Source organism: Capra hircus, chromosome 7, assembly GCF_001704415.2.
Source record: "Capra hircus breed San Clemente chromosome 7, ASM170441v1, whole genome shotgun sequence".
Classification (NCBI taxonomy): Eukaryota; Metazoa; Chordata; class Mammalia; order Artiodactyla; family Bovidae; genus Capra; species Capra hircus.
In genome coordinates this window covers 96,673,323-96,813,473 of record NC_030814.1, presented here as the reverse complement: position 1 = coordinate 96,813,473, position 140,151 = coordinate 96,673,323, and the positions used below count along the sequence as shown (strand labels likewise).

General features: G+C 52.0%; 5 protein-coding genes across 13 annotated transcripts; 2 read left to right on the top strand and 3 right to left on the bottom strand.

The window, feature by feature from the left end:
* Window positions 48,758–66,601, top strand: ADGRE5 (adhesion G protein-coupled receptor E5). Of its 3 annotated transcripts, XM_018051183.1 has the most exons (20): window positions 48,758–48,879; window positions 53,255–53,305; window positions 53,524–53,643; window positions 54,191–54,346; window positions 57,613–57,744; window positions 58,285–58,431; window positions 59,274–59,420; window positions 59,507–59,553; window positions 59,685–59,762; window positions 61,769–61,946; window positions 62,032–62,139; window positions 62,542–62,756; window positions 63,269–63,451; window positions 64,441–64,632; window positions 64,846–65,072; window positions 65,176–65,242; window positions 65,379–65,470; window positions 65,557–65,725; window positions 65,813–65,917; window positions 66,007–66,601. In XM_018051183.1, exons 1-20 carry the CDS (start codon window positions 48,840–48,842, stop codon window positions 66,034–66,036), a joined length of 2,484 nt encoding a protein of 827 aa, XP_017906672.1. In that variant the 5' UTR covers window positions 48,758–48,839; the 3' UTR covers window positions 66,037–66,601. The 3 variants fall into 3 exon arrangements, with proteins under 3 accessions (XP_017906672.1, XP_017906673.1, XP_017906674.1); XM_018051184.1 differs by lacking the exon at window positions 57,613–57,744; XM_018051185.1 differs by lacking the exons at window positions 57,613–57,744; window positions 58,285–58,431.
* Window positions 66,705–75,501, bottom strand: DDX39A (DEAD-box helicase 39A). 2 transcript variants are annotated; one of them, XM_005682257.3, is made up of 11 exons: window positions 75,156–75,501; window positions 70,986–71,194; window positions 70,728–70,855; window positions 69,476–69,568; window positions 68,931–69,114; window positions 68,142–68,260; window positions 67,681–67,812; window positions 67,476–67,585; window positions 67,231–67,375; window positions 66,969–67,116; window positions 66,705–66,858 (listed from the first exon to the last, which is right to left on the bottom strand). In XM_005682257.3, exons 2-11 carry the CDS (start codon window positions 71,191–71,193, stop codon window positions 66,842–66,844), a joined length of 1,284 nt encoding a protein of 427 aa, XP_005682314.1. In that variant the 5' UTR covers window position 71,194; window positions 75,156–75,501; the 3' UTR covers window positions 66,705–66,841. The 2 variants fall into 2 exon arrangements, with proteins under 2 accessions (XP_005682314.1, XP_005682313.1); XM_005682256.3 differs by having other exon boundaries at window positions 70,986–71,197; window positions 75,156–75,276.
* Window positions 87,221–116,276, top strand: PKN1 (protein kinase N1). 2 transcript variants are annotated; one of them, XM_018051180.1, is made up of 22 exons: window positions 87,221–87,385; window positions 92,080–92,383; window positions 94,996–95,147; window positions 97,270–97,405; window positions 101,535–101,680; window positions 101,869–102,082; window positions 103,074–103,268; window positions 105,570–105,679; window positions 105,768–105,911; window positions 110,091–110,166; window positions 110,256–110,397; window positions 110,490–110,583; window positions 112,163–112,242; window positions 112,318–112,393; window positions 112,493–112,584; window positions 113,924–114,100; window positions 114,237–114,299; window positions 114,456–114,532; window positions 114,725–114,867; window positions 115,343–115,450; window positions 115,539–115,619; window positions 115,999–116,276. In XM_018051180.1, exons 1-22 carry the CDS (start codon window positions 87,365–87,367, stop codon window positions 116,200–116,202), a joined length of 2,835 nt encoding a protein of 944 aa, XP_017906669.1. In that variant the 5' UTR covers window positions 87,221–87,364; the 3' UTR covers window positions 116,203–116,276. The 2 variants fall into 2 exon arrangements, with proteins under 2 accessions (XP_017906669.1, XP_017906670.1); XM_018051181.1 differs by lacking the exon at window positions 87,221–87,385 and adding an exon at window positions 90,749–90,825.
* PTGER1 (prostaglandin E receptor 1) lies at window positions 116,257–120,166 on the bottom strand. The gene is made up of 3 exons (XM_018051182.1): window positions 120,048–120,166; window positions 118,086–119,062; window positions 116,257–117,186 (listed from the first exon to the last, which is right to left on the bottom strand). The coding sequence occupies exons 2-3, from the start codon at window positions 119,040–119,042 to the stop codon at window positions 116,920–116,922; spliced, it is 1,224 nt and encodes a 407-aa protein (XP_017906671.1). The 5' UTR covers window positions 119,043–119,062; window positions 120,048–120,166; the 3' UTR covers window positions 116,257–116,919.
* On the bottom strand, window positions 122,879–135,096 carry GIPC1 (GIPC PDZ domain containing family member 1). Of its 5 annotated transcripts, XM_018051176.1 has the most exons (11): window positions 134,968–135,096; window positions 134,348–134,402; window positions 132,454–132,508; window positions 130,683–130,767; window positions 130,385–130,422; window positions 126,533–126,853; window positions 125,495–125,680; window positions 125,211–125,391; window positions 124,302–124,414; window positions 123,872–123,953; window positions 122,879–123,728 (listed from the first exon to the last, which is right to left on the bottom strand). In XM_018051176.1, exons 6-11 carry the CDS (start codon window positions 126,818–126,820, stop codon window positions 123,577–123,579), a joined length of 1,002 nt encoding a protein of 333 aa, XP_017906665.1. In that variant the 5' UTR covers window positions 126,821–126,853; window positions 130,385–130,422; window positions 130,683–130,767; window positions 132,454–132,508; window positions 134,348–134,402; window positions 134,968–135,096; the 3' UTR covers window positions 122,879–123,576. The 5 variants fall into 5 exon arrangements, with proteins under 5 accessions (XP_017906665.1, XP_017906664.1, XP_017906667.1 ...); XM_018051175.1 differs by lacking the exon at window positions 130,385–130,422; XM_018051178.1 differs by lacking the exons at window positions 130,385–130,422; window positions 130,683–130,767.

The following is a 140,151-nucleotide window of genomic DNA, read 5'->3' as shown; positions in this document are numbered from 1 at the left end:
TGGGGTCACAAAGAGTCGGATATGACTGAGGGGTTAACACTTTTACTATGAATAATGCTGCTAGGAACATGGGTACACAAATATCTCTTTGGGACCCTGCTTCCTATTCCTTTGGGTATACACCCAGAAGTGGGTTTGCTGGATCAAGTATACAAGTATGTCTTTAGATCCAGCAAGACCTACTATGTGCCCAGCAGTATTCTAGGACTGGAGAGGCAGCAATGAACAAACAAATAGAGGCCCCTGTCCTCCCAGAGCCCAAGGTCCAGCAGAGAGGGAGGCGATGAATTAGCTAAATAAAATAGAAGATGATGGGACTTACCTGGTGGTCCAGGGGCTAAGACTCCACGCTTTCAATTCAGGCAGCCCAGGTTCATTTCCTGGTCAGGGAACTGGATCCCACATGCTGCAACTAAGAATTCATGTGTGGAAACTAAAGATCTCACATGTTGCGACTAAGATCAAAGGTCCTGCGTGCCACAACTAAGATTCAGTACAGTCAAATAAATAAATAAACATAAAATATATACAGAAGGTGATAAGTTCTGGAAGGAAAGTAAAGCAGAGAAGAGGAATGAGGAGTGCCAGGAATGGGTTACGGTTTTAATCAGGTGGCCAGGGACGATCTCATGGAAAAGTTGACTTTTGAGCAAAGAGTTGAAGGAGGTGAGAGAGCCATTTAAGTTATATAGTGCTACATAACAAATAGTGGAGGTGATGGAATTCCAGTTGAGCTATTTCAAATCCTAAAAGATGATGCTGTGAAAGTGCTGCACTCAATATGTCAGCAAATTTGGAAACCTCAGCAGTGGCCACAGGACTGGAAAAGGTCAGTTTTCATTCCAATCCCAAAGAAAGGCAATGCCAAAGAATGCTCAAACTACCACACAATTGCACTCATCTCACATGCTAGTAAAGTAATGCTCAAAATTCTCCAAGCCAGGTTTCAGCAATATGTGAACCATGAGCTTCCAGATGTTTAAGCTAGTTTTAGAAAAGGCAGAGGAACCAGAGAGATCAAATTGCCAACATCCTCTGGATCATGGAAAAAGCAAGAGAGTTTCAGAAAAACATCTATTTCTGCTTTCTTGACGATGCCAAAGCCTTTGACTGTGTGGATCACAATCAACTGTGGAAAATTCTGAAAGAGATGGGAATACCAGACCACCTGACCTGCCTCTTGAGAAACCTATATGCAGGTCAAGAAGCAACAGTTAGAACTGGACATGGAACAACAGACTGGTTCCAAATAGGAAAAGGAGTACGTCAAGGCTGTATATTGTCACCCTGCTTATTTAACTTATATGCAGAGTACATCATGAGAAACGCTGGGCTGGAGGAAAAACAAGCTGGAATCAAGATTGCCGGGAGAAACATCAATAACCTCAGATATGCAGATGACACCACCCTTATGGCAGAAAGTGAAGAAGAACTAAAGAGCCTCTTGATGAAAGTGAAAGAGGAGAGCGAAAAAGTTAGGTTAAAGCTCAACATTCAGAAAACTAAGATCATGGCATCCAGTCCCATCATTTCATGGCAAAGAGATGGGGAAACAGTGGCTGACTTTATTTTTCTGGGCTCCAAAATCACTGCAGATGGTGACTGCAGCCATGAAATTAAAAGATGCTTACTCCTTAGAAGGAAATTTATGACCAACCTAGACAGTATATTAAAAGTAGACCTTGCCAACAAAGGTCCGTCTAGTCAAGGCTATGGTTTTTCCGGTAGTCATGTATGGATGTGAGAGTTGGACTATAAAGACAGCTGAGCACCAAAGAACTGATGCTTTTGAACTGTGGTGTTGGAAAAGACTCTTGAGAGTCCCTTGGACTGCAAGGAGATCCAACCAGTCCATCCTAAAGGAAATCAGTCCTGGGTGTTCATTGGAGGGACTGATGTTGAAGCTGAAACTCCAATACTTTGGCCACCTCATGCGGAGAACTGACTCATTTGAAAAGACCCTGATGCTGGAAAAGACTGAGGGCAGGAGAAGAAGGGGATGACAGAGTATGAGATGGTCGGATGGCATCACCGACACAATGGACATGGCTTTGGGTGGACTCCGGGAGTTGGTGATGGACAGGGAGACCTGGCGTGCTGTGGTTCATGGAGTCACAAAGAGTTGGACACGACTGAGCGACTGAACTGAACTGAACTGAACAAATCACTCCAAAATCTAATGGCTCTAGACAACACAGGACTTCCCTGGTGGTCCAGGGGTTGTGAACCCGCCTGCCAATGCAGGGGATGTGGTTCCAATCCCCGGGTCAGGAAGATTCCACATGCCACCAGACAACTGAGCTGAGTGCCACAACTACTGAGCCCAGGAGCCCTAGAGCCTGTGCTCTGCAACAGGAGAAACCACCACAATGGGAAGTCTTTGCACCACAACTTAGACAGTAGCCCGACCACTGCAGCCAGAGAAAGCCTGTATGTAGCAACAAAGACTCAGTGCAACCAAAAAAAAAAAAAGAATACTGCATTCAACCATTAAAAAAAAACAAAACAAAACAAACATGGACGACCGTGATTTGGGAGTCGGGAATCTGGGTACCACTTAGATGGTCCTCTGGCTCATGAGGCTGCAGTCAAGGCAGCCACTGATGTTATATGGTCATCTCAAGGTTCAAATGGGGAGAAGCATGCCCAAGACTGTTGGCAGAGTTCAGTTCCCCAGCGGTGATTGGGTGAAGGCTACTCTCCATTCTTTGTCAGCAGATCTCTCCATAGGATGGCGCACATCCTGGTTATGGGTTTCATCAGAGAGAGACGAGAGTGCTAGCAAGAGGGGGAGTCAGCAGGACAGAAGTCACAGCCTTAAAACCTAATCATGGGTGTGACACTCCGTCACTTCGGCCATCTTCTACTGATTAGAAGTGAGCAGTTCAGTCGACACTAAAGATGAAAAAAACTAAAGAAGGGCAGGGGCCATGGAAGGCCATCTCACTGACACTGCTGACTAGAGGAGTCAGGTGGATATCTGGGAATAATATACAAGGCAGATGGAACAGCATGTGCAAAGGTCCTAAGGCAGGAACAAGCTTGGACTGTGGTTGGGGGAAAAAGGACAGTGCACCTGGAGCAGGGACTAAGTAAGGGGAAAGGATACAGCGTGAAGGCAGACAGGCCAGCAGCCATCCTGAGGGCCATGGAAAGAAATCTGAATTTTTTTTCCGAAAGCAATGAGAAACCACCAGCCAATTCCAAGGCAAGGCATGGGCCATCTAATTCATAGTTTGAGGCAATTCCTATGATACTTGTGGAAGTAATATGGCACCTGGGGTTTGCTTTAAAGTACTCCCTTAATTAGCAGATGCAAATTGGTATACAGAAACTGGATAAACAACAAGGTCTTACTGTGTAGCACAGGGAACTGTATTCAATATCCAGTGGTAAACCATACTGGAAAAAAAAAGGAAAAAGAATGTATACATACATGTATAAACGGAATCACTTAGCTATACAGTGGTAGTTAACATGACATTGTAAATCAGCTACACTTCAGTTTTAAAAAAGATTTTAAAAGACTCCCTCGAAAACACGTTGGAGGGGCGATCAGAGATGAAACAAGACGGGCAAAATGTGGATTATCATAAAAGTCAGATGAGAGGACCATATGGGCTCTTCATACTTTTCTCTCTGCTTTAACACATGTGTGAAATTTTTGTATAATAAAAAGGGAAATATTAGCAACAAACCATGTATCAGGTTTCTGAAGGGTGAACAACCTGTGGGGGAGTGAGGGCAGAAGCAGAGGTTTGAGACAGAGGTGACTACAATGGTCCAGGCTACAAGCCATCAACACGTTGGCCAATATTAGAGGCTGATGATACCAAGTGTTGATAAGACGGGGAGGAACTGGAATACTCATCCTCAGCCAGTGTGTCAAAGCAGGTGCCAGGTTTGTTTGTTTGTTTATAAAGCTACACAGTTACCATACAGCCCAGAAATTCAATTCGTAGGTATTTACCCAACTGAAGTGAAAACATACATTGGTGCAAAGATCTGTTGGCAAATGTTCACAGCAGATTTTTTTGTTATTGCCAAAAAACTGGAAACAACCTAAATGTCTAGGACAAGAGAATGGATAAACAAATTGAGGTCTGGGGACTTTCCTGGTGGTCTGGGGGCCAAGACTCCGAGATCCCAGTAGAGGGCGTGTGGGTTCCCCGATTAGGGAACTAGATCCCACATGCCACAGCTGAGAGTTTGCATGCCAAACTAAAAAGGTACTGCATGTTGCAACTAAGAGCTGGTGCAGCCAAGTAAATAAATACAAACTAAAATTTAAGAAAAATAAAAACAAGTTAAGGTCCATTCATAGCATGGAATGTCATTATTGTTTGGTTGCTAAGTTGTGTCTGATTCTTTTGGGACCCCATGGACTATAGCCCACCAGATTCCTCTGTCCATGGGATTTCCCAGGAAAGAATACTGGAGTGGGTTGCCATTTCCACCTCCAGGGGATCTTCCCCACCCAAGAATGGAACCCATGTCTCCTGCATTGCAAGTGGATTCTTTACCATCGAGCCACCTGGGAAGCCTAGCATGGAATACTCTGCTGCAGTCAAAAGGAACAAGCTACTTATAACTCCTAAGGGGAAGTGGATAAAGATCTCAGGATGTTAGATACTGAGGAGAAGCAACCAGAAAAAAGAGCCCTCCCCGTGTGGTTCCGTTTGTATGAAATTCTCCAAAAGGCTAGGTTAACTCATGTTGCCAAAAACCAGAATAGTGATTAGGATTGGGGATGAGAGGGATGCGAACCTTCTGGGACCATCTGGATGAGAATGTTCCATACTTCGATGCGGTGGGGGCCCTGCACGCAGTCATCCGACCTTACAGGATGTACAGAATCTCTCAATAAAGGGCAGGGCATGGGTGGGGAATGGTTGCAACCCTGGCGTGATAACAATGGGGTGAGAAGCAAATGGGATTTCCTACTCAGTTCCAAGGCAAGGCCTGCAAGCCTTGCCGGTGGGCAGGATCTGGGGGTGAAAGGAGGCCCCTTGGCCTCCGCCCTTGAGGAGATGGGGAAGCCCAGGCCTCCCTTCCCCCACCCCCCACCCCTCCCCGGGTGGGATGCGCTGGCGGGTCTGAAAGCTTCTCTGCGGAGGCCCAGGCGGTCGATAGCAGACACCCCGGCTCCTTCCCGCCTGCCTGGCAGCCCAACCCCTTCCCGCCAGCCCAGCTCCGGGGAAGGGACCTGGGCTGGGGTGAAGCCTGCTCCGCCCAGCCCCACGTCTGACTCAGGTCCCCCTCCTCACACGCCCCTCCTTCTGTAGCCGCAGAAGTCCCAGCCACTGTGACTTGATCTCGTCCAGTTACTGGAGAGGGGCACCCAGGCAGCCACCCCTGCGGGCTGCACTGTGATGAGCCTGCCTGCGCCCCTACGCCCAACCCCCGCTCCACTCACTAGGGGCACAGAGAGCCCGCGTGGCCCCGTGAAAGGTGAAAGGTAAGGTCTTCCTTATGGGAGCCGCCGATCAATCTTGACGTAGACCCACCTCCTTTACGTCATTCAGGCTCCTGCTCTTTCCTTCCTGCACGCATCCATTCATTCAATAAGTATTTACTGAGCGTCTAAGAACTCTAAAGATCAAAACCAGCACCGCCTCCTCTCCTGGAGCCCACCACGGGAATCAGTTCAGCTCAGTGGCTCAGTCGTGTCCAGCTCTTTGCGACCCCATGCACTGCAGCCTGCCAGGCTTCCCTGTCCATCACCAACTGCCGGAGCTTGCTGGGATAGCATATGATGAAGCCACACATGAGGAGGGCACACATGTAATTTAAAATTTTCCAAAAATAAAATAAAATAAAATTTTCCAGTAGCCACATTCTTTAAAAAGTCAACAAGAAACAGATGAAAGGAATTGTCGTCATATATTTTATTTAACCCAATACAGCCAAAATATTATTTCAACACATAATCGATATTAAAATCATGAGATATTTTACATCCTTTCCCCAGTACTAAGTACTTTGAAATCCTGCACGTTTTCAGTTATAGCATACCTCAGTTTGGAATGGGTTTGTTTGTTCATTTGCTTTTAAGCCTCCTCACAGGCATTCAGGTTCTTGGTTCCCCGACCAAAACGTGAACCCGAGCCCCGGCAGTGAAAGTGCCCAATCCTAACCATGGACCTCAGGGAATTCCCAGGGACTTTTTTTTTTTTTTAAGTACAATTGATGTACACTATTATATAATTTAAAGGTGTACAGTATAGTGAAGGGCCTCCCTGGTGGCTCAGCTGGTAAAGAATCCACCTGCAATGCAGGAGATCCTGGTTTAATTCCTGGATGGGGAAGATCCCCTGGAGAAGGCTACCCACTCCAGGATTCTTACCTGGAGAATCTCATGGACTATAGTCACAAAGAGTTGGACACGACTGAGCGATTAACCACAGTACGGCATAGTATGGTGATTCTCAATTTTTAAAGGTTACACTCCTTTATAGTTATTATAAAATGTTGGCTATATGCCATTTGTTGTACAATATATCCTTGTGAATTATTTCATGCGTCTTAATCCTTGACCCCTGTATTGACCCTCCCCTTCCCTCTTCCCACTGATAACTTCTAGTTTGTTCTCTATATCTGTGAATCTTTTTTTTAGTTATATTCACTAGTTTGTTAGATTCCCCATAGAAGTGATATCATACAGTACTTGTCTTTCTCTGACATATTTCACTTAAGCCTAATACCCTTCAAGTCCACCCATGTTGCAAATACAAGATTTCATTCTTTTTATGGCCGAGGAGTATTCCACGGTGTATATGGCTCAGTGAAACAATCCTCCTGCCAATGAAGGAGACGCGGGCTGGATCCCTGGGTCAGGAAGATCCCCTGGAGGAGGAAATGGCGACCCACTCCAGTATTGCTGCCTGGGAAGTCTCACAAACAGAGAGGAGCCTGGCAGACTACAGTCCATGGGGTCCCAAAGAGTAAGACGCGACTTGGCAACCGAACAACAACATATGTGTATACCACGTCTTCTTTATCCATTCATCCGTTGATGCACACTTAGGTTGCATCAGTCATTTTCAAGGGCTGAGGAAGCATACGTGGCTAATGGTGACCCTGTGGGCTGAGGTAGCGCGAGAGGATGGTGGGGAACAGGTGAAAGGGATACAGGGACCCTGGGAGCACAGGGAGTCGGGCAGGTTTCACTCAAGTGAGACGAGGACCCCAGGAAGATTTTGAACAGGACAGGTACTTGATTTGTTACAAGATCGCTTTGGGTGCTGTGCTAAAGTAAATGGGGAGGAAGCAGGGTCTTACCTTGAAATGCATTAAAAAGTGAGGTAGATAGCCTTCAGTAGATGAATGGGTAAATAAATTATGGTGCATCCACAACATGGAATCTTATTCAGTGCTAGAAAGAAATGAGCTAGCAAGCCATGAAGAGACATCGAGAAGACGTAAATGCATATTACTAAGTAAAATAAGGCAGTATGTGATGACTACAAACAGTAAAATTCCAACTATACGACTTTCTGGAAGAAGCAAAACTATGGAGACAGTAAAAAGATGAGGGGGGAGGGAGGAATGAGTAGGTGGAGCACGGAGAATTTTTAGGGCAAGGAAACGGTTCTGTATGAGACTATAGTGGTGGATTCACGTTATTATACATTTGTCCAAACCCATAGAATGTGCAGCACCGGGAGTGAAGCCTGTCGGAAACTGAGTCATGATGGCGGCTCATCAGCTGCAACAATTGCACCATGCTGGTGGGGACGCTGAAAGCAGAGCAGGCTCTGCATGCTGGGGAGCGGGGCAGGAAGCATATGAGAAACCTCTCTACCTTCCCCACAATGTTGCTGTGAACCTAAAATCCCTCTAAAAAATAAATTATTAATTAGAAAAAAATTTTACAGAGGTGGTTGAAGTCAGAAAGACAAATAGGGTCTGGTATCACTTATATATGGCATCTAAATCATGACACAAATGAAATTATCTCTCACAGACATAGAAAACAAATTTGTGGTTACCAAGGTAGAAAGGGGGTGGGGGTAGCTAAATCAGGAGCTTGAAATTAACAGATACAAACTACTGTGTATAAAACAGATAAGCAACAATACGTATACCTACTGCATAGCGCAGGGAACTGTATTCAATGTTCTGTAATAAACTGAAATGGAAAAGAAAAAAGAGAGGTGGGTGGATAGACGGATAGAAAGACAGATAACGACAAATGGAGCCAGACGTCCCTTGTAGACTCTAGGTGGGTGGTGTGTATTCACTGGACAAGTCTTTCAAGTTGTCTTTACTTTTGACAACATTAAAGCTAAAATATAGAAAAATAGACCTTATTTGTTTCCTATGGCTGCTGTGACAAATGACCACAAACGGGTGACTTAAACAATAGGAGTTTGTTCTCTCATAGAACTAAGAGTTTGTATCCCGAAACTAAAGATCCCGCATGACACAACTACGAGCTGGGGCAGTGAAATAAATAAATTTTAAAAAGAACCCACCGCACAGAGAAAGGACAAACATTACGTCATAAACTTTCCCTGTCAATTCTGAACCTGGGTAGATGACATTGCAAAGTGACAAATTAATTCGTTGACCCCTGATCGAAATGCTTGAAATATATGACATTTGGGGCTTCCCAGGTGGCGCTAGTGTAAAGAACCCGTCTGCCAACGCAGGAGACCTAGTTCAGTTCAGTCACTCAGCCATGCCCGACTCTTTGCGACCCCATGAATCACAGCACACCAGGCCTCTCTGTCCATCACCAACTCCCGGAGTTCACTCAAACTCATGTCCATAGAGTCAGTGATGCCATCCAGCCATCTCATCCTCTGTCAACCCCTTCTCCTCCTGCCCCCAATCCCTCCCAGCATCAGAGTCTTTTCCAATGAGTCAACTCTTCGCATCAGGTGGCCAAAGTATTGGAGTTTCAGCTTCAGCATCAGTCCTTCCAAAGAAATCCCAGGGTTGATTTCCTTTAGGATGGACTGGTTGGATATCCTTGCAGTCCAAGGGACTCTCAAGAGTCTTCTCCAACACTACAGTTCAAAAGCATCAATTCATCAGCGCTCAGCTTTCTTCACAGTCCAACTCTCACATCCATACGTGACCACTGGAAAAACCATAGCCTTGACTAGATGGACTTTTGTTGGCAAAGTAATATCTCTGCTTTTCAATATACTATCTAGGTTGGTCATAACTTTCCTTCCAAGGAGTAAGCATCTTTTAATTTCATGGCTGCAATCACCATCTGCAGTGATTTTGGAGCCCAAAATATAAAGTCTGACACTGTTTCCACTGTTCCCCCATCTATTTCCCATGAAGTGATGGGACCAGATGCCATGATCTTCGTTTTCTGAATGTTGAGCTTTAAGCCAACTTTTTCACTCTCCACTTTCACTTTCCTCAAGAGGCTTTTTAGTTCCACTTCACTTTCTGCCATAAGGGTGGTGTCATCTGCGTATCTGAAGTGATTGATATTTCTCCCAGAAATCTTGATTCCAGCTTGTTTTTCCTCCAGCCCAGCGTTTCTCATGATGTACTCTGCATAGAAGTTAAATAAGCAGGGTGACAAGATACAGCCTTGACGTACTCCCTTTCCTATTTGGAACCAGTCTGTTGTTCCATGTCCAGTTCTAACTGTTGCTTCCTGACCTGCATATAGGTTTCTCAAGAGGCAGGTCAGGTGGTCTGGTATTCCCATCTCTTTCAGAATTTTCCACAGTTGATTGTGATCCACACAGTCAAAGGCTTTGGCATAGGCAATAAAGCAGAAATAGATGTTTTTCTGGAACTCTCTTGCTTTTTCGATGATCCAGCAGATGTTGGCAATTTGATCTCTGGTTCCTCTGCCTTTTCTAAAACCAGCTTGAACATCTGGAAGTTCACGGTTCACGTATTGCTGAAGCCTGGCTTGGAGAATTTTGAGCATTACTTTACTAGCATGTGAGATGAGTGCAATTGTGTGGTAGTTTGAGCATTCTTTGGTGTTGCCTTTCTTTGGGATTGTAATGAAAACTGACCTTTTCCAGTTCTGTGGCCACTGTTGAGTTTTCCAAATTTGCTGACATATTGAGTGCAGCACTTTCACAGCATCATCTTTCAAGATTTGAAATAGCTCCACTGGAATTCCATCACCTCCACTAGCTTTGTTCGTAGTGATGCTTTCTAAGGCCCACTTGACTTCACATTCCAGGATGTCTGGCTCTAGGTGAGTGATCACACCATCGTGATTATCTGGGTCATGAAGCTCTTTTTTGTACAGTTCTTCTGTGTATTCTTGCCACCTCTTCTTCATATCTTCTGCTTCTGTTAGGTCCATACCATTTCTGTCCTTTATTGAGCCCATCTTTGCATGAAATGTCCCCTTGGTATCTCTCATTTTCTTGACGAGATCTCATCTTTCCCATCCCCATAACATCATAGAAAAACTCAAATTTTTTGGCCAACCCAATATGTGGGCAACTTTCTAGGCACAGACTCTTCTGCTGTTTAATAGCTTTCCTTAAAGGTTTTGCAATGATGATAATAATTGCAAGCACCTATCATGTGCTTAGTAGGAGAATTTTGCACACATTACCTCATGGAATCTTCATGGTATGCTCCATGACATCAAGTCATTTGCCTGAGGTCACGTAGCTTGCAGGTGTAGGAACCAGGATTGGAACAATGGCCGTCTGACTCTAGGGCACTTAACCACTCTGCATTCCTCTTTATAGATCTTGGCATATCCCTAGACATGGACTTCCTGGGTCAGAGAGTTTTACAGTCTTAAATGTTTAATACAAATATCTGCACTGGCCTCCAGTGTATCATGTTACACTCCCATGAGAGTGCACCCGTGTGTCTTCTCAAAATTTCACACATGCTGGTAAGCTTGACAAGTGAAAGAGTCCTTTAACTGATAAATGACCAGGTGGCATGTCTTTACAGAGCTTGTTTAAATTTTATCATTCCTTTGTGAGCCCTATGCCAATATCATATCTGGGACATTTGTCTTTTTCTTATTGAACCATAAGGACTCTTTATATATTAAAGCTCTTAATGCTTTGTCTGCCATACATGTGGTCAAAAACCCAATTTCCTTTGACCTGGGATGACTTTGAAAAGCCACACAAGTCTGTTTGTGTTGCACTTCTGGCCTCAATAAATGTTTCTGTTTTTATTTTATTTATTCTGGGCTGTACTGGGTCTTCGTTGCTACTCGGACTTTTCTCTACTTGTGGTGAGTGAGGGCTACTCTCTAGCTGCAGTGAGCGGGACCTCCTCTCTAGTTGGCATGCAGGGGCTTCTCATTGTGGTGGCCTATCCTGTTGCAGAGCATAGGCTTCAGGGCTCCCAGACTCCAGAGCACAGGCTCAACAGCTGTGGCGCATGAGAGGCCTAGCTGCTACGTGGCATGTATGATCCTCTTGGATCAAGGATCGAACCCGTGTCTCCTGCACTGGCAGGGGGATTCTTCACCACTGAGCCGCCAGTGAAGCTCCAAGGTTTCTTTTCCAACAAGACCTCATAACACGCAGGACTTTATTGGTGATGTCTTCAGAAGCAAAAGTGGGGACCAGTGAGATCTTACAAACCTCAGTCTTTATTCAGACCAACATTTGAAAAACCTCTTGGCTTTTTCCATGGCAAGAAAGTTCAGGCCTAGGAGTCAGGACCCCCAGCTTTTTGTCCAGGTTCTACAGTACAATTTTCAGCTTCTGCTTCTTCCGAGTTTGGAAAGTGTGAAAATCAAAGTGTTAGTCCCTGGGTCACGTCTGACTCTTTGTGACCCCATGGACTGTAGCCCACCAGGCTCCACTGTTGATGGAATTCTCCAGGCAAATATACTGGAGTGGGTTGCCATTTCCTTCTCCAGGGGATCTTCCCGACCCAGGGATCAAATTCATGTCTCCTGCATTGCAGGCAGATGCTTTACCGCCTGGGCCCCGAGTGATTGGTAAATCCAGCCACACCCACCTCTCCACCAAGCCACGCCCATTGAACTCGAAGTCTCCCTCTTCAGCCACGCCCATCTCCTCTAGTAGAGAGGAAGCAGCAGATAAACAGAAATGGGTGCTAGGTCTGCGACCCCATGGACTGTAGCCCACCAGGCTCCTCTGCCCATGGGATTCTCCAGGCAAGAATACTGGAATGGGTTAACATGCCCTCCTCCAGAGGATTTTCCCCACCCAGGGATCGAACCCACGTCTCTTAAGTCTCCTGTATTGGGAGTCAGGTTCTTTACCACTAGCACCACCTGGGAAGCCCCAAAATAGAAATGGCTGTCCCTCAAACATAGTTACGGGAAAACTGTACAGGGAGGGAGGCAGGCAGGAAGGGTCCCTTGACCTTGATGGCAGTCAATCTCTTGGTGCCCCCAGCAAACATCTGGTTAAGGAAGAAAGAATGGCCTTGGCTGCTTGAACTGACCACTCTTCAATATAGTCTTATCAGGGCCTATTGTTTCTCCTTGCCTCTTTTGTTTTGTTTTTTAATATTTATTTGGCTGCACCAGGTCTTAGCTGCATCATGCGGGTCTGTCATTGTGGCATACCCTGCGGCATGTGGGATCCTAGTTACCTGACGGGGATCGAACCCACCTCCCCTCCCTTGCAAGACATGTTCTTAAACACTGGACCACTGGGGAAGTCCCTTTCTGTGCCTCAGTATTGCCATCTGTAAAATGGAGAGAATTTTAAGGATGCTATGAGTTGGCATCTGTAAAGGGATTGGAATGGTGCCTGGCATGTAGTAGGTCTTCAATAAACAACATCACTGTTTCTCAGTTCCACTGTGTTACCACTGAGGATAGTGTTAAAGTGTTAGTCGCTCAGTCGTGTCTGACTCTTTGTGACTCCATGGACTGGAGCCCTCCAGAGTCCTCTGTCCATGGAATTTTCCAGGCAAGGATACTGGAGTGCGTTGCCATTTCCTTCTCCAGGGGATATTCCCGACCCAGGGATCAAACCCCGGTCTCTGGCACTGCAGAGAGATTCTATACTGTCTAGCCACCAGGGAAGCCCACCACTGAGGATAAGGGGCTTGATGGAAAAGCAGGGCCCCAGGGCACCTGGAACCAGCCCCGGGGCAGGTAGGGCTCTGCTTGGTGTCTTTACATGGTGTCACCTGGGAGGACCTTCTGGGAGTGGGGATGGGGTCCCAACTACACCCCTCCACAGCCCCGAGTCCCCCTCATCCACATCTCTGTCTTCAGAGGCCCAGAAAGGGCCCCCTGGGAAGGTGGCACCGTGGGGACTACAGTGCTGCCCAGCACAATTACCGTTTTCATCCTCATTAAACCACATTTTCATTCTAATTAGAGTTTCACCGCCTCCCAGAGAGAAGGGCCGATTACTTTTCACATCATTACCAGCCTCTCCCTCCCTCCCTCCCCACCCTGCCCAGGTGCCTATTCCACACCGGCTTCTCTCCCTCACCCTTTCCCCTCTCTCTCCATCTCCATGGACTAGACAGAATCACAGAACATTTATTAGTCACCTATGGGATGCCGGGAGTTGGTGATGGACAAGGAAGCCTGACATGCTGCAGTCTGTGGGGTCGCAAGAGTCAGACACGACTGAGCAACTGCACCGAACTGATGGGAGGCCGAGCTCGGAGTCAGTAACTTACACCCCCAGCATCCTCGACTTAGCTTTGCTCTACCCCACTGCACCCTCCCCCCTTTCACATTTTATTCATTTATCTGTGGCTGTGCTGGGTCTTCACTGCTGTGCCCCGGCTTTCTCCGGCTGTGTTGGGTGGGGGCTCCTCTCTACTTGCAGTGCAGGCTTCTCATCGCAGTGGCTTGTCTGGTTGCAGAGCATGGGCCCTGGGGCGCAGGCTCGGTAGTTGTGGCTCATGGGCTTGGTTGCCCCGTGGCATGTGGAATCTTCCCAGACCAGTGATCAAACCTGTGTCCCCTGCATCGGCAGGCGAGTTCTTAACCACTGGACCATCAGGAAGGTCCTCATTGCCCCTCTTCTCTCCAACTCATACCCCTCCAAACATGCCCTGTGGTTTACTTGTTCTGTTTATTGTCTGTCTCTGCTCCCTTGGAACATCAGCGCCCACTTGTATCCCCAACGGACTCCCCTTCTGGGCACACTGACCCCACAGCTTCCGACAACCCACCCCTGGCTGCTGCACTATTGCCAGGCTGGGCAGAAGGTGATGGAGAGCAAACGCACTGCTGGACCAGTCCTTGCCCAGTGACGGGGGAAGAGTGGGGGGCAAATACCCCAGCTCCCACGGCCCCCGTGGGGAAACTCAGGTGTGTTCTCCCTGGTGTCTCAGCATTTCCCTGGCAGGACTGAGCCGAAGTTGCCTGCAGTGGAGATTTGGTCACAAAGACACTTTCATTCAATGCCTTCCCTCCCTTATTCGGCCTCTCCCCTAACCTTGCTTCCTAGGGTCACCTTCCAGATCAACGACAATCTGGATCTCCCAACCTCCTTAGGATCCAGGGAAACCAGATCCCGGAGAGAATCACTTCAGTCCTCAGCATCCAGGGGATGGGTGAAGAAAGCTTCAGCAGCTCTCCCTAACACAGAAGCTCTGTTTCCACAAGAATGTGGCATCACTAGGCGGTTTTAGTTTAGTTTAGTTTCCGGTGTGGGCTTCCCTGGTGGCACAGTGGTAGAGAATCCACCTGCCGATGCAGGAGATGCAGGTTAAATCCTTGGGTCGGGAAGATTCCCTGGAGGAGGAAATGACAACCCACTCCAGAAGTCTTCCCTAGAAAAATCCCCATCGACAGAGGAGCCTGGTGGGCTACAGTCCATGGGGTCGCAAAAGAGTCAAACATGATTCAGTGGCTCAACAACAACTTGGAGCATCTTGGGACAGGTAGCCCTTTCCCAGCTCAGGCTGAGAGCACCCATACCAGGGACCCAAGTCAACCTCTAGGTGTCTCAGAGCTTGGGAATCCACAGGCACCACCCTCACCCCACAAGGGGCAATTAATTAATGCTAATTAATATCTGTGTTCACAGAGCCAGCCAGGCCCCTGGGCCTGGAGCATCCAAGGAAGAGAAGTATGAGAAAGCTGGCACCTTTTCAAGCAATGGGGATTTTCAGACTGCCGAGGGCTGGCAGGCAGGGAAGGGTTCATGGTGGCCCGCAGGGAAACAGAGGCGCAGGTGAAGAGCAAGCAGCCCTGGGCAGCTTTAGAAGGGGTTTGCCATTTGCTTTGTTTTCTCTTTTACTTTTTGTCTGCACCCCATGGTACGTAGGATCTTAGTTCCCCCACCAGGAATCAAACCCACACACCCCTGCACTCGAAGGCAGAGTCTTAACCCTTGGATCACCGGGGAAGTCCCTTCATTTGAAAGAATACGACCAGCCTTGGCAAGAGGCCAGGAGCCTCTGGCTTCACGTGAGCTCTGGGTCCCATCCCTTGAGCTTCAGTTTTCTCATCTGCACGTGCGTGCTAAGTCACTTCAATCATGTCCAATTGTTTGTGACCCCATGGACTATAGCCCAGGCTTCTCTGTCCATGGGATTCTCCCAGCAAGAACACTGGAGTGGGTTGCCATTTCCTTCTCCATTTCTCATCTGTAAATGGGGCCAATAGTCCTTTTTTCTTCTACATGCAAGGAGAATCATCAAGAGTGTATGCATGTTGGACTTCCCTGGTGGTGCAGTGAATGAGAACCTTCCTGCCAATGCAGAGGGACACAGGTTCGACCCCTAGTCCAGGAGTATTCCACATGCTCCGGAACAACGAAGCTCCTGCGAGCCCCAACTACTGAAGCTCAACCGCCTAGAGCCTGTGCTTTAGATTAAAAGAAGCGACAGTAATGAGAAGCTAACCAAGGGCAAGGAAGAGTAGCCTCCACCTGCTGCAACCAGAGAAAGCCTGTGCCACAGCGAGGAAGACTCAATGCAGCCAAAAAAAAAAAAAAAAAAAAACTATAAAAGATTTTATGCCTGTAAAATGGTTTGCTTACAAACTTCCTTTCCTTGGCTGCCTAGGGAGAGGATTTCTGCAGCCACGTGCCTCAGTTTCCCCTCTTATGCACACAAAGAGCAGGGAAGATTCCCCTCTGCTGCTCCTCCCTTTAGAAGCCTCCCAGGGTAGGGCCCCACTTCACCGAAGACTCAGAAAGATCGCTTCGGATCGGCCTTAAATTAATATCGCCATCACAAACGTGGCAACGAGACGGTTCCCTGGCCCCTGATTAAAAACAGAAGTCTCCCCCACGTTCGCGGAGATGGAGCAGAAGGGAAAACAAAGACGTCGCACACTCGCCGCCAGATAAATACAGACGCAAACACATGCACGGCAGATAAACACACACTGGCACACCAAATATACACACAGCCGGCTGCCGAACTCGGGGCGGGCTGGCACAGCCTGGCTCCAGTCATCCCACAGCCCACACCCTCCTCCAGGAACGGCCGCACGGGAAGGTAAAGAAACCCCACCCCACCCCCACACAGATGCTGCCAAGCCTGGACCACTTCCAGGCCCCTGACCAGTGCAGTGCTTGTGGCCAGGAGCCAGACGTGCGCCGATGCACGCCCCCAGCAACCAGGCCTTGGTCCAGGCGGAAAGGGGCTTGGCGGATAAATACCTCTGCTCCCTCTCCTCGCAGCTGCCTGGTCCATGGGCCTCCCGGCACCCCTGGAGCATCTGCAAGCCCTGTCTCTCCACCCCTCCCCGCTCTATCCACCCCCTCAAGTTTCCCCCCTCATCTCCTGTCTTCATCTGTTCTGGCTGCTCTAACAAAAATACCTAGACTGGGTGGCTTGTAACAGCAGAAATTTCCTTCTCACAGTTTTGGAAACTGGATGACCGAGATTATGGTGGAGTTCTGGTGAGAGCTCCCTTGGAGGTTCATACAAGGCCAACTTCATGCTCTGTCCTCAGGTGGCAGAAAGAGGAAGAGGGACCTCTCTGGGTGCCTTTTTAAAAACTTTTTATTTTGTATTGGTGTCTAGCCGATGAACAACATTTTGATAGTTTCAGGTGGACAGAAAAGGGACTCAGCCATGCATGTACATGTCTCCATTCTCCCCCAAACTCCCCTCCCACCCAGGCTGCCCCATAACACTGAGCAGAGACCCATGTGCTATATGACAGGCCTTTGTTGGTTATCCATTTTATTTATTTTTTTAACACCAAAAATATTTTGTATTGGGTTATAGCTGATTAACCCCACTCCAGTACTCTTGCCTGGAAAATCCCATGGACAGAGGAGCCTGGTGGGCTGCAGTCCATGGGGTCGCTAAGAGTCAGACACGACTGAGCGACTTCACTTTGACTTTTCACTTTCATGCACTGGAGAAGGAAATGGCAGCCCACTCTGGTATTCTTGCCTGGAGAATCCCAGGGACGGAGAAGCCTGGTGGGCTGCCATCTGCGGGGTCGCACAGAGTCGGACACGACTGAAGCGACTTAGCAGCAGCATAGCTGATTAACAGTGTTGTGATAGTTTCAGGTGAACAGCAAAAGGACTCAGCCATACATGTACATGTCTCCATTCTCCCCCAAACTCCCCACCCATCCAGGATGCCACGTAACACTGAGCAGAGTTCCCTGGGCTCTACGGGAGGCCCTTGTTGGTTATCCATTTTAAATACAGCAGTGTGCTCATGTCCATTCTGAGTCCCTTTTATATGATGGCTCCACCCTCATGACTTAATCCCTCCCAAAGGCCACACCTCCTAATACCATCACATTGAGTATTAGGATTTCAACATAGAAATTTGGCAGAAATACAAGCGTCCATTTTATCTCCCAGACAAGCCCTGTGCCTTCCCCCCTTGTGTCACAGTCTGCTTCTGAGGGAAGCCAGCCCAAGGCACTCACAGAGAAGCAGAAATGTACATCTGTACACTGACTGGGTGGGTGCCTACCAGAAGGATATACAGCTGTAGGTCTCAGTGGGGGTGGTTGTGCCCCTCAGGGGATGTTCAGCAGAGTCTGCAGACATTTTCGGTTGTCGCAACTGAGGAGGTGCTACTGGCATCTAGTGGGTCAAGGCAAATGAAGCTGCTTAACACCCTGCAGTGCACGGGACAGCCCCTCCCCCACAGCAAAGCAGGATCCAGCCCCCTGTGTCAAGAGTGCTGAGACTGAGAAATTCTAGTCTGTGGGAACCCAACTGCCTCGCATACCTTGGCATCCACGTAGAACTGACCTCCATGTAGAAACAGCTGAATGCACGCATATCCAGTGCAGACAGCACGGGGTTCGCAGGCAGCCTCAGACCAGAGATGGACTAGGCACCAGGCCCTCATAGCAGGCAAATAGCAGGAACGTTCAAGAATGGTGTGTTAACCAACAGGATGCACAGGTTCCCTGTGCCTCACCAAAGCGGACCTGCACAGTCTGGACACAGCCCACATGCCAAGCACTGCTCTGAGAGCTTTTCATGGGAATAATCCACTGGACATTCACAGCCATCTGGGGAGATAGGTCAGTGACCATTTAAGCTGGGACTTCCCTGATGTTCAGTGTTTAAGAATCCATCTTCCAGTGCAGGGGACTCAGGTTCAGTTCCTGGTCAGGGAACTAAGGTCTCACATACCATGGGGCAACCAAGCTGATGCACTGCGATGAAGACACAGCTCAGCAAAAAAATAGTAAAACAACCCTCCGACAAAAAAATCCCTGACAATTAAGCCCATTTTACAGGTGAGGAAACTGAGGCCCTGAGAGAGGAGTTTGTGCCCGGGGTCCCAGCTAGAAATCTAGCCCCCCCCCCGCCCCGGTACGTGTAGGCACCTGTGAAGACAGAAAGCAAGGTGCAAGGGAAACTTCCCCATCACCATCTGGGGCCTGAGATGAGGTTCAGGGAAGATTTTGACTTTCTAAACAGATTCCTGTATCCCTGTGGGTAACTAACAAATCCATTCTTTCTTTCTTTATTTTTACCGTCTGATGCTGGAGTTTGGACACACCTAGGGCTCTAACCCCAGCCTCACCATTTTCCGACTCTGTGAACCGGGGCTTCCTGGAGCCTCAGTTTTCCCTTCTGTAAAATGGAGCTTCCTCCATTCAGTATTCCACAAGTAGGCTCTGAGGGCCCACCAAGGCCAAGCACGGGACCCAGATCCAGTTCATAAACGGTTAAGACAGGACAAGCTCAGAGCAAGCACTTCCCCTACCCTCAAGGTACCCTTCCTCAGGCAGGAGGCTGTTTAACTAGTTATGCGTGAGCAACAGCAAACGAGGGGCGGAGCCCTCAGCTCCTCTCAGCCCCACCTTCCCCGTGCCTCCGACACCCCCAGAAGTTGAGACCCCTGGTGGCGTCCAAACTGCGGCCAGGGGCTGACCCCAGGAAGACAGGGGCGGGGATTAAATCAGCAGGTGCCTCTTCAACCACCAAAAGCTCAGGTTTTCCCACCTGTGCTTCCCGCCGCTAAAAGTGCGCGGAGCGAGCGCCACCTGTGGGCCGCCGGAGGGAGGTGCGTGCGACTACCCGGAAAGTGGGTCGCCCCTCCCATCTCTCCCCACCCAGGACCTGTGGGGTGGGAGGCCACTCAACAGTTTTGGATGCAGCCCCTGCCGTCCGTCTACAAAATTCTCCTCCACGTTCCGCTTTTCCCAGCCGCTGTTTCCACATTGTAATCTTGTCGCCCATTTACTTCCCATTACCAACAGTGATCAGCACTTACCTGTACCGGACTCTGTTCTGGGTTCAGAGGACACAGAAGGAACATAATAGATAAAACTCCCTGCTATTCTGAAACATTCAGTCTGGGGAGACGGGGAAGGGGAGAGCCACCCAGGAGCCCGTTCCTGGTTGAGATGAGTGTTCTGAAGGTGAAAGTGAACAGAGGATATAAGAGGACCGGAAGCTTGCTCTGAATAAGCGCAGGAGCCGGGGCTCTCCGGGCGGCAACGTTTGCACTGAGGCCTGAGAGGGATATGGGCTTCTCAGGGGGCTGGCGCTAGTGGTAAAGAACCCGCCTGCCAACGCGGGAGACATAAGACACCTGGGTTCAATCCCCGGGTCGGGAAGATCCCCTGGAGGAGGGCATGACAACCCAGTTGAGGATTCTCATGGACAGGGGAGCCTGGCAGGCTACAGCTCATAGGGTCGCAAAGAGTCAGACACGACCAAAGCAACTAAGCACTCACTGAGAGGGATAAAGCCCCAGCCACCCCAAGACTGGGGCAAGGCATCCCGTGGAGGACATAGCCAGTGCAAAGGTCCTGGGGCAGACAGAAAGGAGCTTGGGGTGTTGGACAAGAAAGGATCAGGGTGGCCAGAGCTGAGCTGTGGAGGGAGAGGTCAGATACTCTTTTGGATACAAATCCAACCCTACACTCCCCATCCCACAGGTCTCCCTGCTTCCATGCCCCTCCTTGAGGTGTCATCTCCTAAGAGCTGGAGAGGAAAAGAATAAACCTCAGACTGAGCCGAAAGCCCTCTATCACCACTCAGCTCCACGTAGATACCATCCTTCCAACCCACCATGAACACCTGCGGGCAAGTGTTCTCCCCACCCCCCTGCACACACCAGAGAAAAAAACCCCAGACCATGTGACCTGCCTTCCTCTCCCAGGCATTTGCCTCTGAGGATATTGACTCCAGTTATACCACCAAAGGGCATGTGTAGTGGAGAGGAATGGGACTCTACGTGGGGACCTAGAGTTGGCCTCTAAAGCTTGCTGAGGGGGACTTCCCTGGTGGTCAAGTGGCTAAGACTCTGTGCTTCCAATGCAGGGGGCCTGGGTTCAATCCCTGGTCAGGGAACCAAGATCCCGCAAGCTGCAATGAAGATCAAATTTCCTGCATGCCACAGCTAAGACCCAGGACAGCTTAAATTCATAATTTTTTTAAAAAGAAGTCTCCTTGGGGGATGTTGGAGGCTAGATAGATGGGCCAGGGGCAAAGCAGGGGGTCTCTGTGGACCTGTGTGTCCCAGGGATCATTGTCCACCAGTTGCCCCACACCAGGAACTCTGCACTGAGGCATGGGATCATCTCTGCTCCTCATCTCCTGTCACCTCCCTGGGAGACCCGGAGAGCACACAACCAGCCTGACTCCTGGGGCCAATGCCTCTTGGACTTGGTGAGCGGGCATCTCCTGTCCTCACTGAGACCCCTAAGACTGACCCCATCCTCCCTGTGGCCAGCCCATGTCCCTGGGGTCCTCACCCCTTTTGAGGTTGGGATCTCTGCTTCGCTCCCCTTGGCCAGAGAGAAAAACCCTTAAGGGTTGTTGCCAGCCCCACACCCCAGGCCCCTTGCCCAGCCCCATCTCCCACAAAAGCAAAATCTCCTTGTGTAGCCTGACAACCCCAAAAGGAAAATGCCTGGGTTCCATGGGCACTGGTCCCTGCATCCCTGCTTTGGGATGGGATGGGATGGGTGGGTGCAGAGGAGGCTGGGAGGCTGTGAGTACCCCTCAACACTGCCAGGGAAAGAGAACCCTGCCCCCAGTCCCAGCTGGCTTCAGCGTTGGGGACTGTCTGCCTCTTGGGGAGGGGGGCGGAGCCTCTTGGAGCTCCTAATTACCGTTTCAGAAGCACAGACTTAATTACTGCCTTGCGAAGGGTTAATTACCCCTAATCGGTTGGGAATCAGGCAATTCTCATGCCTTCAGAGAATCCAAATATTTCCCCTCCCAGAAGCCCCCCCTCTACTTCGAATCTTCTCAATTTCCTTGCATGGAGGTGTGGGGCGGGCTGGGTGGATCGGAGTGGTGGGACAGGGAGGGTCTGAAGCCGCCAGTCTGCTGGCAGAGAATCCACTTTCTGGGCAAAAAAGGGACCCAGCGGGCCCAGAGGGAGCTCCATCAGTGAGGGCTCACTCAGCACCTGGGGCCTCTCTGTTCCTCCCAGAGCCCTCTGCTGGGCTCAGGAGATCAAGAACTGCCCACCTCCCTGCTTTTCTCCTGATGCCCTCCCAGGGCCCTAGACACACCCACTGCTTCCCACTTCAGGCCCTGGCAGGTCCCTCTACCTGGCTTCCTTTCCCCCCACCGCCCCAACCATGATGCTGTGTCTGGGAAGTTCTGACCCCAAAATGTCATCTCTTCCAGGAAACCCTCCCTGACCACTGTCTCCCCAGGCACCACTCCTTTCCCCGGAGTGCTCCAGGCTAGCATGCTTTACTCCTCTGAGAAACTGCCTTGTTTATACGCAGGCTGGGTGACCCGGGGCTCCGTTTCCTCATCTGTAAAGTAGGGGTGATGTCAGCAGTCCCATCAGAGTCTTGGAGCATGACTGTGGTGACCCCCAGGGCTCAGGGTGATTTGCGACATCCTTCTGCAGGGTCCCAGGAGATGAAGATTCTGAGCAATGCTCAAGGGTAGTGAGTTGAGGGCAGGCAAAGTGAAGTTGGGGTGAACAGTTAGAAGTTAGAAAGGAGGCAGACCTGAGGACAATGATCAGGCTGCTTTGCACCTGTTTTACAGGTGGGGAAACTGGGGATTAAGGAGGTGAAGTTACCCAGGGCACAAAGCCCTCTAGTGGGAGAGCTGGATTTCAGACCCACATTTGGCAGAGTCCCATAGGGGCTTCCCTGGTGGTTCAGATGGTAAAGAATCTGCCTGTGATGAGAGAGACCCAGGTTCGATCCCTGGATCAGGAAGATCCTCTGGAGAAGGGAATGGCTACCCACTCCAGTATTCTTGCCTGGAGAATTCCATGAATCGAGGAGCCTGGTGGAGTAGACAGTCCATGGGGTTGCAAAGAACTGGACATGGCTGAGCAACTAACATACAGGCCCTGAATTAGGGAGGGGTGAGGCTGAGGAGGCAGTGATGGGAGGAGGGTTGTTAGGAGGGAAGGTAAAGGAGGGGGGTTGTTAGGAGGGAAGGTAAAGGAGGAGGGTTGTTAGGAGGAAAGGTAAAAAGTGCAGTTTGACTCGGTTGTGTTGGCTGTGTTGCGGGAGGGGTGGCAAGAATGATGGTTTAGACCAGGATGGGGTAAGGATTAAATTAGGGATAGGAGCGAAAAAGGGGAGGGAGAAAGACAGAAAGAGATGGAGGGAGGGAGAGAAAGGTGAAGAAGGGAAGGCAGGAAAAAAGAGGAAAAAAGAAGTGGAGAGGAAAGGAGTGGAAAGAGGGAGCAGGGAGAAGGAGCTGGTCAGAACTATTTCAGTGACAAGTAAACATTCAAACCCAAATTGACTTAAGGACAAAAAATATTAATAATTTAATGGTTCATATAGCTGAAAAGTCTAAGGTGTGTTGGCTTCAGGCACAGCTGGATCCGGGGGCTTAAACAAAGTGATGTTCCCCTCTCAAATGCGTGTGTGTGTATCAGTTGCTCAGTCACGTCCAACTCTTTGTGACCCCACAGACCCTGTCCATGCAATTCTCCAGGCAAGAATGCTGGAGTGGGTTGCCGTTGCCGTCTCCAGAGGATCTTCCCAAACCAGGCATTGAACACCGGTCTCCCACATTGCAGGCAGATTCTTAACTGTCTGAGCCACCAGGGAAGCCCCTCTCTCAAATGAGCTGTCCTCTAGTGAGCTTCACACTCAGACAGCCATTTTCCATGGGGTTTAAATGGCCTCACAATCCCTGGTTTATATCTTATCGGCCCTGGGACTCTAGGGAAGACAGCTACTTTGACAATAGCTCTGGCAAAAGTCCTGGGGCTGCCTGTCCTTGGACAGACTGGGATCCGTGTCATTTAGGAATCAATCACGGTAGTCAGAAAAATTGGAGTGTGTCCACTGACCAGGTCTGATCTTGTGATCGCTCCTGGTGATGGGGGTGGGCCTGGTCCCACCAGGCCTAAGTGGACAAAGGGTGAATGAGAAAGAGACAACTCACTCAACGAATTTATTGAGCACCTACTGTATGCCTGGTTCTGCTTTAGGTGCTGGAAATATACCAGAAACACCCCTTGCACTCATGGAGTTGATACTCCAGGTAAAGACGTGAATTATAATGATAGTAGAAGGTGTGGTATAGAGGGACTTCCCTGGTGATCCAGTGGTCAAGAATCCACTTCCAGTGCAGAGGACGTGGGTTTGATCTCTGGTCGGGCAACTAAAATCCCACATGCCACTAGAGAGCCCGTGCACCACAACAAAGACCCAACACAGCCAAAATAATAATAATATGAATAATAAAGTGTACAGTTTAATAAAGAAAAATAAGGTGTGATAGAGAGAAAATTAAAGCAGGGGGAAAGGATAGAGACATTTGAGGAAAGGGAACTGAGTTGTTTTTTATTTTTTAATATTTATCTGTTCATTTGCCTGCATCAGGTTTTAGTTGAGGCATATGAATCCTTAGTTGGGGCACTTGGGACCTAGTTCCCTGACCAGGGATCAAACCCCAGCCCCTGGCATTGGGAACGAGGAGTCTTAGCCACTGGACAACCAGAGAAGTCCCAAGGAGCTGAGATCTTTTTAAACAGGAGGTGGTATGTGAACAAAGACTTGAAGCAAAAGGAGCAAAGGCAGAGGGAAGGGCCGTGCAAAGGCCCCGAGGCTGGGCTGTGTTGGGCGTGTTTGAGGACCGGTGAGGAGGCCTGTGTGGCTGGAGGAAACGCGTGAGGAGGAGGGTGGGAGGCAATGGGGCCAACTGTTCAGGGCCTTGAGGGCCACGAGGACTTTGGATTTTGGCCTGAGTGAGATGGGGTCCACAGAGGGTTCTGAGCAGAGGAGAGACGGGACCTGACCAGGCTCGGGAATTCACGGAAAGAATAGACGGTCAGACTCACAAAGCAGCTGTCGTAGACACACACACACACACAGGCTGGGTCTTTACCCACCATGATCCCGCTGATCTGCCCGCTACCATCCTCTTCCTGTGTTTCCCTGAGGTTCTGAAACAGGAGGGAAGAAGGCAGGGCAGAACGTTGCAAAGAATGACGTAGCCCAAGACCTCAACATAAACCGATTGGAACCCAGTGGGTCCAAGATGGCAGACAAGTGGACTTCCACTAGACCTTAAACTTCAGGGTATGCTGACTGTAACAGCAAGCTAAGTGACACGCCCACGGGTGCCGCGACACTTCCAAGGCTGATCTTCAAAGACCCAAAACTGGGAGGTGGCCCACTTCGTGGAAGTCGCCACCCCTTTCTCAAAATAGATGAATAATCCTCCCACCAGGTGCCAATGGTAAAGAATCTGCCTGCCAAGAGACTCGGGTTCAATCCCTGGGTCAGGAAGATCCCCTGGAGGAGGAAATGGCAACCCACTCCAGTACTCTTGCCTGGGAAATCTCATGGACAGAGGAGCCTGGCGGGCTACAGTTCATGGGGTCGCAAAGAGTCAGACACGACTGAGCAGCTGAGCACACAGTCTTCCCACTCATTAGCCTGTGAAAGTACCCAGCCCCTGAAAGCTAACCACACCACATTTCGAGGCTGCACTTGCCCTCTGCGACATTCCACATTTTCTCTGTGGAGTGTGTTTCATTCTAAATAAATCAACTTTTTGCCCATCACTTTGTCTCTCACTGAATTCTTTCTACAATGAGACATCAAGGACCTGAGTTCCATTAGGTCCCCAAACGAGCTGTGTGATCTCAATTGGAAGACTGTGCATTTTGGCCAGGTTTGAGCCCCGGCCATGTGGGTTCAGGTCCCAGTCTGAGGTGAATGCTTTCAGTTGGGTTTGTGACCTTCTCCCATGACCCACAGGAAGAGGCACGGGTGGGGTGAAGGGCTGGGAGGACAGTATAATACCTCGGGCTTCTCATTCCCGGAAGCCCCCAGCACCACCCTGATCCAGGGCACTTGGGCAAGACTTCTGGGAAAGTGTTTGCTTTCTGCCTTCTGCAGGTTGGTGGGAACAGGAGTGGCTCGGGTAACAAAGACACATGACCTAGCCTGACTGGAGCAGGGCAAGAAGGAAGGAAGCTGATCACTGAGAAGCCAACAGAACCCAGGAAGTCCTACGGACACAGGGTCTGCCCCCTCGGAGAAGGCATAGGGGTCCGGAGGTTATTTCAGGCTTTGCTGGCACCGGGCTCTGTTTGGATCTCAAGCCAGGGGCTGTAGGAAGGTGGCAAGCTCTGTGGTCTGGCTCGAGTAGAGCTGTTGATAGAAGGGCCGATAAGGACCCTTGAGCTGGATTTCAGCCCTGAGAGGTTAGGCAACATCCTGTTTGGGCATCCTGTCTATGGTTTTCTCTTCTGCAGTCCTGCCCTGACCCTGGTGGGAGAATTTCAGACTGGCAAGCAGGAGCCAAGTACCCACTCAACCAGAAACCAAAATAACCCCTGTTTGAATTTTCCAAAGAATAGGATATACACATGCAAAAGGAAGAGGAAGGAGAAGAAGAGTGGATGAGGGGAAGCTTTTATACTCTATTTCCTGTTCTACACAAAAAGTCATTCTAAATGGACCGGAGCAGGCACGTGCACTCCGTCTTGCCCAACTCTTGGCGACCCCATGGACTGTAGTCCGCCAGGCTCCTCCATACAGGGGGTTTTTCAGGCAAGAATACTGGAGTGGGTTGCCACTTCCTCCTTAGGGCGTCTTCCCACCCAGGGATCAAACCCAAGTCTCCTGCGTCTCCTGCATTGGCAGGCAGGTTCTTTACCACTGAGCCACCTGGGAAATAAACCACAGACCTAAACATAAAACCTAAAACCATAGGGAATTCCTTGGAGATCTAGTAGGCTAGGATGTTCGGTGATTTCACTGTTGGGCCTGATTGGGGACCTAAGATCCCACAAGCTGCACAGTGCAACCCGAACAAACAAACAAAAATTTAAAAAAAATCCAAAAGAAAACAAAAACAAAAATTCCCTTAAACCATAAAAGTTCTGGGAGAAAATAAACGGGGCAATCTTTGTGACCTTGGCTTAGGCAAAAACATTTTAGCACTGTGTCTCCAAAAGCACGTTTTGTAAGAGGAACTATGAATAACTTGGACTTCATTTAAGCAAAGTGTTTGGAAAATGAAAAGACAAGTCACAGGCCAGGAGGAAGTATGTGCAAATCATATATGTGATACAGGACTTGTATCCATAATATGTAAAAAGCTCTCAAAACTCAATAACAAGTCTCAACGGCCACTCACGTTTAAGGCTCTAAACAAGGTAAAAATAGACGAGATTTTCTAAACTCTGATATAAGGTACCTACCGAAACCTCACAGCAAATATCAAACTTAATTGTGAAATAGTGAGAGATTTCCCTCTGAGATTAGAACAAGGAAAAATGGCCGCTATCACCACTTGCCTTCAACATGGCAATAGGGGACCTAGCCAAGGTAATAAAGAAAGAATGTAGACGATTGAAAGATTGAAAAGTGAAAGTGTTAGTTGTGTGTGAGTCTTTGCAAACCCAGGGACTGTAGCCTGCCAGGCTCCTCTGTCCATGGGATTCTCCAGATAAGAACACCGGAGTGGGTAGCCATTCTGTTCTCCAGGGGATCTTCTTGACCCAGGGATCGAACTTGGGTCTCCTGCATTAGCAGGCAGATTCCTTATCATCTGAGCCACCAGGAAGTCCATAAAGATGGAAATGCAGTAACTAAAACCTTCACTGTTACGAATGACGCTATTATGCACATTGCATATATAATAAAATCCACTGCTAGGGGCTTCCCTGGTGGTCCCGCTGCCAAGACTCTGCACGCCCAGTGCAGGGTCCAGGTTCACTCCCGGGTCAGGGAACTAGATCCCACATGTTACCCTGGCACCATGACTAGAGAGGCCTGCGCGCTGCAACAAAGACCCAGCACAGCCCCCAAAAAAGTAAAATAAAAATGCTTAAAAAAAAAAAATCTACTGCTAAACTAATAGAACTGAGCGACTTTAACAAAATCCCTGGATACAAGGTCAATTTTTTTTAATAACTAATTTTTATTGGAGTGAAGGTCAATACTTTAAATTCTATTTCTATATATCAGCCACAAGGTATTGAAAAATAACTTTTTAAAAAACTAAATAATAGGATCCTGTACAACATGGGGAATAGAGGCAAGATTTTATAATAACTAGAAATGTAGTATAACCTTAAAATTATAAATCACTACATAGTATACCTCTAACAAATAATATTGTACAGAAACTATACTTCAATAAAAAACAGAAACAGGGAACTTCCTGGTGATCCAGTGACTAGAACTCAGCAATTTCACAGCTGCAGCTTGGGTTCAATCCCTGGTTGGGGAACTAAGAGTCCATAAACTGTGGAGCATGGCCAAAAACCAAAACCACAACAAAGCCCCCTCCACAAAAAAAAACAGCTCAATAAAAGAATTAAAAACTCAATTAAGGGACTTCTCTGGTGGTTCAGTGGTTGGGACTCCAAGCTTCCAATGCAGAAGATGTGGGTTCAATTCCTGGTCAGGGAACTGGGATCCTACAAGCCCTGCAGCACAGTCAGAAAAAAAAAAAAAAAAAAGTTGCAGCTCTGGGAAACTACTGGATAAAGTGACTAAGAGTAAAAAGGAGAAGAGGGCGACAGCAGATAAGACGGCTGGGTGACATCACTGATGCAATGAACATGAGCTTGGGCAAACTCCAGGAGATGGTGAGGGACAGGGAAGCCTGGCACGCTGCAGTCATGGGCTTGCAAAGAGTCAGACACGACTGGGCAACTGAACAACAACAGGTGGTCCAATGGCGAAGACGCCATGCTCCCAGTGCAGAGAGCCCAGGTTCGGTCCCTGGTCAGGAACTAGACCCCACATCCTGCAACTAAGAGTTCACGTGCTACAGCTAAAGATCTCGAGTGCTGCCACTAAAATGTTACATGCCACAAGAAAGGTAGGAGATCCCGTGTGCTGCGACTAAGACCTAGTACAGCCAAATAAACAAATGTTTCTAAAAACAATTTTCAACGGTTTTAAACAGATAATTCAGCAAAGAGGATATTTGGATAGCAAATAAAAATAGGAGAAGATACTCAAGATCATTAGTGGTTAGAGAAATGCTAGTTAAAACCACCATGAGATACCACCACACGCACCATTTGGAAGAGATAAAATAAGAAAGACTGATAATGCCTAGTATTAGGATATGGAGGTAGTGGAACCCTCAGTTGCTTCTGGTGTTGAAGTAAGATAGTACCATCGCTTTGGAAAACCATCTGGCAGTGTCTTAAAAAGTTAAACATTTGTGTCCCATATGATCCAGAAATGAAAGCAAACTCTGCACAGAACTTGCATACGAGTCTCCAGAGCAGCCTTATCTGTAGTAGCCCAAAGGTGGCAATGACTGAAATGTCTATGAGCTTTGGTAGGCACCTTATATCTGAGTTTAGAAGTTTCCGTCTATTTTTCACCTTGCTTAGAGTTTTAAATATGGGTGGATATTGAGACATCATTGAGTTTTGAGAGCTTTTTATATATTATGGATAGACAACTTTTATCAGATATACAGTCTGATAATGAATTAAAAGAATGTGGTAGATCCATACAGTGGAATACTACTCAGCGATGAAAAAGAACAAAGAATTGATAAACACACCAACATGGATGGATCCCCAACAAGATTACCCCAAGTGAAAGAAGCCAGATACAAAATACTACGTTTTGTATGATGCCATTTTTGAGAAATTTCTAGAAGAGGCAAAGCTAGAAAGACTGAACACAGACCAGTGGTTGCCTAAACCAGGGGGTGGTGGAGACAGACTATGAAGGGGAATGAGAGAGGGACCTTTCCTGGTGGTCCAGTGGCTAAGACTTTGCTCTCCCAATGTACAGGGTCCAATCCCTGGTCTGGGAACTAAGATTTCACGTGCTGCAAGTAAGACCAGGTGTGTGGCCAAATAGATAAAATTTAAGAAAACAAAACAAACCCAAAAGGGAAGGAGAGAATGTTTGAGCTGTCGAAAGTGTTCCCAAACACCCGATTGTGGTGGTGGTTGCATAACACCCTGAATTTACTAAAAATCACCTGACTGCAGATACCAGGTGAATTCAACAAAACATACATTACACTGCAAGAAAGCTAGAAAAAACTCGCCCCAACCATCTTCAGATGGGATTGTCATTATTCAGTCAGTTAGATCAACAAGTAGCTACTCTTCACACTGGGAGCACAGTGGGGAAGAAAACAAACCGAAAAAAAAAAAAAAAAAAAAAAACCCTGCCTGTGTGAAACTGATGTTCTCATGAGGAGATAGGAAGCAAGATTAGAAACGAAAATCTACAGAGTTGTCAGATGCTGATGTGTTATGAAAAATTATGCAATTTTAAGTCGGGGGTCAGGGAAGGCTCTCTGAGGAGGTGATGTCTGAGGCAAGACCTGAAGGAAGTGAAGAGAAAGTCATGCAGAAATCTAGGGTAGAAAGGTACTAGGCAGTGGGAATGGCAGGTGCAAAGGCCCTGTGGTGGGAGCATGCCAGGATCAGTGAAGAAACCAGTGGGGGGCAGAAGGAATAGCCAGGGGGAGAGTGGAGGAGGCGAGGGCAGGGAGGGCACGGGGCAGAGTGTGCAGAGCCTGGAGGTCCTGGGGAAGACTTTGGCTTTTGCTCTGAGTGAAGTGGGAGCCAAGGAGGGTTCCTGAGCAGGGGAGGGTGTCCTCTGGCCACTGTCGGGGGAGCAGCCTAGAGAGAGGTGAGAGTTTGAGTTGGAAGATCCGGGCAGAGGTGATTGCACTGGTCCAAGTGGGAAATGACTGAGGCTGGGAAGGAGGTGAAAGGTGGTTGAATTATGCATAATTGGGAGCTGGTGGTCAGCAACCCCTGGACCACTGGGTTTGCTGATGCAGGAGAGAGAGAGAGAAGGGGGAGATGAGGGAAGGAGGAAGAAGGGGGGTGTGGAGCAAGAAGAAGAAGATGAAAATAGCCCAGAGAGATATGGATGACCTCTAAAATTTTGACCTGAGCCTCTGGGCCACTAAGAGGATAACTGAGGCTCAGAGAGGTATGGGATGGGGCAGGTTGCCCAAGGGTCCAGGGAGGACCTCATCCCCAGGTGAGGCTGATTTGAGAGCCTGGGGGTGTGAGTATCACCGGCAGAGCCAGGCACCTCCCCCCTGCTTCCTCTCATGTCCCCATCCTAGCACCCCTTTGGGCTCCGCTCTCTTCATTTCAGTCTCCTTTCCAGAATTTCTCCTCCCTGGGGAATCCAGTCCGTGTACTTCTGATTCCTTTGTCCTGAACTCATATGGTGTGAGCACCGCCCCCCACCGCCTGCCGCCCCCCAAAAGCCTTATGTGGAAGAGTGTAGAGGCAGTGGCGGGGGAGGGGGCACATTCCTCCCGGGGAGTGGGGGATGGTCAGGGCTGTGTCCAGCAGCCCAGAGGCATCTCCCGGGCGTCCAGAAGTAAAGGAGGCATCTTCCCAGGCTGGGCCAGACCGACTGCCGCCCAGCACATGCTTTCTTTGGGGACTGGCCCACAGCCCCAGCTCCAATTGCTCAGATCTTCCCCCCAGGCCTCCCACGTATTTCCTCCTAAGAGCCATGACTATGGGATTTGGTTCCCCCAACCTCTCCGTCTCTACGCAGCTCTGCCACTTCCCTAGGCCACCTCCCTGGTGGCCGCAGTGGGCCTGGCTCCCCAGCCAGCCCCAAATAGCTGTGGCAGGGCCATTATGTGGCCAGAGCCACAAGGGAGGGGTCACACCCTCCCCCATCTTCTGACCTCTGTGTTCCCTCCTCCTCCCCACCACTTGGGGATCTCTGGTCCCCTCCTCCCTCTCCGTGTCAAAGGCTTTGGAGAGGTTGCTTTAATTCATTGCCCCTTTGCTGACCACTAACCCGCCAAACTGAGCTCTTATAATGGGGGAGACAGACTGGCCGACGCTTAGAAGCTAATACTTGTAAAGAGGGCTTTCTGGCCATTATCAGATCAGCCCATCCATCCCCAAACAACTTTAAGAAAGAGCAAGATGGGTTCCTGTTCCCATTTACACACAGGGAGGAGATGTTGGTTGCCCAGGGTCACAGTGCCAGAAAGCGGCGGAGCTGGGACAATCTCTTGACCACAGATGAGGTCTCGACCTTCCAGGAGCTTCTCAATCCAGGCAAGAGAGACAAGAAATAGCAACTGAACAAGAATATCCTTCAGTGACAAGGGTCATGAAGATCTCAGAGAGGACAGCTGGTTGGGGAATGGAAGCTTGGGTTGGAGATTCCCCGAAGACCACCCTCGGGGGAACTTCCCTGGTGGTCAAGTGGTTAAGAATCCACCTTTCCGGCTTGCCTGGTGGCTCAGTGGTAAAGAATCTGCCTGCCAGTTCAGAAGACACTGTTAATTGATTCCTGATCCAGGAGGATCTCATATGCTGCTGAACAACCAAGCCCGTGTGCCAGCACGATGGAGCTAAAGCTCCAGAGCCCAGGAGCCTCAACTACTGTGCCCAAGCGTCTTAGAGCCCCTGTTCCGCAGCGAAAGAAGCCACTGTAGTGAGAAGTCTGTGTGCAGAACTAGAGAGCGGCCCCGATTCGCCACAACTAGAGAAAGCCTGCGCAGCAATGAAGGCCTAGCGCAGCCAAAAAATAAATAAGTTTCTTTTCAAAAAGAACCCGCCTTGCAATGCTTGGGATGTGAGTTTGATCCCTGCTCAGGGAACTAAGATCCCACATGTCATGGAGCAACTAAGCCCCTGGGCCTTGACTCGAGAATTCACACGCTTCAACAAAAGATCCCACATGACGCAATGCAGATACTGTGTGCGGTAACGAAAACCCAATGCAGCCGGATAAATAAATAAATATTAAACAAAACCAAAAAACAGACCTCTCTTGGAGTAAGTGATTCAGGAGGACTCACAGAGCTCAGAAAAGTTGTTACACTCGCAGTTGCAGCTTATCGCAGGAAAAGAAAGATCGAGATTAACATCAGCAAGAAACAGCGGTGCATGGGTCAGCGTCTCGAGAGACTAGACACAAGTTTCCAGTTGTCCCCTCTGGGTCATGCTGACAGCTCTCAGTGCTGCCAGTAAGGATGTGTGACCACGTGCATGGAGCATTGCCAACCAGGGAAACTCACCCCCGCCTCGGTGTCCGATTCATTGGAAAAGACCCTGGTGCTGGGAAAGACTGAGGGCAGGAGGAGAAGAGGGTGACAGAGGATGAGATGGTTGGATGGCATCACTGACTCCATGGACATGAGTTTGAGCAAGCTCCGCGAGTTGGTGATAAATAGGGAAGCCTGGCACGCTGCGGTCCATGGGTTCGCAAAGCGCTGGACACAACTGAGCAACTGAAAAACAAGCAGCAGTTTCGGCCGGAAGTTAGGAGGGGACCCAGGAATTGCAGTGCTTGCCATGTTGAAAAAAATCATCACTGGCCTCTCCCAGTTGCAGAGCCTGAGAAAGGATTTGAGTGCAGGTGCTTCGTTAGAAGGGGATCCTGGACAGCATGAGTGGAGAAAAAGGGAAGTGAGATGGGGAGGGGCGGACAGGAAATGCTGAAAGTCTGAATGAGCACATTTTTGCTGTGAACACCTGGGACTCAGTCCCTGTGGGGCACCTCTGACAGAGTATGTGGAACACACGCCTTAGTTATCCCAAATGAGGGGTGAGGGGGCTGGCGCACCGATCCACCCACAGTGATGGAGGGTTACTCCCAGGCCCGTTGACGTCCTATCAGTCCAGACCTGTGGTCCATGGAGAAACCCGTGGAGAAAGCTCCCAGGCAGAGCATCCTGGGTGTTTCTCAGGGCTGGGACTAGAGTAAGGTGAGTGAGGTGCACGGGTTGATTTTTCCCTCTTCCTCTCCTCTGGTGGCTTCCTGGTGGCTCAGTGATAAAGAATCCGCCTGCCAATGCAGGGGACTCTGGTTTGATCCTTGGGTTGGAAAGATCCCCTGGAGAAGGAAATGGCAACCCACTCCAGTATTCTTGCCTGGGAAATCCCACGGACAGAGGAGCCTGGTGTGCTACAGTCCATGGGGTTGCAAAAGATTTAGACATGACTTAACAACTAACCAACAACAAGCTTCAATATGTCTCGGCACATCACTTGGACAGATCCCATCTTCACTTAAAATTTTACCTTTTTATTCATCATAAATGTTTTGTATTCATTTCAATTATTCAGAACATTGCATTAAAGTCATATTCACCATGGGACTTCCCTGGTGGTCCAGTGGTTAAGACTCCATGGAGAGGGCCTGGGTTTGATCCCTGGTTAATGCATGCTGCATGGTGCAGCCAAAAGAAAAAATGATAATAATAAAAATAAAGTTATAAAAAATATTCATCTTGACAAGAGAGTTCTTTGTCATCCCCTTACATTTTGCTATCTGTGGTGAAAGCCTCACTTCTCACCCTAGTTCCAGCCCTGGGGTTCATGGTCCAAGGCCATCAGCACACAGAGGAGATGACTCAAATGCCAGTCGCTCTATCAGAGTCAGGGCAACCTCAGTTCTGCTGCAGTAACACGTGAGCCCCACATCTCAGGGATTTAAGACATCACAGATCTTACTTCGCACTTGGCCACCATCAGGCACATTGCAGACTACCCATTGCCGAAGGAAAAGGAAACACAGCAGGGCCAGCCCCCGCTCTTAAAGCTTCCACCATGAAATGACACGTGTCGTAACTGCTCACTTGTCATTGGGCAAAGCAAGTCATATGGCCCCGTAAGTGGGCGGGGCTGCTCCTTCTTCCCTTCCGCCTGAAAGTAGAAAAGCTGGAATGGTAGGGACAGACCCCAGTGGCCACTGCAGCAGCCCCCAGGCGAGACTGAGGAGGAGCTGGGTGTTTGAATCTAGGTTGGAAGGTCCACATGGGAACAGAAACACATGCGGCTTCAGGATATAATTGGTATTGACTCCATAGGGGGTCCCATCATCTGTCCAACAGCCTCATGGGCTGGCGGGTCCAGCCTCAGTCCCATCTTAACCTCCCACCCTGAGATTTTAATTAATGTGATAAAATACACATAACGAAATTTACCATTTTAACCATCTTTCGTGACCAGTTCAGCGGCATTGCGTACATTCACAGTGTTGTACAACCATCATCACTATCCATCTCCAGAAACCTTTGCATCATCCCAAACTGATTTGGTCCCCATTAATAACTCCCTATTCTTCACTCCCAGAGCCCCTGGCATCCACCTTTCTTCTTTCTGCAAGATTTTGACTCTTCTATGTTGCTATGTGCTTCTAGTTGCTTCAGGGAGTGTGGAATCCTCTCGGACCAGAGAGCGAACCCATGGAATCGTAGAGTATTTGTCTTTTTGTGCTAGGCTTATTTCACTCAGCATAATGTCCTCAAGTTTTATCCAAATTGTACTATGTGTTTAAATATCTTTCCTTTTTAAAAAATTTTTAAGTGTTAAAAACACATAAAATTTACCATCATAACCATTTTGTGTACAGTTCAGCAGTGTTAAGTATCATTCAGTGAATGTTAAGTAACATTCACTGTGGTACAATCAGCCACTAGAACTTTTTCATCTTGCAAAAGTGACACTCTGTACCCACTAAACAACTCCCCTCCTCCTCCCCTCAGCCCTTAGCAAGCAGTGACATTCTTCTACAAATCTGACCACTTTATGTGAGTAGAATCATGGGATTTTTGTCCTTTTGTGACCAGCTTATTTCACTTAGTGTTATGTTTTCACCCATGTGTTATAATTTCCTTCCTCTTAAAAGCTGGATATCATTCCATTGCGTGGATGTAGCATGTTTTGTTTCTTCATTCGTCCACTTATAGAAACTGGGTTGCTTCCACTTTGGGACTATTATGAATAATGCTGTTATGAAAACGGATGTACAGTTATCTTTTTGAGACCTTGCTTTCAGTTTGGGGAAGTTATACACCCAGAAGTGGTATGCTAATTCTGTTTAATTTTTTAAGGAACTGCCATACTGTTTTCCACAGCATCTGCGCTATTTTACGTTCCCACTAATAGTACATGAGGGTTCTAACTTCCCCACATCCTTGCCAACACTTGTTATTTTCTGTTTTGATAGTAGTCATCCTAATGGGTGGGAAGTGGTATCTCACTGTGGTTTTGATTCACATTTCCTTGATGATTAGTGATCCTGAGCATCTTTTAATGGCCATTTACCCCACCGGAGCTTTTCTCTTTTTTTTTTGATTGCACTGGGTCTTCATTGCTGCACTTGGGCTTTCTCTAGTGGAGAGCGGAGGCTGCTCTCTTAACTTCAGTGCGCCGGTTTCTCATGGTGGTGGCATCTCTTGTTTTGAAGCATAGGCTCTAGGCGCGGAGGCTTACGCAGCTGCAGCATGTGGGCTCAGTAGTTGTAGCATACGGACTTAATTGCTCTGAGGCATGATCCTCCTGGACCAGGGACGGAACCGGTGTGCATTGGCAGGTGGATTCTTATCCACTGTGCCACCAGAGAAGTCTCCCACCAGGGATTTTAACGAGTCAGTTTCAAAGAAGGCTCAGGGCATGGGTGCCAGTCTCCTTGTCAATGCCAGAGCTTCCCGGTCTCATGGGCATCAGGCAGCCTGTGGGGTGCGCAGGACTGGCTCCTTGAGCCAGACAGAAATTAGGGGCAAGAGGCAGACATTGCAGTGGCATATCCACAAAGCAAGTCCTGCTGAACTTTGTCACTTGACACCCTGGAAGTCCCAGGGACACCCTTGGCCCCAGACACGGGGATGCCAACAGGAAATTATCTCAGAAAAGTCATTTCTCCGACCACTCAGAAAAGTACGCTGTCTGCCTAGAGGGGGCCCTCTGCCCCTCTCTCACCCTGTCTCAGAGTAGCATCACCTACAAGACACTTTTGGCCGAGGCAACATCACTCCTGCACACGGGATCCAGGTCTGCTGCCCCACCCTCGCCTCCTGCAGCATGGAGTTCAGTTCAGTCGCTCAGTCGTGTCCGACTCTTTGCGACCCCATGAATCGCAGCACACCAACTCCCAGAGGTCACTCAAACTCGCGTCCATCGAGTCAGTGATGCCATCCAGCCATCTCATCCTCTGTCGTCCCCTCCTCCTCCTGCCCCCAATCCCTCCCAGCATCAGAGTCTTTTACAATGAGTCAACTCTTTGCATGAGGTGGCCAAAGTACCGGAGTTTCAGCTTTCGCATCATTCCTTCCAAAGAACACCCAGGACTGATCTCCTTCAGAATGGACTGGTTGGATCTCCTTGCAGTCCAAGGGACTCTCAAGAGTCTTCTCCAACACCACAGTTCAAAAGCATCAGTTCTTCCATGCTCAGCTTTCTTCACAGTCCAACTCTCACATCCATACATGACCACTAGAAAAACCATAGCCTTGACTAGACGGACCTTAGTCGGCAAAGTAATGTCTCTGCTTTTGAATATGCTATCTAGTTTGATCATAACTTTTCTTCCAAGGAGTAAGCGTCTTTTAATCTCACGGCTGCAGTCACCATCTGCAGTGATTTTGGAGCCCCAAAAAATAAAGTCTGCCACTGTCTCCACTGCTTCCCCGTCTGTTTGCCAGCTCCCAAACACCATTTATTCCTCTCTCCATTGCCCACAGATTCTTCCTTCAAGCAACTTTTCCTTTTTCAAAATCCTTTTTGAAAGATATTTTTCAAATTAATTTTTTTGTTTGTTTGTTTATTTGGCAGCATTGGGTCTTAGCTGTGGCATGTGGGATCTAGTTTCCTGAACAGGGATCGAACCCAGGCCCCCTGCATTGGGAGCTCAGAGTCTTAGCCATTGGACCACCACCTTTTAAAAATTCTTGAATGAATTTATCTTGAAAGGAAACTTTTGCTGTATAGCAGAAACTAACACAACATTGTAAGTCAACTATGCTCCAATAAAAAATAATTTTAAAGAAAAAGAACCTTTATGCCACTGCCACTAGAGGAAAATAAGGCCATTTTCATAGTGGAGGACAGCAGAGAAAAGAACAACATTGGCAGGGACACTGGAGAGGCCACATTAAATCAGCTAATGCCACTGCCTTCTTAAGACTCAGAGCTGGGAATAGGGTGAGGAGAGTGAGGCACCCAGGAGCAAAATTTAAAAGGTCGCTGGCTCTCAGGGCTCGGCCTCACTCCCAGGGGCCTGAGAGCCTTGACCTCATCCTACAGTCCAGCCGCGAATCAAAGACTATTTCCCTTCTTAAAAAAAAAAAAAAAAAAAAAAAAAGACAATAAAGGAAAATGGAAAGAGATTACTGAAGTGTTGAAAGATGTCAAAAACAGCTCATGCATCTCAAAATCAAAGAACCAAACAATTCAATCAAGAAATGGGTAGAAGATCTAAATAGACATTTCTCCAAAGAAGACATACAGACGGCCCACAGACATGAAAAGATGCTCAGCATCACTAATTATTAGAGAAATGCAAATCAAGATAGCAGCGAGGTACCACCTCATAACAGTCGGAATGGTCATCGTCATCCAAAGCGTACAAACAATAAATTCTGGAGAGGGGGTGGAGGACATGGAGCCTTCCTACACTGTTGGTGGGAATGTTGAGTGGCACAATCACTATAGAGAATAGAACGGAGGTTCCTTGCAAAGCTAACAATAGAGTTACCATACAGCTATCCCATTCCTGGGCATATACCTGGAGAAAACCATAGTTCAAAAGGATACATGCACCCCAGTGTTTATTGCAGCATTATTTACAATAGCCAAGACATGAAACAACTCAAATATCCCTTGACAGCTGAATGAGCACAGATGTGGTGTTTAAATATAGACAGTGGACTATTACTCGGCCATAAAAAAGAAATAGTGGCATTTGCAGCAACGTGGATGGACCTAGAGATGATCACAGTAAGAGAAATAAGCCAGACAGAGGAAAACAAATATCACATGATATCCCTTAATAAAAAATTATACAAATGAGCTTTTTTACAAAACAAAAAACAGACCCACAGACATAGGAAAACAAAATTACGGTTACCTGAGGAGAAAGGGGGAGGCAGAGGGATAAGTTAGGAGTTTGGGATTAACATATACACACTACTGTATCTAAAAGTGGTAAACAGCAAGCACCGACTGTATAGCGCAGAGAACTATACTCACCATTTTATAAGAACCTACAATGGGAAAAAATCTGAAAAAGAATACATGCATAAGTATGTATGCATAACTGACTCACTTTGCTGTATACCCGAAACTAACACAACACTGTAAAGCAAACACGCTTCAATTTTTTAAGAAAGAAAGGGGGAAAAGTGTCAAGATTCAACCACAGTCAATTCAGACATGCACCTTCGTCCTGGCAACCATTACTGAGCACAGCCATGGCGCATGCGCTCTGTGAGATACAGGGACCGCGTGCTGGAGGGACGCGGACAGTGCGTAACGGATACAAGCCATGGAGGATCCCGGTGCCCCCAGGCCCTCAGAGACACAGGAAACAGGAGAGCACCCACACGGGGCTAACTCTGTTCTCACTGGCTGGCCTCCTCCACATCTTGCTAGGTGTTAAAACATATTTTAAATGTCACCTCTGACTTCCTAGCGGCTGCACACAATCTCACCCCGCGCTTTCTCTCTGGCCTTCTCTCCTGCTTCTCCCCGCTGTTCACTCGGCTTCAACCCCACAGGCCTCCTGGCTCTTCCACACCAGCCTCAGGGTCTTTGCACAGGCTCTTCCCTCTGCCTGGAAGGTTCTTCTCCAGATCTCCCCGTAGTTCCGCCCTCCTCACCTCCTTCAAGTCTTTTCTCAAATAACTTCTCTGAAGGGCCTTCTCTGACTGCCCTCTTCAGTTCAGCAACCTCCCCACCACCCAACTCCCTCTCTTTCATTGTTGTTGTTCACTCACTAAGTCATGTCAGACTCTGTGACCCCATGGACTGCAGCACACCAGGCTTCCCTGTCCTTCACCATCTCCCCAAGTTGCTCAAACTTATGCTCACTGAGTCAGTGATGCCATCCAACCATCTCATCCTCTGTCACCCTCTTCTCCTCCTGCCTTCAATCTTTCCCAGCATCAGGGTCTTATCCAAAGAGTCGGCTCTTCACATCAGTTGGCCAAAGTATTGGAGTTTCAGCTTCAGCATCAGTCCTTCCAATGAATATTCAGGGTTGATTTCCTTTAGGATTGACTGGTTTGATCTCCTTGCAGTCCAAGGGATTCTTAAGAGTCTTCTCCAGTACCCACAGCTCGAAAGCATCAACTCTTTGGTGCTCAGCCTTCCTTATGGTCCAACTCTCACATCCGTACATGACTATTGGAAAAACTGTAGCTTTGACTATATGGACCTTTGTCAGGAAAGTAATGTCTCTGCTTTTTAATATGCTGTCTAGGTTGGTCATAGCCTTTCTTCCAAGGAGCAAGCATCTTTTAATTTCATGGCTGCGGTCACTATCCACAGTGATTTTGGAGCTCAAGAAAATAAAATCTGTCGCTGTTTCCATTCCCCCCACCCACATCTATTTGCCGTGAAGCGATGGGACCTCTTTCATTAACTTGCTTAATATTCCCATTCTTAACATTCTCTGCAATGTTCTTATTTATCATATTCACAGGCTTCACCTGCCATGAAATATCAGCCTCATGAGACAGACAGTCCGGCTTGTCCACATCTCCACACCACCACCACCTGTCTCCCCAGTGTTAGAACAGTGACTGGCATGCTGTGTTTTCTTTTTAATTAATTAATTAATCATGTCCCACCACTCGGCTTATGGGATCTTAGTTCCCCGACCAGGGATTGAACCCAGGCCCTCGGCACTGAAAGCATGGAGTCTTAACACTGGACCGCTGGGGAATTCCTGGCACGCTATGTTGGTTGAGTGAATGTATGACTGTCAAATCCATAAAAGGAAGAAAACAATGCCTAACTCATCTCAGGGCAGTGGAAAGATGAAATGAGGGGAGACCTATGAGCCCCAAAGGAGAGTGAAAGGAGAGATGCCCATAGTTGGGTTGGGGGACACTACTGTGACCCACTCAGAATTTTTAAAAATTGGAGTGAGATTCACATGATATAAAGTTAATTATTTGCAAATGATGCTGAAGCTGAAGCTCCAGCACTTTGGCCGCATGATGCAAAGAGCCGGCTCCAGTGGAAGAGACCCTGATGCTGGGGAAAATTGAGGACAGGAGAAGAAGGGGGCAAGAGAGGATGAGATGGTTGGATGGCATCACAGATTCAGTGGACATGAGTTTGAGCGAGTGAAGATAGTGAAGACAGTGAAGGACAGGGAAGCCTGGCGTGCTGCAGTCCATGGGGTCGCAGAGTCCGACATGACTTAGAGACTGAACATCAACAACAATTTGCAAATGAATAACCCAGTGTCATTTAGTACATTCAACAATGTTGTTCGATCACCACCTCCAGTCATGCTGTTGACATCTCAGAAATACATTCTTCTTTATGGCTGAATAATATTCCAGCACGCTGATGGACATTTTGTTTATCCATTTATCTGTCCATGGACACTTGGGTGGTTTCCACCTCTTGGCAGTTTCTAATCACACTGTTATGAATGTGGGTGTCCAAGTGTGTGCTGGAGTTTCTGCTTTCAATTGTTTTTGTGTATTGACCTAAATGAAGAATTGTTTGTTCATAACACAACTCTATATTTAACTTTTTGAGGAACTGCCAGACTATTTTCCACAGCTGTTGAAAGCAGAGCCATGGCTGATAGAATGGGCTTCCCTGGTGGTTCAGTGGTAAAGAACTCTGCCAATCCTGGAAACGTGGGCTCGACCGCTGGGTTGGAAGATCCCCTGGAGAAGGGAACGGCAACCCACTCCAGTACTCTTGCCTGGGAAATCCCATGGACAGAGGAGCCTGGTGGGCTACAGTCCATGGGGTCCCAAAGAGTCAGTGATGACTTAGCGGCTAAACAACAGTCTGATAGAGTCCTGGAGATGGGTTTGTTTCTCCCAAAGCCCCTGGCCCAGAATACAGCACTTCTTTTCTAGCATTGGTCATGATCATCAGCAGCATCCATGGCCTGACTACCCAGGACCCTGGAAACCTGTGATGCAGGCGCCCACATAGGGAAACTGAGGCTGGGGGAGAGATGGACGGGGCCCTCAGCGTAAACCCCTTTCCTTCCCCTCCCCCGCCCCACACTCTGGGACCCCCCTTGCAGAGCCTCTGGAAGGCTGGTGTCCACCCTCACTGGGCATTGTCAGCCCCCAGCTTGGGGCTCCCAGAGTCCTCGCAGAATGGGGAAGAAGCCGAGGGCTGAGAGCAAGAGGCAGAAACACCAGCAGGAGCTGAGCAGCGTTCCCAGCTCTGGACCGCAGAGCTTCCGCTTGGCAGCTGCCAGTTCCCCTTCCCCGACTACTGCCCCCCTCACCAGCTGCGCCCCTTTCCCAGTTGGGTCTCCCCACCTCTGGCCACCTCTGGCCACCTCTGGCCGTCTCTCTTTTCTTTGCTTCCTCTAACTGCTTCTCAAGAAAAAATTTAAATATTTTTCAATTTCATAAAACTGTTGATGGGGCCTAGTTCACAGAAGTGATGAAATGTCATTCTCATGATCACAGGTCTATCCGTGACCGGCTTTACTTTATTCATTAATTAAAAAAATTTTTTTTGCAAGGTATACCCACAAACCCCCCAAAAGAAGTAGGAGATGGCCCTGCTCCCTCCCTCCACCATTCTGAATTCTGTTTCTCTTTCCCTCACTCCTCCTTTATTATTTTTGTTTTCTTACACGTCTGAAAACTTGTTTCATTTTCTGTCTGAGCTTTATGACGCGAGTGGTTTCTGTATAGGCTTTGGGGACTTCTATTTTGCTCAAGATTCAGTTCACCTCAGTTCAGTTGCTCAGTCGTGTCCAACTCTTTGTGACCCCATGGACTGCAGCACACCAGGCCTCCCTGTCCATCACCGACTCCCGGACTTCACCCAAACCCATGTCCATCGAGTCTGTGATGCCATCCAACCATCTCATCCTCTGTCGTCCCCTTCTCCTCCTGCCCTCAATCTTTCCTTGCATCAGAGTCTTTTCAAATGAGTTAGCTCTTCACATCAGATGCCCAAAGTATTGGAGTTTCAGCTTCAACATCAGTTCTTCCAATAAATATTCAGGACTGGTTTCCTTTAGGATTGACTGGTTAGATCTCCTTTCAGTCCAAGGGACTCTCAAGAGTCTTCTCCAACACCACAGTTCAAAAGCATCAATTCTTTGGCGCTCAGCTTTCTTTATAGTCCAACTCTCACATCCATACATGACCACTGGAAAAACCATAGCCCTAACTAGATGGACCTTTGTTGGTAAAGCAATGTCTCTGCTTTTTAATATTTTTTCTACACTGGTGACAGCTTTTCTTCCAAGCTGAAGATCCGACTAGGATCAAATCATCCAGTCATAGGCTTTAAATATATTACAGTTTTGTCAGTCATACCTCAATAAAGCTGGGGGGGCGGGGCGGGCAGGGCTTAAAGATTCTACTGTGAAATCTGTCCAGCTGCAAGTTAAGATCTACATTGCACTCAGAGCCCTGGAGGAGGGCATGGCAGCCTACTCCAGTATTCTTGCCTGGAGAATCCCCATGGACAGAGGAGTGTGGCGGGCTACAGTCCATGGGGTGGCAAAGACTCAGACACGACTGAGCAACTAAGCACAGCACACACAGCCTGGCACACTGCACTCAATTTTTAAAAAGGAAAGAATGTGTTGCCAGGACCCAGCCACCTGGCAGCGAACCCTCTGGGGTTCTTTGTCACAGCTGTCTAATATTCCACTGTTTCTCTGGTTGCTGCTGAGTAAGCATTAATGTTCCATTACAGTCTTTTCTTTCTTTTATTTATTTCTGGTCACTCCACGAGGCATATGGGATTTTAGTTCCCTGATTGGGGACCAAAACGGTGCCTCCTGCTGTGGAATCTCTTAAAAGCCATTGTGATAATGGGCTGCCTTTAATGAACCACTGGCGTTGTTCCTTTTAAGCAACTCGCCCCTCTGTTCCCCCTTCTTCCCCAAATCTTAGGGGTTGCTGGCTGCCGGGGGTGGGGGGTGACATTGGAGACACTTTGGGGTCTAGCTACCCTGAAGAGCGCTCCTGGATCCATGGCCAACCCCTGCCCTGTTGTGCCTGCAGCTGCTTATAAATCAGCTATTTATAGCCCCACCTCCCCCAGCCCACGTCACCAGCCCCTGCCATGCTGGGGCCACCAGTGAGCTCAGGGCTGATGGGGAAGGGGAAGAGGTTGCTAAGCTCTGGGGTTTGTCTCGGGTATGAATGTGCCCCTGCAGTTTCCTGTAGGCCTTCATTTCCTAGAAGCTGAGAACACTGAAGCAACAGCTCAACCACTTTTTGGTTGGGGTGAGAGAGGAGGTGGAACAGGGCGCTGGGAACCCCATGCCCACTCCTGAGCCCCTGACGCGCCTCTCTGAGGCATCACAGCCTCTCGCTTCACCCCTCTTTGGCTTGGAGCTCCTCCACCACATCTGTCCCCCACTCAAATGGGATACAACAGAGTGCCCCTGAGACCCCTCCCCCATACCCCAGTCCCAGGAGACTGAGAGGCCTGGGCAGTCCTGGGGGTCCAGGCTAAAAAGACACACGTGCCATGGCCCCCCCGCCCAACTCTGCCCCAGGGCTGTGGCCCCAAATAGCTCAGCTTCTATATTTAGGGGTTTGCTCAGCAGTCCCAGGGAACTATAAACACAGCCCAGCTCAGCTGCTAGCTCCCAACACCACGGGCTAGGCCGGGTGGGGGACAGGGGTTAGGAGGATGCCAGCTGGGGCTGGCTAGGGTCTGTGCCAGGACTCCCTGGCCAGGTGGATTCTAGAGGGCTGGCCTCAAGGGAACCCAGGTGTCCAGCCTGCAGGAGGAGACAATGGACCCATCGTTGGGCCTTTCTTTCCCCTCGGGTTGAGGGTCAGGGCTGGCCCTCAGCCTTGGCCTCCCACCCTCTTCCCTTGCTCCCTGGGGTTTCCTGGCTCAGGGACAGCTGTCTAGCCTCACAATAGCTGTGCCGCCCTCCTGGAGCCGGCAGCTGGGCTCATCTGTGTGGGGGCTGGCCCGCCCCTTCCTCTGCCATTGTCTCCCTAACAGGGGGCTTCCTGTTATGCCCCTCTCCGCCCAAAGACCCCATCTGACCCCCTGCCTCAGCCCAGGCTTGCAAGTGTGGCTGGGCATGGGCTGGTGACGCCAGAAGCCAGGGGGCAGGATATTGGGGTCCCCCCTCCCTCCCCACCCCAGACAGTACCAAAGAGAAGGGACTCATCCTAACAGATCCTGACGTACTCACTAACTGTATAACCTCGGCTGCTGCTGCTGCCGCTGCTGCCGCTGTTTAGCCACTAAGTCGTGTCTGACTCTTTGCAACCCCGTGGACTGTAGCTGGCCAGGCTCCTTTGTCCATGTGATTCTCAGGGCAAGAATACTGGAGTGGGTTTCCATACCCTCCCCCAGGGGATTTTTCCCAACCCAGGAATGGAACCCTTATCTCCTGCATTGATAGACAGGTTCTTTACCACTGAGCCACCTGGGAAGCCCCTACTGTCAGCTACATCCCTACAATTCACTCACTCTGTTATGATTCCCATCATCCGTGCTGCGAGATTCCGACCATTTCATAGATGGGGAAACTGAGGCCCAGAATGGCCACATCACCCACCCGAGACCACACAGTCGAAAAGCAGAAGAGACTGGGTTCGCCCCGGACCTCCGATAGAACATTGGGGTGCCCTGTGACCGTGCCCATCATTTCCCTCCTCTGTCTGTGGGATTTCCCAGGCAAGAATACTAGGGTAGGTTATCATTTCCAACTCCAGGGGATCTTCCTGACCCAGGGATAGAACCCGCATCTCCTGCCTAGGCAGGCAGGTTCTTTACCACTGAGCCCCACCTGGAAAGCCCAGTGACATGTTACATGGCAGCTACAATACTAAAAATATAATATATACAGCTATCATTCTGATTGGTTGACTAGTCCTGGATCAGTTACTTCTGAGCTGAGGAATCGCAGGCCAGCGGCCCGATCACACCCCACTCCACCTCACCCACATGCTGGTTTTCCAGCTGATCAACAGGGACCCCACACAGTTGTGGACCAGAGGTCATGAGATTGTCCAGGGGCATTGGGGCTGGGACTTCAGGGCAGAGGGTGGGGAACAAACACCGTGATGCCTCAACAGGGGCCAGATCAGGAAGACTGCAGGGGACTTCCTTCAGTGGGGCCCTACTGGGTGCAGGCTCTGCTCTGTATCTTGTTTAGTTGCTAAGTCGACCCCATGGACTGTAACCCACCAGGCTCCTCTATCCATAGGATTTCCCAGGCAAGAATATTGGAGTGGGCTGCCATTTCTTTCTCGAGGGGATCTTCCCCAGCCAGGGATCAAACCTGCATCGGCAGGTGGATTCTTTACCCCTGAGCCACTAGGGAAGCTCTGCTTCTGCAGAAAGGCAAATGAATCAAAGCTCTGCCCTCCAGGCTGACAGTCTAGTGGGGGGTGGGGGTGGGGGTCTGACAGTAGACAAATTAAGTAGGTGGATTTCATGATGGGGGGATGGTGAACAGTGACAGACTCAGAAAGCAGGGAGTATCCAGAGAATTAGATTTATGACATGAAGGCCTGGGTGGAGGTTAGGTCAGGGAACGTTTGGGCAAGGAGAGGAGGAGACAGAGGTTATCTGGTTCTCTGGGTAAGAGTGCTCCAGGCAGAGACAACTGCCTGTGTAAAGGCCCTGCGGTCACACCACACCCAGTGTTTTCCAAAAGAAAAACTTTAGCCAAGTGAGAGTGGGAAAGTGGGAGGATGTGAGGGCAGGGAGGTGGCCCAGCAGAGCAGGCAGGATCTTATGGGCTGAAGGAGGACACGTGGTTTTACTCCGAGGGAAGAGGGAGCCATGGAATGCTCTTGAGCAGAGGAGAGATGAGACCTGACTCAGGCACCCTTGGGCCTCTTGGAGGGGAAAGGAGTGTGGGTTGGCAGGGGTGGGGGGCGTTGCAGAAGCTGGAACGTAGACCCAGGAGATAACATGGCTGGGCCAGGGTGGGGTCCAATAAGAAGGAGAAGTAGAGAGATTCTGGGTCCATCTCAAGGCAGAGCTGTAGGACTTGCTGATTATGCCAGATTATGGACGGGGTGGAGGGGGAGGAGCCAGGGTGGAGGTGGGGGAGTGTAACGTCCCCCTTCGTGCCTTCCCCAAGCCTTGTCTCTCATATCACTGGTTCCTTCCTCAGCATGCTCCGTGAAGCCAGTAGACAGGCATTACAGTCCCATTCTCCAGAAAGGAAAATTGAGTCCCAAGCTGGTTACATCTGCTCCAAGGGCCCAAGACACATCCCTGGGTGGGGGCGGGGGGCAGTGGCTCCCTAGGCTGGAAACCTAGCCCCCACCCACCCCCAGCTTTTGTAAGCACCAGCTGTCAGACTGGTGGGGTGAGGGGAGGATGTCCAGCCCTGGCGTTTCCAGTTTTAAGGGAAAAAAGCCAAAAATCCACTTTGGACCTGGTCTGGCTCCCTCCGTTCCCAGTCTCCTCCCATATCCACTCCCCTCCCCCTGAGGAAACTGAGGCCCAGAGAGGCCCCAGTTTCCCTGATGGGGCCCCCTTCCCATGCCCTGTACAGATCAAAAGGACAGCAAGGGCAGGAATGGGTTAATTTTACAACTGGGGGTGCTCCACCACCCCTGGGATAATGTGCGTCTGTCTTTGGCCGAGGGTGACCTTTTTTTTCCATGACCACAATCCTCCCCTTTTTAGACTATTATGTACTTAATGTTTTATTTAATTGTCTATGCTGTTGCATTCTTGAATCCATTCCTGTAAAAGAATCTTTATTTTGATGTCCTAATTAAAAAACCCTTCTCATTGCCTCAGATAGTCTGTAAGCTTAACAAATACATAATAACACAAGGAACATAAAGCTATGGATTCTAGCTGGAAAAACTTCAGGGCTACCAGGGTGTTAAAGACACATTAGCACCCAACTGAGACTTGCTGCTGGAGCTTGGGCTCCTTGCAGACACTTGGGGACCCTGCTGCCTGCCTGTGGATCTCCGTTTAGCTACTTATGAACTGTGCCTCAACTTTCCCCTTCTGCAAAATGGGAATCGTAGCAACATCTGCCTCAAAGGTATTTTGAGGAATCAGTGAATTAAAATAGATGGATAACTCTAGTTGAATCTACTAAAGGGCTTCCATGATGGCTCAGATAGTAAAGAACCTTCCTGCCATGCAGGAGACCTGGGTTCAATCCCTGGGTCAGGAAGATCCCCTGGAGAAGGGAATGGGCACTCCAGTATTCTTGCCTGGAGAATTCCAGGGACAGAGGATCCTGGCGGGCTATAGCTACACAACTGAGCGACTAACACTTTCACTTTCTCTAGGTGAATCTGGCCTTGCTCAGATTAAGTGCTTTACAAATAATAGTGTGGTTTTTTGTTTCTTTTAAATGATGAGATTGTTTCAGAGACAAGTCAGTGACATGACTAATTAGAAAAGGAAACAACTCTCCTATGATGTGATTTATCTGTTGATTAACGCAGTGTCCATGAATCCCTGAAATATGTTTCCCACCAGGTGAAACGCTGGCCCAGAAAAGGCCAGCTCCTGGACCTCGGACCTCCAAGGCCCTGGGGCCCCGCAGTTCCGCTTTCTTGGCGCCAGCCAGCCTGGCTTCCACGAAGGGCCCCTTTAAAATGCCCCACCCCCCGCACAGCTCTCCTGTGGACTCTGGCCTCTCTGGGCCTCAGTTTCCTCATCTGGAAAACAAAGGAGGAAGTTCCTGTTAGCGCAGAAACTGGCGTTGGAGATTCAGCAAGACAAGGCAGCCAATACAGGGTGGTCCCCGCAACGTGGGAGCCCCGAGTCACTTCTGAGCGCGGCCCCTCCGCAGCCTACACGCCTGCGGCCAGACAAGGCAAGCAGGTCCTGGCAAGACTCCTCCCCGTCCTCTAGCCCCTGGGATCCGCCAGCCGTTTTACACAGGGGCCAGAAAGTGCAGACACCCAAAGGGCAGGTTGCGCCTTAATGTGTGTGTGTGCGCGCGCGTGCGGCGCCCCTGGGTCTGTGTTTTCGCTCCACTTTCCTGTTGGCTTCCAGCTGCCCCGCCAGTTCCGGGGAGGGCCCTGGGCTCGCGGCTGCTCCCCGCCCCCCTGTATAAAGGCCAGGCGGGCCTTCGGAAAGCTTGCACAGCTGCCCAGCTCGGCGACAGAAACAGCCCTGCCCCATCTGCTGCTTCCCCTGCGGCAGCTCGGACCATGGGAGGCCCCCACGGTGGCCCCTTTCTTCTCTTTCACGGTGAGCGCTCTGGGGCCCTGAGGGGTGAGGGCAAGCGGCCAGGGAGCCCCCGCACCCTCTTTTCCCTGGAGAAATGCGAGGTGCAGCTGGCAGTTCTGGGGCCAGCCTGGAAGGGGGCGTGGGGGCGGGTGCTGAGGGGGCCTGGGGCCAGGGGCCAGGCACCCCCACACCGTGGCAGGATCCTCCGGCATTTTCTAGAGCCTGTCCCTGTCTCCCAGAGAAATCGCTGAGCCCTCTGAACTGCTCCCAAAGTGGGAGACAGGTTTGGGAAAGGAGGAGGGGCAAAAAGAGAGTGCTGAGACCCTCTCTGTCTCTCTTTCTCACACACACACACAGGTGGCGGCTCTTAACACGGGTTGTAGGGAGATGCTGGGGGGCTAGAGGACTGGGGGGCGGGACCTCGTCACTGCCAGGTGAGGGTACCCCCAACATGTCCCACACTGTCTCAGTGGCAAAATCAGCCCCAGAGACCCTCATTCTTGCTCCCCCGGATCCAGCTGGGATTCAGCTGCAGGTGGGTGGAAAAGATTTTACAGGCGCTGGTGGCAGGTTTGAACTTTTGCTGTGACTTCCCCAGGGCCTCCCTTCCCGCCCCACCCAGGGTGGCTCTAACGGTTATCTGGGCAGCTGGTTGCCTAAGCAACCAAACAACAAAGAGAATGAAGAAATGGCACTTGGGGTACCAACCAGGGCTTCCCAGGTCGCCCTGGGACGGGATTCCCCGTGCTGGCCCAGGTTGGCAGGCATAAGCTCAGTGGCTCCCAGGCAGGGAAGCTAGAAAGAGGAGTCTGTGTGGGTCACACCTGATGGAGGGGGGGAGCGGTGTGTCACTGGAGCTGAATCTCACTGCCTCTGAGCCTCACTTTGCACATCTGTAAAATGGAGTAAGACCGATCTTCACCTTATTGGGCTGTGTTAAGTGAGTTCCAACGCAAACTATTCCTGGTTCACAGGAAGAATTAAGTAAACATATTTTTATTGGCTCAGCGGTAAAGAATCCACCTGCGATGCAGGAGACATGGGTTGGATCCCTGGGTCAGGAAGATTCCCTGCAGGAGGGCATGGCAACCTACTCCAGTACTCTTGCCTGGAGAATCCCATGGACAGAGGAGCCCGGTGGGCTACAGTCCATAAGGGTTGAAAAGAGTCAGACACAGCTGAAGCAGCTGAGCACACGCACGCTATTATTTCACTGGCGGGTCTTGGGGGAGACTGGCGGGTCTGAGGAGGAGGAGAAAAAGAAGATGCCCGCCTTGCCCCCACCCCAGGAATCTAACCCCTCAGGGCTCGCCAGGGGGAATGCGAACCAGATGGGACTGGGCGCAGATGACCAGCAGCTCCTCTCCCAGCTCCTGTTTGGGTGACTTCCAAGGACCCAGACAGAGAAATCGTGGCCTGGGAGCCTCTGTGGTCGGGGAGCAGAGCCCAACCCCGCCCTGGCGGAGGGCACGGGGCTCAGAAGAGCTGTCCCACCCCCACGCTGGGAAATGGGGTCTGGGAAGCCCGACCCCATTCCACCTTTTAAGTGTTGTCACTGTTTGTTTTTTATTTGTTTTTGGCTCTGCTGGGTCCTCACTGCCGTGAGGACTTTTCTCTAGTCGCTGTCAGCGAGGCTACTGTCTCGTTGCGGTGCACGGGCTTCTCGTTGCAGTGGCCTCTCTTAGAGGCACGCGGGCTCAGTAATGGTGCCTCCCGGGCTCTAGGGCACAAGCTCAGTCGTTGTGGCGCACTTAGTTGCTCCTCGTCATGTGGGATCTTCCCAGTTCGGGGATCAAAACCATGTCTCCTGGACTGGTGGGTGTATTCTTTATCACTGAACCACCAGGGAAGCTCCAGTTCCAACTTTCCCAAGCTCCTCTGTTCACCAGATTCTTCTTGAGCCTTTTCTGGGCTCCAGGCCTCAATTCCATCTGCAGAATGGACACAAGCAGGGCAGTTGTGAGCAGCAAGTTGGGAAATGGGGACGAATCAGCCCAGGCTGCATCTTGCTGCGGTGGTGGGGTGGGGTGAGGGGGGACGGCAGTAATTTTGGGGCTGTCCTGCAAAGAGGAACTGAGTCCCAGCTGAGGGGGGGAGCTAGCCAAGCCCTGTGACCAGAGAGGAGGATGAGAGAAATCCTCAAACGAGGAAGGGGAAGGGCATTCCAACCTCGGTTTACCCTTGCTGAGAGGGGTTCTGGGAGGGACTCTATGCCCACCGCCAACCTGAGGGTATCAAGTTTGGACTTAGGGACTGAGTGGCCAGGGGACCCTCCGGTCTGCTGACCCCTCACAGCCCTTCAAGCGGTGCTCACAATGACAGACCCCAGAATTCCCCTGGAAGCTCCCTCCAGGGGCGACAAGCTGTGAGTCATGCTTTCCCTTGGCCCAGGAAGTGACTCACTCCTGCCCTTCCTCCTGCCCCCATCTGTACGCCCACTGCCCCCTTCTGGGTCTCCCTGGATTGTTGGGGTCTGTGCTGCCTCCTACAGCATTCCCAGGTGGGCAGGGACTGGGTGCCTCCCCCAGGCCCTCCGTGCTTGCCCCTGCGGCTGCACTGTCCTCCTCCTCCCTCCCCCTTTGTTTCCATTCCCCGCCTCCTAATTGTTTGCCTGTCTCGCTCTCAATCTCCACATCTCTGTGTTTCTTTGTCCAATCTGTTTCTCTGTTGCTGAGTTCCCTATTTCTCTGTCTGTCTCTCTCTCGTGGCACAGCCACTAAGTCGTGTCCCACGCTTTGCGACCCCATGGACTGTAGCATGCCAGGTTCCTCTGTCCTCCACAGTCTCCCGGAGTTTGCTCAAATCCATATTCATTGAGTTGGTGATGCTGTCTAACCATCTCATCCTCCGTCACCCCCTTCTCCTGCACTCAGTCTTTCCCAGCAGCAGGGTCTTTTCCGATGAGTCGGCTCTTCCCCTCAAGTGGCCAGAGTTACTGGAGCTTCAGCTTCAGTCCTTCCAACGAGTATGCAAGGTTGATTTCCTTTAGGACTGGCCATCTCTCCCTATCACTGCCTGAACTTCTGCCTGTCTTTCCATCTGTCTCTCCTCATCTCTCTGTCTCCATCTCTCTCTTCCTCCCTCTCTCTCATCTCTATTTTCTCCCCATGTCTTCTTGTCTCTCTCTCTTTGGGGGATTGTAAGGAGATCCCCATCTCTGAAGGCCCTGATGACTTGAAGAGGCCCTGAGAGCGGGGTGCCCCTGGGTGGTAAGTACAGCCAGAGAGGACCCCCTTCCAGCAACATCCCCAGTGTGAACCCACAGCATCTTCCTGTGCGCTGGGGTTGGGGCAGGGGGAGCCCAAGGTGAAATATCGCCACTGGGTCCCAAGACAGCCATCAGGACTGACTGACACGGGTGTGGGGTGGGTGAACCTGTGTCCCTGAGGAAGGGTATGGGAGCTGGAGGATCTTAATTCAGGGTTGGGGGTGGAATCTGAGAAAACTGCCTGATCCAGCCCCCTCCTTATATAAAGAAACATTACCCAGGGAACTCTACTCAACATTCTGTGATAACCTCTATGGGAAAAGAATCTGAAAAAAGAATGAATATATGTACACGTGTAACCGAATCACTTTGCTGTTCACCTGAAATTAACCCAACGCTATAAATCAACTATACTCCAATATAACTTAAAGAAAAGAAACGTTGATGACAGTACACTCTGATGCACCGGGCGATATTTGCAGGCTTAATTCTCACAGTACTCTAGCAAATGGGTCCTGTCATCACCCCCACTCCGCAGAAGGGGAAGCTGAGGCTCTGAGAGATGAGGTTGCCTGACCGCAGTCCAGGATGAGACCTGGGGCCGCCTGGCTCCAGTCTGATTACTGAGCTGCTGCCCACACAGGTCCCCGGGAGCTGGGACCCCTCGGTGCTTGGGACTCTTCCTCATCCCTCAGTTTCTTTCTTTCTCTCTGGCTGTGCTTAGCCTGTTGCTGGGCACAGGCTTTCCCTAGTGGTGGCTCACGGGAACTGCTCTCTGGCTGTGGTTTCTGGGCTTCTCACTGTGGCGGCTTCTCTTGCCATGGAGCACAGGCTCGAGGGTCCTCGGGCTTCCGTAGTGGTGGCACATGGGTTCTTCCTGGACCAGGGATTGAACCCGTGTCTCCTGCACTGGCCGGTGGATTCTTTATCATGAGCCACCAGGGAAGCTTGCCATCCCTCAGTTTCTGAAACCCACCTCCAGGTGACAGGTGGCAGATCCCCTGGCCGTGGGTGTTCATTCGCAGGCAGATGCCACGTACCCACTTTCTCCTTGAGCAACGGACAGAGACAGAGCCCAAGCCTGGGAGGGGCCGAGAGCCCCCTCTTCCTCGTTTGCATTACTCTGGGGACTGCATCTGCCCTTCCCTGCTCCGTGGCCCCTCTGACGCCCCGCCCTCTCTGTTCCAGTGTTGTGCTTCTTGCTGACTGTGTTGGAAGTTGGATCCCAGAACAGCAAGGGTGAGTCTGCTGGGAGCAACTTGGTCCACAGCTGGAGCCTGGGGAAGGGGCCCTAGACTTCCGCCCGCACCCCTCAGCCCAAGCAGGAGACAAACTGATTACAGAGGGAAGGCCAGAGTCACGCCTCCCCAGCACCCCATCTCCTGGAGTTGATCCTGTCCCTGTCCCCAGCCCCTGGCTCAGCCCTCACCTTCTGACCAAGGTCTCCATCCCCACAGCCTGCGCTCTGTGGTGCCCTCCGAACTCCTCATGTGTCAATGGCACCGCCTGCCGCTGCGCTCCAGGATTCATTTCTTTTTCTGGGGAGATCTTCACCGACCCCTTGGAGAGTTGTGACGGTACAGCGGCTTGGGGGTGATGGCGTGACATGCAGAGATTGTGGGGCACGGTCCAGTGTTTCTGGGGGACATGGGTGTTGGTTGGGGGCCTCAGCCTTTGTCCTCAGGTCCAACATCAAGGACAGAAAAAAAGAGAAAGGAAAAGATATGAAGATGGAGAGATGAGACATGAATACACATGGCTTCCTGGAGAGAGGGCAGCTGGGTCTCCAGGAGTCTGGAGTCTGTGCCTCAGTTTGTCCTTTCAGGACTGAGGAGGGGGACACAGGGCTTCTACCCACAGCCCAGTTCAGTGCTTCCCACTGTGTCTAAATCCGGGGTGACAGCCAGAGGGCCAGGAAGAACAGAGCTGACTGCACAAGCTTCAGGAATGGCTTGCTCCAGCCACAGCCCAGTCTCAGCAGTATGGCCGAGAGTCTAATTCTTTCTAAAAAGATAGTGATTAAACTTCAGGCCCAAAGCTGGGGAGTCAGGTAGGGGTTGGGGATCACTGCACTGACCAAACTCGTGCCTTTGGGCGGTGACCCTTTGCCCTGTTGTGCTCCAGACATCAACGAGTGTGGCCCGCCCTCGCCAGTGGACTGTGGAGGCTCAGCAAGCTGCCAGAACACGGAAGGGGGCTACTACTGCACGTGCAGCCCAGGCTATGAGCCTGTTTCTGGGCCAGCGGTCTTCCAGAATGAGAGTGAGAACACATGTCGAGGTAAGAATGAGGCTCCATTTCCCCCCTCTCATCCTTGAGGTCTGGGGCCTCAGATGCTGAGCCCTTCCTGCAGCATCCTGGTTTCAGGGGTGGCACCCAGGTCTGCTTTGGGACAGGTGTACCTATGCCTGTGACGCTTGCACAGAGAGGCAGGGTGGCATGATGAAGCAGGGACCCAGGTCCTGGCTTCGCCCCCTGATCTCTCTGTGTGTGACACTAACCAGGATACTGATTCAGAAATCACTGTTTGGGACCTCCCTGGTGGTCCAGTGGTTAAGAATCCACCTTGCAATACACGGGACATGGGTTCAATCCTTGGCCAGGGAACTAAGATCCCACATGCTGCACAGCTCAGCCAAAAAAAAAAGAAGTCATTAACATGAGATGTGATAATATAATTATGAGTTTATGCTTTAAACAAACAAACAAAAAGAGTGTCTTTTACAGATAACAACAAAAGTAGCTTTGCCTTTTACTAACTGTGTGATCTTGGACAAGTTGCTTCACTGCTCTGTCCCTCAGTTTACCCATCTGTAAAAAGGGGGTGACAATGGTGCTTACCTCATAGAGTTGCTGGGGTATAAATAATAATAATAAGAATAACAAAGCACAAAACAGTGAGGGCCGTTGGCATTTTAAATTATGGTCATCAGGATCTAACTCACTCTCTCCAGGATGGGCATCCCTGGGGGCTGTGCCCCAGGGTGGGTGCTCAGGAGCAGCTGTCCTGTCCACTCCCTCACCAGGGACCCAGGAGGAGCCTGGCCTCCACACATCACTAGGCTTTGCCCCCTTTCCAGTGGGAGAAGATAGGCAGGGGAAGGGGCAGAGGAGACCAGCAGTGGGCAGACAGGACTCCAGAGAGGGCTCCGTGGAGATGGTTAGACCTGAATACAGAGGATGGGGAGGGGAGGAGAGGGAGGGTGGGAGGTGAGAAGGGGGCTGAGCCCAGGATCCAGAGGACTCTGAGGAGGGTCCTTTGACCCACTCTGCTGCCCAGAGAAGAGCCCGCAACCTTGGTCCCAGCCCCTTCCCTCCTGCCCTGCAGATAGAGGGCGGCAGAGCCTCCCTGGTGGGAGGAAAGAGGGGTCCTGCATCTGTGGGGTCTCTGCTGGTTCACAGGGTCCTCTGTGGGTGGATGTTGTGCTTGAAACATGTGGCCTGGCCAGAGCCTTCACGTGAATAGGGAAAAGTTCCCTGTCATCTCACTGAACCGTGTGTTTGGGGAATGGACTGTGAGCTGGTTTTCACCTGCCTCCTTGGCTGGATACCCTTGTGCAGTGATCAGCCTGCACAACAGTACATGGTGGTCATGGATCCCACTCAGTATGCCTGGACTGGTGTGCCGCCCACCCACTGTTGCGAGTTCCTGTAGAGACATGTATGAACAAGAGTGAGTTGGGAGAGGGACCTCCAAGGGGCTCAAGGAGGGTGCCAGGTGGAGAGCAGCCTACTGACTGGGACTCTCCTGCCACCTGAAGACCTAGCTCTCTGGCGGGCTCAGCTGGACTGTCTGTGCCTCCCCCCCCCCCCCGCCGTTTCAGCATTGCAGCCTTTGCTGCACCTGAGCACGTGTCCATCCATGTCCAGGCCGTGGGGTCTGCTATGGGCAGAAGACCTGGGCTGCTCCCTGGCTTCCTCATCCCAGTTTCTCTGGCATCAGAGGGCCGTCCTGTGCATCTGCCTGGTCTCCCAGCCCTTTCTGAACCCCAAGGCTCAGAACCTCTGCAGAGGGGCTCTTCTGAATGTTCAGAACATCCACCCCACTGTCATGTGGCATCTTATTTGCAGAAAACAAAGGAGGGGTGACATTCAAGGTACTCAGTGTGGTCCCAGCACCGTGTGTCCCAGAGCCTTATCTGTCCTCTTGCCATTGTTAATGACTGCTGGGAGGAGACCTGCCCCCACTGGGGCCTCTGACACCTGGGTCGTGGTGGACTCTGGGGACCTGTCTAGAAATACTGAAGGAGGAGATTCAAGGAACAGTCCATTGTCCCTGGCTGGCCATACCCCTGGCCCAGCAACCTGCCTGGAGAAGACGCCTTCTGTCACCCTGACCCCACATCTCAGCTTCTCAGCCTCCATCTATTTCCCCACCCCAGCCAAGGCTCCACCCTGACCCTCCCCAGTAATTCCAGTTCACAGACCTGAGGCAGTTCTGATGACCGAGGCCTGGGAGGATGCTGTGTCAGGGGTGTCCCAGGGTGACATCAACCCCCAACCCGCTGCAAGAGCCAGTTGAACAAAGAGGCTTCCATCTGGACCAGATGATGAGACATCATCGAAGACCACAGCCCCTGGCCTGACCCTTTACTGAGGAGACCAATCCGGGCCCCACAGTGACCCAGACCACGTGGGGACAGAAGTGGAGGCTGAGCCCCACCCAGCAGGATGCACAGGCCTGCATCTCTAGTGGGAGGCCAAGTGCCAAGAGGGCAGAAACACCTGCCACCCTTCACCCAAGGGCACCTGCTCCCTGCTTCAGCCACCCAGCCTTTGCTCATTGTGAACTTCGCTCAGATATGGATTCTTACCACTTCCTGTCAGTCTGTGGGAAGCCTTCATGGGAATCAGAAAAAGGTACCTTCATAGCCCCAAAGCTGCCTGGCCAGACATCAGCCCCACTGTCGAGCACAGCCTGGTGCCCACTGCCTGGGTGTCCCTGACCTTTTTCTGTTATTCTCATATTCCATGCCACTGCCCCAAAACATTGTCCTTGAGCTGCCTGACTGAGGGGTGGATCTTGGTCCATCTTCATGGAGCTGGAGCCTCAGAGTTAGCAAGGACAGGAGAGTGCTTTCTTGCTGGAGTCCGCAGGATCCAAGGAGAACTCAGATGGCAGCACTCGCCCTGGGGGAGTCAGGACAAAGTCCATCACTAGAAGCCAAGATGGGCCCTGCTGAGGGAACGCAGCTGCGCTCAGCTCCCAGGAAGGCCCACCCAGTCCTTCGTCCAAATCCTCAGACTGGGACACAGGCAGCTGTTATGTTCCTATCCAAGCTGGGAGCTTCCCAGGGAGGCTGAGGGAGCCAGAGCCGGCAGACGGGGAGGACTGGGCCACTTCTGGCCACATCTGGACAACAGAACGTCTGGGCCACCATGCTCACCATAGGATGCCTCCATGTGAATGAGGAAAGGCCCCCACTCACCAGGGAAGAGAGAGTGGGCCCTTCTGGATCCTTCTATACCAGAAAACGTGGCCAAACTCCAGGCCTGAAGGCTGTCCACAGCAGCAGGTATCCATCACGCTCTCCTTCCCCTTGCAGACGTGGACGAATGTCAGCACAGACCCCGAGTCTGTAAAGGCCGCAGCATCTGCATCAATACCGAGGGCAGCTACACCTGCCAGTGCCCACCCGGCTTGGAGTTCAACCCAGAGGACCCGAGGCATTGCACAGGTAGAGCCCTCAGCAAGAAAGGGTGAGGCGGGCCTGGAGCAAGGGAAGGAGCCGAGGCAGTTCCCGGAGCCCAAGCAGCAGAGAGAAGAGACTCAGGTTCCTGTGACGACAGGGGTCTGCCAGGGCCCTGCCTCAGGATCGCCTCCCCGAACGGTCCCACCACGGACCAGGGAGACAGCAGAGACTTCGGGCCTCAAACTTGGCTCTGTGAACATCTCCCAGACCTCACCCCTTCCGCATCTGTCACATTCGAGCAGAGGAAGCTCTCACTTCTGGTTCCTAGAAGGGGAACCTTGGTCCAGGGCCCCGGAGGCAAGAACCCTTGGTCTGGAAGTCCAGCCCCTGTGACTCAGTTTCACTCCTAGTTTTTCTGCCTATAAACTGAGGACCATGGCCCCTACCACGCCCATCTTACAGGTGTTTTAAGAGTCCCGTTGAAGGTCACCAGGTGCTGGCACGTGCAGTCACAGTGGGGTCCTTGGTACTGGGCAGTGAGAAGCGGACGTGGCGGTGACGCTAACCCTCTGGCTTTGTCCTCAGATGTGAATGAATGCACCTCGGGGAAAAAGCCATGCCACAACTCCACCCACTGCCTCAACTCCGTGGGCGGCTATGAGTGCCGCTGCCGCCCCGGCTGGAAGCCTATTGCTGGATCCCCCAACGGCCCAAACAACACTGTCTGTGAAGGTTCGGAGCTCAGATGCTACACTCTTGGAGTGTGCATGCATGCTCAAGTCGTCTTGTCCGACTCTGTGACCCCATGGACTATAGTCCATGGCATTGTCCCAGCAAGAATACTGCAGTGAGCGACCATTTGCTCTTCCAGGGGATCTTCCCGACCCAGGGATTAAACCACATCTCCCGGAGCTCCTGCACTGGCAGACAGAGCCTTTACCACTGAGCTACCTGGGAGCCCACACTCAAAACATCTGATCACATATTCACTGGCACCCACACAAACCAAACAGAATGAATGCTGGAGGTGTCCTGCTACGCGAGGCATTTATTCTTGTTAATTAAATGTGATTAATGTGTTAATTAAATGTAAGATCTGGGGGGTCCTGGAGAAGGAGCTGGGGTACGAAGGGGGAAGCTCCCAGGGACTCTAGGCAGCAGCTAACTGTTGTTCAGTTGCTAAGTCCTGTCGGACTCTTTGCCAACCCATGGACTGCAGCACCCCAGGCTGTCCTTCACTGTCACCCAGAGTTTGCTCAAACTCATGTCCATTGAGTAGGTGATGTCATCCTCTGTCGTCCCCTTCTCCTCTTGCTGCATCAGGGTCTTTTCTAATCGCTAGGAAAGATACTTCAGTATTTTCACAACTTGCCTGTCTGTGCGGGGCTCATCTGCTGTGTGTCAGAACTCTGCACACTTCCCATAAATAAGCTTAGTGTTCGCCACTCGAGGATGTGTGGACACTGGTTGGTGTCACCTCCTGGGGGACTAATATGGGAAAAAAGAGGGGCACAAGGAGGACAGGGGCCTCACAAGGCTGGGGCAGAGCCTGAGCTCCTCCTTCTTGTCCCCAGATAAGGACGAGTGCAGCTCCGGGGAGCATCGGTGTCACAACTCCACCATCTGTGTTAACACTGTGGGTTCATACACGTGCCACTGCCGCCAAGGCTGGGTGCCTAGACCTGGATTCCAGGATAAGCAAATGATCACCGTCTGCGAAGGTACCTGTACTGCCCTGATCTAAGACCCGCCCACAGCAAACACAGACACTGCCACACCTAATGAGTTGCTCACCTGTCCCCTGCAGAGATCTTCTTCCCTGCCTGGACGGCTCCCCCTGGAATCAAGAGCCAGGTGAGTGGCCCCAGTGGGGACCAGCAGCAAAAAAATCCCTCCAACCAGCTCACCCTGATCACTCATTTTCCCCGAAGCTCCCCCACCCAGGATGAAACTCTCTGACTTCCCCACCTTTCCCCTGTCTCCAGAGACTCTCTGCCTTCTTCGAAAGAGTCCAGAAAATGAGCAGAGACTTCAAACCAGCCACGGCCAAGAAATCCATGCAGGTAAGGGCAGGACAGTGGGGGGTGGCTGGAGGATGTTTTAGTGTGAGTGCAGATGCCCAAGCAGAGGTCTCTGGTCAAACGGATACATCTGTATACAAAAGTCACAGATTGCTGTTATTTAGTTGCTCAGTCCCTCTAGGCTCCTCTGTCCGTGGAATTCTCCAGGCAAGAAGACTGGAACGGGTTGCCATTTCCTTCTCCAGGGGATCTTCCTGACCCAAGCCGTGTCTTCTGCATTAGCAGGTGGATTCTTTACCACTGATCCACCAGGGAAGCCCATACACACGCACACAAACACACACACACACACACACACACACGTTTGAGAGGAATATAATGTCAGTGGAATGGAGCAGTTGAGAATTCACCTTTGGAGCAAGGCCACAGAGTTCAAATACCACTCATCCCACCCACTGCCAGTTCTTGCTTTGTGACCTCAGGCAAGCGACTCCCCCTCTCTGAGCCTCAGTTGCCTCACTTCATAAATTGTACCTGCTTCATCCAGTTGGGGAAAAGGTTTAAATGAACTAATAGGAGTGAGTCTCAAAGAAAAGTGCCTGGCATACAATATAAATACTATATGTCATATGGGCTTGGCCTGGTAGAAATATTGAGCCTCTAAAAAGATGATAATAATAAATTTTTTAAAAGAGAAATATGTGAGCCCTTTATGTCATTTGAATTTTTCCAGTAGCTGCATTTTTAAAATATAAAGGTAAAGAATAAATTTAAAGAGTAGAAGTATAAATGCTGGAGAGAGTGTGGAGAAAAGGGAACCCTCTTGCACTTTTGGTGGGAATGTAAATTGATACAGCCACTATGGAAGATGGTATGGAGATTCCTTAAAAAACTAGGAATAAAACCACCATATGACCTAGCAATTCCACCCCTAGGCGTATACCCTGAGGAAACCAAAACTGAAAAAGGCACATGTATCCCATTGCTCGCTGCAGCACTGTTTACAATAGCTAGAACACGGAAGCAACCTAGATGCCCACTGACAGATGAATGGATAAGCTGTGGTACATATGCATAATGGAATATTACTCAGCCATAAAAAGGAGCGCATTTGAGTCAGTTCTAATGAGGTGGATGAAACTAGAGCCTATTATACAGAATAAAGTAAGTCAGAAAGAGAAAGATATATATTGTATATTAACATATACGGAATCTAGAAAAACGGTAGGGCAGCCATGGAGAAGCAGACATAGAGAAACTCAAACGGGCTCTGTATCAACCTAGAGGGGTGGGATGTGTAGGGAGATAGGGAGGTTCAAAAGCGAGGGGATATATGTATACCTATGGCTGATTCATGTTGAGGTTTGCTAGAAAACAACTAAATTCTATAAAGCAATTATCCTTCAATTAAAAAATTAATTGTTTAAAAAAGAAGTAAACAAGTGAAATTAATGTGAAAATTGCATTTAACCCCATAGATTAAAACTATTATCATTTCAACGTGGAGCCATATTTCAAGTGACATCTGGGGCTCAGGGCAACTGTTTCGGGCATTGCAGACCTAGAAAGTGCCTGTATGCATGCTCAGTCATACCCAACTCTTTGCGACCCCATGGACTGTAGCCTGCCAGGCTCCTCTGTCTGTGGGATTCTCCAGGCAAGAATACTGAAGTGGGTAGCCATTGCCTTCTTGGGGGAATCTTCCTGACCCAGGGACTGAATCCGCGTCTCCTGCATTGGCACGTGGGTTCTTTACCACCGAGCCACCAGAAAAGCCGCAGACTTTAGAACAGGGCCTGACGTAAAGCCAGTGCGTGGTAACTGTTAAGCGCTGTTGCTGTTGTAACACGTGCACGCAGGCACATGCTCAATCCCCTTACTCATCTTCTGGCCACTGCTGTGTCTTGATGATTCCCCTGGTTCTGTCCCCCAAGCAACCCAGGGGGTTCTCCAGTTGTGGGGGTGGAGTGAGGGGAGGCGAGATACCAGGGTACGTCAGGCAGCCCTTGTGGTGCAGTAACCCAGGAGCTGTCACTCGTCACCCTCAGGACCTCGTCAGGTCAGTGGATGACCTGTTGAAAAACTCAGGAGACCTGGAGTCACTGGGTCAGTCTTCCAAGCACGTCACAGCCACTCACCTGCTCTCAGGCCTCGAAAAGACCCTGAGGACCCTGGCCAAAGCCATACCTAAAGGCTCCTTCACCTACCGTTCGGATGATGACACAGGTGAGACCATGTCCTGCTCCACCCCAGCCCCCCAGGACCCCCTCCCACACCCAGAGCCCCCGATCACTGTACCCTCTCTTCTCAGAGCTGTCCGTGGTGGTCCAGGAGCAGGGGAAAGGAAACGTCACCGTGGGCCAGAGCCATGCACGGATACTGCTGGACTGGGCTGTGGCAGCTGCAGCCGGGGAGTCAGGTAATGGCAGGCACCCAGAGCGGGCACTCCAGGGAAAGGGAGGGAGAAGCTAGGATATGGCTAGGATACAGGAAAGATTGAGGGAAAGAGGAAAGGGGGCGACAGAGGATGAGATGGTTGGATGGCATCACTGACTCAATGGGTGTGAGTTTGAGCAAGCTCCAGAAGATGGTGAAGGACGGGGAAGCCTGGCGTGCTGCAGTCCATGGGGTCGCAAAGAGTCGAACATGCCTGAGGGACTGAACAACACAGCTTCAGAATATACAGCCACAGGAAACCGAGCCTTGGGGCGGGACTCTGGGCATCATGGCAGACGGGCGAGCTTGAATTAGACATCTTCAGAGGAAGGATGGGGCACGGAAGCAAGCAGAGCAGAAGGGAGCCAGCATGTCTGTCCCCTAGGCCCCTCCGTGGTGGGCATCCTCTCCAGTCAGAACATGAAAAAATTGCTGGCCAATGCCTCTTTGAAACTGGACTTGGAGAAGCTGAAAGAGACCTACGAGAGTCCTGTCCGAGGTGCCAAGGTCACGCTTCTCTCAGCGGTCAGCTCTGTCTTTCTGAGCAACCCCAACACTGAGAAACTTGACTCCAATGTCTCCTTTGCCTTCACCCTCCATGTGAGTCCTGGGGTGGGGAGGGCAATCAGCCACACTGCTCACCCCATAGCCAAGGTCCCTGTGGTCTCTCAGCAGCTTTCGTTCCCCCACCCCCACGCACTGTGCTGCTTCCTTACACGTGCCTCAGGGCCTTGACACGTGTCCTCTGCCTGGGACCCCTTTCCGCCACGATTCAGTCCTTAACCTGTCAACTCGTTCACATGTCCCCTACTCTTCTAGGCCTTCCTGGACCTGCTTGTTTAAATTACAATCTGTAATCACACCCCACCTTTCCCCTTTGCTCTTTTCTTTCGCATTCAGCACCTGCTAACACACTATCTAGTTTACTTATTTATTAGGTGTATTATTTTCTGTCTCCCCCACTAGAATGTCAGCCCAGAAGGACGGGATTTCTGTCTCCCCAGTTCACTCCCAGGTCCCCTGGCCTAGCACACACAGTCCTCTTTGGGGTCCACCCAAGCCCAGTACCCACGAGAGGGTTCCAGGCTAACTTCTATGACACCTCTCCCTAGGAACAGCCTGAGCTCAAGCCACGGCAGGAGCTGATCTGTGCCTTCTGGAAGAATGACGGCAACGGGAACGGGTCCTGGGCCACCTCGGGCTGCTGGAAGATGGGCAGCGGCAACGGAAGCATCACCTGCCAGTGCAGCCACCTAAGCAGCTTTGCCATCCTCATGGCCCACTATGACGTGGAGGTGAGCAGACGGGGCCATCCTCAGAAACCCACTGTGGCACGGCTGGCTCAGGCGGGACAGGCAGCTGGCTTCAGTGGAATGGTCCAAAAGGTTCCGCATGGTTGCACAGACCAGATGCAGCCCCTTGCTTGGGACCCCTAGACCTCCACATGACTCAGCAACTAGAGAGAGTGGCCTGGCACCACGGGCCTTACTTCAGCCAGTGCCCCTCTGATGGCCCACCCCCAACAAGTTGTTGTTTAGTCATTAAGTCGTGTCCAATTCTTTCATGACCCCACAGACTGTAGACCGCCAGGCTCCTCTATCCATGAGATTCTCCTGGCAAGAATACTAAAGTGGGTTGCCTTTTCCTCTTCCGGGGGATGTTCCTGACCCAGAGATCAAATCAGCATCTCCTAGTGGATTGGCAGGTGGATTCTTTACTACTGAGCCACTGGGGAGCCTCCATCAAGTTGTTAAATATTGCTAAAAGCTCCTGAGGGATCCATAGATACACTGGGCCATGTGAATACCTGGAATGGGTCAGGCAGAGTAGGGGAGGCTGGTGGTCCAGGCCCAAGGCCCAGGAAGGACACAAATGTGGGGTTTGATGAGCTCATAGTTGCAGCAAGGTGTTGGAGGGGCAAGAGATGAGATGGAGATGAGGGTCAGAGAGGTGGGCTCATCAGTGTAGAGAAAGAAGGTTGCAGCCATTGAGGATACACGGGGGACCGTCTAAGGAGAACGGTCTGGGTGTGTAGTGGGGCACTCATCCAGAAGAACTGGGGATACCTGCTGCACACATGGGTGTGGGGGTGGTGGTATATAGGGTGAGAGATATGGTAGGTTTATTCAGATATTAATGGTAGTGGAGGTGGAGGGAGATGAGTCACCTGATCAGAGTCCTGCAGGCCAGGTCCCAGGTGGGTGTGGGTGGGTGGTGGGGCCCACAAGGAGGGCAGGAAGGCCTCAGGGTGCTGATGGAGTCCCGCCCGCCCGTCCTGATCTAGGACCCGAAGCTGGCCTTGATCACCAAGGTGGGACTGGCGCTGTCGCTGGTCTGCCTGCTGCTGTGCATCCTCACCTTCCTGCTGGTGCGGCCCATCCAGGGCTCGCGCACCACGGTGCACCTGCACCTCTGCATCTGCCTCTTCGTGGGCTCCGCCATCTTCCTGGCGGGCATCGAGAACGAAGGCGGCGAGGTGAGGCCCCGCCCCGTGCAGCGCCCCACTCGCACCTGGGCGCTAGACCTGCGAGGGCCGGGAGTGGAATAGCTCCGCCTACTCCAGCTGGGTGGGGTGGTCGGCCTCCCCTCAGCGGAAGCATATGGTCCCGCCCATTCACTGCTTCTGCGTCGTCCCGGACCCGCCCACCGCTGACGTCACCGCCCCGCCCCTCCGCCCTCCCCCCCGCAGGTGGGGACGCGCTGCCGCCTGGTGGCCGTGCTGCTGCACTACTGCTTCCTAGCCGCCTTCTGCTGGATGAGCCTCGAGGGCGTGGAGCTCTACTTCCTCGTGGTGCGCGTGTTCCAGGGCCAAGGCCTGAGAAAGCTCTGGCTCTGCCTGATCGGTTACGGCGTGCCCTTGATCATCGTGGGCATCTCGGCAGGCGCCTACAGCAAGGGCTATGGCCGCGAGAAATTGTGAGCGGGAGGTGGTGGGAAAGCCAGGGCTTGCGGGTTGCACGGAGCCGTTGCTCCCCTCTGGACTTACTGGGTGCTGACCAGACCCTCCCTTCTTGCCCAGCTGCTGGTTGAATTTCGAGGGTGGCTTCCTCTGGAGCTTTGTGGGACCTGTGACCTTCATCGTTTTGGTAACTGTCTCACCTCGCCCCACCCCACACCCCTGAAAATCTGAAGCACTCAGCTCCACACTGAGCCCCTGTACCAGCTTTCTCCCTGCGAGTTCCAAAGATACCCCCTAATCTGAATTCTTTGCTTCCTGCCCAGGGCAATGCTATCATCTTTGTGATTACTGTCTGGAAACTCACTCAGAAGTTTTCTGAAATCAACCCTGACATAAAGAAATTAAAGAAAGTCAGGTGAGAAGACAGGCAGGGAGGGGGGCCGACAGAAGAGGTGGGTGTGTGAGGTGGGGCCCCCAGCTGCAACTGGCCGCCTCCCGCAGGGTGCTGACCATCACGGCCATCGCCCAGCTCTTCGTGTTGGGCTGCACCTGGGTCTTCGGCCTGCTCCTCTTCGACCCAGAGAGCTGGGTGCTGTCCTACATCTTCAGCATCCTCAACTGCCTGCAGGGCTTCTTCCTCTTCGTGCTGTACTGCCTCCTTAACAAGAAGGTGGGCAGGCCAGGCTGAGGGCGGTGCCGGGCCCCTCCTCCTGTCCTGGGGCCCATCCTCCCCTGACCTGGCCCCTGTGCCCCACAGGTGAGAGAGGAGTACCGCAAGTGGGCCTGCATGGTTGCTGGGAACAGGTACTCCGAGTTCGCCACAACCACCTCTGCGTCTGGCTCTAGCCACAATCAGACTCAGGTAAGGGCTGAGCCTGGGGTAGGGGGTGCAGGACAGATGGCCCCCGGGTCTCTGGGCTCCGTTCTGACGGGGCGCTCCTTTCTCTCCAGGCCCTCAGGCCCTCAGAGTCTGGCATGTGAAGACGCAGTTCTGGCCAAACCAGCAGCTCCTGTGGCCTCAGCAGCTTTTGCACACACAGATGACCTCCTCTCCTCCCTCTTTGCTCTGCTCCCTCCTGCCTCGGGCCCCGCACGCACCATGGAGAGGAGGGTGACAGCCACCGTCTGGTACCGAACCCCTGAACACCCAGCAAGGGTGGAGGGTTGGACCTACTTCCTGCTGCCTCTCAGCTCCACCCTGGTCAGCACCCAGGGTAGGGGCAGCCCCCTCAAGTACACCAGGCCCGGAAAGAATGAGGACTCGTGCCCAGCCTGGCCCTTTCCTGTCATCTGTCTTTGCTACAGAAGAAGAGGCCAAGGTGCTGGGACTTTGCTTCTAGGGTAAGCTAAGACTGAGGCTGGGTGGGAGAGGGGCAGAGCCCTTCTCAGCCCCTTGCCGAACAAGGCTCATGGTACTAAGGCCCATCTGCCCCAGGGCAGAGGGTTCAAACTGATGTGAAGGCTGTGGACATTGTTTTTCTTTTTTAATCTGTATAAACCGTTCAGTGTTGACACTTCAAGAATTAAATCTCATGTTGACACAGAAGGGGGCATGTCTTGCTGGCCAGAGGCTCACTGACCAGGCCATGGGCCCCTGGTGTCCATGAAATGCAGTGAGCTGACAAAAACACACACTGTGGGAGCCAGACTTCCATAATAAAAATGTATTTTTGCACAAATCTACAGCTTTTAAACAGTAAAATGAAAGGCCCAGTGTTGCCTAGAAAGAGGACTTGAAGCAGCAGCACGTGGGAAGTAGAGCGGCTCTGGTCGTCAGGGCATGTGGTTACCGGCTCTGCTCAACTGTGAGACACACACGGGGGACGGGGGAAGCCAGTGAGGAGGGGGCGGTGAGGATAGGCCCCACCACTGTCCCCCCACCCCGGCACCCCAGCCCTGTCTGAGCCACTTACTGTATGTGGAGATGTCAATTTCTTCTGGAAGCTCTGCCACGTTCACTTCAAACCGGTCCTGGACATCATTGAGGATTTTGGCATCGTTCTCGTCAGACACGAAAGTAACGGCCAGGCCTTTGGTACCGAAGCGACCCGCACGGGCCACCTGCAGGGAGACAGGAGCAAGGGTCAGGCTGAGAACAGACAGACAGAGGTCCCCATCCAACACCAACGCTGAGAAAGGAGAAGGAGGGAAGGGACAACCCCGGGGGCCACTCACACGGTGGAGGTAGGTGTCCGAGTCCTCAGGCATGTCATAATTGAAGACGATGTTGACGCGCTCAATGTCCATCCCTCGGCCGAACAGATTGGTGGCCACCAGGATCCGCCGCTGGAAGTCCTTGAACTGCTGATAGCGCGACAGGCTAGGTGCGAGGGGAACAAGGGGTGCCCATCAGACACGGGGACCCTGGGGGGCATCCCCTCCACGGGGCCTGCCAGGGGCTGAGCGCGGCCCGCACTCACCGCTCCTCCTGAGCCATGCCCCTGTGGATGGCAATAGCTGGGAAGTTCTGTTCCACCAGGAGCTGGGCCAAGGCCATGCAGCGCTGCACTGACTTCACAAAGATCACAACCTGAGAGGGAGGGAGGGGCAGACCTGGGTCAGGGCCAGAATCCCTCCCCCAGGCCGAGAACCCCAGCACAGGCCACGGGAGTGCAGAAGCATCACCTGGTTAAACTCCAACACATCCAGGAGGTCGAAGAGCTTGCGGTTCTTCTCACTGTCCTTGAGTTTCACGTAGTACTGCTGTAGCCCGTGCAGCGTGAGCTTGGTCTCGTCGTCCACAAACACCTCCATGGGCTGTGCAGGGAGGAGAGCAGGAAGAGCCAGGCGGGGCTTACTTCTGGGCCTTCTGCCTGCCCAGAACCTTCCAAAAGCGACTCCGTGGCTGCAATACTTCCAAGAGGCCTCTGTACCCCCAACACTTGTCTCCCAATAGCTGGATCTAAGGTCCGGCCTGGTTCAGGTGTAGACCAAGCTCTCAGCTCCCAGTTTGACAAGAGAGGAAGAGGCTCCGCCGGCCTTCCAGCATGCTTGTGCCATGAGGGCAGCGTGGATGTTGGGGAGCGGCGAGAGCCTGCACCCTCGGAGGCCGAAGCTACCGCACTGAGCTCTCCGCCATTACTCACATCTTGCATGAACTTCCTGCACACGGGTCGGATCTCCTTGCTCAAGGTGGCGCTGAACATCATGCACTGCTTCTCGTGGGGGGTCAGGCGGAAGATTTCCTGCACGTCCCGCCGCATATCTGGCAAGAAATGGGGCGTGAGCGCCTGCCAGACCATGACCCCCACCCAAGACCGGATCCAGTCCCTCCCAACCTGTGCCAGGGAGCCGCTGGCCCCATGACAAGGGTGGTGTGAGCGCAGACTGGCCGGAGGAGGGAACCCCAGGTGCCTGAGGGTCTGGACTTAGGGTAATAAGCACAGGCGCGGGAGGAGCGGCAATCCACTTACACGCTGCCAGAGCGGAGCAGCCGTGCCAGCGCGCCTCCAGCCACGCTTCAGGGTGGGGAGCCTGAGGCAGAGACAGCCGCTGGAGTGAGAGCTGCAGCCGCCTCCCAGGCACAAGCCCCAGTTCCCACCAGCCCTGTCAGGGCTCCCTGAGTGCAGGCGGGGGCCTAGAGCTAAACCAGCAGTCGGCAAGGCCACGGTCCTCGGCTAACATGGACATGTGCCCAGACACGGCTTATCTTGGGCCATGTGGTCCCACTCCAAGATCTAGCTCAGAAGCCGCAGTTCACTCTGCCAAATGCCAGGATTTGCCCGCAAATCTGTTTCCAGGAGACCTGACTGCCGGCCACCCACACGACCCCACTCTGGGGAAACCTCTGGCCTGCCCTCTCAGGGCCTGGCTCTGAAGTCTGGGGGATGCTGCAAGGGGCCTCCACAGCCCGCAGACCCAGCGCAGACACTCACCCAGCTGCTCCAGCATCTTGTCGCACTCATCCAACACGAAGTGCTTCACATTCTTCAGGTTGAGGCTCCTATTGCGCACAAGTGCCAGGATCCGGCCCGGCGTCCCCACCACCACGTGGGGACAGTTCCTCTTCAACACCTCCTCATCCTTCTTGATGGACAGGCCCCCAAAGAACACAGACACCTATGCGGGCGGAAAGCTGCTGTCAACCATCTAGTGGCCGAAAGCTCACACCCAACTCTTGTGACTGCGGCCACTCAGTTCACAACCCTGAGAAGCCCCCACCGACACCCCAGACCTGGTGCCTGGGTACAGGAGAGGCCTGAGCCTGGCCCCAGCTCCACTGAAAAGCAGCCCCAGGACTGAGACTGGCACAGGCCTCTGGGGGCCATTCATAATTCATCAGGCTTTTAAGGAGCGTAAACCACCACAGACCTCAGAGGCAGCCGCTGCAGCCAAGCCTGGTTAATGCCGGCTGGGCCAGCGCCGTGGCCAGCAAGGCTACAGAGGACCACGTGATGCCTCACTCGGCCTGGGGACTCACCTTGACGCTGGGCATGTATTTGGAGAAGCGCTCGTACTCCTTGCTGATCTGGAAGGCCAGCTCTCGAGTGTGGCACATCACCAGGACCGTCACCTGTGGGGCAGAGACCCTCAAGGCAATGTCCGAAGTCCTCCCCTGGCCAGAGCCCACCCTGGTGCTGGTCCCCTGGCAGCCCCCACCCCTTTGGGCCACTGGAAGGTCCAGTCCACATGGCCCCATCTTCTCCCAGTCTATCAGCTGCTGCTCACTCCCTGTATCATATTTTTTTCCCTAGCAGGTGATAAGACTTACTGTTTGTTGTTTTTGTTTACTCCCTCAGTCACATCTGACTCTTCGACCCAATGGACTGTAGCCCATCAGGCTCCTCTGTCCATGGTTGCCATTTCCTCCTCTAAGGGATCTTCCTAACCCAGGGACTGAACCTGCATCTCCTGCACTGGAGCCACCAGGAAAGCCCTCCCTACATCTCCTTATAGCTACTCAGATGTGTCCCCCAGGCCAGGGAGACACCTAGCTAACAGCTCCATGCTAACAGCTTCCCGAGCCTGCCCTCTGGCTGGCCTATGACCACCAGGGAGAGGCTACCACACCTTCCTGGCCCACAGTGCCAAGGACTGAGACCACACCACGGCGTCCCATGAAACCCTGCCCTCCGAGACCACCCACCCTAAGGTCAGTAACAAGGGTGCAGGCACTCACACCACCCAGGGAGGTGTGCCCCAGCATGTCAGGAACAGCACACCTGCACGCACCCCAGCTACCCCCTCAGAACAGTGAGCTACAACATTCAAGCACGAGAAGACAACTGTGTCCTGTCGGCAATAAAAGCAGTAACGAAACTGTGCTCAGTGTAAGGACACCTTCCTGTACGTGCACGACCCAGGAAAGCACATGCGCAAGCAACAGCCATCTTGCCGGGTGGTCAGACCGGGCACGTCTCAGTTTTTCCTCTTGGCTTGTCATTTTTGGGGTGATATTGGTTAACAACTAAGTGTGTGTGTGCTAAGTTGCTCACTTGCATCTTACTCTTTGCGACGCCATGGACTGTAGCCTATGAGGTTCCTCTGTTCATGAGATTTTCCAAGCAAGAATACTAGAGTGGGTTGCCATCTCCTATTCCAGTAGAACTAAGTACCGTACTTAATTTTAAAAGTCCACAAAGAGGAGGCAGGAACAAGGATTTTTAACAAGAGGATCCATGATTCCTGCTGCATCAGGAAGCTGGGGCCTAGCAGGGAGGGTGTCCACCCACCTGTCCGTTGACGGGCTCAATCTGCTGCAGAGTGGCCAACACAAAAACCGCTGTCTTGCCCATCCCTGATTTGGCCTGGCACAAGATGTCCATGCCCAGGATGGCTTGCGGAATACACTCGTGCTGGACTGAGGGAAGAGAGCACATGAGCTATCAGAAACCAGACGGACGCTCCCTCCGTGCAGGCCCCTCACCTGAGGGGACCACGCCGAAGTAGTGAGAGGAGAGCCGAGGAAGGGAGGACCCAGGGATGCGTACCCTCTGATGGATGCTCAAAGCCACAGTCCACTATGGCCCTCAGGAGCTCTGGCTTCAACAGAAAGTCCCGGAAGCCAGAGCTGTGGATGGAAACATAGGAACCCTTAACGTCTTTCTTGGGGGGAGGTGGAGCGCTCTCTGGAGGTGCCTGGGGCTCTTCATCTTCCTCATAATCCAGAAGCTCGTTTTCCACATCCTGTTCCGCCATGCTACTGAGAACAGAAGAGGGGGAACAGGGCTCAGAGAAGCAACAACGGTGACTGACGCAGGCAGGAAAATTCCCAGAGTGAGGGGGAAGAGGGAGCCGGCTGCACAGAAGCTGCGAGCTGCTGACACAAGTCTGAGGCGGGTGAGGTCCTGGGGTCAGGTCTGGCCGCCTGGCCACTGAAGCCAAGACCGGACCTCATTCTCCCATCTCTCTCTAACTCACCTCCGCCACTGACTCCAACAGCAGGTCCCACTACTCCAGCTATGTGGCACTTCCCAGCTTCCAACTATTGTGCCCACCTCTCCACCACCCTCCACTGAGCTGCCTCACCTCTCCCTGGGACCCTTCAGGACACAACCACAGGTGTACCAAGTGAAACCCCAATTCCTGTCCACTTGCAACCTCCCTCACTGGCCCCTGCCCACCCCATTCCATGCCACCCCCAGCCTCATTTGGCTGCTGATACTCACTGAGCCTCTAACCCCCTCTCAGGTCACCCAGCCCCACAGGCATGACTCTGCTGCATTACTTCTGGTCTCTGAACAAATAAATGCCTCCTTCTCAGCTTTAAGGTCTCAGCTCTACTGAATAGCCTCAGACCACCTAGTCTCAAGGACTCCCCTCCCCCTTCACTCCCCAAGGACCCCACCCTGAGCCTGGAGATGCAACTGCCAGGATGCTGGAGAGATGGGAGCTTGTGAGCTCGCCAGTGTCTACCCAGCCCCAGCTGCTCCTGCTATTTGTGGTTTGCACAAGGGAATAATTAAGTGCTCTCATGAAAAGACCTCCCATTGGGCCTGGAGCCAGTAAGAATACAGCCAAGATGGTAAAAAGAATTAATACAAAGTGCGATCACTTCCTGGCTTCATTTAATTCAGACACACAGAGCACCTAGTGGGTGCAGGCTACAAGGGACCCAAACATGAGAATACTTTTGTCCTCCCTGTTGCACCCCGGCCTCCAGTCAAGGGGGTGGTTGTTGCTGTCATTTAGTTGCTAAGTCGTTTCTCTTTGTAACCACATGAACTGCAGCTGGCCAGGTTTCTCTGTCCATGGGATTTTCCAGGCAAGAATACTAGAGTGGGTTGCCATGCCCTCCTCCAGGGGATCTTCCCGACCCGGGGACTGAACCCACATCTCCCGCATTGGGAGGCGGGTTCTTTACCATTCAGCCCTCAGGGAAGCCCAGTGTAAGGGGTGGAAGTGCTAAAAATAGTCCCTCTTCCTGAGATGGATCTTGACGGTCCCAGGCCCAATTTGTGGCCCTTTTGCCACTCATCCTCTGTGAGTATGCAGCCCCAGGGCCTTAACCACCTCCGTGCGGCCTTTCTATGGACAACCTCTCCCCTCAACCCGCATCTGAGAAAAGGCAACTCCATTCTCTGAACTGTTCTGTCTTTTCTCTTTTCCTGTCCCACAGCCAATAAAGCCAAGCAGGTCAATCAGGCCACTTCTCACCCCTGCTACGTCACTGGCTCTCAGGCCGCCATCACCTTTCTTTTTATAGAGCAGCTTTATGGAGACATTCACATGCCATACAAGGCACTGTTGAAAAGGCACATTTTATTGGTTTCTTGTGCAGTCGTAAATACTTTCAACTGCTGCCACAATCATCTTTAGCACACATTTCCTCATGTCAATAAGACTGAATCCTTAGGCTACCATCCTGTGCCCCCCCAACTTACTTTGGCAACCACTAATCTACTTTCTTTTTGTGAATCTGCCTCTCTGGAACATTTCATATAATGGAATCATACAACATGTGATAGTCTGACTTCTTTTACTCACATAATATTTCAAGGTTCCTCTACAGTGCGGCCATGTATCAGTACACCATTCCTTTTTGTGGCTGATGAATATTCCTTTTTACTGGAATACTTCAGTTCGTTTTAGCCATTGTCAGCTGATAGCCACTTAGGCACTGTCACCTCTTGCCTGGATTATGCCAAAAGCCACCTTGTTGGGCTCCTTGCTTTCCATCTCCCACTCCCCCCTCAATGCCCCTCAGCTGCTGGAGGGAGCCTAAAAAAGCTAAGTCAGAGAAAGCCGCTCCTCTGCTCAACGCCCTCCACAGGATCCCACTGTGTTCAGAGTACAACAGAGTCTTCACCACAGCCTATCAAGCCCAGCACAACCTGACTCCCTCTATACTCAGTTTGTCGCCCCCGTCACCCTTACACACAGGCCTTGCTGCTGAGCCTCAAACATGCCTCAGCACCTTTCAACTTGCTTTTCCCACTTTTTTCAGACCTCTGTTGTTTCAAAAAGGCGTTTTCCATTGTGTTTAGTCACTCTGTCGTCTCCAACTCTTATTGACACCATGGACTGTGGCCCACCAGGCTCCTCTGTTCTTAGGATTTTTCAGGCAAAAATACTGGAGTGGGTTGCCATTTTCTCCTCCAGGGGATGTTCCTGACCCATGGATCAAGCCCCCATCTCTATGTCTCCTGCAATGCAGGCAGATTCTTTACCCACTGAACATCAGGGAAGCTGTTCTGTTGTTCCAAAAAGGCATATTCCAAAGTTGGGTCCAACTTAAAAAACACCCCCTCCAGTCACGCCAGCCCAGCACCCAGAACAGCACCTAGTACATAACAAGTAAGCACTCAAGAGCAAATGACTGAATGAATGGAATCAGAATCGGGGCCTCAAGGCAGAGTTTAGGGGCTAAGCAAGTATCCTTATGGGATTCTTGAAAGAGGCAATCCGATACAAGTACTGAGGATTCCTACTGGTGAAAACAGGAAGGCTCACTTCAAGCATCAAAGAGAAGAAAAGGCACCAGCAAAGGGCGGTCCAGAAACCACTAGTCTAAACCCTTTCAGGGGTTGGAAAGAACTGGCTGCTTGAAGCAAGAGGCAGAAAACCAAGCTGGTTAGGCCCAGAGCATTCATACTTAATTCGCTGAACAATAAGAAATCGCTGATTAGGTTTTTAGTTGTGACTCAATCAGGATTTGCTCAAGACCAAGTTACTCCAGAGAAGATGGAGTAAGTTAAGGGACCAGCAGCAGGGAAAACCAGACACCAAATCAAAGAGGGTTAACCACGGTGGGAGCACTGTTAGAGAGGGAAAAGAGGGTGGATCACCCTACAGGGAAGGACCAACCCCTGGGGGAGCCTTCGACATAAAAGACGCAACGTCGTCTACTCTGGGCTTAAAACCCGGAAAGAGATGCGCATTCCAAAAAATAAGAGAAGAGTTCGAAGAAACTCTTTTTGTTTTAATGGGGAGACAAATTTAATGACAGACTAAGCTTGACACACAAAAATTTCTAGGACTGGCTAGACAGAACCTAAAAATCAAAACAAATTAGATCAGGACAGGATTTGGCGCTGTTTGCTCCACCCAGAAAAGGTGGCAGAGGCCCCAAGAGCTGATCAACTTGAAAGCTGACAGACGACTAAGTAACAACTCAGAGCCTTTCGCGTACCCTTTTCACCCTGAAGTGCCCCCCAAGAGAATTTTCATTTAAGACTTTGTTCCTTACTGGAACATCACTTTTTGCCCTACATCTCTGGAACCACGAATCCACTCCCCCGAAACGCAAAGCAAGAACGGAGGAAGAGTCTTTCGATCTTGAAGATCGCCACGTCTACCAGCTCCGGCTTCGCGCTCCGCGGCCCCAGACCCCCGCGTCGCCTCCTGACCCCTCCCCAAATCGTCTCGGGCTTCCAAGAACAGGCAGACTCTGCCCCAAGGTGGGGTTTAGCCTGCAGGCGGCCATGACAGCCCCTCCCGGAAGCGGACCCGTACCCGCGCGCCAACGGCCGGTCTGCCCCTCGCGCATGCGCCCTAACGCCCAACGGCCGCCAACGCGCACTCCGGCCACCCCAACCGCCCCGCCTCCCCTTGTCTCGCGCCCGGTCTCCTTCCCTCAACTCCTGGCGTCTCCTATCTCCCGCTCGCCCGCCGATCCGACGTCTCCGCACCGCGGCCCCGCGCCTGGGCCAGCCGCTCACCTGATTCCTCGTTCGCTTCCCCGTGCTGCGAAGAGAACACCCGGCTCCGGTTACCGTTCTCGCGCCCCGACACGCGCTGTTGCGCTTCCTGCCTCCTGGGTCCGACTGCGGCTCAGCTCACTGGACCGCTCGCTTTTCATTCAATAGAGGCGGAAGCGATGATTGGATTCTGCGGAAGGCGTCTGGAGGCTATTGGTGGAGGGGGGAAAAGGGCGTGCCTCATACCTCCGATTCATTGGTCAATCAAAAAGTAGGCGCCGGAGTGGGCTGACCGAAGCGGGCGTCTGCGAGCGTACCGTCACGTGGTCGAGGTTGTAACCCGCTCGTGTGCCACCATATTTAGTACGGGCAACCGAAGCCGTGATGTGAGCCCAGGGTGAGTGTCTCGCCCTTAGGAAATATGGTCTCTATGCTGAGGAAAGAAGTTTTTGAAGTGGTCCTGCAGTGTAGAGGTTCTGAAAGGGTTCTGAGAAGGCTAGGGAGCTTGGAATGATACCAGCCTTTTTATCCTGCCCTGAGTTGAGCGTTCCCATGAGTTCTGATGATTGATACCCGAGTGACAATTGCCCGGTGCAGTTAGAGAACATTTCCGTCACCACAGAAAGTTCTGTTGTGTTCCTCTCAAGTCAGCCACACCCCTTTCCTCCCTCCTGCCCCAACCAGGCAACCACTATGTTTATTTCTATCACTATAATCTTGTCTGTTCTTGAATTTCATACAAACAGAATCATGCAGAAGATTGTCTTTTGTGTCTGGCTTCTGCTCAACAAAATGTTTGGAGATTTTCCACATTGCTGTACATAGCAATATTCCTTCTTTTTTACTCCTGAGTAGTATTCCACTCGGAGAAGGCGATGGCACCCCACTCCAGTACTGTTGCCTGGAAAATCCCATGGACGGAGGAGCCTGGTAGGCTGCAGTCCATGGGGTCGCTAAGAGTCGGACACGACTGAGCGACTTCACTTTCACTTTTCACTTTCATGCATTGGAAAAGGAAATGGCAACCCACTCCAGTGTTCTTGCCTGGAGAATCCTAGGGACGGGGGAGCCTGTTGGGCTGCCGTCTATGGGGTCGCACAGAGTAGGACACGACTGAAGCGACTTAGCAGCACCAGCAGTATTCCACTGTGCGGCTGTTCCACAGTATAGCCAATGTAGTTTCTCCATTCACTTATAGATAGACATTTTTTCTCCAGTGTTTGGCCGTTATTAATAAATCATATACAAACATTTTTGTGAAAACGAATTTACCTCTCTAGGGCAAATAGCTGGGAGTGAAATGGTGAGTGGAAGGTCATGTGAGTGTTCAGCTTTAGTAGATCCTGACAGATTTCTAAGTGGTTGTTCCACTTTACATTCTCACTAGCACCCTGTGAAAGTTCCAGTGATTCTTAATTCTTGCCATACCTGGTAGTGTCAGTCTTTTCTCAGCTATAGGAGATTTGGGGGGTGGGAAGGAGGAAGAAAAGTAAGTAGGGCAAACTCCATAAGCCTGCTCCAGCTTTTCAGTCTCCCTAAGCCCTTGACACAATTAAATCTTTGTCCACAGTTTTCCAAAGAGGTTCAGGCATTTCAGTTTTCATTTAGTATAAAGCTATCGCAGGGTCCGTGTCTGAGACAAATTCAGAGCTAAAGTCATCACAGGTATAACTTCAGTCAAAAAGCCCAATGAAGAGAAACCAGTCAATCCCGAGGGAGGCTTTACATGACATAAGGTAGATATTGTATGTAATAATTACATCAGAACACTTATAGAGCACTTCCTCTATATCCGGAAGTGGGGAAGCGGGGCCAGAATGAGGGTGAGGCATGCAAACTTAAAGGGGGGTACCAACCACCAAAGCAAAAAACTCATGAGACTTCTCTGGTAGTTCAGTGGTTAAGAATCTGCCTTGCAATGTAGGGGACGTGGGTTCCATCCCTGGTCCGAGAAGATCCCACATGCAGTGCAGCAGCTAAGCCTGAGAGCCACAACTACTGAGGCTGAGTGCTGCAACTACTGAACCCCGTGCACCTGGAGCCCGTGCTCCACAACAAGAGAAGCCACTGCAACGAGAAACACGCACAGCGGAGAGTAGCCCCTGCTCTCCGCAACTAGAGAGAGCCCACTCATAGCAACAAAGACCCAGCAGAGCCAAAAATAAAAAAATAATTTTTTTAATCTTAAAAAACTGAGTCATCAAGATAAATAATATTTGAATGCAGTATTTTAAAATTGAAATTAATGCTTAAAATCTCTCTAAAATATCTGATGAGCAAAATATCAAAATTTTAAGTAAAGACAGGGCCAGTAACAGTGCTACGTCAAGCCATATTGGCACCTGAGGCAAAAGGAAACGTTCAGAACTACTGATCCTGTCTTTAAAAAATAATAATAATAACAATTTTATTGATTTATTTATTATTGACTGTGCAGGGTCTACGTTGCTGTCTGGGCAGCGTAGTTGTGGCAAGCAGGGACTGCTCTCTGGTAGTGATGAGAGGGCTTCTCGTTTCATTGGCTCCTCTTGCTGCGGAGCACAGTCTCTAGGGCTTGCGGGCTTCAGTAGTTGCAGCATGTGGGCTCAGTAGTTGTGGCTCTGGGGCTCCAGAGCACAGGCTTAGTAGTCACGGCACTCAGGCTTAGTTGCTCTGAGGTATGCAGGATCTTCGCAGATTAGGGATTGAACCTGTGTCTCCTGCAATGAAAGGTGGATACTTTACCACTGAGCCAGCAGGGAAGCCCTGATCCTGTCTTTATTTGGATTTTTTCCCCATTACTTTTGATTTTTTAAAAATTGCATATTAAAAAAACACATATTTAATTGGGGGGCACCCCCTTAAATGCTGTGTTGGAGGCAAGTGACTCCCCTACTTTTCAGCCCAGTGTCTGTCCTGGTGCTCAGCCTTGTTCTGAGAAATCTAAATATATCAACAGATTAACCCTCACCTGGAATAGATGAGCTGTGTGTATTAGCACATCCATTGTTCATATCTATTGTCAGGTGGTTGACCTGAGCTCCAGAGAGAGTTAGTCTCGGTCCCAAAGTCACACTGCTGGCAGGAATTCAAGCCAAAGCCAGCTCTCTTTATTAGACTTAGCCAAAACCTCTATCTCACAAAGAGTTGGGCACAACTTAGCGATGGAACAACAGAATGTCTATAGGTGGAGATAGAGGCCAAAGCCAGGTAAGTTGGAAACCTGGAGAAAACCAGTTCCTGGGGAAAGAAGAGGAGCTCCAGGAAAGCAGGTGAAAGGTGACCTTGGAGGAATTAGATTATCTGAGATGATGCCGGAGAAGGAGGAGACTGGAGCCAGTTGAGTCCAGTGAAGAAGTCTTGGAAAACAAGGGGGAAAAAAAGAAAAAACAGGGCATTCACCATCTATGCAGCCAGGGGGAGCTTCTACTATTCAAAACAAGCAACAAGAAAGCCGCAAGAAACAAACAAACAAAAATCCTACAAACTTTAAATCCAGAAAAGATTAGAGCCAGCTAAAGTATATCCACCACCCAAGATGAAAAAATGTTCACGTTTGTCATATTGGCCTGATTCATTTCAGAATTATTTTAAGATAGGAAAGATTTTTAAACACCCACCCATATGGCTAAGGAAAGACTCAGGAAAGGAAAAGACTTACAGTGCCGAGGTTGGAGGAGAGACTGTGGAGGAACCAGAAATGAGAAGACCGCTTCAGAAAATGATTTGGCAGTTTGTAATAAGGTTAACTAGGGAACCTCGAGCCCAACACTCTTGACATCTGAGCTGGATCCTTCTTTGCAGTGGGAGCCATCCCATGCCTTGTAGGATGTTTAGGAGTATTCTTGGCCTCTCGATGCCAGTAACACCCGTGCCTCAATGTCTCCAAACCAAAAATGCCTCCAGACATTGCTAATGTCCACCCCCACCCCCCGAAGACAGAAAAAATCATCTCCAATCAGACCCATTGCGTTGAACAGGCACCTATGTCATGACTAAGCAGTCCTCACAACAATGAAACATTAAAAAAAAATTTTTTTTGACATATACACACTGTTATTATTTTTTTTAATTTTTGGCTGCACTGGATCTTCACTGCTGCACGCAGACTTTCTCTAGTTGCGCGAAGTGGGGTCTACTCTCTAGTTGCTGTGTGCAGGCTTCTCGTTGCGGTGGTTTCTCTTGCTTCTGAGCACACGCTCTAGGTGTTCAGGCTTCAGGAGCTGCAGGACAGGAGCTACTGATGAGTAGATCATTAGTTGTGTCTTGCAGGTCTCAGAGCGTGCAGGTTTCGGTAACTGTGGCTCACGGGCTCTAGGGCATGGGCTCAGTAGTTAAGGCGCACAGACACAGTTGCTGCGTGGCATGTGGAATCTTCCCAGACCAGAGGTTGAACCCGTGTCCCCTGCATTGGCAAGTGAATTCTTATCCATTGCACCACCAGAGAAGTCCAGGGAAACATTTTTTTGGTCCACAAAAAGATATGAACGGGACTTCCCTGGTGGTTCAGTGCAATCCCTGGTAGCTCAGATGGTAAAGCGTCTGCCTACAATGCCAGAGACCCAGGTTTGATCCCTGAGTCAGGAAGATCCCCTGGAGAAGGAAATGGCAACCCACTCCAATATTCTGGCCTGGAAAATCCCATGGACTGACGAGCCTGGGGGTCGCAAAGAGTCGGACATGACTGAATGACTTCACTTTTACTTTTTCACTTTCCCTAGTGGTTCAGTGGGTAAGACTCCGTGCTTCCAAGGCAGGGGTTGTGGGCTTGATCCCTGGTCCAGGAACTAAGTTCCCACATGCTGCACGGTGTGGTGAAAAAGTTATCTTTATACATAACAGATCCAGACTGGAAACAACCCAAATGTCCATCAACAAATGAATGAAGAAAGAAACTGTGGTCCATTCACACCGTGGAATACCACTAGAAATAAAAAGGAATGAATGATTGCTATCCACAACATGATGGATAAATATTAAAAACATCATGTTCTTTACAAACATACACTGTACACTGTATAATCCAGTGTATGTTGGATTGTACACTTAAAAAGGGTGAATTTTACATTAACAGAAAACAAAATCAATATTAAGGGAAAGAATCCAGACATTTGGGGACTTCCCTGGTGGTCCAGTGGTTAAGACTTCACCTCCCAATGAAGGGAGTGTGGGTTCAATCCCTGCTTTGGGAGCTAAGATCCCACATGCTGTGGCCAAAAAGCCAAAACATAAAACAGAAATAATATTGTAACAAATTCAATAAAGACTTTAGTCCGTATTAAAAGAGAGAGAGAGAAAAGGAGTCCAGCCATTTTTAAAAATCATAAAATGATTCCATGAAGTATGAAGCTCAAGAACTTCTATGTAAAGTTAATTTACATAGACTCTACACAAGGAGCTTGCCAGAGAAAGGGCACAGGTAAAGTTTATGCAACAGGGGAGTGGAGGCCACAGGGGTAGGTGCGTATATACAAATTCATGTTGCTGCACGCCAAAAGATCTGTGTACCTTACCGTATGTAAGTTGCACCTCAATCAAAACAATCAATAATTTAAAGTAAAAGACATAACATTATTGTTAAAGTGGAAGTCACTTCTATTCACATCCCCAGCTCCATTCCCCTCCCCCACTACAGAAACAGCCTCAGTAAAAATAACTGAACAATCACTGCAGCCCTATTCCGTGCTTTTGGAGTTGGAAACGGCAACCCACTCCAGTATTCTTGCCTGAAAAACCGCATGAACAGAGAAGCCTGGTGGACTACAGCCCAGGAAGATGCCAAGAGTTGGACACGCCTGAGCAGCTGAGCATGCTCACGCATTCTAAGCTTTATGAGAATTAATTCATTTAAGCTTCCCAGCAACCCTATGAGGGAGATGGCACTATGGTCATCCCTTTTTACAGATGAAGAAACTGAGGCTCAGAGCAGTGAAGAAACTTTCCCAGGGACTTCCCTGGTGTCTGAGTGGCTAGGACTCCATGCTCCCAATGCAGAGTTTTTGGGCTCGATCTGGTCAGGGAACTAAGGTTCTATATGCCACAACTAAGACCTGGTACAGCCAAATAAATTCATTCAATAAATAAAAATAATTAAAAAAAAAAAAAAAGAAACTTGCCCAGGGTCTCACCGTCCCTGTGCAGTGGTGCCAGAATTTGGACCCAGATGGCTTCCCAGGTGGCGCCAGTGGTAAAGAATACGCCTGCCAGCGCAGGAGACATGAGAGATGTGAGTTCGATCCCTGGGTAGGGAAGCTCCCCTGGAGAAGTGAATAGCAACCCACTCCAGTATTCTGGCCTGGAGAATCCCATGGACAGAGAAGCCTGGCTGGCTACAGTCCACAGGGTCACAAAAACTGGGATGCAACTGAAGCAATTTAGCACTCATGCAGCCTGGGAAACCTCAGCCAGGATGCCAGGCATATTGCCCACTACTCTGAACTGCTCCACAAACTTGATACATAATATCCCTTTCTGGATTTTTTTGTAATTTATATAAATAATAGCAAACTATCATTTTTCAAACTTGCTTCTTTATCCCCTTGCTCCACATGATGTTTTTGAGTTTAGCCTTGTTGATACATGTAGTTCTTCTGGTGGCAAATGAATCTACTCCTATTTCTTTTCTCAGGCCCCCCTTCTCCCCACTGCTGGTGAAGACTTGCTTTGCAAAGAGCCTTATCTTTTGAGAAAAAATCCTTATTAAGTTCCTCCCCTGCTAAGAATCTACCAGTATTCCCACAGTCCTCAGGGTCAGGTCTGAATTCCACTCCCACTATGGGCAACATCTGGAGTGTTTTCTCTACTATAAGTCCATCAGCAAACAAACAAACAAACACCCAACTCCAGCCATGCTTTCATGATACCTGGTTTGTTCATCTTTTCATCCAACAGCTGTTTTTTGAGTAACTTCTGTGTGCTAATCCCTGTTCTAGAAGCAAGAGTAGTCATGTACAGATGTGAAAGTTGGACCATAAAGAAGGCAGAACACCAAAGAATTGATGCTTTCGAACCGTGGCGCTGGAGAAGACTCTTGAGAGTCCTTTGGACAGCAAGGAGATCAAACCAGTCAATCCTAAAGGAAATCAACCCTGATATTCATTGGAAGGACTGCTGCTGAAGCTGAAGCTCCAATACTTTGGCCACCTGATGGGAAGAGCTGTCTCACTGGAAAAGACCCTGATGCTGGGAAAGATTGAAGGCAGGAGGAGAAGGGGACAACAGAGAATGAAATGACTGGATGGCATCACTAACTCAATGGATGAATTTGAGCAAACTCCAGGAGATGATGAAGGACAGGGAAGCCTGGGGTGCTGCAGTCCATGCGCTCACAAAGAGTCAGTTACCACTTAGGGACTGAAAAACAACAAGGAGCCAGAGACCCAGCAGTGAACAAGACAAAAATCCCTATCCCATTTTGTTGTTGTTTAGTCTCTAGGTTGTGTCCGACTCTTTGCAACTCCGTGGACTGTAGCTGCCAGGCTCCCCTATTCATGGGATTCTCCAGTCAAGAATATTGGAGTGGGTTGCCATTTCCTCTTCCAGGGGACCTTCCCGACCCAGGGATCGAACCCATGTCTCCTGCTTGGCAGGTGGGTTCTTTATCACTGAGCCACTAGGGAAGCCCCTCCTGCCCTCTGGGAACTGACATCTTCCTGGTAAAGTCTGACAAGAAAGAATATAGTCGTCAAATTTATTAAAATTTGCAAGGATGAAAAAAGTATGTGAGGGGTGGAGTTTGGTAGAGATGGGGTGGGCCTTGTTCTGGGTGGAGATGCAGTCAGGGAAGACTTTCTTAAGAAGGTGACATTTAGACAAAGATGGAGATGAAGTGAGAAAGAGAGAATGCCAAGATGAGAAGGAAAAGCATTACAGGCCGTGAGAACAGCCAGTGCAAAGGCCCTGAGGTAAGAATCAGCACGGGTGAGGAGGCTCTGCAGCCAGAGTGGAATGAGTGAGGGGATGTGGGTGGGAGACGAGGGCAGAGGAAGAAGGATATACCAGGTTTTACCTCACCCCGCTCTGGGCCTTTTTGCTTCCGCGGTTCCCTCCACCACACACCCTTTTCTTCTCTATCTATTTGGCAATTTCCTAATTTGTCCCTTAGTGCCAGCCCTTCTGCCTCCTCTACAATGGGGCAGCTGTCCTCCCAAGGCATTCACTGGCTGGGTTACCTTTCTCCTGACAGCTCACACTCAGTGCATTTACTCCTTCCACAAAGACTGAGTGAGCTTAGGCCAGTTACTGGGAAATTTCAGGGATAAGTGATATTTAAAAGAAAGAAAACGGGCTTCCCTGGCGGTTCAGCAGTTAAGACTTCACCTTCCAACGCAGGGGGTTGTGGGTATGATCGGGCAGCTAACATCCCACGTGCCTGGTGGCCAAAAAAACAAAACATAAAACAGAAGCAGTACTGTAAAAAATTCAACAAAGACTTTAAAATGGTCCACATTAAAAAAGAAAAATCTTAAAAAAAAAAGCAGAGCCATGGGCCAGAGATGACAGGCTATGGAGGTGCTCTGGGAAGATTTCTCAGAGGAGATGACATACAAACAGAGACTTAAATGGTCAGAAGAGGCCAGCCTTGGGGAGATGTGAGGGAAGGGCATTACAGATTGGGGAATAGCCAGTGCAAAGGCCCTGTGGTTGGAAGTAAGGTGAGAATATTTAAGGAACAGAAAAAAGGCCAGTTTTGTTAAATGGGGGTGAGGGAAGTGGAGGGGGATGTGGCTGGACAGGTGGGCAGAGGCTGGACTGGACTACCTTGTAGGCCAGATGAGGAGTGGTGTTTTTCCTAAGAGCTCCAGAGTGCCAGAAATAGGTTTTCCAGCAGGCAGAGGTGGATTATGGTGGGGGTGATTTAGGGCTTCTAAAGCCCTGGAGAGGACTGGAAAGAGGCCAGAGGAGGCACAGGGAGGTGTTGGTGCAGTTATCATATTTGGCTGAGTTTATACAATAAGTCCTTGGTGTCCCTATTTCAAGCCCAGAGTGAAATTTTGTTTCCAGTGCTGCCGAAGTCCCCAGTGGTTGCCGATAAATATTCACTGAGTAAATGAATGCCAGAAGGTTGGAGTGAGACTTTGGCAGGGTTCCCCAGCTCTATCCAGGGAAGCAGCCTGGAAACCTGTCAGGCAGCAGAGGGCCCTTCCCTGGATAAGGTGGTGGACTGGCTCTCAGCCTTGCTTGGCCCCATCATCCCCATCTGTAAAATGGGTGGGCTGGAGAATTAGAGGAAGACGCAGCAAGGACCATATACATCTTGACTTTATAATTGGTGCTAAGTCGCTTCAGTCATGTCTGATTCTTCATGACCTTGTGGACTGTAGGCTCCTCTCCCCACTCCTCTGTCCCTGGGATTCTCCAGGCAAGGATACTGGAGTGGGTGGCCATGCCCTCCTCCAGGGGATCTTTCTGACCCAGGCATGGAACCTGCGTCTCTTGTGTCTACTGCATTGACAGTTGGGGGTTCTTTCCCACTAGCACCACCTGGGAAGCTCATTGAGGGTGAGGGGCCTGAGTTTCCTCACATTTAGATCAAAAGCAAAAGAGCTGGCTCAAAGGTTTCTTTAATTCAATGGATAAATATTTGAGGAACTGCCAGGAAACAGGTGTGGCTGCAGAGTGAGCAAGGGGAAAAGGTGGGAGAAGAGGAGAGAAGGAAGGTTGAAGGGCCTTGTGGGTTGCTGATAGGACTTTGGCTTTTCCTCTGGGGAAGCTGGGAGTCAAAGAGGGATCTAGGCAGAGGTGGGACATTACCTGACTTAGACATTCCTAGGCATCCCTGGGTTGTTGTGGGGAAAAGAGACTATGAGGTCAAGGAAGGAACCCAGGGACCTGACAGGAGGCGACTGCACTGGTCCACGTGAACGATGATGAAAATGGACTTGGTGGAGACCATGGAGGGGGAAAGTGGGCGGATTGTGGACTGGTATAATTTCTCTTCCTCCTCTTCCTCTTTCTCTGTTAACCATCACCACCACCACTCAGTTCAGTTCAGTTCAGTCACTCAGTCGTGTCCGACTCTTTGCGACCCCATGAATTGCAGCACACCAGGCCTTCCTGTCCATCACCAACTCCTGGAGTTCACTCAGATTCACGTCCATCAAGTCAGTGATGCCATCCAGCCATCTCATCCTCTGTCATCCCCTTCTCCTCCTGCCCTCAATCCTTCCCAGCATCAAAGTCTTTTCCAATGAGTCAACTCTTTGCATGAGGTGGCCAAAGTACTGGAGTTTCAGCTTTAGCATCATTCCTTCCAAAGAAATCCCAGGGCTGATCTCCTTCAGAATGGACTGGTTGGATCTCCTTGCAGTCCAAGGGACTCTCAAGAGTCTTCTCCAACACCACAGTTCAAAAGCACCAATTGTTCGGCACTCAGCTTTCTTCACAGTCCAACTCTCATATCCATACATGACCACTGGAAAAACCATAGCCTTGACTAGACGAACCTTTGTTGGCAAAGTAATGTCTCTGCTTTTGAATATGCTATCTAGTTTGATCATAACTTTTCTTCCAAGGAGTAAGCGTCTTTTAATTTCATGGCTGCAATCACCATCTGCAGTGATTTTGGAGCCCCCCAAAATAAAGTCTGACACTGTTTCCACTGTTTCCCCATCTATTTGCCATGAAGTGATGGGAGCAGATGCCATGATCTTCGTTTTCTGAATGGTGAGCTTTAAGCCAACTTTTTCACTCTCCTCTTTCACTTTCATCAAGAGGCTTTTTAGTTCCTCTTCACTCTCTGTCATAAGGGTGGTGTCATCTGCATATCTGAGGTGATTGATATTTCTCCCGGCAATCTTGATTCCAGCTTGTGTTTCTTCCAGTCCAGCGTTTCTCATGATGTACTCTGCATAGAAGTTAAATAAGCAGGGTGACAATATACAGCCTTGACGTACCCCTTTTCCTATTTGGAACCAGTCTGTTGTTCCACGTCCAGTTCTAACTGTTGCTTCCTGACCACCACCACTACCCAGCCCCAAAGAGTCGCCCAAAGGGAGAGAGAAAACACCCCGCCCCGATCTCTGGGACCGCGTATACTATGCAAAGCTGCGGGTAACCAAGGTGGCCTCCCGCGCTCTGGAGGGTCCCAGGAAGGCGCCAAGGCGGAGGAGCGCTCTCTGCCCCGCGCCCAAGGGACCGCAGCTTGGTTCAGTCACCGAGTTTGAAAGGGAGTGCCCGGTCTGCCACGAGCCAGGCTGCATGCTCCAGGGACTCCGGAGAGCCTGGAGAAGCTCCTCAGAGTTCTTCACCTTCCGCCTCCGACCGGGCACGAGTCTGCACGGTGGAGCGCCACCTGCATGCAGCAGCCCCGAAGAGGCGTGTCCCCATCTTACAGAGGCGAAAACTGAGGATCAGACGCTACAGGGCCCACAGCGAGTCCGTGACGGATTTAGGGGTCAAATCTCTTTACATAACAACGGCAAAAACACTAAAAATCACAGTAGCTAACCTTTGTCCAGCGCTTACTGCGTTCACAGCACTTGGCATGCATTGTCTCATTTCACTTTGTCAACACCTCCAAGGGTGGGTAGGTCAATCCTCTTTCTCTGTCTCTCTCGCTCTCTCTTTTTTTTTTTTTACAGACAAGGGGCTCTTAGGTTTGGGGGACTCCCCCAAGGCATAAGGTGCTGGAATTTGAACACAAGTCTGCTCAGAGCTTGTCTCCAGCCTGTGGGGGAAGCTCCGGTGCCCTTGAATGACAGTTCGTTCTAAGAAAGCCTCAACTTGCAAACACAGGGAGAAAATGAGTTGTTTTTGTTTTTTTGAGAGGAGTTCCAGGGAGGTCCAAAGGCCTCCACCGCTCCCTGCTTTAACGTGGCTCCCTCTTTTTCTCTGGGTTCCCGCGCGCTCAATCGGGTGACCCGTGGGAAAAGGGAGAAATCCGAAAGAAGGAAAGACGAGCGAAACCGACCCGGCAGCTTCCGCTCCGGAGGGGGGCGCACAAGCGGCCGGGACCCCGTAGCCCCGGGGGCCGCCGGGAGCCCCGCCCCCTCGGCCCCGCCCCCTCCCCAGGCGCCGACCTCGGTGGTCACGTGACCGGGCCCGGCGGCCGCTGGGGCCCGAGGGCGCGGCGCGCGGACTCGGCGGCCAGGCCAGGCGCTGCCCGAGCCGAGCAGGCCGGAGCCGGCCCTGCGCCTTGCGGGGGGCGTCGCGCCGCGCCCGCCCCCCGCCCCGCCCCGCGCGGGGCGCACGCGCGCTCCTCTCAGCGCCCCTCCCTCCGCGCGGGGACCCCTGGCGGGCTGCGTGTGGACATGGCCAGCGACGCTGTGCAGGTAGGCGCACCTGCGTTCGCAGCCGCCCAGCGGCCAGCCGGCGCTGGGGACCCCCGCCCGCGCACCGCCGGCGCTCCCGGGATCGGGGCGGCCAGGGCGGGTCCCCACCTCCCCCGAGCGCTAGGCGCCCCCTCCCAGGGCCAGCACCGTGGAGCCAGCGCAGTCTCCTCGGCAGGTGGAGGTACGCACGGGGGAGGGTGGGGGAGCGAGGGGAGTCCTACAACATCCCCAGCTCCGCCCTTCTCTGAGAATTAGAGGGGGCGCAGCGGAGGCTCGACTTCGGGTGTCTGTGGCTAGCTGGGCATCCCGGTGCCAATCGACCCTGCCGCTCGCTCCCTCTCCTCAGCGTTCGGTTCCCCGGCAGGTGCCGCTCCACCTGAGCAGGTGCCTGGCGCGATGCCCCGGGAAGGGCGCAGGCCATTCGCCCCGTTTCCCCCACCCTCCCCCACGCACAACAAAGCTCCGGTGGCGGCACCCCCACCTCCGGACTGAGCTTTACGATGGTCGCGACGCTGCAGATTGGCACCTGTTGGCGGAAGTGCCAGAGTCACCTCTTTAGGTCTGGGGACCAGGGACCCACACAGCCAGCCACTCGGCTGCCAGGTGGAACCTTATCCCAGGATTCCGAGTGGGGAGTGTCCATGTCAATGAACTGGGGATTCTCTTACCTGGAATCCTGCCTGGACTGGGTCACCCCACAACCCACACATCAACACACACAGAGGCACAGGTGACTGACACCGAAGTGCCACCCACCCAGGTTCTCCCTGTGCCACCTTGTGGACATCGCAGCCTGGGACTCACCTGCCCTGCCTGTGGTAAGCAGGGCCAGAGTGACTGCTGAAACCTCTCTGGGTCAGTGACCCAAATCTGAGACATGTCCTGTACCTCCGGTGCCCCCACAGTGCCTCATCAGCTCTCCATCGTCCTGTGGTTGCTGTGTAACTGGGTTCTCATCTCCTTCTGCACCTGCCCCCACATCCCCTTTGTGTCTCCCCCGTGACCCCCTGTCCCCCGCCCCAGTCCTGCTGATGGCCTGCCAGCCTTGCCGAGGAGCTGGGCGTATCTGGTGTTGCCGATCACACAAGGTCAGACCTTGGGGGCTGGGGAGGGCCTGGGTCCCTGCCTCTACCCCATCAGCCCTGGGAGGACAGTGTAGGACTCCGCTGGCACATGCATGCGTTTGGCATGTAGCAGACATGGCCTGGACGGAGACTGTGATTCCTGGACCGAGGCTGGACCTGCGCCCTGGTCCCCTTTCCCGTCTCCTGCCTGCTCTCTTCCCCCTACCCCACCCCCACCCCCACCCTAACCCATCCTGGTCATTCCTCTCTCTCTCGTGGCTGCTTGGGTCTGCTACTCCTGTCCCTCTGTCTGTCCCAGTGTGTGTGCCTGTCTGTTCTGTGTCCGGCAAACGGATGTCCTGTCCGGATTCCAGAAACGCCCAATGCATTGAAATCTCCGGACATGGGGTCTAGATCCCTGGTCACTCTAGGAAGAGGGAATTTCTGAGAAGTGGACCCTCTGGACCTGGGGCAGGGGAGGTGTTTTCTGCTTCTTGGAGGGTGTTGGGGATTCCCCAAGGCCAGGCCAGGCTCCTGATTCATGGGTTCATCTCGTTGGCCCTCAGGTGACCCCTGCCCTGGATAGGAGTGAGTCATCCAAGGAAGGAGAACCCGGGAGGCCCAGCCTCCCTCTCTCCCTCCTTTGCATATTCTCATCCCTCAGCTGCTGGAGGAGGTGGGGCTGAGGGATTCTGCTCCTCCTCCCCCAACCCGGACTCCCCTCATTCAAGCTGGCCCGGCTCCTGGCTGCACCGCTGCTCTGCCTGCTGGGGACAGGGTGGGGCTGGGTGGCCGGTGGGACCTGGTTGATAGCAGGTGGTAGGAGGTGACCCTGGGTGTAAATTCCAGAGCTGCCACTTCGTCACAGTGTGTCCTAGGCCCAGCGCCATTCCCTCTTTGAGCCTTGGTTTCTGCCGTCAAAATTGAAAAAAAAAATGTAGCCAAGAGAGTTTTCACGGTGAGGAAGGATGTAGACCAGGTCAGCCCCTTGCAGGTAGGGCTGCTGTGAAATCCTTACCAGTGGTCATGGCCAGCAGCTCAGGGTGTGAGTCTGTGTCCTTTAATCCAGGGTTTCTAAAGCTCAGCACTATTGACATTTGGGGCTGAATCATTCTTGGAGGTGGAGGCTCTCGTGTTTACAGTGGAATGTCAAGCAGTTTCCATGAACTCAACCCCATAGAGCCTAGTAGCAGCCCCAGTTATGACAACCAACCCAGAATGGCTCTGGATATTGCCAGCTGCCCCTAGAAGTGAGGTGGGAGTGTTGGCAATCCCCTCCGCCATTGAGAACTGCTGCTGCCATCCCTCTGAGGCTCAGTCTCCTCACCTGTAAAGTAGGAGGGGAAATATGGCAGCTGCTCAGGATAAAATTGAGGGGTCAGTAGGATCATGGGAGTGACACTTTAGGCCTGAAGTAAATCTTCTCTGGGGGCAGCTGCCCTTGAAGTTGATCAAGAGTGAACCCTGGCTTTCCTCATCTCTGAAATGGGGTCTCACCGTGGCGGCGGATAATATACGCGGGGCTCTTCCTGCCTGGCTGACAACTAGCTCTGATTCTGGGCACTCTTGTTGGAAATCTTAGTTCTGTCTCCTGCTGGCTATGAGGCTTTGGGCAAGTTAGGTCACAGCCCCAGGCCTCGGTTTCCGCATCCGGAAAACGGAGTGATAGTAGCACCTCCTGGAATGGCATTAGTTGACCTGGCGTGCAGCTTGTAGTAACCACCATGGTTCTTAATCATACTTGAGCTTAAGTGGAGACACTGGCACTCCAGCCCTGCAGAGCTGTCTCCTCATGATGTGGGCCTCAGGGAGGTACCGCAGGGCCGGCCGGGCCCCCAGGCCTCCAAGCTGTGGTCAGCAGCAGCAGGCAACCGAGCTGAGAAGAAGCCGGAAGTTGGGACAGGAAGGGGGCTGGCCCGCCCATGTACGCACTTGTGGGTGTTGGTGTATATAAGTATATACAGGGAGTGGGGGGTGGGCACACACTGGCCAGCCTGTGATGCCTGTAGGTGTATAAGTGTGTTGTAGGGAAGCTGTATATGTGGGGAAGGCTGCTCTTCATGTCCACACTAGCGGGCCCGTGTGTGTGTGCCTGCTGCGTACACCTTGGGCATCCTCAGGACAGGGAGCAGAGGGGCCACCCCTGGGATGACCCCAGAGAAGCAGGCTCAGCCCTCGAGTGGGGGCTGAGAGGAAGGTGCTCTTGATGCCCCAGAGCCCCAGAGCTGGCCTTCGCAGGGGTTACTGGGAGCCAGCAGGAAAGAGGAAGTAGCAGGCGAGAGGCCCTGGCAGGGCTGAGGTTCAGGAAGAGGGCGGGGCCCTCAGCCGGGGCCCAGGATGGCGGAGGCTGATCCCCCTTTGGACCCGGAGCTGGAGGTGGGGGCTGGGGTCCTTGTGGGGGAGGGGCAGCAGAAGAGGACCCCAAGTGGCACAGGCCGGAGGGGCCCTGCCCTCGGTACCGCTTGGTTTTGGACTGAGGAGAGGAGGTGGGATGCTGGCTTTGGAGTTTTCTGTTTGAAAGATGAAACTGTTTGGGGCCCTTTGGGCTTCCAGGTTGGGGGGATAGAGGAGGAAGGGAACAGTGCTCTTTTCTTTGGGGTCCCAGTTGTAGATGACAAAAGGAGGGGAGATGGCGCTTGGCCCCCAGATCTCCAAGTTAGGGGGTACAGCAGGGAATAGACAAAACCCGTCTCCAGGCCCTTCTGGTTTGGGGTTACCACAGGGAATAGACAAGGCCTGGCCCTGGGTCCTCCTAGTTTGGGGTTACAGCAGGGAATAGATGAGGCCTGTCTCTGGGTCCTCTTAGTTTGGAGGTACAGCAGGGAATAGACAAAGCTTGTCTCCACACCCTCCTAGTTTTGGGGTACGGCAGGGAATAGACAAGGCCTGTCCCTGGGTCCTCCTAGTTTGAGGGTACAACAGGAAATAGACAAGGCCTGTCCCTGGGTCCTCCTAGTTCAAGGGTACAGCCAAGAGGAGAAGGAACTTGCTCTTGGAACCCCAACCTTGTGGTCTGGGGGGCATCACAGGCCTGCCCTTGATACTTCCTCATTTGGGGAGCAGCAGAAGGAAGATGAAAGCTGCCCTCAGGCCCTCCTAACGTGGGGCATAAGGGAGCAGAGATGGGGCCTGCCTTTGGGACCTCCTAGTTTAGGGGGGCAGCAGAGGGGAGAGGGGGTCTCCCCTCAGGACCTGGTCATTTGGGGGCAACAGAGGGAGACAAAGCCTGTTCTTGGGCCCCCCTAATTTGGGAGGACAGTGGAAGGAGAGATAGGGCCTGACCTTGGGGACCCCGAGCTGTGGGGACCCAGTGATGGGGCAGTGGAATCTGCCCTGCAGGATCCCACTGCATGAGGACAGTGGGGGGAGACTGAAGTGTACCTATGGTCCTCTTGTCTGAGGTGACAGGCAAGGAGAAGGCCCTGCCCTTGGGACCTCGCAGTTTGGAGGTGTCAGGAAGCAGGCACAGGGCCTTGTCTCACCTCCCAGTTTTGGGGGACTGTCGGAGGACATGGAGCAGGGCCTGTGTCAGGAGTCCCCCCCCAGGAGGAGGCCGGGCCAGGTCAGCTGAATGTGGTCTGCACCCCCAGAGCCGCCCTGGCCCCACTGACCCTGCTCCGTCCCCCGCAGAGTGAGCCACGCAGCTGGTCCCTGCTGGAGCAGCTGGGCCTGGCAGGTGCCGACCTGGCAGCCCCTGGGGTACAGCAGCAGCTGGAGCTGGAGCGGGAGCGTCTGCGGCGGGAGATCCGCAAGGAGCTGAAGCTGAAGGAGGGTGCAGAGAACCTGCGGCGAGCCACCACTGACCTGGGCCGTAACCTCGGCCCCGTGGAGCTGGTGCTGCGCGGCTCCTCACGCAGGCTTGACCTGCTGCACCAGCAGCTGCAGGAGCTGCATGCCCACGTGGTGCTGCCCGACCCCGCGGTGGGCGTGCATGGTAAGCCAGGCTTCCCTGGGCTGGGGGGTGGGGGATGCGGGACTGGGGGCCTCCACTGCCCAGGGCTCACCCACTGTGTCCCAGGGTGCGGCCGGCCAGCCCATTGCCACTGACTCCCAGGGAGACACACTCGGTCACGGCAGCTTCCAACCTGAAAATGCAGGTGGCTGCTATCAGTGCTGACAAGTGCTCAGTTGTGTCCAACTCTGTGTGACCCTGTGGACTGTGGCCCGCCAGGCTCCTCTGTCCAGTGGAATTCCCCAGGCAAGAATGCTGGAGTGGATTGCCATTTCCTTCGCCAGGGCATCTTCACGACCCAGGACTGAACCTGCATCTCTTGCATCTGCTGCATTGGCAGGCGGATTCTTTACCAGTAGTGCCACCTGGGAGGCCCAAATACAGGCAGACAAAAGGCCCAAACCAACACCCAGGGAAAGGTACACACAGTCACACCCACAGCTGGGCAACAACAAAGGCTTACACGGTATCACACCAATATTCAGACTCACAGTCACACCCACACCCGGACACCACCAAAGGGCTTACACGGTATCACACCAATATCCAGAGTCACAGTCACACCCACACCTGGACAACACCAAAGGGTTTACACGGTATCACACAAATATCCACAGTCACAGTCACACCCACACCTAGACAACACCTATAGGCTCCAACTGATTTAAAAAAATTTTTAATTGTGATTAAAAAAACACAACACCTGAAAGTATAACAGCATTGTTAGCTGGCTATTGTTATTGCTTCCGTTTAGACCCCATGTTTGTGACCCCATGGACTGCAGCCTGCTAGGCCCCTCTGTCCATGGGATTTTTCAGCAAGAAGACTGGAGTAGGTTGCCATTTCTTTCTCCAGGGTATCTTCCCAACCCAGGGATTGAACCTGCATCTCCTGCTTAACAGGCAGATTCCTTACCACTGAGCCACCAGGGAAGTCCCTTAATTACCTATATTCCAATATAAAATAAAGCGTTTTGGAAAAAAACACATTACAGGAAATGTATCATTTTTAAGCATACAGCTCAGTGGTGTTGAGTATTTTCATATTTTTGTGCAAGGAATCTGCAGAACTTTTTCATCTTACAACTAAAAGATGTAACACACATCACATCAGTAGCCAGAGACCCTCACACGCAGTCACGCCAGCACCCAGACTACTCTGAGGGCCCACCCTGTGGCTCAGCGGTACAGAATCTGCCTGCAGTGCAGGAGATGTGGGTTCGATCCCTGGGTCGAGAAGATCCCCCGGAGAAGGGAATGGCAACCTGTTCCAGTATTCTTGGCCTGGGAAATCTCATGGACAGAGGAGCCTGGCCATCTACGCTCCATGGGTTGCTAAACAGTCGGACGTGACTGAGTGACTAAACAGTAGCAGCATTATTCTGTGAATACCCAGAGACGTCCATACTGCCAGCCAGTGCCCAGATAAACGCATACGCAATCACACCAACACACACACAAAACCTGAGGACTCACACGCTCACAGCAACCCCCAGAGATTCAGACACACAGAGCCGCTGCCACAGGAGTTTACCAACCCATAAACAGCCTGAGACTTAACACAGTCAACTGGACAAGACCTGAGACTCAGCATCACTTAGCCCAACACCCACACACCTCTTTGGTGTGTCAATAGCTGGAGGTTAACACTATCAGACGGAGAAGGCAATGGCACCCCACTCTAGTACTCTTGCCTGGAAAATCCTATGGATGGAGGAGCCTGGTAGGCTGCAGTCCATGGGGTCGCTAAGAGTCGGACACGACTGAGCGACTTCACTTTCACTTTTCACTTTCATGCCTTGGAGAAGGCAATGGCAACCCACTCCAGTGTTCTTGCCTGGAGAATCCCAGGGACGGAGGACCCTGGTGGGCTGCCGTCTGTGGGGTCGCACAGAGTTGGACACGACTGAAGCAACTTAGCAGCAGCAGCAACACTATTGGATCAACACTTGAAGATAATGAGAGTTCAGCCAACGCTCAAAAACCTCATCCTGTCACAGCTGTACCCAGAGTGCCTCTGATGGTCATACCACTCTCTGGAGATTGACACAGAGCTGTCCAGAGACACACATGTCCAGCTGTCCCAACACTCGGATGCTGTCAGACCAGCGCCAGGAGATCTGAATGCTCAGTTCTGCTAACAGTTGCAGACGTGCACAGAGTCATCCCCATCACCCAGAATCTCACAGAGGCATTCTAACACCTCACATCTCACAGTTACACTAGCACCTGGGGAGACACTCAGTTATGCCAGCACCCTGAAGGTCACAGACTCAACCACAGCCACACCCGCTGACGCCTACACAACCTTGCACATCTTTGGGGTGTATATACCTTCTCTACAAAGGTATACACGATCACACCAACGACTCACACACACCTGTGTTCATTCACACTGGTCCTGCCCCAGGCCTGAAAGGGTTTCCCTATGAGGGCTGGTGGGGAGTGGACCCTGTGGCCCCTGGCCCCCAGCTCTTCCTCCTCACAGGCCCGGGGTGGATCCTCTCAGCTGGCGCAAAAGCACCTGGGCAGTTGGAGAGGAGGGGTGGATGGTGCAAAGTCACTGTGGTGACTTTGCACCATCCACCCCTCCAGATGCCCCCCAGTCCCCTGGCACAGGTGACTCTGCCTGCTCAGCCACCAACTTGAGCCGCGTAGCCGGTCTGGAGAAGCAGCTGGCCATCGAGCTGAAGGTGAAGCAGGGGGCAGAGAACATGATCCAGACGTATAGCAACGGCAGCACCAAGGTGGGAGCAGCGTGCATGCACACCCCTCCATGTGCATGTATCCCTGTGGGTGCATCCCAGGCTGGAGCGTGTGGTGGGGGGCGGGGTGGTGCCTCCATCTGCCCCCCAGGAGGCTGGGGCACTCTGGGTTGGGGACAGAGGGCTGTGGAGTGACTCTGCAGCAGGATTGGAGTGTGGGCAGCTTGGGTGGGGGCAGAGAGGAAACTGGATGACTGTGGGTGATGTCAGATCAACACGTGGCAGAGACTCCCTCACCATACTCAGTTACCCCCGGAGACTGGGCAACATGCAGCCTCTCACTGCTGGTGGCGTCTCTGACGTACACACAGATCAACGCCCAGATGCACACATGTTACCATTTAGCGGCTCAGTCGTGTCTGACTCTTTGCAACTGTATGGACTGTAGCCCACCAGGCTCCTCTGTCCATAGGATTTTTTAGGCAAGAATACTGGAGTGGGTTGTCATTTCCTCCTCCAGGGGATCTTCCCAACCCAGGAATTGAACTCATGTCTCCTGCGTTGATGGGCGGGTTCTTTACCACTGAGCCACCAGAGAAGCCCAGATGTGTATACTATCATCATGATATCTAGAGACATATCCATGGTCATAACAGCTTCTAGAGACACACAGTGGCATATCACCTGAGACACACACACCCACCGTCATAACACCTAGATTCACAGCAGTAACACGTGGAGGAAAACCACCACAGTCACCTCTAGACATGGAGAGATGCTCACCATCATAGAACACCCAGGACACACAGCACAGGCCAACAGGACACCTAGACCCACAGACACACACATCTTCAGTTTTTCACACCCAGAGATCAGAGTTGTCACACAGACATACCCCCAGTTGTACCAACACCAAGTACACAGTCACAGGTTGGCAGCAACACCCAGAGACACTGACACCCACGGGCAGAGTTCGACCTACAGCTAGAGACCCAGAGAGCATCCACACCTGTGAGTGCACACACACACGTGAATACTGCACAGCACACAGACCATGCGGAACTTGTCTCAACCTTTTACTGAGGTGTAACAAATGGACGTCAAGCACAGAAACCTAAGTGTACAGCCAGTGCATTTCTGTCTAGCTACCCACCGCCCTTACCGAACATTTCCTGTCACCCAGAAGTGCCCTCCTGCCCCCTTCAGTCAGTACCCAGTCTTCTTTCGTCACAGATTGGCTGTGCCTGGCTTTCTTAGAATGTATTTTACCTGTTTTTATTTTTGGCTGCTCTGGGACTTCATTGCTGTGCTCAGGCTCTCTGTAGCTGTGGAGTGTAGGGGCCACTCTCTAGCTGCAGGGCATGGGCTTCCCATTGCAGTGGCTTCTCTTGTCATGGAGCACAGCCTCTAGGGTGTGCAGGCTCAGTAGTTGTGGCACATGGGCTTAGTTGCCCTGCTGCATGTGGAATCATCCCGGACCAGGGATCGAACCTGTGTCCCTTGCATTGGCAGGTGGATTCTTAACCACTGGGCCACCAGGGAAGTCTGTCAGTGCCTGGTTTTGAACAGAGCACCAAGTCAATGGAAAAATCCACCACCAGTTCCTGGCACTTACACACACATACCGTCCTTGGCTATGCCCAGTTAACCCTGTAGCTTGAACTGCATACACCAAGAGCAGGACCCTGCTTCCTGCAACTGCCTACAACTGTCTGACACCCAGTCACCCCTGGACTCACCCATGTGGCTACAGGCAAGGCTACGCCCACCATGGGGAACACTCACACACATACGCCATTCTAACAGCTGACACGAATACAGTGCCTGCTGGTGCCAGGCACAGTTCTGAGCCCTACACACAGATTACCTCCTTTAATCCTCAGCCCAGTGGTGGTTGGTGCTGTTAGAACACTCTCCTTCCCGCAGATGAGCAGATGGACCCAGAGCGGTTGAGCAGCTTGTCCAGAGTCACACAGCTGTTAGGTGGCAGCTGTCAGGATTCACATGCCACAGGCTCCATCTCCCTTCAACACCCAGGAACACATTCTGTCATACCCACACATGAATGCTCTGTCACCCAGAGCCTGCCTGGGGTGGGCACCAGGACGGGTAGTCAGACCCCCACCTGCCCAGCCTTCCCCTCACGGCCTGTCTCTGCCATCAGGACCGGAAGCTGCTGCTGACGGCGCAGCAGATGCTGCAAGACAGTAAGACCAAGATAGATATCATCCGCATGCAACTGCGCCGGGCACTGCAGGCCTGCCAGCTGGAGAGCCAGGCGGCCCCAGACGAGGCTCAAGGTGAGTCCCTCCCCCGAGACAGCCTCCCCTGCGTTCCACCTTGCAGAGTTCAGCTCCCAGCCCCACAAGGGGTCCCTTCCTAAGGCAGGGAGGTGGGTGCTGCGACTCACCATGCTAGAAGGCCGTCCTGACCCTCTCTGGGCCCCGGTCTCCCATTCGGTCCCACTCAAGATTTGCATGTGATCAGTTATTGGCAAACTACAGCTTTTGGACCAAATCTGCTGCTGCCTTCTTTTGTGTGTTTGCTTGTTCTGGAAATACTGACAGCCCAGCCAGGCCTGTTCATTTACTGTCACCTACGACTGCTTGTGCATCGTGACAGTGGAGCCAGAAGTGGCAACAGAGCTTGTGGTCCACAAAGGCAAAAATATTTACCCTTTGGCTCTTTTTAAAAGAATAATTCAGTTTGGGCTGTGCTGGGTCTTCGTTGTGTGAAGGCTTCTCACTGCAGTGGCTTCTTGTGTCGAGCATGGGCTCTTGGGCTTCGGTAGCTGCAGCTCACGGGCTCTGGATCGCAGGCTCAGTAGTTGTGCGGCAGGCGTTTAGTTGCCCTGCAGCATATGGAATCTCCCTGGACCAGGGGTTGAATCCACGTCCCCTGTGTTGGCAGGCAGCCTCTTAACCACTAGACCACCAGGGAGGTCCTACCCTTTGGCTCTTGATGGAAAAAATGTGTGGACCCCTGGGCTAGGCAGTTGCCTTGCCGTGTTGGCCCCAGTAATATGAAACTGGGTGTCCACAGCATGTGTGCGTTTCCTGTGTATCTCAGTGTCTGAATACCTGAGGGCGTCTCAACCCAACTGTCGTCCTGAATTTGAGACAGGCTGTGTTGTATGCCTCAGTTCTCCAGGTATCTCGTACAAGGGGTGACTGTACTAGCGACGTTTGTCAGTGTCAGCGTGGTATTAGCTGTGGGGACCAGAGTCTGTACACATGCCCCATGACTCTGAGAGTTCCTGTGTCGCCATGAGAGTATGTCAGCTGTGGGTGGGTGTTAGTGTGTTTGGGCTGCTCCACCACAACACCACAGACTGGGGATGAGGGGCACGTAAACAGCAGACATTTATCTCCCACTGTGCTGGGGGCTGAAAGTCCAAGATCAAGGTGCTGGCAGATACGGCGTCTGGTGAGAGCCCTCTTCCAGATTCATAGATGGCTGCCTCCTTACTGTGCCCTCGCATTGTAACTTTTGGTGACAGCCTAATCTTGTCCCTATAAGTGTAAAAGTCTTGACGACCATCTGGGCACATAGGACAAACGTCTTGGTGGGTGCCGCACAGCTGTGGGCGAGTGTGACTGTAGGAATGCTTGAGACCGCAAGACTGTCCTTGAAATCTACAGCCGTGGATAAGCATGACTGTGACCTTGTGTCTGTGGGTGACAGGTCTCCTGCGCCTAGGTGCCAGTGTGTCCTTGTGCCTACTCCCTGTTCCATTGGGTGACTGTGGCTGTGTCCTCTGTTGGGCTGTGGCCACATCCCTGGGACTGCACTCTGAGCGTGAAGCCAGCCTGTTTCCCTGTGACATTGGGTCTCTGTGTCTATGATTATTGCTCATGCTCCCCTGACTGTATGACATCATGACAGCATTTCTTTTAAAGATTTTCTTTCATTGTGGACCATTTTTTTGTTGTTGTTCTTAAAAAAAAACTTTTATTTTTAATTGGAGGATAATTGCTTTACCATATTGTATTGGTTTCTGCCATATATCAGCGTGAATCAGCCATAAGCATATGCATATGTCTTCTCCCTCTTGAACCTTCCCTCCCACCCCATCCCACCCCTCTAGGCTGTCACAGAGCACTGGTTTGAGTTGCCTGCGCCATACGGCAAATCCCCCCTGGCTGGCTGTGCCCCACGTGCCGGCGTATATATGGCAGTGCTCCTCTCTCTATCCGTCCCACTCTCCTTCCCCCACTGTGTCCACAAGGCCTCACTGAATTTGCTGCAACACTGCCTCCATTCCATGCCTTGATTCCCCGGCTGTGAGGCACGTGGGACCCTCACCCCCCCAACCAGGGAGCAAATCTGTACTGCCTGCCCTGGAAGGTGAAGTCCTAACCACTGGACCACCAGGGAGGTCCCGTGCGGGCATTTCTTTGCCTGTCCCTGTGCCTTATCTGTGTGGCAGTGTGCCTGTGTTGCCGTGATCCTCCCTGGGCTGGAATTGGAGCCCTGGGAGTTTTGCCATTGTGTAACTCTGTCCCGACTCAATGGATGTGAGTTTGGGTGAACTCCAGGAGTTGGTGATGGACAGGGAGGCCTGGCATGCTGCGGTTCATGAGGTCGCAAAGAGTCGGACACGACTGAGCGACTGAACTGACTGACTGTCCCATTAGGGTGTTTATGTTTTGTGACTTTCCCTCTGTCCCTGTGACACTGTCCTTTTGCTGGGAGTTGACAAGGTGTATAGAGCTTCCTGGAGAAGGCAATGGCACCCCATTCCAGTACTCTTGGCTGGAAAATCCCATGGATGGAGGAGCCTGGGGGGCTGCAGTCCATGGGGTTGCTAAGAGTCGGACATGACTGAGTGACTTCACTTTCACTTTTCACTTTCATGTACTGGAGAAGGAAATGGCAACCCACTCCAGTGTTCTTGCCTGGAGAATCCCAGGGATGAGGGAGCCTGGCTGCCGTCTCGGGGGTCGCACAGAGTCGGACATGACTGAAGCGACTTAGCAGCAGCAGCAGCAGCAGCAGCTGCATAGGGCTTCCCAGGTGGCGCTAGTGGTAAAGAACCCACCTGCCAATGTGGAAGACGTAAGAACTGCAGGTTCGATTCCTGGGTTGGGAAGATCCCCTGGAGAAGGGAATGGCACCCTACTCTGGTATTCTTGCCTGGAGAATCCCATGGACAGAGGAGCGTGGTGGGCTACAGTCCATGGGGTTGCACAGAGTCGGACACGACTGAAACGATAGCACATAGCGCAGCACAGACAAGGTATATGCCTGTGTCTATAATATCAGTCTTACCCGTGTGTGGCAGTGTGACGGCATCTCTGTAAGAGTGTGTGGGCATGTGTGTTCCAAGGCCTACACTAGTGACAAAGTGACAATGCCATTGTCACCCTCTAAGTGACAGTCTGATGACATCTGTCTGACACCATTCCTGTTCCTCCAGCTACGTTGTATTTCGTGGTGTGGGTGGTCACCATTCATTCACTCAGACCCCTACTAGAGAAAGTGAGGTATCTTCCAATGTTTTGCTCTTAAAAAAAAAAAAAAGGCTATGAATAACCACGTATAATACATATATCAAGGGAAATTTCCTGGCAATCTAGTGGTTAGGACTCTGCACTTCCACTGCAGGGGAGGTGGGGGTGCAATTCAGTTCCTAGTCAGGGAACTAAAGATCCCATATGCTGCATGGTATGGCCAAACAAAAACAAAAACAACATGTATCAAGTGCAAAGTTGTTTCTATGGGATAAAGTACCTGAACTGGGATTGCTAAATCAAAAGGTAGATACATTTATAATTCTGACAGAAATCACCAAGCTGTCTCCATTGGTTGGAAAGCAACTTGTATTCCCATCAGCAACGTATCTGTTCTTAAATGTGTGTTTTATTTTTATTTATTTATTTGGCTGCATTGAGTCTTAGTTGGGGCACACAGGATCTTCATTGCATCATGTGGGGTGTTTCCTTGCGGTGCACAGACTCTCCAGTTGTGGTGCGCAGGCTCAGTAGTTGCAGGGACATGGGCTTAGTTGCTCTGGAGCATGTGGGATCTTAGTCCCCTCACCAGGGATCGAACCTTCATCCATTGCAGTGGAAGGCAGATTCTTAACTGCTGGACCACCAGGGAAGTTCCCTAAGTATGTGTTGTGTGTCTGTATATAAGACTGCCCCTGGGTGGCAGCTTAACTACATCCCTGGGACTGGCTGTGTGGGGGATGGTGTCTGGATAAAAGAGTGACAGCATCCGGGTGCATGTGTGGCTGTCTGCCCACGGGTGACAGTGTGACTGTCCCCATGACCCCCTATCTTGGGAGGGAGTGATGCTTGTTGACGGCTATCTGTCCCTGGCCAGTGCCTGTACTACAGATGGCTGCATGTCTCTAGAACCAGGATGGTTGGAGACAGCCCGGGGCTCAGGCTGGCCTCACTGCCTCGTGTCTCACGCCCACAGGGAGTCCGGACCTGGGGGCAGTGGAGCTGCGCATCGAGGAGCTGCGTCACCACTTCCGAGTGGAGCATGCGGTGGCCGAGGGCGCCAAGAACGTGCTGCGCCTGCTCAGCGCCGCCAAGACTCCGGACCGCAAAGCCATCAGCGAGGTGAGGGGCGGGGCGTCGACCCGGAGAGGTGGGGCTTCAGCAAGGGATGGGGACTCCTGTTTCAAGTCGGACCCAGATGATTTGAGGGCTGGGGCTTCCGGGGAGGAGCTCCAGGTGGGACTTAGCGGGCCTGGGGGAGGGGCGCGCCGGATCCCGTCCCCAGCCCGGCCAGGCTTCTCCCACCTCAGGCCCAGGAGAAGCTGACCGAGTCCAACCAGAAGCTGGGGCTGCTTCGGGAGGCGCTGGAGCGGCGGCTTGGGGAGCTACCCGCTGACCACCCGAAGGGGCGGCTGCTGCGCGAGGAGCTCGCCGCGGCTTCCTCCGCAGCCTTTAGCGCCCGCCTGGCCGGGCCGTTCCCCCCCACGCACTACAGCACCCTGAGCAAGCCTGCGCCACTCACAGGTGGGTCCCTACACCTCCCGCGTCCTCGCCGCTTCCGCCCCAAATCAGGACCCCACCCCCCTAGCTCTAGACTCCTGCCCCTCTAAGCCCCCAGCCCCAAACCTGCAACTGGGATCTTCATTCTCCCCAGTCCTGGACTCCCATCCCACTGTCCCCTCCCTTCTCCATTCACCCCAACCCTGTAGCCCTGGGCCCCATTCCCCACGCCAAACAGACCCTTGGACCCTAGACTTCCAACCCCACCTTGCCCTCCCAGAGACTCTTGCCCTTGTCTCCCCATCCTTGATCCCTGGGTGGGAAGATTCCCTGGAGATGGAAATGGCAACCCACTCTAGTATTCTTGCCTGGGAAATTCCATGGACAGAGGAGCCTGGTAGTCTGTAGTCCATGAGGTCGCAAAAGAGTCAGACACAGCTGAGTGACTAAACAACAGCAACAACAGTCCCATCCTCACTTTCCCCACCCCACCGTGAAGGGGCAGCTGTCTGCTCTCTCCAGCCAGAGTCCTCGATTTCAGTCTCATAGTCCCTCACTCTCAGAATCCTCAGTCCTGAACCTCTGACCCCCCCACCCCCAGACTAGCCAGCCCCTCCCTTCTTAGATCCCTCAGCCACTACCTCCCCAGACCAGTCCTATCATAGACCCCAGCCCCAGTGTCAGATCTCAGACTAGCCTACTGAATCCTACCCTGGACCCCCCCAGTCCTACCTGGCTCACCACCGCCTGGACTTCCGGCCTGCGCTCTGAACTGCTCTTCTGTCACTAAACCTCAGCATCTAGAGCCCGTCCCCAGACTGCCCCACCCCTCCCCCTTGTCCCCTGTTTCTCTCTTCTGGACACAGCCATCTCTGCAGCAGACCCCCTGCCTCACCCCGATTGTCCCTCACCAACTCCTCCTTGCACGCTGGCCACTTCTGCTCATGCCCACTGCACCTGCAACCTTTGTCCTGCCCCAGATGTAACCCACCCCATGAGCCTGCCCCTCTCTCAGGGACCCTGGAGGTGCGTGTGGTGGGCTGCAGAGACCTTCCAGAGACCATCCCTTGGAACCCTTCACCTTCGGTGGGGGGGCCTGGGACCCCTGACAGCCGCACCCCCTTCCTGAGCCGCCCAGCCCGAGGTCTTTACAGCCGAACAGGAAGTCTCAGTGGCAGGAGCAGCCTCAAAGCTGAAGCCGAGAACACCAGTGAGTGGCACTGATGTCCGGGAGGGATGAGGTGGGGTAGGCTGGGGGTGGTTCCTGATTTCCCACATCGGTAACATTCTGAAAAAGTCGTTCATCACACTCATTAGGATGGATACTGTAAAATAGAACAAGATGAAGTAACAGGTGTTAGGGAGGATGTGGAGAAGCTGGAAGGCTTCTGCACTGTTGGTGGGAATGTAAAATTGTGTGGCCACCGTGGAAAGCAGCATGGCAGGTCCTCACATAATGAAACATAGAACTGCCATAGATCTAATATTCCTGCTCAAAAGAGTTGGAAGCCGGATCTCAAAGAGATTTTGGTATACACCCATGTTCATAGCAGCGTTATTCACAGTGGTCAAAAGGCAGAAGCAACCCAGTGTCTGTTGATGGATGAATGGATAAACAAATTGTGGTCCATCCACACAGTGGATTCCAGAGAAGTCTATTCTATAGAAATGGATTCTATTCTAGACATATATATCTATAACGATGGTAAATTTTATGTTACGAGTTTTACCACAGTGTGAAAAGAAGTGAATACACACGTTTAAAAGTATGAGTAAGAGAAGAATAACACTAAAGTAACTGTCCATGTTACCACTACCCAGGTCAAGAAATAGGATTCTCTGGATTTTTCAGCCTTAAAAGAGGACATTCTGAAACATGCCACAACATGGATGAACTTGAGTACATCAGTGAAATAAACCAGCTGTAAAATGACAAGTGGGCGTCCCCGGTGGCTCAGTGGTAAAGAATCCGCCTGCCAGTGTAGGAGACCCGAGTTTGATCCCGGAGTTGGGGAGATTCCCCCGAGAAGAAAATGACAACCCACTCCAGTATCCTTGCCTGGGAAATCCCATGGACAGAGAAGCCTGGTGGGCTACAGTCCATGGGGTCACAAAAGAGTCGGATATGACTTAGCAGCTGAGCATGAGGGATACTTCTTGTCTTTTTGTTGTTGTTTAGTCCCTAAGTTGTGTCCGACTCTTTTGCGACCCCATGAACTGTAACCCGCCAGACTCCTCTGTCCGTGGGATTTCCCAGTCAAGAAAGCTGGAGCAAGGTGCCATTTCCTTCTCCGAGGGATCTTCCCAACCCAGGGAGTGAACCCCTGTGTTCAACCCATGTGCCTGCGCCTCCTGCATTGGCAGGCAGATTCTTCACCACTGAGCCACCTGGGAAGCCGACAAGTAGTGTAGGATTCTACTTACACGAAGTATCTACGTTGGTTACATTCATAGGGATGGAAAGAACAGTGGTTGCTAGTGGTTGAGGGGGAGGGGAAATGCAGAGTTATTGTTTACCGGGGACAGAGTTTCATGGGAAAGACGAAGAGTTCTGGAGATGACGGTGGTGATGATTACACAACAGTATAAACGTACTTGGTACCACTGAGCTGTATGCTTGATAATGATGGTAAATTTCATGTGAGTTTTACCACAATGTGAAAAGAAACGATGCACACGTGTAAAAGTATGAATAAAAGAAGAATAACAGTAGAGTAACCGCCTGTGTTACCACCACCCAGGTCGAGAGATAGAATTCTCTGGAAGCCCTCTCATGCCCCCTCCTCAATTCCAGCCCCTTCCTCTGTCCTAGAGGTAGCTACTCTCCTCACTCTTATCGCTGTCATCGCCTCGCTTTTCTTTGTAGTCTTAGCGCCCATGTACCATCTCAAAGCAATGCAGTTTAATTTGCCTGTGTTTGAACTGCACATATGTGGAATCATACAGAATGTATTCCATGGAAACGGCTTCTTTTATTCAACATTGTGTGGGAGATTTATTCATACCGTTGCATGAAATTATACTTCATTCATTTTTAGCCCGGTTTAATTGTGTTAGACTGAGCCATATCAGATTGCTGTCTTTTTTTTTTTTTTTTTAGGTAAAAAATAGTTGAATATAAGAGATTTCATGGTTTAGCTAATAACCCTATATTACCATGTATATGTTAATTCATAGGCAGATGTTCTAGTTTAGGGCTGTTACGTAAGCATTATATCTATGCATTTCCCAGTGTATACTTGCTGGCATTTTTTTAGATTGAATACTTAGGAATATATTGCTGGAATTTATATATAGAATAAAAGTGAATTTGGATCCCTGCCTCACACCACACACCAAAATCAACTGGAGATGGATTGAAGGGCTTAATGTGAAAGGCAGGACTGTAGAGCTTGGTCAGATAACATAGCAGAATATTATAGGGGAAGAGAGGATTTCTTTATTAATAAGATATAAGAGATTACCCTCCTCTCCAGAATCTCCTGACACCCTCCCCCCACCCCTGTTCCAGATGAGGTGAGCACTGTGCTCAAGCTGGATAACACAGTGGTGGGACAGACATCCTGGAAGCCATGTGGCCCCAACGCCTGGGACCAGAGCTTTACCCTGGAACTGGAGAGGGTGAGTTAGGTGGGCGAGTGAGAGGGCTGGGAGGAGGAGGGGCCTGGGGCCACAGGCACCGCAAGTGACAGCCCTCTTCTTCCCTGAGGCACGGGAATTGGAGTTGGCTGTGTTCTGGCGGGACCAGCGGGGCCTGTGTGCCCTCAAATTCCTGAAGTTGGAGGATTTCCTGGACAACGAGAGGCATGAGGTGCAGTTGGACATGGAACCTCAGGGCTGCCTGCTGGCTGAGGTACAGCCTGACCCCCGCCCTGAGAAAATGCTTTTTTTTTTTTTTTGGCTGTGCTGGGTCTTCATTGCTGCTCAGGCTAGTCTTGAGTTGCAGCGCAGGTGGGTTTCTAAATGCATTGGCTTTTCTTGTGGAACACGGGTTCTAGGGTGCATGGCCTTCAGTAATTGCAGGATACGGGCTCAATAGTTACCGCTCCTGGGCTCCAGAGCACAGGCTTAGCAGTGGTACATGGGCCTAGTTGCTCTGCGGCATGTGGGATCTTCCCGGACCAGGGATCGAACACGTCTCCTGCCTTGGCAGGCGGATTCTTCACTGCCAAGCCACCAGGAAAGCCCAGAAAAATGCTTTTTGTGTCTCTTTCTCCTGGTTTTCTAGAAGGGGAAGATGTGTTTTCCCCTTAGTCTCTGAACCTTGATAGGAAAGTACATTTAATTAGTCCCATGATGCATGACTAAAGTTGGGATTGGTTTCATTCTGAAACAAGAAATTAAAAAAAGAATAGCAAAATGTTGTCAAGCCAGAAAAGAAAAGCAAAACCAAGCAATGTAAGATGGGGATTGCTATGAGAGCCACAGTTGAGCAGAGAGATTCCTTCCCCAGTGCTGTTGGGTTAGGGTCCTCATCAGGGGAGCCCGCCCCCGCCCCTTGGCACTATGGACATTTGGGCTGGATAAGTCTTGGTTGCAGGACTGCTCTATGTACTGTAGGGTGCTGAGTGCTGAGTCACATCCCTGGTCCCCACCCACGGGATGCCAGTAGCAACCCTGCACAAGTTGTGACAATTAAAAATGCCTCCAGACATGGCCAGCGGCCCCTCATTGAGAGCCCATAGTCTAAATGACATTCCCAGCTGACCCCTTGTCGCATGGCCAAGCCCTTTCCTAAGTGCTCTGCTGGCACTGACTTATAAATCCTCACCAAGAACCCGTGCAGGAGGGACCGTTACTAGTTACGTTTGACAGAGGAGGAAACTGAGACACAGAAAGAAACTCACTGGACCCTTCATTTAACCAGAATTATTCTAGAAATTCTTTAAATTTGCCCTTAAAATGCTAATGTACCCTATTTTATGTATTGGGCTGAACAGGAAGTTCGTTTGGGTTTTCTCATAAGATCTTATAGAAACTCAAAAAAACTTTTTGGCCAACACACACACAGACAGACAGACAGACAGACAGACACACACACACACACACACACACACACACACTGCTTCCCTGATAGCTCTGATGAAAAAGAATCCGCCTGTAATGCGCACACACACACACACACACACACACACACACACACACACACACACACACACACACACACACACACTGCTTCCCTGATAGCTCTGATGAAAAAGAATCCGCCTGTAATGCGCACACACACACACACACACACACACACACACACACTGCTTCCCTGATAGCTCTGATGAAAAAGAATCCGCCTGTAATGCGCACACACACACACACACACACACACACACACACACACACACACACACACACACACTGCTTCCCTGATAGCTCTGATAATAAAGAATCCGCCTGTAATGCAGGAGACCTGGGTTCAATCCCTGGGTTGGAAAGATCCCCTGGAGAAAAAAATGGCAACCCATTCCAGTACTCTAGCCTGGAGAGTTCTATGGGCAGAGGAGCCTTGTGGACTACAGTCCATGGGGTCACAAAGACTCAGACACAACTGAGTAACTAACACTTTGATTTCACGTGTGTGTGTGTGTATACATATATGTATGTATTTATGTATAGATTTATCTCCCCATGTCCTTAACCCTAGGGGAAAAGTCTTTTTTTTTTCATTTTGCTGCTTGCTTAGTTTTTTTTAAAGTTTATTATTTATTTTGGCTTTGCTGGGTCTTCATTGCAGCTTTCTGGCTTCTCTAGTTGTGGTGCCTGGGCTCTAGAGTGCTTGGGTTCAGTCGTTGTAACTTGTAGACTTGATTGCCATCTGTGGGATCTTTGTTTCCTGACCAGGGATCGAACCTGGGCCCCCTGCATTGAGAGTGTGGAGTCTTATCCATTGGACCACCAGGAAAGTCTCCACCACTTGCTTAGTTTTTTAAATACCAGTTTTCTTTGCAAAAAGATCAGACCATGTGAAAAAGAAAGAGAATTCCCAGTGTATGCATGCTAAGTCGCTTCAGTCATATCCTACTGTTTGCGATGCTATGGACTCAAGCCCACCAGGCTCCTCTGTCCATGGGATTCTCCAGCCGAGAATACTGGAGTGTGTTGCCATGCCCTCCTCCAGAGAATCTTCCTGACCTGGGGATCAAACCTGCAGCTCTTATGTCTCTGGCATTGGCAGACGGGTTCTTTACCATTAGCTCAACCTGGGAAACCCTAGTATAAAAAATTCCCAGTGCACAGTATTAAAAAAAAAAACAACGGCTGTATTATTAACTCTGTTTTCAGGAATGGGATAAATATCAAGAGAGTCATTGGGTTCAAGTGAGTTTAAAGATTAACCTGAAAGAAGCTTTTCCTTGGCTGTGAAAGTCGTTCACTTGTGTCTGACTCTCTGCGACCCCATGGACTATATAGTCCATGGAATTCTCCAGGCCAGAATACTGGAGTGGGTAGCCTGTCCCTTCTCCAGTGAATCTTCCCGACCCAGGAGTCGAACCAAGGTCTCCTGCCTTGCAGGTGGATTTTTTACCAGCTGAGCTACCAGGGAAGCCTCTAGATACCAAAAGTCTACATTGTTCTAAGTTTTCACTAGAAAATGCTTTCAAAATTTTAAAACATTAGTCACTTTTCAGTAATTTCTAACTAATTCACTAATTCCTAAAAATATCTAGAAAAATTCTTGAAATAGTCAAGGGCTATCTTACTATCTGGGTGAAAATTCTTACATAATCTCGTAATCCAGGACCACAGAAGGAAAGGCGCAGAGAAGAGCTGACTTCACACGGCAGGGCCATGAAATTATTCTTCTGTTAGGAAGACTGTCCAAAACCCAAGTGGATAATAGTGGTGGGTGGCCAGGGGTAAGAGTTCTGAGGCAGTCCTGCTTGTCTTCAAGATTTACTTACTATTTTTTTTTAAGAAAGATTGTTGTTTCTTTTTAAAAAAAATGTTACTTATTTTCATTTTTGTCTTGGCTGAGTCTTTGTTGCTGCTCGGGCTCTTCTCTAGTTGTGGCAGGCGGGCTTCTCATCGCCGTGGCTTCACTAGTGACCGAGCACGGGCTCTGGAGCACCGGCTCAGTAGTTGTGGCTCACGGGCTTAGCTGCTCGGCGGCAAGTGGGATCTGCCTGGATCAGCAATTGAATGTCTCCTGCATTGGCAGGCGGATTCTTTACCACGGGAGAAGCCCCCAAGGTTTACTTAGAACATTCTCTTTTGTTCTCCCCAAAGCACCATCCTGTAGAACCTTCTGCAGTTCTGTTGTCTCTGAGCCTACAATAGTTGAGTTCTGTCATAGATGGAATTGTTCCGTGTCTGTGTCCTCCCATATAGTAGCCGATAGCCTCTTGAAGTCCGGCTAGTGTGACGGGGGACTGACATTTTCAGTCAGCTTACATTTTACTTCATTTCAGTAGCCACACGTGGCTAGAGGTGACCAGATCAGGGACACCCATAAAGTCACACGGTTCTATGACTTCAACACCTTCCAGAAGATGTGATGCAGCTGGGAGAATTCCACGAGACCAGTGGTTTCCCCACATGAGTGGACACCAGCATCATCACCTGGAAGGCTTGCTAGAACACACACTGCTGGGCTCCACCCCCAGGGTTTCTGATTCAGTGGGTCCAGGGTGGGTGGAGGTGCTGAGAATCTCCCTTTCCAGCAGGTTCCCAGGTGATGCTGGTAATGCTGGTCTGTGAGCACAGGTGGGGAGGCGGGACGCTAAAGGAAGGGTAGTTCCCATTTGCCGGAGTCGTCCGTAGGTCTTGTTGGATCAGAGCTGCTCCCCACCCCTAGAAGAGGGCCTGCTTGCCTGCCTGCTTCTTGCTTTTCCAGGGTGGCTTTCAAGAGGTGGTCCTGTCAAAGGATGGATTGGCTTTGTGACCCCTTAATACGCTGCATGGTACTCTGTGGTTGGATGCGATGCCACAGTGACTGGAACCCTGGAAACGTACGGGTGTGCACGCCTATGACCCTGAGGCTTCCCCCAGCGAGATGCTAGAGGAGGGCCAGGGTCCTCACACCAGCCCCTCCCCTCAGGTCACCTTCCGCAACCCTGTCATTGAGAGGATCCCCCGGCTCCGACGACAGAAGAAGATCTTCTCCAAGCAGCAAGGTGAGGGGATGAACTGGAGCAGGGCAGAGACCAGGGTTGCCGTGCGTGTCATGGAGGCTAACGTCCACCCCCACGCCGCCCTTCCCCAGGGAAGGCATTTCAGCGTGCTAGGCAGATGAACATCGACGTCGCCACCTGGGTACGGCTGCTCCGCAGGCTCATCCCCAACGCCACAGCCACTGGTACCTTCAGCCCGGGGGCTTCACCAGGACCTGAGGCTCGGTCCACAGGGTAAGCGGGGGGCGGGGCCCTGGGAGGCCCGCTGCCCCGGCTGCTTTCCCGGGTGCCAGGTCTTAGATGCGCCCTCCTTCCTTGTGCCGCAGTGACGTATCTGTGGAGAAGCTGAACCTTGGGGTTGAGACAGACAGCTCACCCCAGAAGAGCCCTCTGGGTCCTCCTTCCAGCCCATCCAGTCTGGTGAGCACCCCACCTTGGCCCAGCTCGAGTTCCAAGCTCTCACCAGGAACTTCCTTGGTCACACAGCTTATCTCTGCCAGAGCTAGGGTCTCATTTTCTATCCCAGACAAACACATGAGCTTGGGAGCCAGGCCACCTGGGCCCCACTCCTTCTCTGTTGCCTCCTGTCTGTGTGACCCATGCCAGGCCGCTTCACCTCTTCACGCTTAGCGCACCACTGTGTAAAACGATCAAGTTTAAAACTCATGTCGATGACAGGAGTCAGGTTAGTGGTTTCCTCCGGGCAGTTTGTTGACAGGAGAACGGACTCAGGAGAGCCTGCCAGCATGATGAAAATGTTCTGAAGCTTGATCTAGGTCAGAGGGCAAGTACACTGTTTCTGGAAAGGACCATATCGTCAGTATCTTCAGCTTTGTGGGTCAGATGGGTCACAGTGATGACTCGTCAGTACTGCTCCCATAGAAAGCAGCAACGTGATACAGACACGAAGGGGTTTGACTGTGCACTGGGAAGGCCTTGTGTCGTATCCCTTTCAGGAATCATGAGCTACTCTTCTTCTTTTGATTTTTCTCAACCCTTTAAAAACATAAAAATGATTCTTAGCTTACAGACTGTACGAAACACGGAGTTTACCAACCCCTGGTCTAGTTCACAGGCATCTGGTTAGACACATGTGTAAGAGCTGGTCCCATTACCCACCCCACTGAATGCATTTTATACCTCATTTTCTAAAAAATGGCAGCAATAATAATATATGCTTCATGGCATTAAATGAGATCATTAAATAGATGAATTTGGCAAAAAAAAAAAAAATCCAAAAGTTGAATAACACTGAATGCTGGGGAGGATGCGGGAGAACAGGCAGGCAGGCAGTGGGAGGCATGTGAATCACTACATCTTCTTGGGAGGGCAAGCTGGTTGAGTTAAAAATGGGTGTTGTCTTGACCTAGATGTTCCACTCCTGGACATCTGTGATGGCCATTCACATACATGCACACAAAAAATGCTTGAATGAGTATGAAATACAGCTAGAAAGGTACCCATGACATCATTAACAGCAGCTGGCTCTGGGGAGAGCAGCTGGGGCAGGAAAAACTGCGTTTCCTACTGTATACGTGTTTGCACTGGTTGAACTTTTAAAACTATATAATGGGGAATGATGGACCAGTAGGTAAATTTTCTCCAACTTAAACTTTTAATTTTGATGCTTCATTATATATTCATATGATGTAAAGAATTAGGTGGTTCCATAAGGCTGTTAGCAATAAAGGCAGTAAGTTAGAAGTATTGGAGCTTCAGCAACAGTCCTCCCAATGACTGTTCAGGGTTGATTTCCTTTAGGATTGACTGATTTGATCTCCTTGCTGTCCAGGGGACTCTCAAGAGTCTTTCCTAGCACAATTCAAAGGCATCGGTTATTCAGCCCTCAGCCTTCCTTATGGTCCAGGTCTCACATCTGTACATGACTCTTGGAAAACCCATAGTTTTGACTATACAGACACGAGAGGTCAGATTGGAGATGGGTCATATCCATTGAGGTTATGGGTTATTGTACTCTGACCTCCTCCCTCTGTCACAGAGTTCTCCGATCCAGGCAACTACGACCACTCCCGAGCTGCCTTCGGAGACCCAGGAGACGCCAGGCCCCACGCTGTGCAGGTGACACCCCTCCCCTGGCCACCACCCACCACCCCTGCCCACTGTCCCTTCCCCACCAGTCCCATCTTTCTGCAGCCCTCTGAGGAAGTCACCCCTGACCCTCGAGGATTTCAAGTTCCTGGCAGTGCTGGGCCGAGGTCACTTTGGGAAGGTGAGGTATGGGGGCTAAGGAGTTAGGGGGCTGGAGGTCCACACCCCCAGGTCCTTAGACTGGCCACTAAGGGCACCCCTGTGACCACTGTGGTTTCAGGTGCTGCTCTCTGAATTCCGGCCCAGTGGGGAGCTGTTCGCCATCAAGGCTTTGAAGAAAGGGGACATTGTGGCCCGAGACGAGGTGGAGAGGTGGGGAGCCTGCTCATGCCCTCTGAGAACATCAGTCTTCTCTTCCGGGAAGTGGGAGACCAAGCACTCCCTTCCTGGGAGCTGCTGTGAGAATGATTCATAACGATCATTCCTGCTTATTAAGCTAGTTGTCGCTGAGTTGCTAAGTCGTGTCTGACTCTTTTGCAACCCCGTGTAGCCCACCAGGCTCCTCTGTCCATGGGATTTCCCAGGCAAGGATACTGGAGTGGGTTGCCACTTCCTTCTCCAGGGGATCTTCCCGACCCAGGGATCGAATGCGGGTCTCCTGCATCGCAGGTAGTCTCTTGCATTCAGGCATATTCTTTCACCGACTGAGCCACCAGTATTTCGTGACTATTAGCAAGCACCCATCATGTCCTTTACATTCCTCTGAGAAGTCAACACTGTTATGGTCCCAGTTCTGATGGCACAGAGAAATTGGGCAAATTGCCCAAGGTCACATAGCCAGTAAGCAGCAGGTCTGGGATTTGAACTTAGGGACTTGGGTTCTGAAGCCTGTGCTGTTAGTGGTGCCATGTACCGTTTGGGGTCAGGACCCTGAGTTCAAGTCCTGCCTCTGCTACAGATGTGCATAGAAACCTTAGAGTGTTCACTTTGCCCTCTGAACCTCAGCCTCCCCATCTATAAAAGGGGAGTAAGCCTTCCTTGCAGGGTTGCTGGGTGGATTGAATGGGAGGATGCCTCTAAATCATTCTGCAGAGCCTAGTAGAAGCACTGAGATAGTCCTAGTCCTCTTGACATCCTTTTATTAACCAGGAATCCGACTTAAATAGGCTTAAGCAAATAGAAGAATTTATTGCTCTGGATCAGAAAAGTCCAGGGGTGGACTACCTTCAGGCATGGCTGTATCCAGGTGCTGAGTTGACGTCTCTCACTTCCGCTTTTATCTGTGTGGTCTTTGCTTGTACTCCTCTCATAGGGTCAGAGATATCTCCTACTTTAGCACTTTAAGGCTCATCTGCCAGCTTTGGCCCTTCTCCCATATTTATCCAGCAGAAATCTTGAGTTTGAATCCATTGGCTTGGCTTGCCCATTCATGAACCAATTCCTGGCCTGGGAGATGGGGTGCTCTGAAGGGAAGTAACAGTTCCCCTGGTGGTTTCCCAAAAGGAAGTCAGGGACTATTACTAGGACAATGCATGGATTCTGGGTGCCTCTTGAGCAGGTTCAGACGCATTAAGCAACTTGCCCAAGTGTGCACAGCCATTCAAGGCCCTTGAGCAAACATCTGATGATTGAAGACTAGGGAATGACGGGAGTCAGGGATAGTGAGCTGCTGCCTTCTCTGACCACGCCCCCTCCCCGCTGCCCTGCCCAGCCTGATGTGTGAGAAGCGGATCTTGGCAGCTGTGACCAACGCGGGACACCCTTTTCTGGTGAACCTGTTTGGCTGTTTCCAGACACCGGAGCATGTATGCTTTGTGATGGAGTACTCGGCTGGCGGGGACCTGATGCTGCACATCCACAGTGATGTGTTCTCTGAGCCCCGTGCTGTGTGAGCCTGGCACCCTGCCTCCCCACACCTGGAGTTGCGGGGGACTGTGGGGGCGGGGTTGATGATGTGGGAGTCTTCTGTGACCCTCCTACCTTGCCTGGAGACCCGGTTCCCTCATACCAGCCTCTTTCTGCAGCTTTTATTCGGCCTGTGTGGTGCTGGGGCTGCAGTTTCTCCACGAACACAAGATTGTCTACAGGTGTGTGTGCGCGTGTGTGTGTGCGCGTGCGCGTTCACGCCTGTGGGCTCGTGCATACATGCACTTACCCGCTCTGCCCACTGGGGGGCCCTCAGGCTTCAGGCAGAACCCACATCCCACTCATCCCTCCTTACATTCTTCCACCCCCTCTCACAGGGACCTGAAGTTGGACAATTTGCTTCTGGACACCGAGGGCTATGTCAAGATTGCAGACTTTGGTCTCTGCAAGGAGGGTGAGGGGGCGGTTTGGATCTGCGGGGCTGACATCTGGGGTTCAGACAGAGGGGAGGTAATGGAGCCCCCCCAGCCCCACCTGGCTTACCCCTGCTGGGTTCTTAGGGCTGGCTGTCTAGACCACCCCATGCTGGGCTGGGCTAGAGCTGTGACTTCCCCCATAACCTTACGTGGCCTTGCTGATCCCCCAGGGATGGGCTATGGGGACCGGACCAGCACTTTCTGTGGGACCCCAGAGTTCCTGGCGCCTGAGGTGCTGACGGACACGTCGTACACTCGGGCTGTGGACTGGTGGGGACTGGGCGTGTTGCTCTATGAGATGCTGGTTGGTGAGGTGAGATCCCAGGCGGCTCCACCCTGCCTGTCCCTGGTAACCTGCGTGTGTGCTGGTGAGGTGGGCGGGTTGTTTAATCACTAAGTCATGCCCAACTCTTTGTGACACTGTGGACTGTAGCCTGCCAAGTTCCTCTGCCCATGGGATTTTCCAGGCAAGGACACAGGAGTGGGTTGCCATTTCCTTCTCCAGAGAATCTTCTGACCCAGAGATCAAACCCGCGTCTCCTGCATTGGCAGGCGGGTTCTTTGCCGCTGATCCAGTAGGGGGAGGTTGTCAGATTCACCCTCCACTGTGGGCTGTCTGATTGAGGACAGGTAGCTCTGCCTCCTTGGCCTCAGTTTCTGCATCTGTAAATTGGGGTCCTTCCCCTCCCAAGTGAGCCGTGTCAAAGTACAGCTGGAGCCCTGGGTGAATGGAACCAGGTGCGGTATGGTCAGAGGGGCCTAATTCATCCAATCTCTCCTTGTCCCAGTCCCCATTCCCAGGGGACGATGAGGAGGAGGTATTTGACAGTATCGTCAACGATGAGGTTCGCTACCCCCGCTTCCTGTCAGCTGAAGCCATTGGCATCATGCGCAGGGTAAGGACCCCTGCCCAACTCGGGGTGAGCCAAGGGAAGTGACTCGGGCTGGGAAGGGGAACACTGACACGGAACTCCCTCCACCCAGCTGCTGCGGAGGAATCCAGAGCGCAGGTTGGGATCCAGCGAGAGGGACGCTGAGGATGTGAAAAAACAGCCTTTCTTCAGGGTGAAGTCTCCCACCCCCAGGACCCATTCCCCCATGCCCAAGACCTAGTGGCTTCACTTCCAACGTTGTTACCTCCCCTCAACACCCACCTGCCTTTGCTTCCTCACATTTACCCCCACTGACCTTCCTACACCCACCCAAGTTAACTGCAGGCTGGCCTGTTGGGGAGCGCTGCTCTGTGTATGAGCCCAGCCGCCCCGCCTCCCCATACACTCATACTGTAACCCTTCCTGAGCCCCCAGGATGCCCCCCACCCCTACCTCTGTCGTGTGACTCTATGTTGATTCTCAAAAAACCAGACTCAGGTCGCAAGGAGCAGACCCTCCTGTGGTCTGCCCAATGCCTCCTCTGGTGACCTCTCCCTCTCCTCGCCCTGCAGACCCTGGGCTGGGATGCCCTGCTGGCCCGGCGCCTGCCGCCGCCTTTCGTACCCACGCTGGCCGGCCGCACTGATGTCAGCAACTTCGACGAGGAATTCACAGGGGAGGCCCCCACGCTGAGCCCACCCCGCGACGCACGGCCCCTCACGGCCACGGAACAGGCGGCCTTCCGGGACTTCGACTTTGTGGCCGGGAGCTGCTAGCCCCCTCCCCTGCCCCTGCCCTCACCGAGCTGTTAGTTTTTAAAAAGGCCTTTGGGGTTTGCCCCATCCATGCATCCTGTTTTCTTTTTGCGCACAGTGATGATGGGGGCGGGGCGGAGTGCTTGGAGGTGGGAAGAGTTGGGAAGGGAAGCAGTGGGTGACTGGGGTGTAGGAGTGATGGGGAGATGCCCTGGTCGGGGGTCATATGAAGAGGGGCCAAGGGATGGTGGAGACTCAGGCCTGTAACTGGTGGGGAGCCTAGGTGGGCTGCAATGGGAGAGGGTTCAGAGTTGTGTAGAGGCCCGTGGTGGGGCGTGGCTTGTGGGTAGGGACTTGGGGTTGTGTTGGGGGAGCTCAGGGCCACGATGAGCGAATGGTTGTGCGAGTCACTCCTGATGGCGGCAGGGGCGACTAGCGTCCCCAGACCCTCTTGCTCTGCTCCCAGCGGAGCTCCCCAGGACTGCGACCATGGCTTTTTGCGCATGCTCCCGAGACTCCCGCTCTGCGTCTCTATGCCCCCGCGTGGCAAGTTCAAGAACTGCACACCCTGGAGGCGTACGCAGCGCCTCTGCCGCCTCCGTGAGGCTACCAGGGTGCTGCAGCCCGGACAGGACCCACCGCCCTGGGCTTGTCCGGAAAAACATTTCATTCCCCGAAGTCTCTGCGCTGCGGACCTGAGGCCGGTCCCGGGTGGTCTGGCTTAGAAGCCGGATGTGCCTAAAAGGAACTGAGGCCACTGTGCCGAGAACTGCGCAGCGAGCTGGCCTCCCAAGTGCTCCTGGTTAGGCCCAGCCCTCCATGGCTGCCCTTGGCGCCTGCCCTTGAAGGCAGCAGGCGAAGCAGTTGGCGAAGCACTGCTTGGCGCAGCAAGATGTACACCCAGGGGTCCAGAATCTGGTTCCACGAGGCGAGGCGCACGGCCAAAAACAGCGGCCGCTGCAGGGAGCTGGAACCCCAGCCTGCGACAGCCAGCACCACCACCACCTGCAGGAAAAGGTGGTGTGAGCGGTGGGGCGGTGTAAGAAAAGGGGTCTAGGGAAGGGTAGGGTTGGGATGGGTGGGAGCGTGCCTGGGAAGTAAGGGGGCTGTGAGGAGGGACGCAATGTAAAAGTAAGTTCGAGTCTTCATTGGGAAGGAGCTGTGGAGGTGGGGCGGGAAGCGGGACCTTACAGAGGATGGCAGAAGCAAAGGCATTCATTGGGTGTGCGCTCAGGCGAGAAAGAAGCCCCAGATATCCCAAAGGACAGAGGATGGAAGAAAAGGCTTCCTTGGTGCCTCAGTGGTAGAGAATCTGCTTGCCAGTGCAGGAAACGCAGGTTTGATCCCTGGTCTGGAAAGATTTCCCACATGCCAGCTGGGAGGCTGAGCCAGAGCACCGCAGCTGCTGAGCCTGGGCTCTGGAGCCTGGAAGCTGCAACTGTTGAGCCCACATGCCTCTACTACTGAAGACTATGCATCCTAGAGCCCGCACTGGACAAAAAGACACTGGGCAAAAGAGAAGCCTGCGCACCAGGACGATAGGAAAAGCCCGAGAAGCAACTAACACCCAGCACGGCCAAAAATAAAATTATAGGGAAACAAAGGAAAGAGGTGGTGATGCTAGAAGGGAGCTAGGGAGTGAAGGCACTTAGGAGGGTGGGCTTGGAAGGGGAGGCTTGCCTGGATCCGGTGACCTATACAGAGCCCAGGAAGGAGTAAGACAAGGGGCCCGGGAAGAGGGGGATGTCAGAGGGAGAGAACAAAGGGTGGACTCTGGCAGGTGGGGGCAAGAGGGCACAGTCCTAGTTGGGTAAGGGAGAAAGGACTTCGGATGGAAAAGGGTGGGAGGCGTCATGGAGGGCGTGGGAAGGAGCAGGGTTGGAGTGGACCTGTGCGCCTCTCACCAGCAAGGGACTCCAGCAGATACACGACACCACCATGATGCCTACGAGCTGGCCCACCATCTCCACGTCGTGTGCGCGGGCTCTGCGCGAGGAGCCACGGCCCGGAGAGCCGCCCGGGGCGGCGGAGGCCGAAGCAACGGACGAGGCGGACGAAGCGGAGGCCGAGCGGGGTCCGCGCCCTCCCCAGTGACGGCGGCTGTCGGGGCCTCCTCCGGCTGGGAACTGCCGTCGAGAGCGGCGGCGCCGCCAACGGGCGCGCAGCAGGGCCAGGCCGCTGAGCGTGTTGCACAGGAGCGCGGCGAGCAACGAAGCCAAGCCAAGGCCCGCGAAGAGGCCGGCGAGGAGCGCCTGGCGCCAGCCTCCCGCCGGGCCCAGCCCGATGAAGCACCACGTGCCGGGGTACTGCAGCTCATAGCGGCCTACGCGCGCCAGCGGCAGCAGAGCCACGGCCAAGGCCACGGCGGCCAGCGCTGCCAGAGCCAGCCGCGCACGGGCCACCGAGACGCGGGCTGCGTGCAACAGCGGCCGCGTGACGCCCACCCAGCGCTCCACGGCCATGCCGCAGCCCAGCAGCAGCGGGCACAGGCCGAAGAAGACCATGCAGCCGCCCAGGAAGTGGCAGGCGCCGCCGGCAGGCGCGCGCCCCGCCGCGTACAGGCGCAGCACCAGCGCCCCGGGGATCACGTGGCCCGCCAGGTCAGTGGCCAGCAGGCTGGCGACGAACAGCAGGAAAGTGGCTGCTGAGCGACGGCGCCGCAGGCGGCCCGCGGCCTGCGCCAGAAGCCCCAGTGCCAGCACGTTGGACACAGCGCCCAGCGTCATGGAGAAGATGGGCAGCGCGGGCGATGCGCCCGCCAGGCCCAACGGTGGTCCGGCGGACGCGTTGGGGGCCCCGGGTGCCGTGCACGTGGTCGCCTCGCCCGCCAGGCTCAGGTTGAGGGGCCCGCAGGGGCTCATGTCAGGTGCTGGGGGTGGGGCTGGGAAGAGGAGAGGAGGGGAAGGTGAAGTCCCGCCGGGTTGGCCTGGACCAGCTGGTTTTCCCCTCCCAGATCATCCCGACCCATTTGGCTTCCTAAGAGTTCTCTTAGGGACCCTGTACCCATGGCAACTCTAAATGACTCTGGCTGCCCCAGCCTGATTCAGTTCTCCTCCGCTGCCCCCAGTCGGCCGATCTCTCACTCCCGGCCCCAGTCGGCCCACACTGCACCCCTTCTCTGATCATCAGGGGTCACCTGGCTTCAATTCACCTGTCTCCAACCCCACTTCTGAGCCTTCCCCACCCACCTGACACCCACCCTCCGTTTTGACACCACCACAAATTCCTGGGCCCCCAGCCCTCTCTGATAACCATTAACCCATTTCTGATCCCAGGGGCCCACCTGACCTCATTGCCCCATCTCTAACCATCACCCTTTACTCTGGCCCCACCCCACATGCTCACAGCCCACCTCTCCCACCATGGGCACATCGCTTCCCCCCACACTTTCCCCGGGCCATATCCCTGTCCCCTCAGCCCCCATCTTTGTCCCCATCACTCCATTTCTGTCCTCAAGGCCCCATCTCTGTGCCCACAGACCTGCCCCTTCGGCACCTCTCGCCTGTCCTCAGAGCCCCAGCCCTGCGCCCCACACTCCCATCTCCAAGCTCCCCTGCTGTCTCCCGCCCAGGCCCTACCTCTGACCACTGCTGCCACCCCCTGGATGCCCAGCTTCCTCTTGCTGGCTCCCTGCCCCCTGCCCCAGAGGCCTCAAGGCTGACCCATCACCATCCATTCCTTGATACCCCCTGGTGAGGGCTGAGAGGGCAGAACTGCTAGGTCTTCTGGAGAGGCTGGACAGAGGATAAGATCAACTGGGACAGACAGACAGGCTGAGAGTCAACACAGGAAGCACAGGCTTGGGGAGCCGCATCCTTCCATGCCTGCCTCCCCCACTGACGGTCTTTGGGCCCAAGCCTTCTTACCCGGTGCTGCCTCGGATGCAGGGTCCCCATTGCCTGCCGTTTGGCCCCTGCTGCCCCGCTGCTCCGCTGCCCAGCTGCACCCCAGCCTGCTGCGCCCGAGCTCTCCGGCAGGCCGCTCCCTCCCCCCTCCCTCCCTCCCGGGGCGGCTCCTCCGCTCCCTGCCTCCTCCCGCTGCCCACTCCAGCCTCCAGGGGCCGTTCCACTCAGTGTATGCCTTCGGGGGACCTGGGTTGGCAGGGACCACCACCCCCCCACACACACTCCTGGCAATGGTTAGGGACCACTCCCAGACCTTAGCTCCCCTCCTGAGGAAGTGGGGGCCTCCAGGAAGTTGGCCTGTCCTCCCTGCCCCGTGACCCTCTTCCCCTGGTGGGACGGGAGCAGCCCCCTTCCCCGCCCCCCAGGCGTGGGCCTCTTGCCTGCCTCATTAATAAAGCGGATAAAATCTAAACACTGGAAAATGTGAGTGTCGCCCAGGGCAGGCGGGGGCGGCTTAGGGGGGCTGCCGCTACCCCCAGCAGGGCTGCGAGGTGGGAAAGCAAGCCCTGAGTGGGGCCAGCAGCAGCCCCTTGCCCTGCCAGAGCCTTCCTGGATGCTGGGTGGGTGGTGGTGGGCAGAGCCTTGGGTGGACCAGCTTGGATCAGGTCCAGCCAGCCTAGGAGATCCGCCCATTATTTACACAGGGGCTTAAAGCCCAGGCGTGCAGCCAGTCATCCCCCAGGAAGGGAGAGGGAGGAGGAGGCTGAAGCGGGGGCAGGGGGACCAGGAGGTGTGGTGACCGGTAGGCCGCCTCCTAGATCCTGCTTTAGGACATGGTCCCAAGTCACACACAGCCACACCTGTGGGCACACAGCTGCATCCTCACTTCCTGCCCCAAGAAGTAGAATCACATCCCTCAGGGGCGCATGTGTGCGTGCACGCGCACGCAGACGCACGCACACACACATGGTCTCACACCCAAACATACACAATTGTATCCCTTAACATTCCAAGACCCTGCCACCATCATGGCCTGTTTCCCAGCCCAGCAGCAGCCACATTCCTCAGACCCTTGGCGTCAGCCACTGTCACCCGAGACAGTGTCACCCCCAACACCAGACACACCCATAGTTACAGACTCCAACAGCCTGAAATACAGGCCCCTGAGAAAGGGACCATCACACCCCTTGTTCCTGAGTCACTAAGTTGTGTCTGACTCTTTTGCAACCCCATGGACTGTAGCCCGCCAGGCTCCTCTGACCATGGGATTCCCAGGCAAGAATACATGAATGGGTTGCCACTTCTTTCTCCATGGCATCTTCCGGACTCAGGGATCGAACCCCCCTCTCCTATACTGGAGGTGGATTCTTTACTGAGCCACCTGGGAAGTCCATCACTCTTCAGTGCCATCAAATAGTCTGACCCAGCACCTTGAGCAGTGAACACAACCGCTAACACTGACAGAGCCCCCCAGCCACACCCCAAATCACCCAGAGATGCCCCCTAACAGTCCAAGACAGGCCCCACAGGTACACACTGCATATGCCTGAGACATAGGGAGTGGTAACCCCCTAGATACTCCAAGATCTAGCCGGTCACACCCCTCGTAACAGCAACACCCAGAGAAACCTGCTCACGGCACTGGACACCCCAAGATGCAATCACACAGCCACACTCCACACAGAAGCCCCGCCAGTCACAAGCACCCTGGAATGCAGACAGCTGTCACACCTCATTCCCTCAACACAGTCACAAACCACCACCGAGAGAGACAGTCCTACCCCTCTCAACACCCAGACTCATGGCCTCACCCCTTCACAACCTGAGCGATTAACACAGACACGCAAAGTGCGCACAGGTGCCCAGGGAATCCTGGAGTAACCCGTCCCTGCGCCCCTCCCAGGACCCACTACCTGCATGTTGGAAATGGGGAGCAGCCAGGCTCACACCTTGCCTCTCAGCTTGCCCCCAGACATTCCTGTGGGGACCTCTGGCTGGGTTCCCCTTGCTTCAATCCTTGCTCTTCCCTCCAGGTCTGGCGAGGGTCCCACCCACTCCTGCCATCGTTCCCCCTCAATCCTCAAGGATGAAGTGGGTTGTCAAAACAAGCACTCCAGGTTTATTACATCCAGCACCGAAGTATGGTGTGCCCTGGACGCTGGCAGACCCCACACATCCAGAGTCAGCCTGGGCGGAGCAGGGGGCATGGGTGGGTGAGGGTGCATCGTGACTGCTCCCCCAAAAACGCTGAGCCTTGGGGTGGGTTCCTCTCTATCAGCACTGACTGGGGCAGGCTGAGATCCCATCTGAAGCCCACCCCATCTTTCTTTCTCCATGCCTTCCGGCCCAGACAGCAAAGAATCTGCCTACAATGCAGAAGACTGGGGTTCGATCCCTGGGTCGGCAACCCACTCCAGTATCCCTGCCTGGGGAATTCCATGGGCAGAAGAGCCTGGCAGGCTATACAGTCCACGGGGTCGCAACGAGTCAGACAGGACTGAGCGAGTAACACTTTCACTTTCTGGCCTGGGGGCTCTCGGGGCCACTGGGTCGGAACAGACAAGGGCCCACTGCCTCTTGCCCACTGTTCACATCAGGCCAGAGGGTGGCGGGAAGCTTTGTTCGAAAGGGAGCAAGATTTGCACCCTGAGTAGGCGAAGAAGCTCCGGCCTTGCCTGGAAGCCTGGTGGCTTGCAGCCAAGAGCCTCATCAGGCGGAACGGGTGGGAGGGGGCGGGTGGCTGGGGCCAGCTCTTAATTCAATTTGGAGCCCGAAGAGGATGGATTTCAGCTGCTACATTCTTTCCCAGCCCTGACCCACCCTCCTCTCCCACCCCGAAGCCAACACACAGATCCAACAGCAGATAGATTCTTTATGTTCCAGACAGCAAATTCAGGTACAAAAGCCCACCACCATCATCCCTCCCTCCTGCCCCTTCAGTCTGGGGCTGAGCTGAGGGAGACACGAGCGGGGCTGGGGAGGGAGGGAGTTTGGGGGGGTTTCACAGCAGACTAGTGTTTCAAATGCGGAGGTAACAGACTCCACAGTGAGGGGGCTCCTCTGGGGAGATGGGGGGGTGGTGGTGGAAGAGGAGGGCATTATTGCATTTGCTGAGGGGGGGGGACACACCCCCCTCCTGTATTCCCTGCATCAGGAAACTAGGGAGGTCACGACCCCCAAACAGAACCCGAGGCCCCAGGGAGATAGGAGGGACCAGTTTGGCAGCTGAGGCGGAAAGTATTGGGGGCAGGGAGGTGGGGGTGGCCACCCAATCTGGCTGGTCCCTCTCCACCGCTGTGCCTGACCCTGGCTGAGGTAGGTGGGGAGGAGGGCGGGGGTAGGGGGCTGGGCACCCCAGCCAGGCTGGGAACTGGCGAGGGGGTGGTACCGACTGGAGGAGGGGCAGAGGCCCAGCCCCACCTCCGCTCCGCATCATCTCCAGGCTACTGAGCTGGGCCAGAGCCAGACACTGGGGTCCAGGCTACGGTGTCTCCGCCTCAGAGGCTCCCACCAGGCCTGGCCCAAGTCATCTCGAGGTCCAGCGGAAGGCCTAGTAGCGGCCAACCTTGGCGTCCCCGATGGCCCCCCAGACGTCAAAGACAAACTCATCCGGGAAGGCGAAGTCACCCAGCCGTTCATCCAGGGCCTCAGCCAGCTCATCCGGGTTCCTTTTGTCCTTTCCGAGCTCCACCATGGTGGCCGCTGGAGGGGGAAGGACAGGGGAGCAGAATGGAGGCACAGATGACAGAGGGGCTCAGGGCAGACTTGGCCCCACAGGACCTGCAAGCCCCTTTCTCCCACACTCCCACCCATCCCCAGACCCTGATGACCCCCTCCTCACTTACCCAACTCTGTGTCCCTGATGCCCATGTAACTCTCCAACAGGTCATCCACCTTCTCAATGGCCTTCTCCTCAAAGGCTGAAGGCTGGGGGCGGGAAGAGGGAAGACGACATTATAATAATGTGAATATACCTGTAATTATACTGAACGCTGGGTGCAAATTTTTTTTTACACCACTTTTGGTATAGAAACCCACGGTTCTTCCTCATGACAACCCCAAAAGTGGCAGTATTATTAGCCCCATTTCACAGATTAGGAAACTGAGGTCCACTTGCCTAAGGAAGGTCCCAGAGCTGGGAGGTGGCAGAGGTGGATGGACATCCAGTGCCCAGAGGCCCTCAGCTAAGAGTGATGCTGCCACCTATGAATTTCACAGGAAAGTGGTGGTGGGGGGTGGAGCGGGGAGGGACTTAGGCTCGGCTGGTACACTCACCAGATCCTCTACTGTGGCTGGACCCCGGGATCGGAGCCGGAGGGTCCCTCGGCCGGTACCCAGCTGGGGACCGGAGCCAGGGCGGCCACCCCCTGAACGCACGCTGATCATGTCTGTGGGAGATAGGGGGAAGGGGTGAGGACTGGAGAAGCCCAGTTCCAGCATGTTCTGGGCAGAAACCCAGACATCCCGGCCTCAGACCACCCTCCACCTTCTCCAAGCTTCTGTAGGCTTTGGGGGCACTGGGGGTGGAGGTGACCCCAGGAGGGCAGGTCTCCTGACTCTGGCTTGGCGGGGTGTAGCAGGCACAGCCAGGGGCTAGGATTGGAAAAGGGCTGGGAGGCTGGAGGGGACCACTCCTGTCCCCAGGGCCGGAGGGACAGGAAGGGGATGGGTCCTGGGTCTCTATCTACTTTCCCCAAGGCCAAGGGGGTTTAGCTGCTGGGCAGCAGACCAACCCTATCTGCCTGGGGAAGTGTTTTAGACCAACCCTATCTGCCTGGGGAAGTGTTTTAGAGTCCCCCTCCCCCACGCCAGGGACCTTGAGCCCATTCCGGAGAGTTAATGAAGCTGGACAAAAAAGTAGGGGGCCTGGCACAGGGCAGCCAAGCCTGGCTTCTTGGGGCTAGGGGGTTGGCCAGGTTGGGGGCGCTTGGCTAGGCTAATGGCTCCTGGAAGCTGGGTGTGGGGGCAACTTCCTCCTTGCCTCCATCCTCCACCTGAGCTGGGCAGAGAGCCAACACCCTCTCCCAGCAGAAGGGTGGGGCTGCCCCACCCCCTTTTCCACCCGTTACCACCAGCTGGCCTTGGGCACCACCTGCTGGTGGCCTTTGGTACTGCAGGCGGGAGCTGGGGGCTGGGAGGGTGGTGGCTGCTGGCATGGGGCAGGGATAGGCGGCAGCCCCTCACCAAAGGCTTTTCGAGGCTCTGTGAGCTTCAGTGTGAAGGTGCGGCCTCGGGGTAGCTCCTTGAGCAGCCGGGCCACCTCGTAGTGCCGGCAGCCCAGCAGGCTCTGTCCGTTGATGGCCTCGATCATGTCACCCACACTGATGAGCTGGATGTGGTCAATCACACTGCCCTCCTTAATGCGCTGTGGGGAAAGGAGCTGTCAGCCCGTGTGGCTCCACCCTTGGGTTCTACCATCATAGGCTAGGCCTTACCCTTCAGACTCTGGGTGCCCCACCCCCAGGTACCTTGATGAAGGCATAGCCAGCCCCATTGTCTGTGATGGTAAGCCCCAACGCCTCCTCCGACTTGAACACCTCCACTTCCTTGCGCTGCCCCTTGACGTGGGCAAAGATGAAGTCCTCCAGTCCGATCTGCCCCCCCAGGAGCTTGTCCATGTCCACTTTGTGGGTGTTGAGGGTGCAGAACATCACCTGCAGGAGTGGGAGACATTCAACCCTCACCTCTCTCCCATGCCCTTTGCCAACTGCTACCTGAGGGGGAAGGAAGGAACACTGGGAAGGGCCTGGAGGTATGCCCCCAGTGCTTGACCAGCCTAGAGCTCGGTCAAGGCCCCCACTAGGGTGTCAGCTCTGCTAGGGCTGGGTTTCTGTCCTAGAAAAAAACTCCCTACTGGTTCCAGGACATAGAGCCTGGCATGCAGTGGTGATCAGAAAATGCTTTTGGAATGAATGAAGGGGCACAGATACCCATCCTGCCTACTGAGACCCCTGCATCTATTTCCTGCAAGATCCCACTGTCACCCTCCTTGCTTCCTCCATTCCTTTGGCCCCTGAAATCCTTAGGGTTGGACCTCCCAATGAATCACAGTGGGGTGAATCTTGCATCTGACCTCCAGCTCCCAAAATCCCCTGGGCTACAAACCCCTCAATGTAAGATGGGAATATAGCATCCAGCCCTGGCTGTCCATTCCCACAATCCACTGGGGCTGAGGCCTCTCCCAGTGCTGACGGGAACTCAGCACCCAGTCCTGGTCTCCAGTTACCCACAATACACTGGGCTGCAGGTCTCCTAATGCATGCCTGACTGGAACTCAGTATCCAGCTGTGGCCACCAGCCCCCATAATCCACTGCGGCACAGGCCTCCCAGTGCCTGATGAAACTCAGCATTCAGCCCTGCCTCCAGTTCCCCATAATTCACTGGGGTAAAGCCTCAGTATTTGCAGCTTCAGCACCTGAGTCATAGCTCACAAACAGGATGCACGCTCCAGCCTCTCTCTAGCTCACCATTAGGGAACCCCGGTGCCCGGCTCCCCAGTGGGTACCTCGGCAGCTGGCAGTCGGAAGGCCTCGGCAATCTTGCCATACAGCTCCTTGACGTTGGTGAATCCCTCGATGCGGCCAGTGGGACTGCCATGGGCCAGCTGGGTGTGGAACACGAGGCGGGGCCGCAGGGCGGGGGGAGGGGGTGGCAAGCCCATTTGGGGGCCCCCCGCCCCACCTCCGCCCAGGGGCCCCGGCTCCCCCACGCCCAGCCCACCACGGCCTGGCTCAGCCTCCTCATTTTCCACCAGAGGTGGCGCCTTTTTCCGCCGCCCCAGTCCTAGTGGCATGAGCAGTGAGAAGAGGGGGCGCGCCCAGGAAATCTGCAGGACAGGAAAAGGCGCTCAGGGTCTGCGTTGTAGCCTCAGGCTGCCTTGCCCCTACAGGCCCAATGAAATTATTCAGAGAACAGGCCTCAGTTCAAAATCGGGTCCCAGCTCAGAGTCAGGCAATCACCCAGCCAGATGACTGGCCAAAGGGAACCTGGGAAAAATGCCTCATATAAGTGATTCAAACTACCACGAGGGCATGACACTCTCTCTAAGTCCCTCATGTGTGTCTATTCACACTCTTCTTCCTCCTAATAAACACTGTTTCACTTAAAAAAAAAAAAAAAAAACAACCTGGTCCTAGCACTTACACACCTGATATAATATCAGTCAATATTTACCATAACTGCTAACTGCTCTGTGATCTTACTTTATCCTCACATCATATCATGGGGACCATATTATTGTCCCGATGTGATTACATGATGTACCATAATATGTGATTATGCCCGTTTAACAGATGAGAAAATGGAGGCTCATGGCCTACGTTTCTCTATTTTTCTATTGGTTGCAATCATTAGTGCTGTGCACAAAAAATTTCTGACTCTTCCCTTTCAAAGTATGTAAGCAGATGGCATTCCTGGCCTCTTCATGACTGGGTAAGCATATGACCAGTTCTGGACAATGAGTTGTGAGAGGAAGTGACACGTGACATTTCTGGGCTGAAGCATTTAATTACTGGAGCAAGAACCTCCACAGATCTAATTTTCCCGGTAGGGTCACCAGCCACATCTGATGTGGTGGCAGCCCCATCAGGCCAGGCTCTGAGTGACTACAATGAATGAAACCCCCCTGCTAAGCTGCAATGGACATGTAGCAGGAACAAAAAATAAACCACTGTAGAGTATAACTGCTAAGATTCTGGGGGATGTTTGTTACTGCAGCAAAACCTATCCTGACTGATACAGTTTTTTTCTATCCTCTCCTTCCACTCTATTTTTCTACCTCTCTTCCTCCCTCCCTCCCTCCCTCCCTCCCTTCAAACAAATATGTTTTGGGTACTAACTATATTCCATGCACCATTGTAGATATTGCCTTCAATAAGACAAGCAAGGTCCCACATTTCCTTACCCAGAGTAAATAAGGAGCATGTGATGAAGGGTTAATGGATGAAGAAAACAATCTTATATGGATAAATTCTAAGAGTTTACAAATATACATACATATGTATGTGTGTGTGCGTGTGTGTGTGTATATATATATATATACACACACACATACACCATGGGTGTATGTGTTTAAGTGGATACATGCATGTGTGTTTTTAAAAGCTTTAATTACGCCAGTCTATGTCTGACGCAGGACACAGCATGCTTGGGGCTGGTGCACGGTGATGACCCAGAGAGATGTTATGGGGAGGAAGGTGGGAGGGGGGTTCATGTTTGGGAACACATGTACACCCATGGTGGATTCAAGTCAATGTATGGCAAAACCAATACAGTATTGTAAAGTAAAATAAAAATTTTAAAATTAATTAATTAATTAATTAAAAAATTAAAAGCTTTAATTAGGGAATTCCCTGGCGGTCCAGTGGTTAAGACCCAGCATGGGTTCAACCCCTGGTTGGGTAACTAAGATCCCACAAGCATGTGGTGCAGTTAAAAAAAAGAAAAGCTTTATTTAATAATTCAAAGCTGTAATTAATAATTTCATAAAATTGCTAAACAGTGTACCTGTGAAGGTAAGAGAAAATCTCTGTGAATAACTCAAGCACATTACTGAACCACTGAGCAAAATGTATGCTGCAAATATTAAAATAACTTCAGTTATTAAAAAAAAAAAAAGACAAGCAGTAAGGTCCCTGAGTAGGGCCATCATGAGCAGTTACACAGCTTGTTCACTGTGCAAAAGCACCAGACCCAGGGTTGCATTTTTCGAATTCACTCCTAGTTGCTGCAGAGGTTAGCTAGCTGGGGCTCTGTCCATGCTGTCCAGAAGCATACGGTTCAGAGAAGATGTACAGTGAGCAAGCAAATGTGTAAATATTCAATATAATTTCTAAGACTGCTATAAAGACAATAAGACAAGTTTTACAGACAAGTTCACAGAGGACCTGCCTCTCTGAGGAGGCAAAGCTGAGGCTTGAAAGACAGAAGCAAATATCCATAGGAGGATATGAGGCAAGAACATTAAGGCAGAGAACAGCTAGTGCAAAGGCCCTGAAGTGGGGATTTACTTGACATGTCTGAGGATCAGCAAGGAGGCCTGTGTGGTTGGATCCCCAAGTAAGAGGGACAGTGGGAAAAGGTGAGGGCAGAGACGTAAAAAGCAGAGACATTACTTTGCCAACAAAGGTCCGTCTCGTCAAGGCTATGGTTTTTCCAGTAGTCATGTATGGATGTGAGAGTTGGACTATAAAGAAAGCTGAGTGCCGAAGAATTGATGCTTTTGAACTGTGGTGTTGGAGAAGACTCTTGAGAGTCCGTTGGACTGCAAGGAGATCAGACCAGTCAACCCTAAAGGGAATCAGTCCTGAATATTCACTGGAAAGACTGATGCTGAAGCTGAAACTCCAATACTTTGGCCACCTGATGCAAAGAACTGACTCACTGGAAAAGACCCTGATGCTGGGAAACACTGAAGGCAGGGGGAGAAGGGACGACAGAGGATGAGATGGTTAGATGGCATCACCAACTCGATGGACATGAGCTTCAGTAAGCTCTGGGAGCTGGTGATGGACAGGGAAGCCTGGCATGCTGCAGTCCATGGGGTTGCAAAGAGTCGGAGACAACTGAGCGACTGAACTGAACTGAACTGAGAGAGGTAACAGGCAGATTGTGCAGGGCCCTGTGGGCCAGAGGCTGAACTTGGGCTTTTGATCTGAGTGAAATGGCAGTCATGGGAGATTCTGAGCAGATTCACAATTAAGCTAGCGACCAGTGTGGCTAGAGCGGAGTGAGCAATGGACGAATACAAAGAGGGCATGTAAAAGAGGTGATGAAGGGGGACTTCCCTGGTGGTCCAGTGGCTAAGACTTCATGCTCCCAATGCAGGGGGCCCAGGTTCGATCCCCAGTCAGGCAAATAGATTCCACAGGCTGCAACTAAGAGCTTGCATGCCAAAACTAGAGATCCTGAGTGCTGCAACTAAGACCTGATACAGCCAAACGAATAAATATTAGAAAAGAAAAAAAAAAGTGATAGAGGTCAACTGTATAGGCCTTCATAGACTAGGAAAGAGTTCACGTTTAAGTCATATGTCCGAAGTCACAGAAACTGGCCCCAACCCCCAGGTCTGACTCCCAAGCCCAAGTTCATCACTGTGATTCAGTCTCCCTGGGCCTCAGATGTCTGACCTGTAAATGGGGACCTTCCATCCACCTGGCCAGGTTGTGGGAAGGATCAGATTACGAAAAATTACATTTTACTATGTAAGGGGGACTTCTTGCTCCCTCCTTTCAGATCACCTGTTCCCCAGGGCTTTTCTGGCTTCAGTAGCGCCCCTGAGCTGTACCCGTTTTCATTCATTCATCTGTTCTCCAACACCTCCTCTAACATCACCTGGTCCAATCCCATCAACACTCACCTAGAGCTTCTCAGGTGGCTCAGCGGTAAAGAAGTTCCCTGCCAATGCAGGATACGTGGGTTTGATCCCTGGGCTCAGAAGATCCCACATGCCACGGAGCACCTCAGCCCATGTGTCCCAACTACTGAGCCCATACGCCGCAACTGCTGCAGCCCACGTGTCCTAGAGCCCACGGTCCACAACAACAGAAAACACTGCAACGAGAAGCCTGCACACCACAACTAGAGAAGGCCCCAGCGCAGCAAGGAGACCCGCAGCGACCATAAACGAATCAATCTTAAAGACAAAAACAACTTACCTAGACGACTGCAGCTGCCTTCTCTGAGTCTCCCAGCTTCTGCCCTTGCCCCTAATGGTCTCTCAACACAGCAGCCAGAGTGATCCTATAAAACATGTCAGGCCACATATGTCCTCGCTCCAACCCCTCCCAGGGCTCCTACCTCACTTGGAGTAAAAGTCAATGTCCTCCCCTTGGTCCATGGGCCCCAAATGACCAGCCCATATCACCCATATGCCCTCACCCCCTGCCTCTGTCCCCCTTGCTCATTCCCTACAGACACAAGGGCCTTCTCCCTGTGTTCTTTCAACACACTGGATGAAGTTCAACCTCAGGGCCCTTGCACTGGCTGTGCCCTCTGGTAGCCACACAACTCAGTCTCTTAACCTCTTTCAAGTGGAAGCCATACTTCATTCATTTAGCTTGTTCATTGTCTGTTTTCCGAAAAGGGCAGGGAACTTGGCCTGTCTTACTCATTCCTCTATTAGCTCAGACAACACAAGGCCTGGCACAGGGCAGCTGCTTACTAAATACTTGTGGAATTAATGAATGGATGAATTAATGAAACTAATAGTCACCAGCCCACTGGCCTCTGTGCCCAGTCCTGGGGAGACAAAGAAGCACAGGCCATAGCATCTGCCCTCAGTAGGATCCTGTCTCCCCAGCAACAGTGTAAGTCCTACCTCTGGGGTCCCTTATTCCTTGCTTCCCAGAATAATTCTGGACACAAAGTAGGTGCTTCATCTAACCATGAAGACACTAAGATTTTGTTTTTCACTCCCCTTCTATTCAGTGATACTAAACAACCTTTAAAACATTTGAAACCATTTGAATTTGCCCTTTTGTAAACTGTCTACTCAAGTCTTTGCCCATTTTTAAAAACCACATTCTTTTTTTCTTGCCATGCCACGTGGCTCATGGGATCTTAGTTCCCTGACCAGAGATTGAATTCTGGCCCTTAACAGCGAATGAGCAGAGTCCTAATCACTGAACCACCAGCGAATTCTCTAAAATTGCATGGTTTGTTTTTAATTGCAATGTCTAGTCTTTTTTCTTATTGATTTGTGGGAACTCTTTACATATTCTAAATACTAGAAATAAAATACATTCTGAATGAAGAAACCGGTACTGCTCTGTCAAATTATTTCACTATACTCCCTTAACGATGCTTCCAAAAACAACAAAAAACCCCACATCACCACCTCCCCTGGCTTCCCTCCTGCCACTCCCCATACATCTTAGCAGAATGCAAAGAACATAAATATTAAACCTGGATTTGCCACTTATTAGTTGTGCAACCTTGGGCAAATGTCTTAACCTTTCTGAGTTCCAAAGAAATCATACATGTGTTTGGAACAGTTCCTGGCACCCAGTAAAGTGAAAGTGAAGTCACTCAGTTGTGTCCGACTCTTTGCGACCCCGTGGACTGTAGCCCGCCAGGCTCCTCTGTCCATGGGATTCTCCAGGCAAGAGTACTGGAGTGGGTTGCCATTTCCTTCTCCAGTAAGAGTTCCACAAATGCTGGTGACAATTACTACTATTTCTATCTGTATCATCTTTAGTCAGCTGCCAAGATTCACACTCCCTCCTTTTTCTAGGGCCCCTACATCCTGCTCACCAACTCCCAACTTCCTTAGTCTGCCTACACTTGATGCCCTGGTTCAGGCTGGCTGCATGTCTTACCCAGGACAGGGAAATAATGGTGGTAAGGAAAGTGGGTGGTTTATGAATTTGTTTTCCAGGCCAGAAGAGGCAGAGTGGCCTGGGTTCAAATCCCACCCCTGTCACTTACCAGCTGAGTGGCTGTGGGCAAGTCACTTCACTTGATGGCACTTCAGTTTCCTCATCTGAAAAATGGGCAGAATTACTGTCTCTCAGAGTGCTTATGGGAATCCAAAGAGTTTATGCAAGTAACTCAATTAGCACTTTGCCTGACATTTGATTTAAGAAAATTGTTACTCTCACTGTTATTACTGCCTCTTCCCTTGCCCTGCCCAGGGAGTCCCCTCTGCCTGTCAAGGCCTACTCCTGGCCACCTCCTCGAAGCAGCCTCCTCGGCTTGTCCCTGCCTGTTACAACCACCCCTGTGGTCTAGACAACTCAGGCCCACGGACTTAATTACATGCTGTTCTGGCAGAACCCTTGTCTTCCAGTCTTAGGCTGTTATTTCACTTCATGTCTCTATTTTAAAACATAAACCAGATCGTGTTGCTCCCCAGCCTCAAATCTTACATCAGTTTCCCACGTGATAGAAGAAAAGCTCTAAACTCCTTAATGTGACCCACAGATCCCCACAGAATCACACTGTGGGTTCTCTCCTGCCCCAGCCATACCATGCCAAGCTTGGCCCAGCCTCAGAGTCTTTGCCTTGGCTGTGCCCCCTACCTGGTCCTTACAAAGCTGGCTTCTTTTTGTCATTCAGATCTTGGCTCCAAAGTTACCTCCTCTGAGATCCCCCTTTCTTACAGATTCTACCATGCCACTCCCTCATATTTTATTCATAGCATTTATCAACCTCTTCCAAGTGTTTTCTTTATTTACTTGTTATTAACAACCTGTTTCCCCCCCCCCACCCCCATTAGAATGGTAGCTGCCCAAGAGCAGGGATTTCTGTTGTGGTCACTACTGTATCCTCTATGCCAGGAACAGTACCTGGCCTGTGGTGGTGGTGGTGGTTTAGTTGCTAAGTTGTGTCCAACTCTTGCGATGGCCACCAGGCTCCTCTGTCCATGGGATTTCCAGGCAAGAATACTGGAGTGGGTTGCCATTTCCTCCTCCAGGGGATCTTCTCGACCCAGGGATCAAACCTGTGTCTCCTGCACTGGTGGGAGGATTCTTTACCACTGAGCCACCAGGGAAGCCCACCTGGCACATAGTAGGTACTTAATTAATATGTACAGAACGAATGAATAATGTGTCTTATGCCCTCATTCTGACTACTCTCTGAGCCCCTCTAGCCTCAGAACATGCCTACTGTACCGTTTCAAACTGCCACCTCCCCACCACACTCCCAGTCTCCTCTTAAACTTGAACACAGGTATGGAGAAAATGAGCTTCAATTCAGCTAGTGGCACTGAGCAGGTTGGCTGGAATCCCGCATCCCTACCCTCTCTTCACTGGGAGGGCCCGGAACTTAACAAGCCTACAGCTACACAGAGTTGCAATGGGAGGAGCAGGAAATGGGAAGGGGGTTCCTGAGAGCTCACACAAGCTGGGAAGGGGACACCACGCCCATGCTCCCCTTTTTGGCAGTGCATTGCTTGGAAGAGGAGGGCAGGAGGCCTCTGAATCAGTCTTGAAAAACCGGCTCATGGGTGTTTCCAGGGAGAATGCCTACTGTCCGGGGCCCAGGCCTCCCTAGGGGCCCAGCAGCCACAGGACCCCAATGGTCCCCACCACCCACCTATCTCTCCCACAGATGTCTCTCTCTTCTTAGCACCCAGTAGTCTGGCCTTGCTTTTCCAGCTTTGGGGAAAAGGGACATGGGGGCAGCTTCCTGTCTGAGCAGCTGGTGAAAACGAAGACCAGCAGGTGTGCCCCAGATGGCTGCCTGGTTGGAGGGAATGAAGTGGGAGGAGCTGGTCAGAAACACCTGAGCCCTGAAGCCACTGGATACCTAGTCTAGTGGCGGAGATTCCAGTTCTGGACTCTGAAGCATGGGTTTGAGTCCCAGATCTGCCACTTACTCGCTGTGTGACCTTAGGCAAGACACTCCACCTCTCTGGGTCTGCTGCTTCACCTCTGAAAGAAGTAACAGCAACTTCCATGAGGGGTGATTCAATGATCCGCATGGTAAATACCTGACACGGAAGTGTTCAATGAATGCTAGCCCGGGTGATTTTTTTCATTATTACAATCGGGACCTCGATCCTCCCAAGGCGCACCCCATCCCCTCGCCAGGCCCTGGACGAGTGGGACAAGGCCAGCTTCTGGGACAAGGCCAGCTTCGGGGACTTGTCAAAAATACCGACTCTGCGCCTGTCCCCACCGGGAGGGGAACTCTCCAGAGGTGCAGGGGGCTGGGGTGCGGCTGGAGACGCCATCCCGGCGCCGGGAGGCGTTCACCCCTGACCTTAGAGGGAAGGCAGGCGGCCCTCCGGGAAGGGGACTCGGACGTTTCCCCCCACCCCGTCCCGCCCCTCCACCCCACTCAGCCTAGACCTCCAGCCGCGTCCGTGGGGCCGGCCCCACCCCGCAGGATAGGCCGAATCTCCGCGGGTTCGCGATCTCGCGGGTCTGCTCCGGGGTCCCCTCGAGCGGCCGCGATGGACCACCCCCTCCCCCCTGCCTTGCCGGGTATACTCACCTGAGCCTCCTTAGCCGCCGCCCAGCTCGCCCAGCTCGGCCCTCCGCAAACTCTGGCCCGGGCCTCTCCCGCAGCCACCGCCAGGGGGCGGGGCTGGCGCCCGTATCTGGCCAATCAGAAACGGCCGCCCGGCGCTCGCGGCCAATCCACTCCACGCCGCCCCCCTGCGGGTGGAACCCGAAGGAAACATTCCAGAGGGATCCCTGCGCTTCACGCGATTCTTCACGACACCTCCCCCGCCGCGGAGCGTTGGACCTTCCCACCCCTCCTAAGCCGCGGCGGCTTGTACCACCGCGAGGCGGCGGAAGGGGGAGCTGAGGCCGAGCCCGAGCCAATCTCTGGGAGGAAGGAGGCCAGCGGCCAATGGGAAGCTGGGGCCCCCGGACCACGTGTTCTTGGCTAAGTGTCCGTGTGGGGTGCTGTGGGTGCTAAGAGGCGGGGGACTAGTCGTGGAAGTCAGGTGACCGATACTGAGTTTGGGGGTGGGGAGGGGGAAAGGATACAAACTTCCAAAGTCCAGAAAAGGGAACCCTTTAGGATACCCGGAGGGGGCCAAGGACGGTCCCTTAATCAGTCCTCCACTTGGCCTGCCCATGTCTCAGCTCGGCCACCCTCAGGGCGGATAAAAAGATGTATTCATTCTGGGCGGGAGGGCGGGGGACTGAGATGAATAGGGAGGGTCCCGCGTGTCCAGCGTCCTGGATGGACAATGGACAAGGGCATTCATTCATTCATTTACTCATCAAATATTTAAGGCGCTCCTGCTCCGTGCCAGGCTCTGTCCTATCTCAACAGATACGTCTACGAGTAAGCTGAATGAATATGCTCTTGGTAAAGGGAACAGGGCACGCAAAGGCTTGGAGGGCGGACAGAGATACAGCACACTTTAGGAGAGTGCAATAGCGAAGGAGCTTGCAAAGCAGCTAGCAAAGCATCTTTAGGTTGCAGTGGTACGAAAGACAAGGGCAAAACGGTCTGTTCGCTTGCTGGTTGACCAGTGGATATTTATTGAGCACATATTATGTGCTAGATTACAAAGGATACCCAGCCAACCCAAGTCTCAGCCCTGAGGGAGCTGACATTCACGAGTCTGTCTCCATCTCTGTTCCCTCTCTGTCCCCCACCCTCCAGTCCTGAGAATGGCACAGAGCAGGGTTTCAGTATACATATGTGGATGAAAGAACTAGGTAATCTCACCATCTCCAGGTCTGGCTTGTAACTGAGATTTCTTAGGCAGAAGCAGGTACAAGAAACAAAGACACAAATGCACCCTTCCCAGGCCAGGACAAACCTAGACAGCATATTTTAAAAAAGCGAAGACATCACTTTGCCAACAGAAGTCTGTATAGTCAAAGCTGTGGTTTTTCCAGTTGTCATGTAGAGATGTCAAAGTTGGGCCATAAAGAAGGCTGAGCACCGAATAAGTGACGTTTTCAAACTGTGGTGCTGGAGAAGACTCTTGAGAGTCCATTGAATAGCAAGGAGATCGAACCAGTCAATTCTAAAGGAAATCAACCCTGGATACTCATTGCAAGGACTGATACTGAAGCCCCAGCTTTGGCCACCTGATGCGAACAGCCGATTCACTGGAAAAAACCCTGATGCTGGGGAAGACTGAGGGCAGGAGGAGAAGGGAGCGACAGAACGTGAGATGGTTAGATAGCATCACCAACTCAGTGGACATGATTTTGATTATCTCACTATTGGGAGAGAGTGAAGGACGGGGAAGCCTGGCATGCTGCAGTTCATGGGGTTGCAAGGAGTCAGCTACTATTTAGTGACTGAACAACAGGCCAGGAGAGTCAATTCTCAGGACAGATGAGAGTTCCTTGTTCTAGGAACAACCCAGCCACTCAGACAGCTGGGGCTTCAGCTGTTCAAGCCTCATGGAATGAGCCTTTGCAGTTCCCTGGTTGAGCTGCTGCATATTCCAGCTGGGCTAGGGCCTGCAGAGCAGTAAAGTGAAGGGGAGAGTGGGCCCTGGGCTGTTGCTGAGGGCTGCCCGGCCAGCCCCACCCAGCTGGCAAATACTGAAACTGCTGTGGCAGCGGGCACAGCTATTGTCCTTCTCTTCCTGTTCTGCTGACCTCTGCCACCCCCACTGAGCTATCGATTGCCTCTGGCTAAGCCAGTGCCCTCTGTGGGCCTGTCTCCACTGTGTTGCTTGTGCCTGGCATCTGAGCTGCTTCCTTCTACACACCTGGAGAGACGGTATGTGAGACATGGGGACAACAGTGTCCTGAACAGAATCCACCTGAAGCCACCTGTTGACTGATGAGGAAGTGCCCAGGGAGGGGTGAGCAGGCTGCCCAAGGGCACAGAGCAACACTGGGTATCTCCTTCCTTCTTGATTTTATAGCTCAAGAGGTTGGGAGGCCTAACTGATGAGGAGCTCAGATTTTTTTTAAATATTTATTTTAAATTGGAGGATAATTGCTTTACAATGTTGTGTTGGTTTCTGCTGTCCAACAATCAGCCGTAAGTATACATATATCCTCTCCCTCTGAGCCTCCCTCCCACCCTCACCCCCATCCCACCCATCGAGGTCATCACAGAGCCCTGAGCTGAGTTCCCTGTGCTATACAGCTGCTTCCCACTGGCTGTCTGTTTTACACATGATAGTGTATATGTGTCCGTGTTTCTCTCTCAATTCGTCCCCCATGCCCCTGTCAGGAGCTCAGATTTGAATGCTACCTCTACCCTTGTGTGTGGGGAGTTGGGGGTGGAGGAGTTCTGGAATGCCATCTAATAGATGCAGAAGGAAAGATCAGGTTAGAAAAGCACCGTTTTTCATCCACCGGAAGAATGATTGATTCAGACAGTTCTTTGTTAAATGGGACAGTAGATATTCACTGTCAAAGAACCAGCCCACATATCACTTGTTAATTTCAGTGGAGAAAAAGTTACCTTGGAAAAGGTGCAGTGGAGAAAGCTGGCAGTCACCACCTTAACCAAGTGATAAAGAGATATGACTACTGATGGAATAGGCTGTCCTCACTATTACTGTTGTGCTGTATTGCTCAGAAAGACACATCACCTTTGAAGAACTTGGTCCTGCCCGAAGTGTTTAATCTGAATCTGATTGTTGTTGCTCAGTTGTGTCCGACTCTTTGCAACTCCCTGGACTGTAGCACGCCAGGCTTCCCTGTCCTTCTCCTTCTCCCGGAGTTTGCTCAAATTAATTACTAGGAAAAAACAACAACAGACACAACCTGATGAAGGGAAGGAATGGAAGGCATGAAAGGGATAATAATAAATCAGAGAAATACCTGAATCATTTTGGTCTAGTTTTCCAAGGGGAAAAAATGAGAGAAAAGCCCAAGATTACTGAGGAAGCCTCATTCTTTAAAAAACAAAACCAAAATGGTCTGGACTCTTCAAAACAGATCCATGTCATGAAAGGCAAAATCAATCCATTAATTAAATGAATAAATGAGTGGTAAATGGCTCTAGATCAAAGGAGACAAAAGATAGAAGACAACAAAAATCAGTCTTTGAGTCTTGATTGGATCCTTGATAAAAATTTCAAAGAATAGTAAAAGAGCTATGATGGATATTCTTGGGATAATCTAGGATATTTGAATGTTGCCTAAATATTAGATAGTAATGCCATATCCACGTTAAATTTCCTAAGTGTGAGTGTTGTGTTGTGGTTACACAAGAGAATATTCTTGTTCTTAGGACATACACACTGATTTGCTTGTGTGCTAAATTGCTTCAGTTGTGTCCAACTCTTGCAACCCCATCAACTGTGGCCCGCTAGGCTGCTCTGTCCATGGGATTCTCCAGGCAAGAATAGTTGAGTGAATTTCCATGCCCTCCTCCAGGAGATCTTCCCGACCCAGGGATTGAAACTGGGTCTCTTACATCTCCTTCATCAGCAGGCAGATTCTGTAGCTAGCACCACCTGGGAAGTCCAAACACTGAATTACTAAGTGTTAAATTCATGATGCCTGCAACGGTCACAAGGTTCAGGAAAAATTATACAGGTATAAAACATTTTGTATACAATATTATAATATTGTATACATCCCTATGAACATATAGGGAGATAGAGAAAACAAGTGTAACAAACTAGTAACAATTGCTACTGAATCCAGGAGAGTGGAATATGGGTATCACTTTACTATTCCTGTAAGTTTTCTAAGCTTTGAAATTTAAAAAAAAAAAAAAAAAATATATATATTTATTTTTGGCTGCACTGGGTCTTGTTGCTGTGCACGGGCTTTCTCTAGTTGTGGCAGGTGGGGGCTACTCTATTTGTGATATTCAGGCTTCAGTCCATGGGGTTGCAAAGAACCAGACACGACTGAGCGAATAAACACGGCACAGGCTTCTCATTGCAGTGGCCTCTCTTGTTGTGGGCTTCAGTAGTTGTGGCTTGAGGGCTCTAGAGTGCAGGCTTAGTTGCTGTGGTCCACGAGCTTAGTTGCCCGTCAGCATTTGGGATCTTCCTGGATTGGGGATCAAACTGTCATCCCTTGCATTGCAAGGCAGATTCTTAACCACTAGACCACTGGGAAGCCCTAGCTTTGAAATTTTTAAAATAAATACCTGAAACGAATACTCCTACTCCCCTCCCATCCCCAAAGGCAAACTTCCAATGGGTTTATAAATAACTATTTTAGAAATAAACGACAACTCCTAAAATAGTAGGGCTACTTTCTGGAGGGACAATGGGCAGGTCTCCTTTCAAAATACATCTTCAAGCGCTACCCACCACTTCCTTGGCCCCAACCTGGTCCAGCCCCAACCAAGTTCTCCCTGATTTCCCAGCTTCACCCTGGATCACCGCCGCCCCCCTCCAATCTGTTCCCCCTATGGCAGCCAGAGGGCACCTGTGAGCACCCAAGTCTGAGCGCATTCTTTTGCTGCTGATGACCCCCCACACCAAGAGGCCATTTGCCCTTGAAACACTTCAGTGAAATATTTCATCTGGAGTCTGGCCTAGCCACACTGATGTCCAGCATAATTTTCCCAAGGAAAGTTGGCCCCTCATTGAGGCAAACCACCCAGACCTCAACTCCAATTTCTGGGTAAAAGCAGATCATGCCATGTCCCTCCTGACTTAAACTCTTTCAACTGGCTTCTCCTCTGCCTCAGGCATGTGGGCCTGTCTCAGCAGGGCCCTGACTCTGGGCCTGTCTCATTCCTGGGCACACCCCACATTACTCTCTCCTGCTG

Bases quoted from the DNA above. Each gene is read 5' to 3' on its own strand.
- ADGRE5 (XM_018051183.1), top strand. From the start codon at position 48,840: ATGGGAGGCCCCCACGGTGGCCCCTTTCTTCTCTTTCACG. The intron at 53,306-53,523 runs GTGAGTCTGCTG...CCATCCCCACAG, and splicing joins TGGATCCCAGAACAGCAAGG to CCTGCGCTCTGTGGTGCCCT. The intron at 53,644-54,190 runs GTACAGCGGCTT...GTTGTGCTCCAG, and splicing joins CCCCTTGGAGAGTTGTGACG to ACATCAACGAGTGTGGCCCG.
- DDX39A (XM_005682257.3), bottom strand. From the start codon at position 71,193: ATGGCGGAACAGGATGTGGAAAACGAGCTTCTGGATTATGAGGAAGAT. The intron at 70,856-70,985 runs GTACGCATCCCT...CTCTTCCCTCAG, and splicing joins CTTTGAGCATCCATCAGAGG to TCCAGCACGAGTGTATTCCG. The intron at 67,376-67,475 runs GTGAGTGCGGGC...CCTCGCACCTAG, and splicing joins GGCATGGCTCAGGAGGAGCG to CCTGTCGCGCTATCAGCAGT.
- PKN1 (XM_018051181.1), top strand. From the start codon at position 90,787: ATGGCGGAGGCTGATCCCCCTTTGGACCCGGAGCTGGAG. The intron at 105,912-110,090 runs GTACAGCCTGAC...CCCTCCCCTCAG, and splicing joins AGGGCTGCCTGCTGGCTGAG to GTCACCTTCCGCAACCCTGT. The intron at 110,398-110,489 runs GTAAGCGGGGGG...CTTGTGCCGCAG, and splicing joins CCTGAGGCTCGGTCCACAGG to TGACGTATCTGTGGAGAAGC.
- PTGER1 (XM_018051182.1), bottom strand. From the start codon at position 119,042: ATGAGCCCCTGCGGGCCCCTCAACCTGAGCCTGGCGGGCGAGGCGACC. The intron at 117,187-118,085 runs GTGAGAGGCGCA...CTTTTCCTGCAG, and splicing joins TCTGCTGGAGTCCCTTGCTG to GTGGTGGTGGTGCTGGCTGT.
- GIPC1 (XM_018051176.1), bottom strand. From the start codon at position 126,820: ATGCCACTAGGACTGGGGCGGCGGAAAAAGGCGCCACCTCTGGTGGAA. The intron at 125,392-125,494 runs GTACCTGGGGGT...CTTTCCCCACAG, and splicing joins CTGGCTATGCCTTCATCAAG to CGCATTAAGGAGGGCAGTGT. The intron at 124,415-125,210 runs GTGAGGGGCTGC...TATCTCCCACAG, and splicing joins AGAGCCTCGAAAAGCCTTTG to ACATGATCAGCGTGCGTTCA.